The sequence below is a fragment of the Zalophus californianus genome, chromosome 2 (genome assembly GCF_009762305.2).
Source record: "Zalophus californianus isolate mZalCal1 chromosome 2, mZalCal1.pri.v2, whole genome shotgun sequence".
In the NCBI taxonomy this organism is placed as follows: domain Eukaryota; kingdom Metazoa; phylum Chordata; class Mammalia; order Carnivora; family Otariidae; genus Zalophus; species Zalophus californianus.
Genome location: NC_045596.1, coordinates 56,303,632 through 56,447,810, shown reverse-complemented (window position 1 = coordinate 56,447,810; position 144,179 = coordinate 56,303,632). Strand labels below are relative to the sequence as shown.

The 144,179-nt window shown below is 39.0% G+C and overlaps 3 protein-coding genes and 1 non-coding gene across 15 annotated transcripts; 1 reads left to right on the top strand and 3 right to left on the bottom strand.

Annotated features, from left to right (window-relative positions):
- Nucleotides 1–16,116: 16,116 nt before the first annotated feature.
- On the bottom strand, nucleotides 16,117–16,189 carry TRNAD-AUC. Its single transcript has one exon. It is a non-coding gene; the product is annotated as a tRNA-Asp (tRNA).
- Nucleotides 16,190–27,017: 10,828 nt separating this feature from the next.
- Nucleotides 27,018–42,141, top strand: GRSF1 (G-rich RNA sequence binding factor 1). Of its 2 annotated transcripts, none has more exons than XM_027598648.2 (10): nucleotides 27,018–27,494; nucleotides 29,948–30,104; nucleotides 31,627–31,782; nucleotides 32,176–32,319; nucleotides 32,976–33,111; nucleotides 35,380–35,564; nucleotides 37,452–37,573; nucleotides 38,681–38,816; nucleotides 39,375–39,450; nucleotides 40,784–42,141. In XM_027598648.2, exons 1-9 carry the CDS (start codon nucleotides 27,141–27,143, stop codon nucleotides 39,422–39,424), a joined length of 1,440 nt encoding a protein of 479 aa, XP_027454449.1. In that variant the 5' UTR covers nucleotides 27,018–27,140; the 3' UTR covers nucleotides 39,425–39,450; nucleotides 40,784–42,141. The 2 variants fall into 2 exon arrangements, with proteins under 2 accessions (XP_027454449.1, XP_027454450.1); XM_027598649.1 differs by lacking the exon at nucleotides 27,018–27,494 and adding an exon at nucleotides 27,649–27,777 and having other exon boundaries at nucleotides 40,784–41,230.
- An 8,315-nt stretch (nucleotides 42,142–50,456) lies between these two features.
- On the bottom strand, nucleotides 50,457–128,675 carry RUFY3 (RUN and FYVE domain containing 3). Of its 11 annotated transcripts, XM_027597563.1 has the most exons (21): nucleotides 114,428–114,497; nucleotides 112,793–112,835; nucleotides 111,264–111,317; nucleotides 97,069–97,122; nucleotides 79,823–79,996; nucleotides 78,953–79,070; nucleotides 77,998–78,099; nucleotides 76,410–76,533; nucleotides 74,728–74,789; nucleotides 73,445–73,510; nucleotides 71,925–71,994; nucleotides 69,222–69,314; nucleotides 67,831–67,914; nucleotides 65,647–65,814; nucleotides 64,652–64,749; nucleotides 60,204–60,323; nucleotides 58,824–58,923; nucleotides 57,056–57,120; nucleotides 54,490–54,517; nucleotides 53,672–53,749; nucleotides 50,457–51,884 (listed from the first exon to the last, which is right to left on the bottom strand). In XM_027597563.1, exons 4-21 carry the CDS (start codon nucleotides 97,085–97,087, stop codon nucleotides 51,741–51,743), a joined length of 1,713 nt encoding a protein of 570 aa, XP_027453364.1. In that variant the 5' UTR covers nucleotides 97,088–97,122; nucleotides 111,264–111,317; nucleotides 112,793–112,835; nucleotides 114,428–114,497; the 3' UTR covers nucleotides 50,457–51,740. The 11 variants fall into 11 exon arrangements, with proteins under 11 accessions (XP_027453364.1, XP_027453366.1, XP_027453363.1 ...); XM_027597565.1 differs by lacking the exon at nucleotides 97,069–97,122 and having other exon boundaries at nucleotides 114,428–114,496; XM_027597562.1 differs by lacking the exon at nucleotides 111,264–111,317 and having other exon boundaries at nucleotides 114,428–114,448.
- A 10,778-nt stretch (nucleotides 128,676–139,453) lies between these two features.
- UTP3 (UTP3 small subunit processome component) lies at nucleotides 139,454–141,075 on the bottom strand. The gene has a single exon (XM_027600395.2). The coding sequence runs from the start codon at nucleotides 140,916–140,918 to the stop codon at nucleotides 139,518–139,520; it is 1,401 nt and encodes a 466-aa protein (XP_027456196.1). The 5' UTR covers nucleotides 140,919–141,075; the 3' UTR covers nucleotides 139,454–139,517.
- Nucleotides 141,076–144,179: the final 3,104 nt, after the last annotated feature.

The window sequence follows — 144,179 nt, the reverse complement described above, 5'->3', positions numbered from 1 at the left end:
ATGAGATTATTTAAAAAATATTTAGGGGCGCCTGGGTGGCTCATATGGTTGGGCATCTGCCTTCGGCTCAGGTCATGATCTCCAGGTCCTGGGATCAAGCCCCACATTGGGCTCCCTGTTCAGCTGGGAGCCTGCTTCTCCCTCTGCCTCTCCCCCTGCTTGTGTGCTCTCTCTGCCTCTCTTGAACAATCCAGGAGAGACCCTGATTTTGTCCACTTGGGCTCAAATGTCATTTATTAATTGTGAAACCTTATAAGAATTGTCAGTTATATTAAAACAGCACCGGGGCGCCTGGGTGGCTCAGTTGGTTAAGCGACTGCCTTCGGCTCAGGTCATGATCCTGGAGGCCCCGGGATCGAGTCCCACATCGGGCTCCCTGCTCAGCAGGGAGTCTGCTTCTCCCTCTGACCCTCTTCCCTCTCATGCTCTCTATCTCCCATTCTCTCTCTCTCAAGTAAATAAATAAAATCTTAAAAAAAAAAATAAATAAAACAGCACCTGTGTGGAAACTCTTTACAACCTAAGTGATGCTGAAGTAGTAGTCAATGGTTGCCCGATTTTCTAGAAATCCTGCCCTAACTTCGCTTAGTTCTTGATTTAGAGCATCTAATGCTTGGGACGTGTCATTTAAGGTTCTGCTGAGCAAGCAGACAGTTTGTTTTATCTCATGATGTAAGATTTTTCCAAGTGCTGGGAGTCAATTTTTGGACTATACCCTTTACCCAGGCCACATCAGAGGCCACTGGCTACCTTGTGGGAAGAATGCTCTTGGTTTCCATGATTAATAATGTCTTTCAAAGCCTAAACGAATGTCATTTCGCACCACACAATGTTACTCGCACAAATCAATTTAAATCAATTTAAAATTTGATTTAAATAAATGAAAAGATAGCACTAATATATGAAGACATCGATGCTCTAATTAAGCTATAAATTTAATGCAATTCTCCACCCAACAAATATACCATTAGGATGGAGATTTCAAAAAAAAAAGATAAGATTTTCCAGAAAACCTGAAATGTGCAAGTTTAGCCAGGGGAATTCTAAAAAATAAGGACAGTGGGGTGGGGGAGCAGTTTGTCCGATGTTAAAACATTGTAAATATACAATGTTTTAAAGCTTGAAAAGTAAGCTAGAGCAATAGAAGAGGACAGAAAGAAAAGATATAGATAAAAAATATATAAAGTCAATGCAAGAAAAACAGATTATTCAGCAAATGATAATGGGACAACTGGAGAGCCATCAGAAAAATCTTGGATCTCTACCTTAATTTTTTATACCACATTAAATTTCAAGTGGCTCAAAGATTTAAATATAAAACTGAATCCGTAAAAATGCTAGAAAAAACATTAAAGATTTTTTTAAAGATTTTATTCATTCATTTACTCATTCGTTTCATTCATTCATTCATTTCATTCATTATTCAAAAATCTTACATTGTGAGATAAAACAAACTGATTGGCTCGGAGACTGGGGTCAGTATTTCAGAGATGCCATTTTGCTGGTGGGAATCATCATTGGTCTTTATCTGATGCCTTTGTGGCCTCATGCCTTCCAGCATCTCTCTGGAGCCACACCATGGACCTCTTCACTGACCCCTGGGTGTACTCTGACTGCCATACCCTCACGCCATCCCTTCTCAGCCGGAAGCAGCCGGAGTGGTCATCATCCTATTCCCTAATTGCAGTTAGGGTTATTATGTGTGTGTGGGGGGATGAGTAAGGGACTGGTAGGGAGAGACAGATAGGGGGCTATGTGATCAGGCTCACAGAAATCCCAAAATCTGGAGGTGTGGGGAAACCAGAGACAAGGAAACAAACTGGACCACCCAGCCCTAGGCGTGTGGGGTGGATGTCTTTTTATGATAATCACCTGTGACCAACAAATAACCAGACCCTAAAAAGGAAGTAAGCCATTGAAGGTGTTATCACTAGTCCTTGCTCAGTGGTGGTATCCATAGAGATGTCAAAAGGACTTAAGTTCCCTGGTTAGCTTTCTATAAAAGACCCACCCCAAAGGTCCTCAGTGGCAGCCCTGTTGGGACCCCTCTCACTCTGAAGAGCTTTTTCTGTATCCTTGCTTAATAAACTTGTCACTTTACTAAAAAAAAAAAAAAAAGTCTTAGGAGACAAACCATAAGAGACTCTTAATCATAGGAAACAAACAGGGTTGCTGGAGGGGAGAGGGCTGGAGCGATGGGGTAACTGGTTGATGGGCATTAAGGAGGGCACATGATGTAATGAGCACTGGGTGTTGTCTAAGACGATGAATCACTGACCTCTACCTCTGAAACGAATAATACATGATATGTTAATTAATTGACTTTAAATAAAAAAAATAAATTTAAAGAGTCTTAGGTTCCAGGGATTAGGATACGAACACCTTTTGGGGGGGTCATTATTTTGCCTGCCACACCAGGAAAACTGATCAGCCAAAGAGAATCAACTGAGAAACTTTTTTTTTTTTTACAGACCTTATTTATTTATTTGACAGAGAGAGACACAGCGAGAGAGGGAGCACAGCAGGGGGAGTGGGAGAGGGAGAAGCAGGCTTCCTGCTGAGCAGGGAGCCCGATGTGGGGCTCGATCCCAGGACCCTGGGATCATGACCTGAACCGAAGGCAGACGCTTAACGACTGAGCCACCCAGGCGCCCCAGCAATCAAAATGATAAAAAACATAGAAATATATATATATGTTCTTGATTATGCAAGAAAATGGTAAAATGTCATTAGGGAGAGCAAATATCAACATGGGCATCAGAAGAAGGAAAGAGAATTATTTTTCAAGGTGCCCGCTTTTACATCAAATTTAAGTCATTTTATAGCCATCTGCTGCTGAACAAATGAGTCTGATCTTGTCACTGCCTATTTAAAATCTTGTATTAGTTTTTTTGTTATTGGTGGTATTGCTGACTATTGGAATTGTTTCTGTGGGTTGCTTTTTGTTTTTGTTTTCAATTATCAAACTCCCTTTTCCTATTTTGGGAGAATCTGCTATTGTGTGTGGTTTTGATAGGACTCAGTGCCCTGTCTTTTACTATGGAAACTGAAGGGGAAAGAGATTGCATCCTCCTAACCAGGGCATTGACTCTGGAGGTGGTTACACTGAAACCCTGGGCCACCTAGATCTATTCAGGGAACCTGCAGAACCACCCTGCCTGCACTGGTGGGGCTGGGCTCCTGCCAGGCTAACTAAAAAACAGCTATTGTGCTGTGTGTTTTTGACCTGTGGGAGCTCCTGTTTTCCAAATCTTCTCTTCGGCCTCCTGCTGATTTTGTGAGTCCCTCAGCTTGTGTAATAATGTTCTTTTCTCCAATTTCTTGTAACAAAAAATTCCAACTCCAGATAACAGTTAAACCTCAACAAACACATCTCGTAACAAATCCTACAAGGCCCCACTTTTTTTTTTTTTTTTTTTTATGGTAGGCTTCTCTCTCATCCACCTCATCCCCAGGACATACTTGGATTTTCCATAATTTCCCAAACATGCTATGCCTTTTTACCCCTCCACAACTACTGAGAATGCTTTCTTCCCCAGAGAGGCAAGTACTTTCTGAGTTTTTAATACCCACTTAATTCAACTCTAATTTCTCTTAAGTATCCCTTCGTAGTACTTTTTCTCCTACTTCTATGGTCTATTACAATATGTATCATATCACATTTGAAGTATTTAAACTATTTTGTGTCAGGCTAGGAAGTCCTAGGGAGGATCCCCCCGATAGGGCCTGGTTCAGCACATAGCATTTTGGGGTTCCTTAATAAATATTCATTAGCTGTGTGGGAGGATGTGGTAACTGGGTGATGGGCATTAAGGAGGTCACGTGATGTGATGAGCACCGGGTGTTATATGCAACTGATGAATCAGTTGAACACTACATCAGAAACTAATGATGTAGGGCGCCTGGGTGGCTGAGTTGGTTGAGCGACTGCCTTCGGCTGGGGTCATGATCCTGGAGTCCCGGGATCGAGTCCCGCGCCCGGCTCCCTGCTCGGCGGGGAGTCTGCCTCTCCCTGTGACCCTCTTCCCTCTCGTGCTCTCTATCTCTCATTCTCTCTCTCTCAAATAAATAAAATCTTAAAAAAAAAAAACTAACGATGTACTATATGTTGGCTAATTGAATTTAAATTAAAAAAATAATAACAATGAAAAAATTTTGTAAAAAAATCAAATAAATGTTAGTTGGCTAAATGATTGAAATTAGTTAAATGCATTTTTGATGATTCAAGATCGTTATGACCACAACCACCCTTTTCTGGTCTATTTCACTGTAGCTCTTTGGTGTCACGAAAGGTTAGGATGATTTGTTCCTTTAAGAATATATTTAATAGGGCGCCTGGGTGGCTCAGTTGGCTGGGCGACTGCCTTCGGCTCGGGTCATGATCCTGGAGTCCCTGGATCGAGTCCCACATCAGGCTCCCTGCTCGGCGGGGAGTCTGCTTCTCTCTCTGACCCTCCCCACTCTCATGTGCTCTCTCTCTCATTCCCTCTCTCTCAAATAAATAAAAAAAAAAAACCTTAAAAAAAGAGAATATATTTAATATTTGGGGCACCTGGGTGGCTCAGTCGGTTGAACGGGCCAATTCTTGATTTCGGCTCCTGTGGTGGTGGTGGTCTCAGGGTTGTGGTCTCTGGGTCCTGGGATCTAGCCCTCTGTCAGGATCTGAGTCTGCTTTTCCCTCTCCCTCCCCCTCTGTTCCTCCCCACCACCACCCCCAGCACACATCCGCTCTCTGTCTCCCTCTCTCTCAAATAAATAAATAAATAAATAAAATCTTAAAATATACATATTTATTATTTGACAGCTTAAAAATGGCCTCCATGTACATTTCCTTTTTTTTAAATTTTTTAATTAAAATTTTCTTTTTTTTAGTAACCTCTATGCCCAGGGTGGAACTTGAATTTATGACCCCAAGATGGAGGTTCACAGGCTCTACTGACTGAGCCAGCCTGGAACCCCTATACATATATTTTTGTTACAACCATGTGCGGTAAGGCAGGGTACTAAGTTCCAGGGAGACTGAGTAACTTTCCTAAGATTACATGATTTATTAGTGGCAATAATGATAATAAAATTAATAAAAGAAAAACATAAAATTTACTTTACACTTACCATATCCAAACACATTTTTTTACTTGTTGTGTGTACTTTGATCCTTTTCACTATATGGTAACTACTATTACTATCTCTGTTGTATGGATGGGGAAACTGAGGTCACCAGTTACTAAGTAGTAAAGCTGATATTTCAACCAGATCTGCTGAAATGGAATCAGTTTCCCAAATCATTATGCTACACTGGTAATTTTTTTTTAAGATTGATTGATTGATTGATTGATTGATTTATATGAGATAAATAAGGGGGGACCAGAGGGGGACGGGGAGGGACAAGCGGGCTCCTCACTGAGCTCACAGCTAACATGGGACTCGATCCCATGACCCCAAGACCCCAAGACCACCACCTGAGCTGAAACCAAGAGTCCGACGCTTAGCGGGCTGCACCACCCAGAGACCTCTACACTGGTAATTTTAGTATAATCTCCTGGGTGCTCCTAATGGTGATACTTTATGGCTTCATATAACTTCTTTTTGTGCTATTTTCTTGTTAGTATGCAGTGCCATTTTGCTGCTGCTGATTCACTACTTCTTATCTGTGCTGGAAACCAGGTAAGTAAATTTGGTGTTAGGTCTAAAATTAGGAGGAAATGGATGACTATCTGTGGATTTTGTAACATCTTTTATGGGTAAACCTTTTTTTTGTTTGTTTGTTTACTTATTGATTCTCCATTATATTCTATTTAATAAAAGTCTCAGAAAAGTGCCCCTTCTCAGACAGCTTTATTTGAGTTCACTCATACTATTGACCTGAAAACAAGGTTCTGTAAGTAGTCAATGGGGTGTTGGAGTGGCAATTATCTGGAAGACATAATCTGTTTTTTAGCTCTTGAGCTCATCCACCTGAAAAAAAGGGACACTGGCCCACTCAGTGAACCTACCACAGAATGTTTCTGCTGTAAACTGCTTCAACGGTGGTAAATGGCTGAAATGATAAATGGATATACCTTGCCAAAGAAGCAGAGCTCACAGCTTCAGAAAAACTGCTGAGCTCTAGAACTCTTGTTAGTAAATGCCCTTTTGAAGGATTTATTCTTTTACCAATGAATATTTCTTTACTACCACTTCTTTTCATTATGTATTCTTTTATATGGATGTATCACAAAAAAAAGTCCAGAGCTTGAATTCGCCTACATTACTGGCAATAGAGAAAAGCCCACTTTTAGTACACATACTAATCAAAATAGCGTGATAATTAGCTATGCATGAGTATTCATGTAGCTTCTCTCAGAAGAATGTTTAAGAACCTGATTTCACTCGTTCAGTTCATTCCATGCACATTTACTGAGTACTTGCCCTATGCCCCGCACTCTATAGATATTAAATATCAGTAGTGAACAAAATCAATATGGTTCCTACCCTCATTGATATCACATCTCTTACTGTGCAGCTTCATTATATAATCAACTTATTTTTAACTTATAACCCAAGGTTATCATAAAATACTACCTGTAAAATGTCTATAGCAATGGGAAACTTCCCAAATACACTTTCTCAAAAACTATGGGGCCAAATAAAACCACTGGACTTCAGTGCCAAAATACATTTTAATATAGGCATATACTATGCTCTCCTGCTATCTTAAATTTTGTTTTTTATTTATTTTATTTTTTTTAAAGATTTTATTTATTTATTTGAGAGAGAGAGCACATGAGAGGGGCGAGGGTCAGAGGGAAAAGCAGACTGCCCACCGAGCAGGGAGCCCGATGCAGGACTCGTTCCAGGGACTCCAGGATCATGACCTGAGCCCAAGGCAGTCGCCCAACAAACTAAGCCACCCAGGTGCCCTGCTGTCTTAAATTTTATAAGGTATGATATTAGTTTCCTGTTGCTGCTGTAACAAACTTCATGACTTAAAAAAACACAGCTTTATTGTATTACAGTCTAGAGGTCAGAATGGGTTTCACTAAGGCTATAATCGAGGTATCAGCAGGACTGTTCCTTCTGGAGCCCCTGCAGAGAATCTAGAAGCTGCCTACATTCCTTGGCTTGTGTCTCCATGTCTTCATTTTCTGTCTGTCTTTTTTTTTTTTTTAAGATTTTATTCATTTATTTGACAGAGAGAGACACAGCAAGGAAGGGAACACAAGCAGGGGGTGTGGGAGAGGGAGAAGCAGGCCTCCCGCCGAGCAGGGAGCCCGATGCAGGGCTAGATCCCAGGACTCCGGGATCATGACCTGAGCCGAAGGCAGACGCTTAACGACTGAGCCACCCAGGCGCCCCATCCATTTCTTCATTTTCAGAGTACAACACCACTTTGTAAACTGTGCTGAGATTATGGAAATGATTTTAGTTTTTTTTTCTTTTCAGCATTTTCTGATGGATCATGTTTTCCTTTTATAATATGAAAAAAAAGAAAATTCATAACAGAGTCTGTTCGGAAAAGTTTATTTATTCATTTATTAAAAGATTTCATTTATTTGAGAGAGAGAATGAGATAGAGAGAGAGCATGAGAGGGGTTAGGGTTAGAGGGAGAAGCAGACTCCCTGCCGAGCAGGGAGCCCAATGTGGGACTCGATCCCGGGACTCCAGGATCATGACCTGAGCCTAAGGCAGTCGCCCAAACAACTGAGCCACCCAGGCACCCTGGAAAACAGTTTTAAAGTTCTGTGCAGCTGGAGCGTAAGTGCAGGGAACAAAGAGATCAGGTAGAAATTGGGGCGATTCCGACATCTGGTTGGAACCAGACCAAGTCCAATTTTGTGGCCTGGGTAATGATCTGAGCTTGGTCTAATGAGCAGTGGGGAACCATGGGGGATTTTTAAGCAGACGATTGCCAATCAGATTTATAATTTGAGAAGAAGCTGCAATGGGGCTCCTGGGTGGCTTAGTCAGTTAAGCATCGGCCTTTGGCTCGGGTCATGATTCCAGAATCCCAGGGTCGAGACCCGCATTCGGTTCCCTGCTCAGCAGGGAGTCTGCTTCTCCCTCTCCCTCTGACCCTCTCCCCAGCTCGTGCTCTCTCGCACTCACTCTCTCTCTCTCAAATAAATAAATAAAATTAAAAAAAATAAAAAGAAGCTGTAATGATAGATTTTATTAAAATAAGATAAACTTTACTACTATTTTGTAATTTCCCCACTTAAATTCACAAAGCATAATTTAGTTGTCTCTGTTGCTGACTTAGCCTGTTTCTTCATACCATCAGGGCAAATAATTAAAAACTTTTCAATTGAAGTACAGTTGACGCACAATGTTCCATTAGCTTCAGGTGTACAACCTTGTGATTTGACAAGCTCACCACAAGTGCAGCTACCCTCTGTCACCATGCATGACTATATTCCCTATGCTGTACTTTTTATTCCCATGACTTATTCATCCCATAACTGGAAGCCCGTATCTCCCACTCCTCTTTGACCCATTTTGCCCATCCTCCCACCCCTGTCCCCTTTGGCAACCATTAGTTATTTAATTGTTTGTTTATGTGCTTCGTTTTTTAGATTTCACATATAAATGAAATCATATAGTATTTGCCTATCTCTGTCTGACTTATTTCACTCAGCATGACACCCTCCAAGTCCATCCATTTGTCACAAATGGCAAAAAATCTCATTCTTTTTTATTGCTGAGTAATATTCCATCATATACATGTATATATATATACAAACACATATATATACACACATATATGTATATACACACATATATACACACATATATATACACACATGCACATATATACATATACACACACACACATATATACATATATATACACACACACACATATACATAGATACACACACATATATACATATATATACACACAATTATATGTATACATATATATATATACACACATATATACATATGTACACACACATATATACATATATACACACACATACACACATATATACACATATACACACAATTATATACACATATATGTATATATACACACATATATACACACATATACACATATATACACACATATATACATATATACACACATATACGTATATATACACACACATATACATATATACACACAATTATATACACACATATATACATATATTTACACACATATACACACATATATATACACACACATATATATACATATATACACACAATTATATACACACATACATATATATGTATATACACACACATATATACACACACATATATATACATATATACACACATACACACACATATATACATATATACACACATATATATACATATACACACACACATATATATACATATATACACACAATTATATACACACACATATATACACACACACATATATATACCTATATACACACATATACACACACATATACACACACATATATGTATATATAACACACATATATACATATACACACACATATACACACACATATATACACATATATACACACATATACACACACATATATATGTATATATATACACATATATATACACACATATACACATATATACATATATACACACACACATATATACACACGTATATGTGTATATATATATATACACACACACACATATACATATATATACACACATACCACATTTACTTTATGCATTCATATATTGATGGATACTTGGGTTGTTTCCATATCTTGGCTATTATATATAATGCTGCAACAAACATAGAGGTGCATGTATCTTTTCAAATTATTGTTTCTCTTTTCTCTGGATAAATATCCATTAGTGGAATTACTGGATCACGTAGTAGTTCTATTTTTAATTTTTTGAGGTATTGTCATACTGTTTTCCATAGTTGCTGCAGCAATTTACATTCCCACTACCAGTTGCACAAGGGTTCCTTTTTCTCCACATCCTTGCCAACAGTTGTCTTTTTTTATTCTAGCCATTTTGAAAAGTATAAAGTGATATCTCATTGTGGTTTTGATTTGCATTTCCCTGATGATGAATGACGTTGAGCATCTTTTCATGTGTATGTTTGCCATTTGTATGTCTTCTTTGGAAAAATGTCTATTCGAGTCCTCTACCCATTTTATTTTATTTTATTTAAAGATTTTATTTATTTATTTGAGAGAGAGAATGAGAGAGAAAGCACATGAGATGAGGGGAGTGTCAGAGGGAGAAGCAGACTCCCTGCCGAGCAGGGAGTCCGATGCAGGACTCGATCCAGGGACTCCAGGATCATGACCTGAGCCAACGGCAGTCGCTTAACCAACTGAGCCACCCAGGAGCCCTCCTCTACCCATTTAATGAGATTATTTGTTTTGGGGTGTTGACTTGTATAAGTTCTTTATATATTTTGGATACTAACCCTTTATTGGATAACTCATTTGCAAATATCTTCTCCCATTCAGTAGCCTTTTAGTTTGTTGATGGTTTCCTTCACTGTGCAAAAGCTTTTTATGTGGTATAGTTCCAATAGTTTATTTTTGTTTTTGTTTCCCTTATTTAGAAGATATATCTAGAAAAATGTTTCTATGACCGATGTCAAAGAAATTACTGCCTATGTTTTCTTCCAGGAGTTTTATGGTTTCAGGTCTCATATTTAAGTCTTTAATTCATTTTGAGTTTCTTTTTGTGTTTGGCGTAAGAAAGTGGTCCAGCTTCATTCTTTTGCATGTAGCTCAACAGTTTACCCAGCACCATTTATTGAAGAGGCTGTCCTTTCTTCATTGTATATTCTTGCCTCCTTTGTCATAGATTAATTGACCATATAAGCATGGGTTTATTTCTGGGCTCTCTATTCTCTTCCATTGATCGATGTGTCTGTTTTGGTCCCACTACTACACAGTTTTGATTACTACAGCTTTGCAGCTAATCATTCCATTTTTAATTCACTTTTCTATGCTATGAAGATGAAGTATTTACTTTGTACACTTATGGAAAAACAAAGCAAAACACAAATGACAAAGGGCATCTGATTGGTATTCAAACATGACTATTTCAAGTGAACCAAATTAGAAGGGTGACATTAGAAGCTATGGGTTCTCAGCTTATTTTGAAATAATGGGTAAACCGTTTCTCTAGCTCTGTTTTTTTTTTTAAGGTTTTTTATTTTATTTATTTGACAGAGAGAGACACAGCGAGAGAGGGAACACAAGCAGGGGGAGTGGGAGAGGGAGAAGCAAGCTTCCTGCATAGCAGGGAGCCGGATGCGGGGCTCCATCCCATGACCAGAGCGAAAGGCAGACGCTTAATGACTGAGACACCCAGGTGCCCTCTAGCTATGGTTTTACACTTTCCTCAGACCTCTACGTACATACCATCCTCTTTGTCTCATAATGCATCCAGCTTGGTAGGAGGATAAGAATTTAAAGTTCATTCCAAGGACACGGCAGCTATTTCAAATATTTAGTCACTAAGGGAAACTAGTGACTAAATATTAGATCCCTTTGTAATTATTACCCTAATTATCTAGAAAAATACTGTTTCATATAATTTACTTACTTCTACTGAAAGCAGTTTGCTCTCATGACCTAGGCCAGCAAACATGAATTATTACAGTTGCTTTGAACAAACTATATGGTTTATAATTGCTAACTTTAAAATTACCCAATATACTTTCTTGAATGTCAGTGGCAAAGTACAAGCAAAACAAAAACTGGGCTTATTTTTCTTTTCTGACAAAAGTAGTCCTTTTCTTATCAAATGGTACACTGAAAGGAGAAAAGCAGCTTAATTACTTTTCAATATATTAATAAAATTCTATTATCTTGCTGAAAAGTGTATCTTGTAATAAAACCTACTCAGTAGGTTTTATTTTTTAAAAAACTGACCAGTGACTGTCAAGTAATAATTAACTGAGTTCTACTTAGGATTAACCCTCCTAATAATTGGACTCAATTTTACTTTCCTAAAATAGCCTAGTCAGTCAATGAAAAATCAGGCCCACAGCAAGTGTTAAATATGAAACTATCTTTAAGTTCCCGTTTAGCTGCATGAAAGAAACACCACTTTAATTTTTTTTAATGAAATGGCATTATTATTAGTTAATCTCAAGATTGCTTTCACAAGGGGCACCTGGTGGCTCAGTTGGTTAAGCGGTCGACTCTCGATTTCGGCTCAGGTCATGATCTCAGGGTTGTGGGATGGAACCCCACATCAGGCCCTGCCCTCAGTGGGGAGTCTGCTTCTCTCCTTCTTCCTTTCCCTCTGCCCCTCCCCCTACTCGCTTGCACGCATGTGTGCATGCTCTCTGTCTCTCTCATATAAATAAATCTTTAAAAAAAAGACTGCTTTCACAAAATAACATATTGTATCGATGGATTACATCAACATCACTACAACTCAAACTCTACCTTTTATTCACATCTAGGCGAATGGAACCAAATTTCAAATAGGAAATTTCACATTTCAAGAAACATCAATTCATAGCAGTCAGATGACAAAAAAGGACCAGGCAACAAAGTCAGGCATTGAAATTGAGTAGAGATGCATCTTTTCTATTTCTTTGTCAGATGGTAGTGTTTTTTGTTTTTATTTCCAAAGACTGCTTATAGAACAGTAGTAAAGGAATAACAGCAGGCTTTTCCTTTTGGCACATGATTTTAGGAAAGTCAGTGCTGCCATCTGTGGCTTCTATAGTTTCTCTTTTGAAAGAAATGATATAAGCATAGGATTAATCCATGTTATAATACTTAAGATGTTGGTAGAGAAATTTGAGGAAGGCCCAAAGCTCCCTGGGCCTATATATATAAATATATATCCAAGGATATATTTATTACATATAAACATAAATATATAACATAAATAATATATAATACTATGTAATATATACAAATATATAAATATCTATAAATAAATCCTGGGATATACCTATTTAACTATTTCTATATATCTCTAGGGATACAAAAATGATAGTGTCCTGGTGATACAAAAATGATAAGGATAATCTCTGTCCTTGAAGATCTTAGAAATATGGGTCTTCTTCATATTTTTTTTTTAAGTAGGCTCCATGCCCAACTTGGGGCTTGAACTCACAACCCTGAGATCAAGAGTCGCAGGCTCTATTGACTGAGCCAGCCAGGCACCCCTATGGGTCTTATATAAACAAAAGGTGCTTATAAAAACAAAAAGCAAACAAAAAATCTAATCATTTGGCTTCAGTTTCAACATTTTATAGATACATTAATTATGGTATAGTCTAAGCTTTTTGAAACAAAGAGATCTAAAAATACAGTAGCCTAAAGAAAGGTGTCATTTTATCTCCTTTACCTAAGAAATAGGTGGTTCTGGGCTGGTAAAGAGGCTCTGCAATCTTCAATATGTGGCTTTTGTCTCTGGGTCCAAGCTGGCTGTTTTTGCCTCCACCATCACTTTTGCATCCAGACCAGCAGGTTAGAGGAAAAAACAAGTTGAAAGCATGCCAATTTCTTTGAGGAAAAGACCTGGTAGTGGCAGAAATAACTTCTCATATTCCATTGATCAGATTTAGAAAAATGATTGCAATTAGCTGTAATAGTCTAGCTGGATGGCCTGGCAAAAACTTCAGTGTTGTTACGAAAGGACCATCATCAGTCTCTGCTCTATGTAGGTATGGTCAAAAGAGTCAGAGTCATCTTGTTTTAGTAGCTCTAAGAAAGACATTCCTCAGGAGCTAAGCCTCCAGACTTTGAGAAAATATATTTCAGGAAAGGATTATAAACATCTTGAAGTTGAAACCTTGGGTGACCCCACCTCATACAATGTGTTATTTGATGATCAATGATATCCATCAGGACATTCTTGCTGATTCTTTAATTTGGGGAAGATATACACTCTTACAACTAATGAAATTATCTAGGAATTTGCTTTAAGATGATCTGGGAATGGGTGGGTGAAGGAATAAGCGTATGTAAAAAAATGAAGCAAGATTGATCGTGAGTTATTGTTGAACCTTTTGCATATGTTTTAACTTTTCTATATTACAAAGTTTGAAGAGTCAATAAATAATAATTGCTAGCATCTGTATAGGGAACTGCAGATTTTCAAACCTGTTTCATAGGTATTATTTTGTAAGAATTGATTAAGTTCCCTAATAAGTGTTAGCATTATTTTCCTCTATTTACTTTGTTTTTGTTTTTGTTTTTTAAGACTCCATTTATTTATTTGACAGGGAGAGACACAGCAAGAGAGGGAACACAAGCAGGGGGAGCAGGAGAGGGAGAAGCAGGCCTCCCGCCGAGCAGGGAGCCCGATGTGGGGCTCGATCCCAGGACCCTGGGACCATGACCCGAGCCAAAGGCAGACACTTAACTACTGAGCCACCCAGGTGCCCCTCTTCTATTTACTTTGAAGAACAGAAAACACGGAAGAGGTAAATGCTACAAAAGTATTTATGAAATTCAAAATGCATGTTAAAACAAAAAGTTTAAAAGTGCCTGACAACATATAACTTTATTTTCATTACCCTCCTACTTATATCCCCCCCTTTTTTAAAAAGATTTTATCTATTTATTTATTTGCCAGAGAGAGAGAGAGAGGGAGAGTACAAGCAGGGGGAGTGGCAGGCAGAGGGAGAAGCAGGCTCCTGGCTAAGCAAGCAGCCCGATGCGGGACTCGATCCCAGGATCCTGAGATCATGACCTGAGCTGAAGGCAGACGCTTAACCATCTGAGCCACCCAGGCGCCCTACTTATATCCCTTTTAAGAATAAAATTGTATCATGCAATACGAGAACATGTGCTAGAAAGAGAATAACATAATCTCTTGTGTTAGAATGTCATGGAGTAAAAAGAGAAAGAGCTTTGGAGTAGGAAATCTGGCTAAGACCTTGCTCTACTCTACTTGGAACTTGGACCATATCACTTAATTTCACTACATCTCAGTTTTCCAATTTAACAAATGGGATTAGTATTTAATTTGTAGGTTGTTATGAGGATAAATTCACAATAAATGTAACTATTATTATAAATAAAGAGATAGAAGTGCTTTTTTTTTCCTTTATGGCTGAGGTTGCCAAAGTAGTGCTTTTAAAAAAAAAAAATACTCTCTTGGGGTGCCAGGGTGGCTCAGTCGGTTAGGCATCTGACACTTGGTTTCTGCTCAGGTCATGATCTCAGGATTGTGAGATGAGCCCTGAGTTGAGCTCCTTGCTCAGTGGGGAGTCTGCTTGGTGAAGATTGCCTCCCTCTGCCCCTCCCCCCACAACACACATGTGCCATCTTTCTCTGTCTCAAATAAATAATCTTTTATAAAAATAAAGAAAAATACTCTCTAATTTTCCTTCTAGTTTTGACAGAATTCTTTAAGTGTTTAAGTCTTTCAATTCTTTAAGAATTGAAAAAGATGCCTATATGAACATTAAGAAGAAAAAAATTCCATCTGTAATGTATTACCTATTGGCCAGTAAAATAAGGGTTAGGGAGAGCCTGTAGAAGACAGATGGATCTTGGAGAATGACAGTGGATTATTGTAAATTCAATTAGACAGCAATTCCAATCATGGCTGCTATTCTAGATGTGGTTTTGTTGCTAGAGCAAATCAAAACTGAGCCCCTTATACAGAACCGTTCCCAGAAAGGGACCTGAATAAACAGGCAAAGCAGGTGGTTACTGTTCTTGGTGTGGTGATTGATCCTGACGACCAAGGAGAAATTGGGTTACTACGGCACAGTGGGGATAAGGAAGAGTATGTTTGGATTGTGGAAGATCTCTCAAAGCGCTCTTACCACTCCCATATTTTTTTCTGGATTTAAGCCAAGAGAGAAACTACAGCAACCCAGTTCAGGCGGGACTAATGGCCCACACCCTTCAGAGATGAAGGTGAGGTCACCCTACCAGGCAAGGAACCAGATAAGGAGTTTGCCAAGGGCAAAGGAACTATGGAATTGACAGTAGTTATAAATACCAGCTACAACCATGTGACCAGGAGTAAAAATGAGAACTGTAATAGTCATAACTATTAAACTGAAAAAATTACCCTAGCCACAGTGATTATATAAACTTCTGAATGCCTTATGGCATTTACCTACTATTTGAGTTTATTGTGAAATTTCCATTTCTAAAAGGAAAAGAATTTCTTTAAAGGTTGGGTTTTTTGGTTTTGTTTGTTTGTTTAAATAATCTCTACACCCAATGTGGGGCTTGAACTCACGACCCTGAGATTGATGGTCCCATGCTCTTCCAACTGAGCCAGCCAGGTGCCCCCTGGAAAAGAATTTCTTAAAAATCTACTTTTTTTCATTACCTATAAGCACATTACATAATATTAAATAAATCAATTAAGTGCTGTTCAATAAAGGTTTTAATATTTTACATTTCCGAAATTAGTACACCAAAGCACAGCTGAGGCAGTGATGACTTCCTGTTAGTTGCTACAGGCAGATAGTCCTAAGCAGTAGTCATCACTTTATATTCTAGTTATTTGTTCACTGATAATAGTTCCCAGGCTACACTACAAACTCCATAATAGGGATATTTTTTCTCCATTTTATATTCAGTACACAGCTAATGTTCAGGCCCTAGAAATAATCTGTCTGGGAGAAAAATGTTTTCAGTATGTGTGGTCAAATAAATGAACTGATATTATATGTATATAAATGAATAAGTCTAAAGTGACTCATAATTGATGACTGAAGGTAAACATCCTTGTAATCATTGAAAAGGGGTAATGAAAATAATTTTGGAATCAGAAAGATGGGAGTTTGAATGCTGTCTTTGCAATTTGTTAATTATTATTAATTATTGGGCACCTCACTTAGTCTCTCTGTCTCAATTTCCTCTTTCGCAAAATAAGTACAGCATTGTTATGAGGATTGGAGATAATTTATGCACCTGACACAGTGCTTAGCTCAGACTAGGTGCTCAATAAAAGATAGTTCTATTTATTTATTTAAAATTTATCTATCTATTTAATTTCAGAGAGAGAGAGAGTGCATGCATGCAAGTGTGAGCAGGGGGAGGGGTAGAGGCAGAAGGAGAATCCCTGCTTGATCCCAGGACCCTGGGATCATGACCTGAGCCTAAGGCAGATGCCTAATCGATGGAGCCATCCAGGTGCCCCAAAGATAATTCTATAATTATTTACTACATGTGTCCAGGAGTAATAAAACAGCTCTTTGTATACATTATTAACATTCTGAATTCGTATTTTGAATTTACTAGAATTATTTAGAAAACAAAAAACAGTTTATGACATTCTGCCTCATAGCTGGAATTGTTTTAAAAACTTAGAATATTCTTATAAACCTTGGGAAATTCCCTCACACTTGGGGTTTTGAGAAATTTTCATCCATCTCAACACCTACCAATACTACAGAATTATTAGAAGAATCAAATATGCAAATGAGCTTTATAAACTATAAAGTGTTAAACAAATGCTAATTATTGTTTTTATATCTTTGACCTGAGTCCTTCAACCATAATTGTGAGAACACTTTTCTGTCATTGCACTACTATAACAATGCATTTTTATCTCCTTGTCCATTTCCTAAAGAAAAATCAGAGCTGAAACTTGCCACTGGATTCACAAAGATATCATGAGGCCCAATGACCTAGTGTTTGTTACAAATTCATAAAACTCTCATCCTTAGAGACATATGCTGCAACTGCCAAAAGAAGTTTTAAAGGCAAGGTGCTGTGTATCATTTTGTACTCATCAACATATTCTGCTTGTTGAATATGTTGTTTGAGTAAACTTAGAAACTTTAAAAAAGTCATTTTGTACTCATCAACATGATCTCAGGGTCCTGGGATCGAACCCCACATCGGGCTCCCTGCTCCTTGGGAAGCCTGCTTCTCCCACTCCCCCCTGCTTGTGTTCCCTCTCTTGCTGTTTCTCTCTGTCAAATAAATAAATAAAATCTTTAAAAAAAAAGTCAATAGCACATTTCATGAGGTACCTAATGTGCCATTGACTCTCCCCATAACCTTTACCTTAGAGACTTTAGAACAAGAGCTTTGTATAAACAAACCAAGATGGCCCTAGGCAGAATAGGGACATTGCTTTCATGTGTTTACGTGAGGCGGGCGGGGGGGGGGGGGGGTCGTCGGTGTGTGTGTCATGTTGTTTTGTGTGTTTTTGTTTTTTTTATGTGGTTTCGCAGCTAGCAGTTCCTAAATTTAGCTGCATATCAGAATTGCTCAAGAATTCATCCCAGTTCTGTTGAGACAAAATAATACAAGGAGGAGCCCTAGAAACAATATTTTGAACAAATCCCCGGTCCTTCGTATGCAATCAACTAAACATCTCTGTATGTGGACCACTGGCAAACTGGCTTATCTTGCCTTGGTGTTGCTTTTTTCTTCACTTTTAGTGCTCTTTCCCTTGCCAGTGGTTCTTTACTTTCAGGGTCCCCAATGTCAGGATAAAATCCATCTGATATGTCATTAACACCCCAGTGCGACTTAGTTTAATGTGCCATTTCTTTAGAAATGCTAATGGTGTGATTTGAGACTCTATGATAGTTCGGGGTGGGGGTGGTTAAGGGTGGAGAAGTTTTGCTTCCTGGCCCCCCAAAATAACATTACTTAGGGAATAGCTTCCTTTAAAGTTAACCTTCCCATAAATAAAATCTTAAAAAAAAAAAAAGCAGACTTCCCATAAAGTCAGTCCTACATATAAATCACTATACAGGGATGAATTTTAGGAAGAGAGTGAAAATGAAGTCAATAGAAAATCTGAATAACATCTAGAATTTTGACCTGCAAGTCCCCACAAAGCTTGCTGTTTTCTGTTTTCCTTTTCTTTTCTTCTCTTTTCCTTTTTAAAAATTAGAGCAAATGTTTGTGACCTTTCTTAGGAAATGGTGGATTGTTCTCACTGGAATTATTTAACATGGAATGGATCTCCACTTGACAGAGATGCTGTAAAGGGTATTCAAACATTGGATGAGAATCTCTCAATAACCTTAACATTTTTTCCTCTCCTAAAGACTTTATGTTCTCTGATATAGCAAAAATTATTTTATTGGTTTGATATTTCCCCAGTTTGTAACATTTTGATACATGTCTGTTAGCTCCTTTAGTTTGACCTTTACCTGGCAGCCCGTGTCCAGGGGTCCCATAAGGCTGATAGAAGACACTTTCAGGAAAGTAGGATTTCTGTCATTAGTCCAAATAGCTCTTGAAATTGTTCTTATGGTCTAGACACTCCTTTTTAATCCTGTGAATTATTGCATTAGCTCCATAACTACCTCTTGTTCTCCAAACTATGGTCCGAGTCCAATTTCTAAATGTAAATGTGCTTATATCACTCTCCTACTTCAATGGGCACCCCATTATCTTCCATATAAAGTTCAAGTTCCTTACAATATATGTATAAAGCTTTTCAATGACCTGATTTCTATTAGTCTTTCCAAAATTCCCATTATGTTAGTATTGCTACCACAAACCATTTGGAATTCCTTGAATTCTCTAAGTCCTCTTATGCCTCTGGGGTTGTGTAAACTGTTCCCTCTGCCTAGGACAGCATTCCCTTCTCCATTTTGCTAATCTTTATTATTCCCTCAAGATTCAACTCTGGTGTCAACTCTCTTGAAGTAGTCTTTGATTCAAAAAGAGTGAGAGAGGTCCCTCTTCTGAAGACCAATGGTATCCAGATATACCTCATTATAGTAGTAATTGCAATGTGTTGCTATTAATTTTCTTATCCATTTTCCTTACTAAAATGTAAGAGCCTTAAAAGTAGGGATTATTTTCATTATATATTTCTCAGTGTCTAGTACAAAGAATGCATTAGTAAATATTTCCAAAAATAATGACTCTCAGAATAGAGGACTCCAAATTCCATGATCTTATCAAAGCATAAGGTCAGATTCATGGTCAACATTCAAGATAACTGTTACCAACATAAATTGTTATGAGTGGGGAAAAAAAATCCCCCAAAACTGTAGGGGAATATCTCAAAGGGTCAGACCACATTGGGGGAGGGGACACTATTGAAACACAGTCAGTCCATCATACAAATTCTGAATGGAGAAGAAACCTAAGAGCTCACAGAGATGTCCATGAAGTTGCAAGGAGCACAGAATGGGAGTGGGGTTGGGGGGGGATGTGGAAATGCAACTTTGTGTTTTTCTAGGGATAATTCTTGTGATAGCTTAAACTCCCTACTATGCCATGTTCTTATCTGAAGGAAAAAACCTAGAAACTAGGCCTCATAGATTACAGTTAACCTTTTTTCTCTTGAAATCTTGAGGGATAATTTGTGATTACGGTAGTAGGTGGAATAATTACTTTTGTATAAATGAAGTATAACAAGTAATCATAATGGAATTATATACTATATATATTTCCCATGCCACCCTACAAATGATAATGGTATTATATTTACTTAAGTGACTTTAACATGGCACCATATGTATACTTCTGGTAGCCTCTGGTAAATGTTTGTAGTAAATGGAGTCTACAGACAGTCAAATTAAAAAATACATATGAAGACCATTAGAAAATATAGGCTCGGGGTGCCTGGGTGGCTCAGTTGTTAAGCATCTGCCTTTGGCTTAGGTCATGATCCCAGGGTCCTGGGATCGAGTCCCGCATCAGGCTCCCTGCTCAGTGGGAAGCCTGCTTCTTCCTCTCCCACTCTCCCTGCTTGTGTTCCCTCTCTCGCTGTCTCTCTCTCTCTGTCAAATAAATAAATAAAATCTTTAAAAAGAAAAAAAATAGGCTCCTTTATTTACTGGAAAAATGTCCTATCTGACATCCAATTTACCATTGGCTTTTCTTTAATTTTTGTTACTTTTTGGCCAAACAGAAGTCTTATTTATAAAACCAGCACTATATCCCTTAATCCATACACATATGTGTATACATATGTATGTGGATATAGATAAAAATAGTCTACCGATTTTAATCTGATAAACATTTACTGAATACTGATTATGAGCAAAAAACTGTGTAGGTAAGTTATTCACCTATATGTATTTTATACACACACAGATATATATCATATAGATAGATAGGTAGATAGAGATTTTATTATGATACAAAGCCTTGTTGTAAATGTAGTGGGGAAAAGAGACTAAATATGGTATATACTTCCAAGATCTTTTTACAATGATGATTCTCATTCCCATGATGTCCTTCAGACCAGTAGGGTATATACATTTTCCCCAGACCCTAAGATGTACTTGAACAGCCCACTTAGAGTTTAATCTTTGGCTTTGTGTTTTCTAATTCCATACAGTTTGTTCCAAGGGAAATTTATTTTCCCAGGGAGGAAGGTGACTTAAACCCTTAGATACAAGTGGTGCAGCCACTGTGCAAAACAGTATGGAGGTTCCTCAAAAAATTAAAAATAGAATACCATATGATCCAGTAATTCCACTACTAGGTATTTACCCAAAGAAAATGAATACACTAATTTGAAAAGATATATGCACCAAGAGCCCTATGTTTATTGCAGCATTATATACAATAGCTGAGATATGGAAATAGCCCAAGTAACTATCAATAGATGAATAGATAGATGTGGTGAATACATACAATGGAATATTACTCAGCCATAAAAAGAATGAAATCTTGCCATCTGTAACAACGTGGCTGGATCTAGAGGGTATAATGTTAAGTGAAATAAGTCAGTCAGAGAAAAACAAATACCATATGCTTTCACTCATATGTGGAATTTAAGAAACAAAACAAATGAACAAACTAACACTGTATGTTAATTATATTGGAATTAAAAAATAAATAAATTTTAAATCCTTAGATACATTTTTAACAAATAAAATTAAAGTGGTTTATGTCAATTACATTTCAATTAAAAACAAATAAATACTGGGGTAGAATCAGAGGGAAGAAACAATTAAAATACAATAATCATTTCCTTTAAACAGTACCTAAGGGGCGCCTGGGTGGCTCAGTCTGTTAAGCATCTGCCTTAGGTTCAGGTAACGATCCAGGGGTCCTGGGATGGAGCCCAGCATGGGGTTCTCTACTCAGTGGGGAGCCTGCTTCTCTCTCCCTCTGCTGTTCCCCCTGCTTGTGCTCTCTCTGTCAAATAAATAAAGTCTCTAAAAAGCAACAACAAAAAACAGTACCTAAGAAAATGAAAACACACCACTTATCAGGTCCTTCCTAAGTGCTGCATACCTCACAACTCTCTGTGGTGGTGAATATTATCTTTATAATTTAGGAGAGCAAAGCTCGAAGATTGAATAATGACCAGTTACACAGCTTGACAATGACCTAGCCTGAATATTTTTAAGAATGTGATTCTAAAGTTTTGTTTTTCCTAATTAAGCTGTGTTGTTAAAGAGGGAAACATTATTCTTCCAAATATTGTAGCTGATTTATCTTTTCCTTTCATGCCTTTTCCCCCAGTGTCCTTTGTTTCTTGTGACAAGGATCTCATTTGTCTCTTGCATTTCCTTTTCCTTTAGCTCTCAATTTAGGAATACACTGGCTTCAGAACACCCCTTCTTAGCAGGTCAAAAACTTGTCAAAATCCCAAGTACAGCGGAACTAGCAAATTTAGAAGTGAGGAAACTGCACCGACCATCTCTGAAAGGATACACAAGAACAGTACCTTTGAGGGCGCCTGGGTGGCTCAGTTGGTTAAGCGACTGCCTTCGGCTCAGGTCATGATCCCGGAGTCTTGGGATCGAGTCCCGCATCGGGCTCCCTGCTTAGCAGGGAGTCTGCTTCTCCCTCTGACCCAAACCCCTCTCATGCTCGCTCTCTCTCTCTCTCTCTTTCATTCTCTCAAATAAAAAAAAAAAAAAAGAACAGTAGCTTTGAGGAGAACTGGACTAGGAGACTAGTGGAGAGAGGCAAACCTTACTCTGTGTGTGCGTGTGTGCATGTGTGTATGTATAATCTTGCATGGCTTGACTTTTTTTTTAACACTATGTTCATGTATTACCTATTTTATTTTGTTTTTAAAGATTTTATTTATTTATTTATTTGAGAAAGAGAGAGCGCCAGCGGGGAGGAGTAGAGGGGCAGGGAGAGGGAGAAAGCATCTGAAGCGGACTCCACACTGACTGGGGAGCCTGAGTGGGGCTCAGTCTCACGACCACAGGATCATGACCTGGGCCGAAATCAAGAGGGGGACACTTAACTGACTGAGCCACTCAGGCACCCTCATGTATTAGCTATTTTAAGGAGATGATTATTTAGAATGATGCCTATTAAAAAAGGCTTCTTGGTTATTTTGCATCTTGCGTGTCAGTTGATGTCCAGAGACTTGGGCTCTGGTTGCACCCTAGCTTCTGCCCTCCTACGAAAAGGGAGTTGATGTGATTACTTTTCATTAGCTGACTAGTAAAAACCACCTGATTTTTGTAAATATGGCCCGAGGATGCTCTAGCCCATCATTACATTTTCTAAATATCTTCAGTGTGAGCTTTACACGGTAGTACCATCTCAGCATTCAGAGAATTCAGTCTTGTGCCCACCTCCTCTACTTGGATAAATTCCTTGTAATAACTGTGTTTGATAATGTGTTCTGAGAATTCCCTTGGGAACAGAGTTCCTATTTCCAGTCTTGTTCATATTTGCCATGGGAAAAATGGGCCATTATTAATATTTTTATTTATATTACTTTTTCTTGACAGTACATTTCATTTAAATAACTAATCAGCTAATCTCTTTCCTAGAGACCTATCTTAACTTCAAAAAGCTAATTTTAACAAGTGAAGAACCTGCAGTATCTAGAAGTTTATTGGCCTGTCATGTGTCGATCATAAATAGGTACATTTTATTCCTTCACAGAATGATTTTCCAAATACAATCTATGGGAGAGACATAAAAATTGGTTAGCATGGACTTGTTAGTAGTGAATATAGGTCAGTTGACAAAGCTAACCTAAGAAACACATCACTGCAGCAAAAAACAAATCTTTGAGTTTGTGGCTTCCGTGGATTAATTTTCCTTGTCAGATAAAAGAATAAAGCAGTCGTAGTGGTGATAAAATGCACCTCTTTGTCTTTCCTTGGAGGTAACTTTCTTGAAGTTCTCTTGCATCTACTCAATGTAATAAATTTCTTCCTTTAATCTTGGATGATGAATAGCACCTTAAACACAGGTTACACAAATGGGCACCATTTCTTTATGGTACTTCACTTCCATTCCTTTTCCTTTTGCCACCCTAGGTTTATTGACATCCATGGTTCATGATTTTTTTGTTCCTTTCAAATGCAAAGAAGGCTGTGGGGTGGGACCTTTAAGATTAACTCAACTTCATTGCATATCAGAAGAAAAGTATGTTCACCTCCAAGAATTGAGGGGCACTGACAATAAAATGTGTTCCTTCATTTATTTCTTAGTAAGAACAATCATCCCCTTCCAGGTCTTCTCCCCGCTAACAATAATGTGCTCTTTAGAGCGAAGAGGACTTCTTTTGAAAATTCTTTCCTAGCAATGGGAGGTGATTGTTTTTCTCAGTCTTTCTCCTTACTCTCCCAAATCTGGAGTGTTTCCATCCACCAATTCAGACTAGCTTTACTTCATAACATTGTCGTCAGGGAAGTAGGTTAACACTTTTGTTAGTGCTACTCTGTATATTGTACTGGAGTAAGTGCTAAATGACCGTACCAGAAGGACAATTGCTTTATGATTAATTAGAGAAACTGCAGCGCTCTCTCCCATATAAAGGTAATCTCTGCACCTGAGCTTTGATGCCTAACCTCTTTCACCCTTCTAGGAACCCACATATCAACCATGCCTATTTTCTCCTGATTACTCAATTAAATCCTCAGCAATTGAATCCTTTCCCAACATCATTTCAACATGCTCTAATCTAACCCAATTTAATTCAAACAAGAAAAACAAAACCCACTTTTGACCTATACTTCGTTTACTGCCTTATCCCTTTCTCACCTACAAAATCAAACTTATTTTGCACTTCAATCTCCATTTCCTCACCCCTGCTTTATTCTGGCCTCACTGCCCCCAAACAACTGTAGACAAGATGACTGAAGGCTTCCCATATCACTAAATCCAAGGCACTTTTTCTTGTTCTCATCCCAGTTGACAAGTAAGTAATGATCTTAGTAAGGACTTGACACTATTAGATGCTCCCTGCTTACTTCCAGAGAAACACTCTGCTGGCTTTTCTTAATTTGCTCTTAATTCTCTTACTGCTCCTTCTCTCTCTTGCAAGTTCATTTTCCTCTACAGGGCAGTCACTGTGGTAGTACCTCATTTGTTTCTAGGCCTTCTCACTCTAACTTGGTCCTAGCAATCTCATCCAAACCAGAAGCTTCATTTATACTGACAACTCTCAAACGAGTATTTCTAGGACAGTGTTCTCTGGCTTAACAGAAATGGGGTCGATTTGCTTCCAATATCTCTACATTGATTTCTAAACCTGCCCAGGGATGAAAAGCTGTCCCCACCCACCTCTTCCAACTCCAAATAATAACACAATTACAGAAAACACTATCCTCCTCTCTAATCTAGCATCAAATCCTGTTGATTTTACTTCGTAAAAACTCAATCTTCCCTCTTCACCTCCACTGTCCCCACCCTCGTCAAGTCTCTTCATGTAAATTTTTTGTCCAAGAGCATTTTAATTCCATAATAAAAGTTTAATTAGCACTAAAGAGGGCTATATTTATTTGGGTTAAAATAATAATTAATACAATGTTTAAAACTGGTGTTCTGTAAGTCATTAGTTTCAATTTAAAAACCTTGTTATTCTCTTTCTGTAATCTAGACATATATAAATCTAAACATCACTTTGATTTTTGGTCTGTAAGCCTATTATTATACCCCTGACTGCACAGGGCATAGCATCATGCCTGGAACACAAAAAACACTTAATAAATGTTTGTTAGATAATTGAGTAATTGTTCAAAATTAGTTTCTTTTTCCCTTATATTCTCCCAACTTCCTCTAAGTAAAAATTGAGACTTTCTATTTTAATACTATTTTAATACTATTTAATATTATTTAATACTTTGGTGTTACTCCTTTTCCTAAAAGTAGGCCAGAGTAAACAACTCAAATTCTAAACACAATTTTCTTGAATACTTCAAAAGAGCTAATCCAAGAGTCATCGTGTTTCTTCTTTTTTTAAGACCTGATCACTTTAAGATGATACTGAAAGGGTGTCTGACATGATCTTTGGGGACCGCTTTAAAATATTCCAGCAAAGGGAGCACCTGGGTGGCTCAGTTGGTTAAGTGGCTGCCTTCGGCTCTGGTCATGATCCTGGAGTCCCCGGATCGAATCCCACATCGGGCTCCCTGCTCAGCAGGGAGTCTGCTTCTCCCTCTGGCCCTCTTCCCCCTCGTGCTCTCTCTCATTCTCTCTCTCTCAAATAAATAAATAAAATCCTTAAAAAAAATAAATAAATGAAAAAAAATAAAATAAAATATTCCAGCAAAGGAAAAAATGTTTACGGCGTGGTGGTGGTGATACAAGAAGAGTGAAAAAAGAAAAAATAATTTCTGAAATTCTGGAAGTTCATTATACTTTGAGATTCTCCTGAATAAAAAGTTTTAAATTTTTCAGATTTTTCTATTTTTTAACTCTCAGTACTCCCTTTTGCCTATTAATCTGAGACGGGTCCTGGTCTCAGTAGGAGGAAAACCGTACAACCAACCAGTCCTTTTGCAAACCTCTGCCTGTCCACTTGTGAACACACTAACTTATCAGAGATTTTATTTTTGCTGTATACATTATTAGCATGTAAGTATCTCTATATTTCATTTTAAAACAAAGGAAGTTGGCCTTCCACACAGATCTCGAGTTTCGGGGGTACTAAACCTCCTCCGATAGTATCCCACTCTCTTTATAACCAGAGTACCACAGTTCCTTCCAGAAACGGCCCTTTTGCCCCTCACGTCACGCGTTTCGCGGGGACAGTGCGGGGCGTCGCTAAACCGGCATTCCATGTCTCTGCCCTCCCCAGAGCAACTGGCTTCACTTCGCCCTCCTCGGGCCTCGGTTTCCAACCCGGGAAAGAACGGCGGGTTGGTAGTACCCGGGCCCCCGCGGCCCCTCCCGGCCTGCCGGCAGCCCCGCCCCGAGGGCGGAGACCGGGCGGAGCAGCACGCTCTCCTCCGCCTCCTCCCGACTCGCTGCTGCCCCGGGTGCTGGCGGCGCATGTGCCTGGCGCCCCCTCCCCGGCCCTGGATTCCACTCCCCCTCCGCTCGCGCTGCAGCCGCAGCCGCCTCCAGGCCCCGCGCCGCCTCCGGAGTCCATGGCCGGGACGCGCTGGGTGCTCGGGGCGCTGCTCCGGGGCTGCGGCTGCAACTGCAGCAGCTGCCGGCGCACCGGCGCCGCCTGCCTGCCTTTCTACTCGGCCGCCGGCTCCTTCCCCTCGGGCGTCTCGGGCCGTCGCCGCCTGCTGCTGCTGCTCGGGGCCGCCGCGGCCGCCGCCTCTAACACGCGGGGCCTCCAGTCCGGGCCTGCGTCCGCCGGGAGGCTGGCGGGGCCTCCCCCCGCGGCCGCCTCCGCCGCCGCCGCGGCCGCGGTTTCTTACCCGGCCCTGCGTGCCCCTCTGCTACCGCAGTCGCTGGCGGCGGCCGCGGGCCCGGCGCGGAGCTACAGCCAGGTATGTGGGCGCCGCGAGGGGCCGCGCGCAGGACCCTTCCCCGGTCGCGCGCCCGCGCGCCCGCGCCCCTCCGCGTGCGCCTCGCGTGCACGCCCGGGGATCCGCGGCACTCGCCGCACCCCCACCCCCGCCCTCCCAGTCCTCCTATTGGGCCCCAGAACAAGGGACGCTCTCCCAGGCCTCGGGTTTTCTCCTTGTTTTGTTCTCTCGAGTCTCTGGTCGGTTGGGCAGTGTAAGTGTGGCTAGGGGTGAATGTTGAGGCCTTGTTCCCCGCCGGCCCATGGTAGGTTTTGTGAGGCTGTTGACGCCCCAACCCCGCATCCCTGTCGCTCTCCGCCCGCTGGTTGTGAAGTTGGGAGGCCAGACCCGCGGAGGGTTGGGAGTTTCCGTGCAGCCAGAGCTCTAGGCCTAGGCGGCCCTGGCGCGCCTCGCAGCCTGCTGATGGGAAGGTTCACGCACAGAAGAGTTACGTGGGCTGGGTCGGTGGGGAAGGAAGCTCGTCGCCAGCGCTCCCCTCTCTCCCGTGCCCCTGGGGGAAGGCCGGCTGCCCCATTTACTGAAGGTCACCTCTGCACTGCCACCTCCTTTAGCAGAAGGACCTTTAGGACCATGGCTCGCCGCCGACGGGGAGGACAGCGTGGAGACTGTGATATCGGGGTGGGGGGGTGGCTAGAAGAGGGGACGCCTAGAGGTAAGGCCACGACTTGGGGACCCAGGAGTGAATCTTCTTTTTTAATGTCATTGTGTCCTTTAAGAACTCAGATTGCAAATATTTTGTGCCTTGTAGGAAGCTTTCTTTTCTGCTTGTTCCGTGGTATCTGGGAAATATCAGCTCACGTTTTGACTACCCAGCTCCTGATATCTTGGATCGTATTTACCTTAATTCAATCTGTGCTTCTCCTTGAACTTAGGGAAACTGGGAGGCTAATCAGCATGGCTTCTGTCTGCCAGTGGCTGAGCTAATTGATTTGAATCCTGGCCCAATACTTTGTGCTGCCCTTTTCGGTAAAAGCTTGTGGTGCGTGTGGAATTCTGGGAAAATGGGGAATGTTACCTTTATTTAAGAAACACAAACCATCTCTAATAAGCCTTTGCGAGCTAGCTACTCTCTTGATTTTTTTTCCTGTGAAATTGACTGTAATGATATCTGTTGAGCCTCTACTAGTGTTACACACTGCTTACATTTATCATTGACTTCTTAAAATTTTATGTACGTCTTCGTGAAAATGATGGGAACGTACAAAGGAGTGAAGTATCTCCTTAGCACGATAGATTGCAAGTCACTTGACTTAAAGCCTGAGTTGTCTTTCCACATTGGTAATTGTAGTGCTTGTTGCATTTTTATGAAGTATGTAAAAGACATCTGCTAGAGGTTTACATTTATCATTGACTCCTTTTAGGTAGACTTAAGTCTTAACATAAGCGGTGGGATGGTTCAAAAGAATCTCTTTCTTTAGCCCAGTAGAGTGCAAGTCTTAAAACTTCAGTTGTCATTCCTGGTTATGGTTGTAGTGCTTATTGGAATCTTGTTAAATTCCAGTTTTTGCTTAGTCTTGTAAAATAGAGTTCTTTAGGTATGTTTCAGGCTCTGTCACCTTTTACAATCTTTACCTTACTCAGTTGGTCTGACTTACAGTTGACAGGTTACTCTTTCCAAGCACCCTGCTCTCTTGTTATTTTACCCACTCCGAAGTGTCGCTTATTAACTCTCTTTTGCCTGCTGGGTGAAGGGAACACTTTGAGCTTGACATTCAAGTCCCTCTGTTGTACGGTACCAAGTTCGTTTTGCCAGCTCATCTTCTTTGGCTCCTAATTGTACCCTGCAGTTTAGCCAAATGGGATTATTGCTGTTTTGCAAATGGGCTTTTGTTCATACTGCTGCTTCCCCTCACCTCTCAAACTGGAATGCCCAATCCTTTATGTATTGCTGTCAAAATTCTATGCTTCCTTTGAGGCTCCTCTTATATTATGTCTTGATTCTTCTGTTAGTGTTCTGTTTTGAATTCCTGTAATAACCTTGTATCTTAATTGTAGCACATAAAGCTTCCTGTTTTGTAGTGCTTGTCTTAGTCTAAGATGGTAAGCTCTGTGAGATGAGAACCTAATAAGGCACACGATGAGTAGGAGGCATTCATATTTGTCCAATTGAAGGGACCCTCTTGTCCTACCTTAACTAAAACACTATTTTTAGGTGTAATTTGGGACTGATGAATTTAAAAACAAGCCCTGAATAAAATTTATGTCCTGCCTAATCATTGGGATATGCCTGTTTGTTGCTTTCAAATGTACAATTTAAGCCAAAAAAGGATGAGTTAGATTTGTGAAGTTTATTTCTTGCCTCTGAAATAGTAACTGTCTCCTAAGAATAACATCCAGAGCATTGGTTTGCAGAAATAAATATTTTCTAAGTAAGGTTGTCAAGTATTTTTACATTTCTTCATTTCTCTTGGAAGGAGTCCAAAACTACCTACCTGGAAGACCTTCCACCTCTCCCTGAGTATGAATTGGCTTCATCCAAGCTAGGAGAAGAAGTGGATGATGTTTATCTCATTCGAGCTCAAGGACTGCCATGGTCATGCACTATAGAAGATGTGGTTAACTTTTTCTCAGGTATATTTTATGTATGTTTGGAAATATGTAATTTTGTTTGAGTACAAGGTAGTCTCTCACAACATGGTAGAAACCAGTTTTCTCTGAAATTTTAGTATGTACTTACCAAAAAACAAAACCAGTTAAGCATAGCTCTTTATGTAATATATACATTTAGAATACAAGATTGCTAAGTGTCAAGTGATACAATTTCCTTAATAACATTTTTGGAATGTTTACATATCTGTGAATAGTTTTTAAGTTCTGTATCTGACTGTGATTTTTAATTTTCCTTTTAAAAGGCTTTTAGAAAGGGGACGCTTGCGTGACTCAGTCGGTTAAGCGTTCAACTTGATTTCAGCTCAGGTCATGATTTCAGCTCATGATCTCAATCCTGGGATTGAGCCCCGAGTCTGACTCCATGCTCAGTGGGGAGTCTGCCTGATGATCTCTCCCTCTGCTTTCCCCAGCTTGCGCTTTCTCTCTCTCAAATAAATAAATAAAATCTTAAAAAAAAAAAAGGCTTTATTTATTTATTTATTAAATTTTTTTAAAAAAAGATTTTTATTTATTTATTTGACAAAGACACAGCGAGAGCAGGAACACAAGCAGGGGGAGTGGGAGAGGGAGAAGCAGGCTTCCTGCCAAGCAGAGAGCCTGATGTGGGGCTCAATTCTAGGACCCTGGGATCATGACCTGAGCTGAAGGGCAGCTGAGCCACCCAGGCGCCCTATTTATTTTTTTAAAAAAAGATTTTATTCATTTATTTGAGAGAGAGCAGAGCGAGCCAGCAGTAGCCAGGGGAGGGGCAGAGGGACAAGCAGACTCCCTGCTGAGCACAGAGCTCTGCCCCTGGGCTCAATCCCAGGACCCTGAGATCAAGACCTGAGCCAAAGTCAGATGCTTAACCGACTTAGCCACCTAGGTGCCCCTCCAAAAAAGGCTTTTGAGAGGATGCCATCTTAAATGTTATAAAATGATGTAATAATATATTGAGTACCTTGATGTGCATAGCATTATGTGGGTCAGGTATTTTATGAAGCCATTTACCTCTTCAACTCTGCTGCCATTGTACGTATGCAGTATGGGGATCTTGGTAATGAAGAGGGGGCAAAGTTCAATTATGGTAACAATTATTCTTACAGGGTTTATTTTAAAGTTCCTATAGTTATGATTATGATAAAATAAGACACATATGTATAAACTTAAGCATATTTTAAACTTTGGATTTAAAACTGATTGTAGAAGCATTGGGAAGGACAATATATTTTATGTTGAGCTTGTTTGCTCTTTTAATGATCAGGAGATCATAAGCTTATGTACTAAGGTTTGCTCTCTTTTTCAAGAAAGTGGGAAATTTTATAGACTACCATCTCATTAGCATTTGGATGTCTTCAGTGATGGGGGTTTCTATAAAGAATATGATAGGCATTTTAGTCCATGCTTTCTTTTGTTGTTGGAATTGGAAGATTGCGTTCTAGCAACTTTTATAATTGAGCTAAAAGTTTGATTTCTGGTTTTGATTTTACTCCCATACTTTCAGACTGCAGAATCCGAAATGGTGAGAATGGAATACACTTCCTCTTAAACAGAGATGGGAAACGAAGGGGTGATGCCTTAATTGAAATGGAATCAGAGCAGGATGTGCAAAAAGCCTTAGAAAAGCATCGCATGTACATGGGACAACGATATGTGGAAGGTACGTGAAGTCATGTCCTGGTTTTTGTGATCAGTACCTTAGCCTGTGCTTCCCAGGGCGATTTCATTTGGTCCTTAGCAGTAATGAAGGGGATAGATATTATGAATACACCCTTTTATAGGGTATGAAGATGAAACAGAGATAATCTCAGTTTCTTATCTATAAAATGAAGATGTTGACCAGGTTTACCTCACAGATTGTTTAAATAAGTCACAGGTGGCACACAGTAAATATTCAGTAAATGTCATTTGTTATTTTCTCCAGAGAAGTACATAAAGATTAAAAATACTGATTTTTACCTTCTTGGATAACCCACTAAGTTTTTTTTTTTTTTTTAATGTCTTCTTCCTTTGCTATGTGAATTCTCATGCTTTCCGTGCTCTTTCTTTGCAGTGTATGAGATAAACAACGAAGATGTGGATGCCTTAATGAAGAGCCTGCAGGTCAAGTCTTCACCCGTGGTAAATGATGGAGTGGTTCGCTTGAGAGGACTTCCGTATAGTTGCAATGAGAAAGACATCGTAGACTTCTTTGCAGGTGCTTTTCAGTTATATCATGTTTGGGGCCTCATTTTTTTCCCTTATTGTTTCCTTTTGTATCTTAAATGAACCTCTTCCTAGGTAACTGCTTTCAGTTGTATTAGGTTCTTTAGGGGAGAACTCTTCACTTGTGTTAGGAATGTTTATAGATTATGTAAGTGTTTTGACCTATTATGCTAACCTTTGGAGGATGTCACATTTCAGAATTATTTCATGCAGGTTTATTTTACTGTTGAGGAAGATAACCTTTTGCAAGAGTGGCCATATTTGTTTAAGACAGTAACAATTTATATCATTTAAAAGCATTATTGTCTAATTATTAGCTGTAAAAAATTTAACATTAGTAGTGATGTTAGTCTAAATTCCTGTTTCCCTTACTACATAATTAATGCCAAAAAAAAAAGATTGTGTGTTTTAGATGGACTGCATGAATCCTAAATATTCTGGAAATACAGATGTGTAGGTGTTACTAGCTTTGCCGCATAATGATTTCCCTCCCCTTTAGGCATGTATCCAGCTTAGAGACTAGCAAAACAGGCCTAACGTTTTACTAGTAAAATAAAAAAAATTACTAGTATGTGAATGAATATTAATCCTAATACATAAAAAAGGCTCCTGTTAGCAGCACTAATTTGTAATAATTTTGTGTCCTAGGACTGAATATAGTAGACATTACTTTTGTCATGGACTACAGAGGGAGAAGAAAAACAGGAGAAGCCTATGTGCAGTTTGAAGAACCAGAAATGGCCAACCAAGCTCTGTTGAAACATAGGGAAGAAATTGGTAACCGGTGAGTGAAGCAGATTCTAATAATGCTCAAGTATCATACGTTGGGTCATTTTGAGGAATGCACTGTAGTAGAACTGTAAAAATTATCTACAGAAAAGTAGAATAGTATGATGACCTGTCCAATGCCCATCACTTAGAATTAACAAATTATTAACATTTGTTATATTTGCTTTCTCTGTTTTTTCAGTATGCATCTTTAAAAAACATTTTTTTATTAAAAAAATGTTTTTTTAAGGTTTTTATTTATTTGACAGACAGAGCACAAGTAGGCAGAGCAGCAGGCAGAGGGAGAGGGAGAAGAAGGCTCTCTGCTGAGCAGGGAGCCCTACTCGGAGCTCGATCCCAGGACCCTAGGATCATGATCTGAGCTGAAGGCAGCCGCTCAACGACTGAGCCACCCAGGTGCCCCTAAAAAACATTTTCTCATGTGATCCTAATATCATCACGTCTAACAAAATTAGCAGTAATTTATTGTCTAATGCCAGTCCATAGTCACACTTTCCCAATTATACCAAAATTGTCTTTTCAGAGTTTTTTTGTTTTGTTTTGTTTTTTGAGAGATAGCGAGAGAGAGAGAGAGAACTGAGCTGGGAGGAGAGGGAGAAGTAGGCTCCCTGCGAGCAAGGAGCCCAATGAGGAGCTCAGTCCCAGGATCCTGGGATCATGACGTGGGCCGAAGGCAAGGGCTCAACTCACTGAGCCACCCAGGCACCACTCAGAGTTGTTATTTTTTTTTTTTTCTTCTTCTGGTACCAGAATCTAGATATGGTCCACACATGGCATTTGATAGTTATATCTACAATTCTCTTAAACTAGAGCAAGTCTCCTTCTTTATGTTTTTATTCCCTTCCCCTTTTCAAATGCAATTAACTTTTGAGGAAGTTGAGTCAATCACCCTGTACAATGTCTCATGTTTTATGTTGATCTTACTGCTTCTTCATGGTGTCACTTTGTTCCTTTGTATCTATTATTTCCTGAAAACTGGAAGTTAAAGCCAAAGTCTTGAATTGAATCAGGTTAACATTTTGATACAGATACACTATAGGTATTGTTTTATACTGCATATCACATCACATTGGATGCATGTAGTGTTGGATGGGTTCATTTGTGTCAAATTTGGAGGCGTACTCAAAAGTGTCAGACTTTAGATTGCTGTTTTGCTACTTTCTGGCTGTATTACTTGGCTCCTTTGAAGTTTAAAAAAAATGAAAAGCTATTTTAAAGCTATGTATTTCAGGATCTATGTATAGAATTGATTTAGAGGTCTTTATTAAATTTTTTAAAAATAAAAATGGTTTTGCAAAGCACCCTCTTCTCCTTTTTTTTTAGTACTCTTCACAGTTTCTTATAATATGTCTTAGAACAAACAAATCAGTGCTATGTTTTTATGCGGGAACATTATGGCAGTGTATAAATCTGTTCAATAAATTAAGTGGTGCCTATCTTTATAGATCTGTAAATACAAATGATTTTTGCAGTTCAAGCTTAATAACCTAATTGGAAAAGCAGTATTGAGAAAAAAAAACTGGTTTCAGAAGCTTGGATTTAATAAATAATTCCACTGCCAAGCACGTAGCAAATTAGAATTGACATTTAGTTCATGAATTCTCATTGGCATCTTGTTGAAGTTCTGGAGGTTTTTAGCTCCTCATATACTCTGACTTAATATCTTACACAGATATCATTAATTTTCACAGAATTGACTTGTAAGGCTTTAAGAGATTGTTAACCAACTGTAAAAAACAAAACCCTTCTTACCAGATATTTTCATACACACAATTAATCTTGGCATAGTTGTTCTCACGAAGTAAGTAAATACTGTTCAAATGTATATGAAGAAAGCTGTTATCTTGGGCAGGGGTGTGGGGGAGATTAAATCAGTGACATGTACTGTTGAGAATACTTTTCATGGACTAATATCTGTATCTAGTCTTACCTTGTCCCTCATCTGTTATCTTTGGACACTTGTGTTTCATAAGCTGTTGGACATATATATGCATGTTTTATTTTATTTTATTTTTTAAAGATTTTATTTATTTATTTGACAGAGAGAGAGATAGTGAGAGCAGGAACACAAGCAGTGGGAGTGGGAGAGGGAGAAGCAGACTTCCCGCCGAGGAGGGAGCCCGATGCGGGGCTCGATCCCAGGCCCCTGGGATCATGACCCAAGCCAAAGGCAGACGCTTAATGACTGAGCCACCCAGGCGCCCCTGCATGTTTTATTTTAAATGACTTCAGTGTAAAGTGACTTTGCATTGTTTTACAATAGGTATATAGAGATATTTCCAAGCAGAAGGAATGAAGTCCGAACACATGTTGGTTCTCATAAGGGAAAGAAAATGGCATCTTCTCCTACTGCTAAGTATATAACTGAGCCAGAAATGGTCTTTGAAGAACATGAAGTAAATGAGGATATTCGACCCATGACAGCTTTTGAAAGTGAGAAGGAAATAGGTAAGAACCTGCATCTTATTGAGACTTACTGGATCTATTTTGTATGTTTTGATATTTAAAATATTTTTTATGACCATGTTGTATGGGATTATTAGATTATAGGACCAGGGAATTCAGTTGGAAGATTTATCTGTCTTTGAGTATAGTATGTACTTTGAATATGTGCAGAAGGGCTTAATTATTTCGTAAAGTTTTTTTATATAATCATTCTTGTGGTTTCTATATAAAAAGCTGGGTGGCACAGATATAATAAAAGAACATAAAATGTCATCATTTAAACTAAAGTGAGAAAAGAATGTAGAGGGCTGGAATGTTGACTAAAGAAGTTTTGTTTGCCTCTGTATTTAATTATTCCTCTGATTCCTAACCCAAAGTGACATGTGGAATCTTTGAAGTGTGATAAATCCTTTTTAAACTCATGCCATGGTGGGGTGCCTGGGTGGCTCAGTGGGTTGAGCGGCAGACTCTTGATTTCTGCTCAGGTTGTGACCTGGGGTCCTGGGATTGAGCCCTGGGTTGGGCTCTGAGCTCAGCAGGGAGTCTCCTTCAGGATTCTCTCCCTCTGCCCCTCCCCACCGCTCTCTCACTCTCTCTCTCAAATAAATAAATCTTTAAACTCATGCCATGGGATTATCCCATTACCATATTTCTTTTTTTTTTTTGAGTGCCTGTAACCCAGAGAGTCGCTATTGCCTTTTATTTCCACTCATAATCATGTTTCCTTCTCACTATTCTTTTTTATTTTTTTTAAGATTTTATTTATTTGACAGAGACAGCAAGAGAGGGAACACAAGCAGGGGGAGTGGGAGAGGGAGAAGCAGGCTTCCCACCAAGCATGGAGCCCGATGCAGGGCCTGATCCCAGGACCCCAGGATCATGACCTGAGCCGAAGGAAGACTCTCAACTGCCTGAGCCACCCAGGCGCCCCATCCTTCTCTCTATTCTTATATAAATATTTTTTTTGTAATCTGGTAACGGTTTGAGGCACAAAATCTTTATGCTAAATCCTCATGGATGTTCAGGTGATACTTGTTAGGTGGCAGAAATGTCAGAACATTTTTGCTTCTTGGGTACGTGCACCCCGATGTTTATAGCAGCAATGTCTACAATAGCCAAACTGTGGAAAGAGCCAAGATGTCCACTGACAGATGAATGGATAAAGAAGATGTGGTGTATATATACAGTGGAATATTATGCAGTCATCAAAAGGAGTGAGATCTTGCCATTTGCAGCGACGTGGATGGAACTGGAGAGTGTTAATGCTGAGCGAAATATGTCAATGAGAGAAAGACATGTATCATATGACCTCACTGATAAGAGGAATTCTTAATCTCAGGAAACAAACTGAGGGTTGCTGGAGTGGTGGGGGGTGGGAGGGATGGGGTGGCTGGGTGATAGACACTGGGGAGGGTATGTGCTATGGTGAGCGCTGTGAATTGTGTAAGACTGTTGAATCGCAGATCTGTACCCCTAATACATTATATGTTAAAAAAAAAAAAAAGATAGCAGGAAGGGAAGAATGAAGGGGGGTGGGAAATCGGAGGGGGAGATGAACCATGAGAGACGATGGACTCTGAAAAACAAACAGGGTTCTAGAGGGGAGCGGGGTGGGAGGATGGGTTAGCCTGGTGATGGGTATTAAAGAGGGCACGTTCTGCATGGAGCACTGGGTGTTATACGCAAATAATGAATCATGGAACACTACATCAAAGACTAATGATGTAATGTATGGTGATTAATATAACATAATAAAAAAAAATTAAAGCCCTTCCTTACTGGTTCAGGAAGAATTGAAGGTTTTGACAGAAAGGTCATACCTAATTATAATCTGTTAATAACTCTTGAAGCTCTTATGTTACTGACAGTGCTTTCTGTCCCACTTCTCAGAACTGCCTAAGGAGATGTCAGAAAAGCTTCCAGAGGCTGTTGATTTTGGAACTACATCTTCACTACATTTTGTCCACATGAGAGGATTGCCTTTCCAAGCTAATGCCCAAGACATTATAAACGTGTGTGGCAGTAAGATATCCAATCTCAATAGGTTTGAACAAAAATTCTAAAACTGAACTGAACTTGGGAAAGATAGAGAAGAAAATATCCCATTTCTGTACTGTTTTTAACAGTAAGGTGGCATCTCCTTGGTTGTGGAAGCTTGTTTTCTTCAGCTGAGAAGTGTGGGCTTTGTTACATTTTAAGGTCAAATGTATTATGATAAGAGGATTTTGTAGATAAAAAATAATAATGATGTAGCTTTAGTATTCAAAATAAGAAAGTTTGGTTTTTCTGTAAATTGGTTCAACCTACTCATTTTTGAGTTTAGGAAGCTGAGACTCGGGAGTTTGTCACAGGGTGGTTATATACTAAACAAGAATCCCAGCGCTCCTTAATGCGTAGACGCTTGTAGCCTTCATCGGGATTCCCTAATTTTTGAGAAAGGAATTTTAAAAATATTTTTATTTTATAACATAATGTATGAAAAGAAAGGGAAACAATAGCCATATTGACTTCATGAATTTGAGGACATATATTTAAGGTAGGTCCAAACCTAGAATCTTCAGTTAGTAGTGGGTCCTCACAGTTGTCTTCATTACTTCAGAAAGCCTGATAAGGATCCTGTCTTTAACCAGACAAAGGTCACACAGTCTCATTGGAGCATTACATTCTGTTGCTTTGGTTTGAAATGATAACCACTCAGTGTGGTAGCTCTGTTCATGTAGTGCTGGTAAAAACTGATGAGCAGGCACATACCTGATGTAAAAGTGACTAAGAAATGAAGGATGGACACTCTTTAGAAACAGGAAGGGATGTGTGTGGGAGGAGTAATAGAAGTGGTCCTTGTCGGCATAAGAAAGTTTGAGCACTCTTGCTGTATTGTGTGTTGTACAGTTTTTTTCTGTGAATAGATAGTTGAAATGTAACCTTGAGTTCTAACAGGATCAGAAAAGCCAGATGACATGGTAGATGTGTAACTACTTTGTTGCTTAAAGAGACTTTCTAAAAACAAATTTCTTGGGTGTATAAATCAGAGTCTGAAAGAAAAATGCAGAGCCTTAGACTTCTAGAAATTGTGCCTACTACCATTATATTCCTTTTAGCTTCTTTTGTTTGTTGTTTAGTTCTTTGCTCCGCTGAAGCCTGTTAGAATCACCATGGAATACAGTTCTAATGGGAAGGCCACTGGAGAAGCTGACGTGCACTTCGATACCCATGAGGATGCTGTTGCAGCTATGCTCAAGGATCGGTCCCATGTTCGTAAGTGCTGCCCATGGTTTTCATTGTCAATTTTGACGTCTGCCTTTGCCTTTCCCTGTTTTGGAGTTTGCCTAGAGCTTTTCCTTGGGAAAACTGCTGTGTTAATACTACTAAATCAAATGTAAAAAGGACAAAACGCTGTATTGTAATGAAAAACATTTGTTTGCTAATTGTCTTGCATATTTCTATGTAGAGGTAGGATTTTTTTTGCTTGTTTTTAATTTTGTTTTTGTTTTTAATTAGGAAATGTAATGGACAAAGGGTTTGAGTTGCTGTCTGAACTATGAGAAAATGACTATTATTTCTCCCTTTTCAGCTTTTTTTTCTTCTAAAGATTTTATTTATTTATTTGAGAGAGAGAAAGAGAGAGAGCACATGAGAGGAGGGAGGGTCAGAGGGAGAAGCAGACTCCCTGCTGAGCAGGGAGCCTGATGCGGGGCTCCATCCTGGAACTGCAGGATCATGACCCGAGCTGGAGGCAGTCGCTTAACCAACGGAGCCACCCAGGCGCCCTCCCTTTTCAGCTTCTTAAAATGAATCTTTTTTTGTCATTCTCAGACCATAGATATATTGAATTGTTCCTGAATTCATGTCCAAAGGGAAAATAAGACTTCCAGGGACTCCAGATAATAAGGTAAATTTAAGAGGTACAATTGTGAGAATTATTTTCAATTGATAAATTAAGCAATAACTCACTAATTTGTAATATGGTGGAGACGATTCTTTTTTTTTAAGATTTAATTATTTATTAGAGGAGGTGTGTGTGTGTGTGTGTGTGTGCAGGGCAAGGAGCAGGAGAGGGAGAAGCAGACTCAGTGCTGAGCACAGGGCCCGATGCAGAGCTCGATCCCAGGACCCTGAGATCATGACTTGAGCCCACATCAAGAGTCGGACGCTCAGCCAACTGAGCCACCCAGGCGCCCCTTAATAATGATCAGACTAATCATGATAACTGAAACATCAAAATAAGGAATGAAAATCTCCTGGGAAATAGGATTCATTATGATTGTATAGTGGTTTTGGGTATTTTTCCCATATAGAATCTATTAGCATCATGCCCAATATTCATCCTGCTAGTGTGCCTAAAAATAATTTTTTACCTTTAATAGCTATAAATTATACTGAAAATGTGTTTATAGTGTTTTTCTTCCTATAAAATTTAAACACATTTCCTCAGTTCTAAGATATTAAAATGTTTAAAATGATATATTTGAAATTAGGGTGTATCATTATTATCAACACTTAATGTACCACTGTTTCTTTCTTAAAAACGTGTTATGAAAATAGTTTTCTGTCCTAGGAAGTACATGATTTCATAGAGTTAACTTAATGTGTGACGAATCTACTAAATGTGTTGGGGCCCCTCCTTTGACTAAGTGTTATGTGGTATCTTTTATTTCCCCATAAAATCTTTTAATGTATTATAATCATTTTTCTGTTTGTAGTGGTGCATTTGAGATAGTTAACTGTAATTTCTTGGAAATACAGGAGGCATTTCTTTACTGTAGTTGTCATAGGCTGTTTTTGGATATAAAGTCCCACAATCTTATGATGTTAAATATTAGCTAAAATCTGTGTGAAATATATTCTGTGCTTAACTCTGAAAATCTGTCTTTGTAGCAGGCTGTAAACACTAATGCCTAACTAATTTTCTTTACTGTAACTTAATGGATTTGTCACTAAATGGATTTACACTAAATCAGAAAAAAAAGTATTGGGGCACTTGGGTGGCTCATTCAGGTAAGTGTCTGACTCTTGATCTCAGCTCTGGTCTCGATCTCACAGTTGTGAGTTCAAGCCCCTCGTTGGGCTCCACGCTGGGCGTGAAGCCTACTTAAAAAAAAAAAAATTAAATTTGTAATTTTAAATGGTCTGGGAAAGGGTATGGTAACACTTTCTCTTTATTTATTTTGTGTAAATGTGCAACATTTTGAGTAAATGTGCAACATTTTTCGTTTTATTTTCAGGATGAAGCAAGAAGCATTTCATTTGCACATCTTTCTTGGACATGGAATATAAAGTTCCAGTTTTGTAGCAGCAACTGCTAGAGGAAGGATTTGGGGGTTTTGGGTTAATTGCTTATAAGACAAATTACGTAGTGGACTGTTTAGAAAGGAAAAGGAAAGATTCAGTTTGAAATTCTGAAATAAACCACAAATTTAAATTTTCGTTTAATCTGTTCAAGATCTGATTTAAAAATCTGGTTTTTATTACATATGATTAAACAGTTTGTTTTCATAGGAGATGTGTTACCCAATGAAAAGACTACATCTTTTTATTCAGCACTGTCCTTGAAAATCTTTCTCCCGTTTTACAAATGGTCTGTTGGAGGTTTTGTCCTTTTGCTTATAAATTAAGGCTTTGATGTAAAACTTCTCTGGAATGAGATACTGATTTATTTTAACCAAATACTCACCAAAGCAAGGAAAGGCTTCAGACCTTTGAATTACTAAGGTTTGGCAGAGTAGTTTTAATTTTAGGTGTATTAGATTACTTAGGTAGGAGTAGAAATTAAAAAAAAAAATACCACAGGTTAGTGAGTGTAAGTGACAACAATTTGGCAGTTTTACGTCTTTAGAAATGTTTTGCCTTTCTAAGCCTTGTGCTAAAGGCATTTGACTTTGGTGCCTGTATCCTTAAGGAGGGAAGTCTTGTCTCAACTTGGAAGTTCTCTGAACACTCACCCCCCCAACTTTTTTTGACTGTGGGTAGACCTTAAGGGTGTTTGTTAGTCTCAAAACTGTGAAGTGACATGTCAGAACAGTCCTGAGTGGTAAAGACATTAATGGCTTCACTTGAATTTAAAACCAGCTCCTGAGAGGGAAAAAAACCTGCCTCCTCATTTGCTTTTTTCAGTGGGATAGCACATCCCATATTTTAGGACAAGTAGGGGTGCCTTGCTTAAATAAAAATAGCATTTAATGTATAACTGTGTGAAGGTTTATGGATAAAGCTGTACTTCTGTCACATTGTGACAGTACCTTCTGCTTTAATATTAAACAGCTTGTTATTTAAATATTGGATCAAAATGGCTGGCTTCAAAATGTAGTCCTTAATAAACTAACTTTATGTGCACCTGTGTAGGAGAATCAAAGTCCTGTATACTTTCTTTGCCTTGTTCCTGTTCTCAGGGTGACGACTGCCGTATAGTTACCAGGAGATAAAAATCTAGTTCTTAAAATTGAATTAGCCCCAATTTCTGAGAGGTGATAATCTGGAAGAGAGATGACGTCTTCTCTCACTGAATACGTAACCATCTTTGATAGCCAGCTAAGATACGAGGTCACTGTACTGTAAGTAGCCAATAAATGAAGGCTTGTTTCAGGCTGCAGATTACCTAAGAGTATTTATTTTGGAGTGTGTGTATCAACCAAATATATTTTTGTTACGTCAAATCCTGGTATAGTATAAGAAGAAACTGTAATTTTCGTTTGTATTTTCATCATCCCATACGGACATGAGTTCATTAACCATCTTAACATCGTCAGTATTACTACTTACGTAGAAATGTGCTTTCATGTCTGGCTGAGTGTACCAAGCTATCAGAAGTGGTGTCTGTGGATGTGTGATCTGTTAGAATATGATCTTTTCTCTGTTGAGCAGTAAGGTATTTAATTTGCTGTGGAAAAAATCTATAGGGACTGTTGGGATTGGGGTTGGTGAGAAATTAATTCATTTGCAATTACTTTATTTTAAAGCTAATGAATTTCATTTGTACGTCTCTAGGAAAAGAATGAGAGCAAAAGCATTAAGATGTTATGTGGTGGGAAAGCATGAAGGTGGCGAGGGGTGTCTTGCTACGCTGGTGGCTGAGTGCTCAGTACAAGGGCTGGCCGTTCTTGGGAAGTCATCTTAGGACTTCAAGTATTTTACTCCTTTAGTAGGTGATAGCTCATAATTCAGGCTAGTAAGTGAGTGATTGCTGAGAAGGCAGATGTAGTACTGGAAGGATCTCCAGAAAAGCACGTAATAGATTACAAGTGATCTTTTCTTTTCATCCAGTCAAAAGACATACTTCTGTCTCCCAAAATTTGACAAAACTGGGTTGCATATTATCATTAGCTATTGAAAGAAGTTATGATGGTGTATTTTGCTCTTGTGTTTGGGTCCTTTGTGTCTTTATAGTCTCTTTGGTGTTAAAGCTATAAAAAACTAGCGGGTTTAGACCCAGGCAGGTTACCCATCTTGCTGTGGCTAGCCACTTGAATTGCAGCGGGGCAACTCTGATAAGTAGCTTGTAGATACCAAGGAGGAGATTGTGATCTGACTGAGACACTCACTGATGTTAGAGAACGAAGCAGAACCAGAGTGGGTGAATGAGGCTTCTGCCACGTGGGAAGGGAGACTGAATCCACTGTGGCATGTGAAGGCTCTAAATCCTCACTGCTTCTGTGGCGTGGGGAGGAGGGAGCAGGAGAAGGCCACTTAGAGCCACGTGCCATTTTGAGGCAAAGGCCCTGCTTATTATTAGCATGCCCTATTGGCATCCTCTGCCACGAACAGTCCTTCAACAGATTCTCATTTGGAGTTTTTTCTCTGGGTTATATCCTATTCATCTTACAATTTAAAACACTCCATTGTTTTAAGAGTTTCCCCTAAATTATGTGAAAGCGTTCACATTCAACTGGCAGGACCTGTGTTATGGAGTAGAATGGTGTATTTCATCAGTAAAGTAGAAACAGGCCTCAGTGCCAGAGGCTTTGAAAAAAAGTGCTGTCATGTAGTAGGAATACATTTTCCCTCAATTCAGATTAGGAAAGAATCTCTGAGGTTTGTAGGAAGGGAATAAAGCTGCTATAAACATTCATGTGTAGGTTTTTGTGTGTACATAAGATTTCAACTCATTGGGGTAAATACCAAGGAGTACGATTGCTGGATCATATGGTAAGACTATGTTTAGTTTTGTAAGAAACTGCCAAACTTCCAAGGTAACTGTGTCATTTTGCATTCCCACTAGCAATGAATGAGAGTTCCTGCAGCAGTTCATTCTTGTCAGCATTGAGTGTTGTCAGTGTTTTGAATTTGAGCTATTGTAATAGGTGTTTACTCGTTATCTTGTTTTATTTTGCAATTCCATAATGACCTAAGATGGTGAGCATCTTTTTTATATATTTATTTGCATCTGCATATTGTCTCTGGTGAGATGTATGTTTAGATCTTCTGCCCAGCTTTTTAGTTAGGTGGTTTTCTTACTGAATTTTAGGACAGGGATATAGGAAGGTTTAGTTTGGTTCTTAAACCTTGATGATATGAAAATAAATGGTGGGGTAATTTGTAAATTGTTCATATTTTATTTTTTGAATGAAATAAAATTCGAGGGATATGAAGGGAAGCATATACAGTGAAGTCTCCCTCCCATCCTATACTTCAGCCACTTGGTTCCCCTACTCAGGCAGCCCTGTCATCAGTTTCCAGTGTAAACTTGCAGTGATATTTACTGTATAGATAAATGTTTAATAGACATTTTCATTTTTAAAAAATACAAGTTATAGCATACTATACATGCTGTTCTGTGCCATTTTTTCCATTTAATACATCCCAAAGATCATTTTATATCCATATATAAAATCGTCTCATTTTTTTTAAAGTGTGCAGTATGGATGTACGTAATTTAACCTGTCCCTTACTGGTGAACAGGTGAATTGTTTCCAGTCTTTTGCTATTGTATGCTGAAATGAATTATGTATAAATTTATGTCATTTTGTACATACATAAACTTCTCTAGGATAAATGGTCAGAGTTTGTGCACTTGTAATTTATATCTAAAATTAAACTTATATCAATAATTTGTTTTTTCTTAGTTTATACCAGCAACGCAAGTGCCCATTTTCCCATAGCCTCACTAACACAGCATAATTAGCAATCTATTTGCCAATCTGGTTTAGGGAAACCCGCGGTGGTATTCTCTTACGAGGTAGCATTTCATGTTTAAGATTTTCCGTGAATTGTCTTCATATCCCGTCCCCACCCCCATGATCTCCCTCTACTTATTGTCCTCACATTAATCCTAAGTCCCAGGCATGGCATCACTTTATCTGAATATACTAAAGTATACATCTCTTCTTTAAAAAGGACTTAAAAAAAAAAACACCATTTCTAAAAATACTAATTTCTTATCACAAATATCTATCTGAAAAGTAATTGTTTAAAAAGTTTGTTTGATTTGAATCAGGATCTAAACAACAATCCACACATTGCATTTGGTTATTATGACTCCCCTGCAACATTTTTCAATAAAAAATTTCAAGTATACAGAATAGTTAAATTATAAACGTGTATACCTACACCTAGATTCTACAAGTAATATTTTGTCATATTCTCTGCATCATGTTATATCTGTCCTTCCATCAATCTTTTTTTCTTTATAAATATCAAAGTTGTAGACATACTTGACTCTTGAGCTTTTTGAAATACATACTGTTAGAGTTTTTTTTCTTGAGGTAAAATTTACAGTGAACAAATGTTAAGTGTACCTACCACGCGATGAGTTTTAATGTACAACTGTGTAACACAAACCTCTAGCGAGCTATGGAACATTTCCATCACATCAGAAAATTTCTTTACCCAGTCAAGTCCTGCACCTCTCCCGTCCCTTCTGCCTGTTAGGATTTTGTTTTTACCATAGATTGGTTGACCTATTCTAGAACTTCGTATAAATGGGATCATACAGTATGTATTCTTGTGTAAATTTTCACTCCGCATGTTTTGAGATTTCATCTATATGTTTCAGTTCTTTGTTCCTTTTTCATTGCCGAGTAGTATTCCATTGTAGGAAAATACCACAGTTTAACCTTTTCACTTAGATGAACAACTGATGGACAATGGGCTGTTTCTAGTTTTTGGCTTTTATGAATAAAGTTGCTATGAACGTTCTTGTGCAAGCCTTTTTGTGGATCTACGTTTTAATTTCTTTTGGGAAGTACTTAGTTGAATATCCTGAGTTGTAAGATTGATATATTTTTAATTTTACTAGCAATTGACATATTTTTTTCTAAAGTCATCTTTTTTTGTAAAACCAGCAATATGAGAGTTCCAATAGGTCCACATCCTCACCGTTTGGTTCCAGCTTGTAATTTTAGCCACTCTGTGTGTAGTGGTATCTCATTGTGATTTTAATTAGCTGTTCATCACAGTTGATGATAATGAACATTTTTTCATAAACTTATTGGCCATACAAATATCTTCTTTAGTGAAGATGAAGTGCCTATTATTTCTTTTAATCTGTGTGTTTCCCCTTCCATTTCTTTTGCCCTTATTTGAAGAAATAAGATTAACCTGTAGAGGTTTCCACAAACTGAATTTTGCCATTTGCCTTTTGGGGATATTTATTGACCACTTTTCTATTGTGTTTGTTTTTTTTTCTTAATAGGAACCCTTTATTCTTGCAGTGAGCTAACTAAATACCTTTCCCCTCAGCGCTTTGTCATTTTGTTTGCTTATCGTGGCAGAAATTATTTTTATGTGGTGTAATTCTTATTTATTATTTTGGAGAGCATGCGAGTAGGGGGAGGGGCAGCGGGAGAGGGAGAGAGAATCCCAAGCCGACTCCATGCTGACCGTGGAGTGCGACATGGGTCTTGATCTCATGACTCTGAGATGACCTGAGCCAAAATCAAGAGGCAGATGCTCAACCAGCTGAGCCATCCACGCACCCCTGTGTGGTGCAACTCTTAAATCTCCCCTTTTATGGCTGCTAGGCTTTGTGTTAGAATTAGGTCATTATAGTGAAATGATTTTGAAAGTACCGGGTGAAAAGACATGGAAACCAAGGTAGACGAGAATATGAATGGATTCAGTGAAACAAGGATCACCATGGTATATTTAAGAAAAAGTCTTTAAAATGATCCTGACTGAATTTGAAGTCCATAGGTGAAATTTCACAAGTATATTCAAAGACGTGTGGTCCCAAAACATACCTGGTTCTAACTGAACTAAAGAGGCTCTCAACCTTTCTTTCTGTCACTTGGCAATATCATTCATTTCTTGGTCTCTTCAAGAAAGCAAACGGGAGAATACAAGTTTTAATATTGGGCTAATTTTTATTTTATTTTTATTTTTTTTAAAGACTTTATTTGACAGAGAGAGACAGCGAGAGAGGGAACACAAGCAGGGGGAGTGGGAGAGGGAGAAGCAGGTTCCCCACTGAGCAGGGAGCCCGATGTGGGACTCGATCCCAGGACCCTGGGATCCTGACCTGACCCGAAGGCAGCCGCTTAACGACTGAGCCACCCAGGCGCCCAATATTGGGCTAATTTTTAACCTGCTTTAACTTACAAGAATAAATTATTATTATTTAAATTTTTTTAAAAGATTTTATTTATTCATGGGGGAGAGAGAGAGAGAGACAGAGAGAGAGAGAGAGAGAGAGAGAAAAGCAGACTCCCCGCCGAGCAGGGAGCCCGATGTGGGACTCGATCCCAGGACCCCGGGATCATGACCTGAGCCGAAGACAGATGCTTAACCATCTGAGCCACCCAGGCGCCCAAGAATAAATTATTTTTGATAGACCTTATAATTGAATATGAATGATGCTATTGTGTCAGAAAGCAGCACCCCCAAATGGTAAGGCGGTGTTGCTGCCTGGGGACTTTGTTGGCTTTTCTATCCTATTTTGCCTGTTGGAGGCCTGAGTGCTCTCTACCAAGCTTAATTATTAACTCTTAGGAATCTGACATCCTCAGCAATGCTTACAACTGGTCACTGGCTCTATTTTTTAACTAATTTTCTATTTCAGTATGCTGTCTTTGAATAAAATTTGCCTTTTATTCTAGGTGTAGAAATTGTACATGTCAGATATTTGATTTCTGATTTGGTAGACATACTTACAAAGTTCTCTTATCCAAAAGTAATATGTTAACAAAATTAATTGTCCTCAGGGATGTTGAGAATAAAAGATCTTGATAATTGACAAATCCCCAAGCCAACAAATGTCTTGTCTAAGAAACCTTAAGATTTGACTTGAGGGACCTTTAAGGGGACATATTAGGCCAAATTATTTCAAAGGTGTTTTACTATAAATCAAAACATGGTCACTTCTGAAATACAATTGTTTAAAAAGGGCCTACATTACATTTAGTCGTCATGTCTCTTTAATCTCTGACTTTTTTGTTTCTGACGACCTTGACAATTTTAAGGAGTACTGACTGGTCAGGTATGTTGTAGAATGTCCCTCAATTGGAGTTTTCTGAGGTTTTTCTCATGGTTACAGTGGGGTTATAGGATTTGGGGAGGAAGAACACAAGGGTGTCATTTTCACTACATCTTATGAAAGATTCATGTTATCAGCATGACTATCACATCAATTTTGATCACCTGGCCAAGATGGTGTTTGCTAGGTGACTATATATAAATTTCCTTTTTTCTTTTTCTATACTGTACTTTTTTTTTAAATTGTACTTTCTGTATTGTGCAAGTTACTAAGCACAGCCCACATTCAAGAGGTGGGAAGTTAAATAGCTACAAAATCATTTGGAATTTTTCTGTGTAGATGTGCCACTTCTCCCTCATTTATAATCTTTTATATCAGTATGGGCTCAGATATTTTGTACTTTGGCTCATAATCCTATGCTACATTATTTTGTTGCTCAGTTTCAGCTTTGGCCACTGGGAGCTTTTTATTGGCTTCTGTATCCCTTCAATGTCTCCCATCCCTTGGCTTTTATGCTGCTACCTCCTTACTTTCTGGCATTACAGATGTCCCAGACCTAGCATCAGCTGTTTCTTCAGAGAGCCCTGGTCCCTTTTAGTGGATAATGGTGTTAGAAACCAAGCTTTATGAGGTGCCTGGCTGGCTCAGTCATTAAGCCTCTGCCTTCGGCTCAGGTCATGATCCCAGGGTCCTGGGATCAAGCCCCGCATCGGGCTCCCTGCTCAGTGGGGAGCCTGCTTCTCCCTCTCCATCTGCCTGCCACTTCCCCTGCTGTGCTGTCAAATAAAATCTTAAAAAACAAAAACAAACCCAAGCTTTAGTTTCTAATGAGAGATTCGATATTGGGTTGTGCCCACTGCTACTGAGTGTTGGCTTCTAGACCCTCTCAGCAGAGCTGTGTACGAACCCATATTCATCATCCCCCTTCCCTCAACGCCTGGCAGCGACCATTCTACTGTGTCTGAATTCGATGGCGCTAGGGACCTCACGCAAGTGGAGTCCTATCTGTCCTTCTGTGACTGGCTTGTTTTCACTTCTAATGTCCCCAAGGTTCATCTGTGTAGTAGTATGTTTCAGAATTTCCGTTCTAAGGCAGAGTAATATTCCATTGTGTGTATCTACTGCATTGTTTCTTCTTTCACTGGTGGACGCTTGGGGTGCTTCCCCTTTTGGCGATTGTAAACGCTGCCATGAACATAGGTGTATAAGTATGTTTGAGTCCCTGCTTCCACCCCTGAAGGGGAATTGCTGGTACTACCTGGCGATCGCAGTTGCTTCAGGACCCGTCCTACTGTCCTGCGGCGGCCGCGCTACTAGCAGCCACACACAGGAGTTCCAGTTTCTCGACGATTCTGATCAAAGTCCAACCCATGCTATTTTGGTGGTTGTTGCCTGTGCTCTTGGTGTCTTACCCAATAAACTAGTGCCAAATCGAATGTCACACTCTTTCCCGGTTTCTTTTTTTCCCGAGTTCTAGTTCTAGCTCGTTTCGATCTTTGAACCATTTTGAGTTAATATCTGTATGTGTTGTAGTAGAGGTCCCGCTTCTTTTCCCTAGCATGTGGGCATCCAGTTTTCCCAACGCGTTTGTTGAAAAGACTGTCCTTCAAGCCCCTTCTGGTCTTGGCACCCTTCTAAAACATCATTAGACCATATATGTGAAGGTTTATTTCTAAGCTCTCCTATTCCATTGGTCTATGTTTTTATGCCAGTACCATACTATTTTTTTTTTTACCATACTGTTTTGATCACTAGCTTTGTACTAAGTTTTGATGTCAGAAGTGAGACCTCCAACTTTGTTCTTTTCCAGGATTGTTTTGGTTATTTGGGTGTCCCCTGAGATTCCATATAAATTTAGAATGGATGCTTCTATTTCTGCAAAAAAATACTGGGATTTTTGATAGGATTACATGGAATCTGTAAATGGTTTTGGGTAATACTGGCATCTTAACAATATTAAGTCTTCCAATTAATAAACATGGGGTGTCCTCCCATTTGTTGTGATCTTTAATTTCTTTAGGCTTTAGTGTACAAATCTTCTGCCTCTGGGTTGTTTATTCCTAAGAATGGTATTCTTGTTGATGCTACCCTGTGAATAGTGGAAAGCACAATTTTTAAGGAGGACAGATCTAACATGAATTCAAGGCATTCATGACTTGGTTCTCTTGCTTTTGCGGACAGCTTCACTAATAGATCTCTGGAGTTTTGTTGGGGAAAAAAAAAAAACTCTATGTGTGACTATGTGTGAGTCACAATAAAATCTCAAGTGGCTAATTACATATTCTTCCTCACATTCCAGGTAGAGCTGCCTCTTTTCAATTTGATTCAAAACTAATTATAAAATAGCTTTTGCTAATTTAGGGTAATTCTCCACATTACCTGTGTAGCACCTAGAACAGTGCTGAAAACCTGTAGGTGGCCAAAAATAAGATGAATAATCACACACACACACAATATTACTTAAAGGGAAAAAAACACTCAAAAACCTAGGCTAGAATTATTAGATTTATTTTTCCCTAGTACTCTTAAAGCTCAGCTGCACCATGTAACAGGTCAGACTTCCGGAATAACAACTCTTTCCCAGGCTATAACCCTTTTGAGGAGAATTTATCAAGTATCATGGTTCCAGGATGTTTCCACCCCAGAATTCTAAACCAGTTACAGAATCATATCTTCTTAGGTCTTAATTGGAATCAACAATCTAGACACATGTAACATAATCAAAATAGCACATACCACTGTTTTTCTTCCCTTGTGGAATGCACTTCCCCCTCTTTATTTTCCCCAAAGGGTTTCTTATGAAGAGATGTTTAATTATCACACTTTCCAACAAACCTACCAGTTCTAATCCTTGGCTCAGAAGAAGGTAGCCTTTACTCAAAAAAAATTTAATATTCTGAGCTAATTGATCTCAGCCTTGGACAAATTAAAATTGTTTTACTTTACACCTGACTAAGCTTTGCTTTCAATACCTATCTGCAAAGTCAAACCCTATCTTTAAAACACAATTTTCATTATGACTTGGGAGAGCAGGGAAGGCCTAGGAAGGGAGTTGGCTTTTATTTTGCAGGAGGACATTCTGAAAAGGGCAGATACTTATTTTTGAAGTCATTAAGTGGAGAAATGGCAAATGTTCCTCTTATACTGAAAACTTGTAAGGCCAGGACCTTTCTGGTCCTGAAACTATAATAAATTACATTGTTTTAAGTACATTCAAAATTTATATTACTCTTTAATTTCTTTTCCCTGAGTTTGGGTTCACAGTTTGGTAGAGATACTTGAAAGAGGTAGGTAGTGGGGGAGAAGAGGAAACTGTTTATGTCTAGCAGCACCTGGGGATGATATAAAACATCATTTTGATCTCCGTTAACATTTATCTTTCCCCTTTGAATCTGCAAACGTAATAGAGGGAGATGATCATTTTCCTTTTTTTTTCCTCTTATCTGTATGGACCCTCTCTCCTATTTTATCCACGCCAGTATTAATCACTATTCATAAAAATGAATAGCCCCTCCAAAGACATGTTATAAAATAAAGCCCTCAAGGTGGGGTTGTTTAGATTTAGAAGAGAGGCTCAAGTGAGTAACTTTTATTCATACAGTCATTAGGGAAAGTGAGCAAACCTTCCAGCACCCCCAGCCACTGCCTTTTCTCCCTGGACCTGGCTTATTTAAATCAGTCCTGTCAACAATGGAGTTGATTCTAAGTTCTGGGCTCTAGGAGATCCTGACATCTAACACGGGTGGGGACACCGGTCCAGGTCTTGGCTTCCAGTCTTACGATGGGCTGGTGGAATACTGTTTCATCAGACGCTCGTGGCAGGGATTGCAAACTCGCTCAGGCTTGATACTTGAAGGAAGAGGCAGTTCGTTTGTTGAGCAGGCATTACAGAAAGTTCCTTTGCAGTTCTTACACACATTCTACAAGGAGAAGAGGGAGGTTAGGCGGGGAATAGAAGGGCAGAGCATACGGATGCATGGGATATAAAAGGTCAAATACAGTAAATGCTCAATGCCTCATCAGGTATTGACTGAATGTTTGCTAGGCGCCAGATAGAATCTGATCAAACACCATCTCTGTCTACAAAGAAGCTTACTGTCTAATTCTTAGATCTAAATGAAGAGAAGCAGTGCCAGAGAATTCCAAAGAACATAATATACAAATAATTTATCTTTAGAATACTTTTAGTCATTACATTCACTTTTAGGCGGGCTAATTCTAAAATCAGTTTGTAAGTACCTAAGAATAGTCCAAATAAGGCAGGCAGTGAGTGACCTAGCAATGGACTGGGTAGCCAGCCTAGGATTTCAAGTTTTGCTGAGCATGAACCGGAAGTATAATTCCTAATACACTGATGTACTTACTGCTCTCCTAGAATGCTCTATAAGCTCATCCTTTGGGATATCGGTGCAGCAGGAGCACAGCTCCCTGCATCCTCTTTACAGGGAAATTACGCTCTTCATGAAGCATTTTGAGTCTTTAGTGGTCATGCAATGGGGCGGCACGTGGGTTATTATGCAGTGTCACTGGTAAGGCTGTGATAGGGTGGTGCGCACGTAGCTCCAAGGGACCCTATATAAAGGCTGTGAAGAGTCACTTCCCCCATTAATAATGCCACTTTCTCCCAAACAATTCACCTTCCTGACGGTGCAGTAGAGGTAGGGGGTCACTTTTGTTTGAAAGCCTGAGAGGAATTTTCCTCCGACATACTGCAGTTACTCTGCATGGCTAAGAAAAGCCAGAATTAGATTAGCAGTTTCTTTATTTGGGGACCTATTTCTAGAATTCCAATTCTAATTCTATAAAGGCAGTTCATCTTTCTCGGATTCTGCTAATGTAAGACTAGATCACGTGATTTTGCTTGTTAAAATTCAGCAAGATCACAAATGGCGGCATGCAGGTTGCAATCCAGAATTTGGGCACATTTCCTTATCTCTTCCAAACACCTGTTTCTTAGTCATTTGTCCATTTCTTGAGCATCTACAATGAAATGGGCACCATATTACATTCTGGGGGATACTACTGTGAGTGGGTCAAAGACCTGGCTATCAGAACACTCACTGTATCTGAACACTTCCTTCACTGCCTACTCTAACAAACTGGGGAAGTGCTCTGCCAGAGACTCCTCATGATCCGAGGGGAAAACAAGTGGTTTTGGTGGAGAGGGCTCATTTCCCTTGCAGAGGCTGATTCTCCAAATAATTCAGAGTTCCCCCCACCCCATGCCCAACTATCTGATTTGTTCTAAGCAGGATGAAGTATTAGAGGAGTATAGATTTTGGGGCCAAAGTCAGGTTGCAACCTGTGGGCTTTGCCACTTATGACTTGAGTCAACTTTGAGAAGTACTTAAAATCTCTGAGCCCAAGGTTCTTCGTCTATAAAATGACGGCACAAAGGAGATAAGCTTTACAACAGGGACTTGGTCTACGCTTGTTCATTTCTCTTTCTCCAGCACATGAAACAGCACATTCCACACAATAGGCACTCAATAAACATTTAGTTATAAATTTAATCTTTAAAAGTTATTTATATTTATTTTAATGGGGATTTACTGACATGACTTACTATGACTGAAAAAAAATACCTATTTTTTTAAACAGGTATTTTATAAATGCTTTTCTTTTTTGCTCTTCTCCCCACTCTGTACACAGTAAAGTCCCTATTATTGAAAGGGACATCCCTATGAAGAACCTGTTTGGGTCTCACCACTGTTGCCTTGGTTCGGCTGCCATCTTCCTGGCACAGCTGACACGTCTGTGGCTTTTCAGAGAGCACTGGCTGATCCTAAACCACATATTAAGTCAGTTAGTTTCTCTTAGCCCCAGAAATATCAATACTTTCAGAATATTCATTTTCTTAGTTGCGAAATTAACAGAACCACACTACAGACTATCTGGAAACTAAAGAAACAAATGACATATGTTTCTAACACCTTAATACAGCTCTGGGAATCCCATCAATATCCTTGGAGCTCTTTTTATTTTTATAAAAAAGTAACGTGACTTTATTTATAAAAAGTCTAGGATACGAGTATGAAGTAGAAAGTTAAAAAAAGGCCCGTCCCTCTTGTCCTACTGTATCAAGAATGGAAAGCAGTAGGCTCAGTCAGCCACGTTTATCATCTTTCTCGTGCAGTTGTCATATCCTATTATACTTGCAAAGTATCTTGCAACCATTTATATTTGTTTATTTCCAAGTGATCAAGACGCATTTTTTCTGTTTTATGGAAGGGAAAACTAAGAGAAAAAGAGGAACAGTGAGGTCTCTTAGGTCCCACGGTATGGCAAAGAGAATTTCAAGTAAGAAGTGAGACCGGCTGTTTACTTAGTAAATTGCTCAGAGCTCCGCTACTTCTGGTGACAGTTTCAGGCAAATGCGTGTTTGTTAAGGATGCTGTTAAAAGGATGGGCCCCAGGGGCCTGTGTGCATTCACCGACGTTCCAGGCTGCCCGTGTACAGCTAGGGGATAGTCCAGCCAACTACGTAATTCATACCAGACATCCGAGAACGGGAGAGTCCATTACCTGCTCATCCACAGGGTGAGACTGCAGCCTACAGCGGAGAATTAGAAAGAGGAACAAACAGCAACTTATTATATTTCTATGTGAATCATTCAAAAGCACAGAAAAAGCAACAACATGGTTCCTTTATGTTGTTGGGACTGACAGAGTTGTCAATCTTGACCTCCAAGGAGAGGAAATTTTGGTTGGTAAATCTATTAGCAGAATCTGATCCTTGACCTACATTATGGTTCCTGTTTAAAAACAGACTTGGAGTTATATTCTATGCTTTGTTTTTACTACCAATAAAATAGTTTAGCATTTGTATCCCAGCCTGTAAAACTCCAATGGCCAGTGCTATCCATTTTAATATCTTTTGTTGTATTAGTCTACCCATTATATGTCATGTATTAGTCCCCTCTTCCAAATGTCCTTAAAATGTGAACTTTTTCAGCAAATTAATCAGGGTAAGGGGAATGAATGAGACTGTCACGGGAGTACCCATTCAGGCTGAACTATTTCTTCCCAAGACCCACCTGAGCTCACCCTGATTTTCCCAATTTGGAAGAGAATTTAAGAGGAGCAGTTCTGGGGATAATACACCACAGATCCACAGTGGCTCTGAGTCTCTTCCACAGAGTGGCAGTGTGACCACCAGTGTGAACACGTTTCCAAGCTGTTCCTTGGACCATAATCCCAAGAAACCTGGCTATGTTTTAGGATTGTTGTTCCGGCCAGGACAGGCTTTGGAAGCAGCTATTACATCGAGCAAAGGAATCAACAAAGAAAACAATGTAAGCAGAGGCCACTTAGAGGTGAGACACCTCGCCTCTCTGTGCTCCTCAGTTTTCTCATCTGGAGAATTACTTTTTTTTTTTTTTAGATTTTATTTATTTGAGAGAGAGAATGAGATAGAGAGCATGAGGAGGGGGGAGGGTCAGAGGGAGAAGCAGACTCCCCGCTGAGCAGGGAGCCTGATGCGGGACTCGATCCCAGGACTCCAGGATCATGACCTGAGCCGAAGGCAGTTGCTTAACCAACTGAGCCACCCAGGCGCCCTGGAGAATTACAGTTTTAAGGAGATAATGAATGTGAAACACACTATTTAAGCTGCAGAGCACAATATAGGTATAAGGTAGTGTTGTCTTCTATTCCCATGGCCGAAATCAGAGGCTGGCATGTAAGGTACTCCTGTCTGTAAATGGCTTGGTTTTAGTCTGGAATGGGGCTGATTCTGAAAGGCTCTTTTAGGCCCTCGTTAATTTTACAGCCTTTCTAATTCATTTCTGCGGCCCATGCTGATCTGTAGGGTAGTTTAAGGTTAGTCCTGGATCAGGCCGAGCTCTCTTAGGGAGTAAAGGCTTTGGAATCATTCTGGCCTTGGAGGTCAAGTACCTGCATAACGAATCTTTTGTTGGGACTGGGTGATTTTTCTTTTCCAGCAGCGACTTTGCTCAGGTAACACTCTACCTCATTCTTGAGGCATCAAAGCCTGGACAGGGACAGTTGCCAAAAATGTATGCTGTATAGTGCTCTCCAAGCCCCTCCATGCTATCTTTCTTGTTACTAACCTTTGCTGCTGCTGTTGTAACAGACTGATTCTGGGAGCCATTTTAGGTTCATAGCAAAACGGAACAGAAAGTACTGACGTTTCCCATACACTTTGCCTGCCCTCCCCCCTTCCCCCAGTATCAACATTCCACACCGGGTGGGGGGGGGCGGGCAAACGATGTGACAATCGATGAACCTACATTACACATCATAACTACTCAAAGACTGCAGTTTGCATTAGGGTTCACTCTTGGTGTTATACATTCTAGGGGTTTGGACAAATGGAGGACATATATCTACCATTACAGTACCATGTAAGTATTTTCACTGTCCTAAAAAATGCTCTGTGCTCACCCATGAATGCCCCCAAACCCCTGGCAAGCACTGTGTCCATGATTTTGGCTCTTCCAGAATGTTATACAGTTGGACCTCCTTCACTTTTTAATGCAGTGGCACCATGTAATATTTTGTTATATTTCTACCTGCTAAAATAATTATTAAAAGTCAATTTCCTTGAAACAATCCTAAGGTTTTCATAGTGAGATCAGATGAAGCGTTAAGAAAAAGGCATCAAATTAAGCTGTTTGAGACCCTTAAGAGAAAGGACACAAAGAAAATTAGAGGATTTATTTGAAACATAGCTGCCTTTCACGTAGCATGTAGGTGGAAACAAGTCATGCTCAGGTACATTTAAGAACCTAAGAATTGCTATGATTTGTACTTCGTTCCTCTGTGATCCCAACCCAGTAAAGATGAGAAATAATCTTTGAAGTGATAATTTGAGTTTGGGGTTAACCAGGGAAGAAGTCAGAGGACAGCTTGATCACCCTTCTTTCTTCTGAAATGGACTAAGTGGGTTTGGTTTAATATGTGTTCCCTGGTTGATTTAGTCACTCCCCCTTCAAAGTGCTTTTCTGGAGTATTAATGTTATAAGTCAGTGTCTGGTCTGTGCCATTGCCAATTATATCAAAAGCTCCCTCTTTCCCACCATCCCCCAAAACAGCTTTAATGTCTTCGTTAGTACTTTATTACAAACACCTGTGGCTTCCGTCCAGGGGCTTTTTTGGTTTAACGTTTTCCTCTTGAATTTTGTGCTTCCCATCCTGCCAAGAGAAAACAGCCCAATTTCTTAGTTATTCAGAAGGCTCCACAGTGACGATGCTGCAGACATTTCTTCGGTACTGTCTTAGCTTAGGTATAAAACTAAGCAGCTTTTTTGTTAGGGAAGGAATTTAACTTTCAAGATATTTTCCCTCATTCTTGGCTCTAAGTAGTTTTTTAACAAATTATTCTGATAGAGTTTGCAACAAATGATTTTCAGAGTAGATATTTTCCTTCTTAACTCTTTCAATTCAAATAAAATTCAGAATATATCCTATTTATTTACAGAGTGAGCTTACTTCTTAGGGTATCTTAGTTACTTCCGTGTATCTACCCCTGTCTCCACCTCCCACTCCCAGCTGAGCTCTGGAAAACTGGGAAAACCAGGCACCACCGTATGGAGCAGACCGTAATCCTCTGGCACTCAGCCGAGCAGCTGCCACGATGTCACGACAACTTACGCAGCCTATACAACCTGAAGCGTGTTGTTCTACTCTGAAGGACCAATGTCAAGTTCCAAACTGCATTTCTACCAAAGCTTGTAAGCCCTGCCTGGGCAGTTTTTAGTGACAAATTCTTTCTGTGGCACACACACACTGCTGTCCATCAGCCTCCAAAAATAAAATGCACGTGCTTACACCACTCGTGTCAAGGAAAGGAGGTTAACGCAGTAGTTACACTCCTGGAGTCTCTACTGCAGGGCAGTTTAAGACTGAGGAACGTAAGGCCTCACTGGAAAAGCAGGATAAGATCGGACAAGAATATAAGTAAATCTCTGTAAGCCCTGCTAAGTAGATTTCACATTTGTTAAATTAAACTAATAAAGATGGCATGCTACAAAAACTGTGGTATTTTGCACACTTTAAATGGGTGGTAATGAGTACTATATAATAAATTTCTATTTACCGTTATTTGCTACTCTCCAGCAAATTGGCATCTCTCTAGAAATGTTAAAGAAGCTTATACATTTGTCCTGCTTTGTTATATATAATATAAACAAAGAAGCTACTTTTTTCCTGTGTTTGTCTTTGAGTAAGTATTCTGTACTTTTCTGATTTTATTGTCTGAAGAGATTGGCTCCTGTTTCCTGGGTCCCAGAGATGGTCTTACTCAACTCTAGCTTCCTCACCATTATAGGAGCTGGGGGTCTCTCTCCTAAGACTGTTCTGTAGAAACTTCTACTGCTGTTCTTTAAACATTCTGTATCACTTTCTTTCCCCCAAGCAACTCGAGTTCCCTCTTGTTCTAATTTTCCCAAGAGAAGTACCTTGAGTATACTAAAACTGAAATCCTCATGATTCTGAAAAAGCCATACAGAAGCAAATCCACATTTAAGACAATTCTATTAAAGGGAAATTCAGAGTTGGGAAGGATTACTATAACATATTATTAAAGATACTAGCCAGCAGAAGTCCAAGGAACACAAGTGTTTGTTAAGACACCCAAATAATCTTACTTAAAGTGAAAGGGGTAAGAGGGTCCCTGGAAATCATGGTTAATGAGGCCTCTTTTCCATGTGAAATCAAGTTAGAGTATCTAGAGGCAGACTGAGAATCAAGGCCTTGTGTTCACTCTGGGTCTTGTCTGCAGTCTGCACACTCAAGGCCACAGCATCAAGCTTGTGTTCCCAGAGAGAAAACTGTCTGGCCCATCAAGGTAGCCTCTAAAAATTAAGTGAATGACCAAGGGAGTAATCCAATATTACCGTTTTGGGTTCTGGCTTCTGAGAAACCTTTCCTGGGATGCTCCTGTTGTTTTGTAACCTTCTTTCTCTTTCCAGTTGTAGTTCTAATTCAAGCTGGTGCCTGGGATGGGCGGGAGAGGAAGAGGGTCAGAATTTGGATTTCTGCACTCATATTCTCTAAGGAAGGCCAAACCCTTCTCTTAAAGCTCAGCAATTAAATTTTAATACTTGATGAATAAAAAGTTACCAGATACATACGGACAATCAGGTTTTAAGGTGTTAGAACACAATACAGTAAAACCAGTAACACTAAAATACAGACAATGTTTAATCTTTCTTGGATAATTCAGAATGTACTTTAAGGGGTGGCTCAGTCGGTTTTAAGTGTCTGCCTTCGGCTCAGGTCATGATCTCAGGGTCCTGGGATCCAGCCCCACATGGGGCTCCCAGCTCAGCAGGGAGTCTGCTTCTCCCTCTGCTCCTCCCCCTGCTCATGCTCTCTAATAAATACATAAATAAAATCTTTAAAAAAAGGATGTGCTTTAAGATCTCCCAGTGCCTAAGGGTCACCACTCTGAATGTCAGTATTTAATATTAACTCTTAAAGAGTTGTAGTCAACTGAATGACATTTAGTAGGATTTACTATAATTAAAAGACAGTATTTACAAAATTTCAGCAAGAAACAGTAAGAAATCACCAACACTGTCGTCCCATTTCATCTTAATTAGCTGGTCTCTCTTTAATGTTCAATGCCCAGTTCCACTGCCAGCCACTAGTATGCTTAGTAGCCATGTGCTTTTATATCCAACAACAAAGTTCTCTTTGTTTGAAGTCAGTGGCTCCAGCAAAGAACTGAGTCTCATTTGACAGACAATATGGAAGAGTGTTTAAGGACTCGGAGTCAGAGAGAGACAGACTTTTAGAGTGCTGCCGCTTACTAGCTGAACTGTGTCAATCTTGGACAAACTGAACCCATCTAAGCTTTAATGAATTTCATCTGACAATGGGGGTAAGACAGTTACCTACTAAAAGGGTTGATGGGAAGATGTCAGGACCAAATGCCTATGTAGTACTTTGTAAAGTTCGCAGCACACAGTAAAAATTTAGGGAATACCATTATTATCAGTGTGATGTTGGCTATTAACTCTCATTCCTTTCTATTTATCTGGGACCGTGGGTTCTAATTTCCTCCTTTGATGGCAAAGCATGTTGACAAGCTTTGGAAATATTGATATATGCAAAGCTTCCTGAATGCTAATTCCAGAGAAAGGACATTGCAAGGACAGAATGGAGAGGGCTGGCCCAGGGGTCCTCCTTCTCTTGCTGCTAGCCTTAGAACTACCCCCCCCCCCCGGCCACCCCCCCCCACCCCGGGGCAGCTCCTGGCACCCTTTCTTCACCGCTGCCTGGTGAGCTCCTCTACTTCCAGCTGCAGACTGTTGATCTTGTCTCCAAAGTCCTGCTTGAAGAGACGGTTGTCCAACTCGGCAGACTGGCGGCCTCGCTCAGCCTGGCGCAATCTGGATGTGAGCCATATGAACTTGTGATAAAAAACAAAAGCCATGGTGGGGAGGAAGACCAAGTTTACAACACAAAATAAAGCAACCCAAGGAAGAAGGCGTGGAGAGACAGAGGAGAGGGGAAAAAAAAAAAAAAAAGCTTTGCAGGACACAGGGGAAGAAATGAGACTGGGGCGGGGTGGGGGGGAAGATGGAGAAGAAACAAACTCTAAAGAAAAGCAAGATGGAGGTGAACCAGGCAGAGGAAAAGTTGATTTTCCATTTTTTTTTTATTCTAGTACTACAGTTTACAGCCATTAGATGATAAACAATAAAACATCACTTTTTAGAAAATCCATATCCAAAGCCAACACAGTCCATTAAAGTTAAACCCACTTTTTTGTGTTTATTTCCTAGTAGGTTTGGTACCTTATATTTCTGCTTTACACACATAACTGGAACTCGCAAATGGGCAACTACTTTCTTATATGTGAAATTAGAACATTTTCCTGGTCCTTTCCCTACACCACAACTTATATTAAATCACTGACATTGTACATTAACCCTTACCTAGGCTTTGAGTTCTTCTCTAAGGAAAAGACTTTGTCAGAGTTTGGCCATCTCTTTCCTTTTCCATTCCTACCAGGTGGTGTGTGACCAAGTGGACAAACAACTCAGCACTGGGCCTATGTAAGATTCCTGATCATATTCTCTGAAAAATTCTAATGAATGTTTTCTTCTATATATCCCATAACTTTGCACCTATAAAGAACCATGTTCTAAGGGGTGAAACATCTGGGGCTCTATAGAATAGAATTGGAAAGCATGCTATCTGTAGTCTTTAAAACGTTTTATTTTAGTGGTTGAGCACTCTTTCCAAATGCTCATAGAAAAGGCAACTCATCACCACAAAAGGTTGATGAAGATAAGAATAGGTGCAAAATTATAAGAACTAAAATAAGTTCAAGAGCACAGGTTATTCCATGAGGTTGGTAATATGCTCTTTGACTTGACTTTGGTTCAAGTCTGTAAGGACCTATAGAAGCACGCGTGAAATCTCTTACTCTCTTAATTCTGGTTTTTCCAAGAAGAAGGTAAAGAGTTTCAAAAGCTGGAAGCAAAGGGGGGTTATCTTTGTTCCCACCTAAGCAGCTGAAATGCTGCAAATCATAACAAAATGAGAAAAAATATTTTTTTTTGCCAAGACTTTTTGAAGGAATGAAGGCTTATGTAAAGCCTGTTCCCCCAAATCAAAAGTCATTAAAAAAAAAATCCAAGTATTTATAGGATTATTTACAATGTAAAGCCTAGAAAGGGGAGTAGAACTGTGGTCACTTAGAAAAAGAAGCCCTGCTAATTACTATGTATGGATATCTACTGGGAATTTTTATTTTTAGACTAAATAATAAAGAGTTTATCATATATCTATTTCCTACGCTGAAATGGTTTTCTAATAATTATATTGTTAGTTTCCCAGAGACGTTAGCAAATCCCCATCTGAACAGAAATTAATAGAAACTTTTAAGTAAATGTCTCTAGCAAGAAGTGACAGGTGGGAAACCATCACTCATGTCTATACCTTGCTGTCTTTACTCCAAAAGGAACAGCAGGATAGATCTGAAAATTGTGTAGTGTCGTGTTTTTTGTTTTTGTTTTTATGGGAGACGAGTTTTTTCATTAAAATTATTCTCTCTGAGCTACCTAAATAGGAAGTGGAATTGCAGGAAAATGGCAGAGGTAGAAGATGACAAATATTAGGAGGGTTTTCCAAGCTTCCACGTTATGTTATCATAAGTTACCTAATCACTAACTTTATCTCTATGTACTTTAAAGAAACGTAAGGATGTGGGTTCCCTCCCCCGCCCAAAGTCACTAAGGCAAAAAAGTTGCAAGCAATCTTAGTTACTGAGAACAGAACTGTAGTGAAATACTAAGTACTTATCCGTGCCTTGGGGAGTAAACCTACACAAGGAAAGTGGAAAGGGACCATGGCCTAGGAGACAAAGCGACTGTAGAAGAGTCCAAGTCCATACGGCTATCACCTCTGGTTCATTACACTGCAATGGCAGACAGGCTCGCTGGTACGGACAGCGCACCGAGAATCTGATACTGTCTGGGACTGGGCTGTAAAGGCATCAATAATATATGCACAGAGTGTCCATTCCCTAGGCTGTTTTTTTTTTTTTTTTTAATGGTGTGTTTATTTATTGGTCAACAAAGTAATTTCTCAAAGTTTATTTGGCAATTATTTAAGAACTTATACTAAACGCTCTAACTCTGGGGAGAAAGTAAGGAAGAAAAAACCCACGGCCTAGATATGAAATTGTTTTTCTTTTTTAAAGTCCAACAAATTCAGAGTCAATTTTTGGTGACGTTTTATGTAGAATCAGAGCTTAAATGTAATAACTTTCAGATTTCTTTCTTTACAATTAAGTTGTACATCAGACTTGCGAGGTGACCAAATGCAAAATGCCTAATGATGTTTTGGGATCAGTTTATTTGCTGCGCTATTTAAGGTCTTTGCCTGTTTCACCAAATCCTTTTCACTAAATTAGTAAAATAAAAATAAAAATGGAGTGAAAGGGGAATGAGAAAATGAATAAATGGGAAAGACAAAAATAGCAAGAGAATAAGTCAGCTTAATACTTGAAGAAGTCATTATTTTAGTTCTATCTACTTCAAATGCCAAGTCAAAACACTATTGAAAAATAATTCTATGCAACATTTCAAAAACCCAATTTAGGAACACCACAATTAATTTGTTAAATCATAAACATATAACTGCTTATGAGCAAGCACTTAAGGAACTTTCCAGATGGACTGATAACTTTTTATTTAAAATCAGCCAAATCAGAAGTTTCAAACGTATTTACTAATTTGCAATTAACTTGTGAGTTACTATTAATATGCAGTGCCATTCAGGACGCTCCCTGGTCAAGAATTATCTGAATAAAACAAGTCATCCATTAATCTGCTCACTCATGCATCTGCTAAGTTGAATGCCTTGTATGTTCATGGCACTAAGACAGATCCAATGAAGGAACTTAAAAAATTCATTAAGTAATCTGGAGGAACTCACACTCTCATCAGAAGATACATATATAAAGGGTTATAACGTGGGACAGAAGGTGACAAGTAAGCAGTATGGACAGGTATGGATGTAAGGCTATGGGAATTCCAAGAAGGACAATGGGTAGATTATTTTTATCTGAGAAGCAGCATTAGCGGAAGCTTTAGGAGAGGTGGGGGCATGTGAGCCTGAATGTAAAAAACGGATCTGAAGAACAAGGCAGCGGATGAGGAATGGCCTTCCTAGCTGGCGGAGCTATTAGGCAAGGGATGGATGGAAAAAGTGCAAGCGTGCGCAGGGGCCTGCAGTCGTGCAGTCTGGCTCAAGTGAAAGAAGGGTGATCAGTGGGTGTTCCAGGTGGAAACGCAGAACGACTGGCCACGCGGAATGTTCCTTCAATCTTGAAATCTTGGCCATTTCTCTTGGCAGCTAAGTCACCACAAAGAAAATGGCGGTTTCAGCCAAACAGAAACAAAAGTAGCACAGGGAGAGGATGTGTTTTGGGCAGACTGAGATGTAGGGACCAGACAGAAACAGCTGGTGGGAGGATGAAAACCCAAGACTGGGTTTTTAGAGGGGCACAGAGCTGGAGACAGACCTAAGATTGTGGGCAGGGGTGACAGTGGACACTACAGAGAAAGAAGAGAGAAAAGGGAGATAGGAGGGAGGAGAGAAATGAGTTCCAGTGTTAGAAGGGCCTTCAGCATCCTGGTATCACTAGCACCAGTGCATTCCAAGAATTTGGTAATGAAGAGTAAAACAACACCTGCAAACACATGTAAAAGTGCTTTCAGGGCGCCTGGATGGCTCAATCAGTTAAGCGGCTGCCTTCGGCTCAGGTCATGATCTCAGGGTCCTGGGATCGAGTCCCACATGGGACTCTCTGCTCAGCGGGGAGCCTGCTTCTCCCTCTGCCCCTCCCCCCTTGTGCGTGCATGCTCGAACTTTCTCTCTCTTGCAAAAATAAATAAAATCTTTAAAAATTAAAAAAAAGTGCTTTCATCCTTGTAGGTCTCCCTCCTCCAACATGACACTGAAATGGGATTATGTAAGAGGGTTACCATTCTGCTGTTCAAAACAGTCAGGAGAGGCTGAGGTTTCTTAAAAATGTTTTCAGTGACATCTTAGAGAAACACAAAATTTAACTGGCTTTCTACCAGTATGTCTGGTGTTAAGTTGGGAGAATTTCATACACTTTGTTTGCCAAATGCATAGCACATTCTCTTCCCTTCCAGCACTGAAAGCCCAAGATGTTTCACTCAAGAAATAGCACTTTTACCTTTGTTCGAGTTGTTTGATGGTAGCAGCCATCTGATTAGTCTTCTCTTCCAAACGACTGTTTAGTTCACTTTTCTGTTTTACTCCTAAGTCTGAACTCTGTTATGGAAAAGAAGTATGAGTGATGGACACAGAATATAAAATCCTGAAATAAATCACACATGCTTTTTGAATCTAATGGTAAGTATGAAACAGAGAAACAGAAATGCTCATGTATTTGTTTATCAGTTAACTCCCAAATGGAGAAAAACAAAAAGCAACGTTTAAAATTAGTACTGCTATATGCAGTTTTGTCACAGAAATGAACATCAGAAGGTTCATCAGTAATCATATTTCAGTATAAGAACTAATGGCATATTGCTCAGCAAAATCAGTCAGTCAGAGAAGGAAAAACACCACATGATTTCACTCATGTGTAATTTAAGAAACAAAACAGATGAACATAGGGGAAGGGAAGGAAAAATAAAACAAGACAAAATCAGAAAGGGAGACAAACCATAAGAGACTCTTAACTCTAGGAAACAAACTGAGGGTTGCTGGGGGTGGGGGTAACTGGGTGATGGGCATTAAGGAGGGCATGTGATGGAATGAGCACTGCGTGTTCTATGCAACTGATGAATCACTAAAGTCTACCCCTGAAACTAATAATACACCATATATTAAAAATTGAATTTAAATAAAGAATGACAAAAAAAAAAAGAGCTAATGGAATATATAAGTCAGTTGACAGGTTAGGCTGGAGTGTAGAAATTATCTTATAGGATAAAAAAGACCTGTTTTCCCACTACCATTTGAAAAGTAGCCATGGCTTTCCAGAACAGCAACACAGGATCCTATAACAGGCTAATTCCTAAAGTGGTTTATTGGCAACCAGCCTCAAAATGAGATGTGACTCTTCCCTCCTGTATGTCAAGTGTGATTCTAGAGAACAAGAGGGGCGGGGGGGACCCTGGGAGTTGAGAGAGCCCGTGAGCGTATCCCTCTTATTCGCCCTACCTGCAGCTTAAAGGCAAGTTCGTGCTTGAGAGCCCTGAGGTCATCCAGCTGCTGTCGCAGCGACACCAGGGCGTCCTGCTTCTCGCAGACATCCTTCTCCAGCATCTTCATAGCCAATTCCATCTCCTGTCTCATGCTGATCTGGATCTCCAGTTCTTTTTCAACATCCTGCCCCCAAAGGTAAATAGATTGCTTACTCTCTCTTTCCTCAACAAAGTAAAAACTATGAAATTCCACAGGAAAAGGTGTAAATTCCAACACTCTCAGGTCTGAATATTTGGGCAAAATAGCTACAAGCTACCATTCAATGCAGAGATGTTAACAACTAGAATAATAATTAGGATAATTATAAAAACATTTACTCAAAAATTTACAAATCCAAAAAACTTGGTGGGCCAGAGATAATGCTATTTAATGTCTAAAATAGACACATACTTGCGGCACTTCATTACAGTGAGACAACTGGTGTTATGTCCTATTACAGAAATGTATATAAAGTGCTACTGTAGCCAGCATAAAATGAAGCACTTGCAATTCTCTTCATTTTGGATGTTGACATCATAGTCAAGAGCCCAAGGAACCCAAAAGATACTTTGGGTCCCCAGGGTAAACATCTCATAAGTGGGAATGATCGATATGACTAACTGAATTTTTATATTCACTTAGCATGAAACCCCTTTTTGGTTCAATCATTATTACTGCAACATGATTTGGAGGATCAAAGATACAATGACCTGCGGTTCTTCTGCATCCATGCTGTTCCCTGGGGCATATCTAGGACCTATTTGCTTGGTTTCTTTCCTTTTTGAACAAACATGTATCTTTTTGTGACAAAAGGATGTGGAAAATTTCGTGTCAGATTTTAAAGTCACATAATTGAGGTGCTCCTCTGTGCACGGTTAGCTTGATTAAGTCAGATTGCTTCTGAAAATGCTGACATACGTTATTTTAGGATCTTTCATATAGAAAGTATTTTGAGATCTAATCCATAAACACGTAGTAGGAAAATGATAATTATTTCAAGGATGTTAAAATTATATTGCTGTCTTCTCAGAACATCTGAAATTCTATACACTGTTAGGTGGTGATAATTTTTAGTACAAACCAGATCACCTTTATTTTCAGGCTCCTTCCTATTTTCAGAGACACTATTGGTGAGGGGAGATCCTTTTGTTTGTCATATCATCAAAATTGCAGGAGGAGTTAATTTACCAATACCAGGGATGTATCAATATACTAACACTTGGATAAAATCTATTACAGGAGTATTATTCATTATTATACATTTATACACACACACATACATCCTCCTCCAAGGAGACATATCAGAATCTTTGCAGGAGTGAGGACTCAAGTAGGAGTGGGGAATCACAAAGTTTAGAAGAGTAGGTTCCCCATATACCTAATGTTCTTATAACACAAACTATAAAAGCAAAAAAAAAAAAAAAAAAAGACTGGCAAAATCCTGTTGGCTGTTGAGAATACTCAGAAAATGGACTGGGAAAGCATTATAGGGAATATGGGTTAAAAAGAGTGAGAAACATACACCTGAAACTAATATAATACTGTGTGAACTACACTAAAAATAAATTAATTAAAAAACAAGTCACAGAAGCAACTGAAGTATTGCAAGAGTTACAAAAGACCTCTGTACGAACAACATTCTCTTCAGCAAATAGTGTGATATGGAAAAATCCACCCTAAGACTTAGCTAAGAGGGCTTCCTCAATGTCATTTTAGTTGAATCCGATAATTAAAAATTTTCTACAGTTTTCCAATATGCAAAATCTACTGTATTCATCAATAAGCAACTAGCCTTTCCTACGGAAGAAGGTAATATCCTTGATAAAGAGTGTTGAGCACTACATCTGAAACTAATGACGGTACTCTATGTTGGCTAACTGAATTAAAAGAAAAAAAAAAGAAGAAAAAAGTGTTTTATGCAAGTAATGTCCAGTGAAGGTAAAAATCAACCATATGAAAATTTGCCTTTATGTCTAATTATATTCATAATGTACTCAAAATTAAAAAAAAAAAAAAAAGTGAGAAACAGTTTTTTAGGATCTACAAAAATTTTTTTGTCCCAGTACTAATGTTCCTGAGCCTGGTCTGTAAGATCAAACATCTAAGTGGGCTTTTATGTTTAATGGGTTCCTGAACTACTAGAACATAAGTTAAGTTTACCAGTCGCAATTGTGTCTCCTCCTTTAAATGCTTTCTGGCTTCACTCAGTGCTTGCCCTTCTGCAGTTCTCTCCTGCTTAGGACCCTTGAAAAGATAAATAAAATAGTATATATATATAAGGATTTAGAAAAATCTATATAGAGTTAGCTGACACTAGGGAAAATGATTATATTTCATATTTAATTAAACAGGTATAACAATGAATAAAGACAACAAAGAAATGGAAGCAGCTTAGAAAATAAAAAATTCTCAGCAGAACTGGGTTTTCTTGCCATTTAAAGTCCTAAGATAGGTTACCAAATCAAGTGCAAGAAGTCTTAAAAGTCAGCCTCTAAAAACAAAGTGACATTTACTGTAAAATGTGAATTGGGCCAAAGGTTCAAATGGTAATATATTCCTTCTCCAGAGATCTCACATTTGGAGTCTCCAACCATCCAGAGAGATCATAGCTCAAAATAAGTAGGTCATCAGAAAATTCTTCTGAGCAGTCACAGTGTTTTCACAACGTCCACACATTAAAGTCAAACCCATTACTCGGAGAGAACTACTCTAGTCCCCACTCAGAGCCTAGCTGCTTACTCTTTCAGAACAATTTTAATAACCATGGATATTTGGATTCCTAGGTCACAGAAGAGAAGCATGCAGATAAAAGGGAGTAGGGAGACACTAATACCAACAGCAGTGAGAAGCAAGAGATGCCAGTGAGATCAAGAAAGCAGAGAAAAAGCACCCAGAGCAATCTGGAAACATTTAAGTATAGGTGCTAGAAGCTCTATCAATTCCAACAGCCCCCCAAAGTAGCGTCATTTTAAGTTAGCATGGAATTGCCGATGTTAATAATTAGGATCTTTCGTCATCATAAATGGCTAAACGTGTTAATTTATGTCCTTTACGTAAGACTGCTTAGGATTGTGCAGTACATAAAAAGTTTGCAAAAAATCCGTGTAGACATATATCAGAAGTTTGATACTTAAGGGATTAAGTTATTTAGAAAACTCATTTACATGGTAACTCCCAGTGGTACCAAATAAACACTCCTTACAAAGCAGTAACACGATCTGAAAACAATGGTATATTTAATATAATAAATATAACACTTAAATATTGTACAAATCATGAGTACATAACAAGACATTAAATTAGACTGGTTCTTGAAGTTTCTCAACAGACAGAGGTGGCGGTGAAGCCAAGGAGCATCTGTGGGAGGAACCTCACACCCACAGAATCTCCATCATTACCCGATTCTGCATGGAGTCTCAGTAAAAAGAGTGTGCTTGATATGTGCAAGTGCTTGCTGCTTCCAAAGAGTCCTCTAGAGTAGAGGTCCCCCTCCCACTGCTCACATGTTAACACACTCTCTAGGAATATTTTATAAATCCAGTAAGGTTAACCTTCCGATTGGATTCCAATATGTAGGAGCTTTCCTCTTTAACTCGTTCCATTTCTTCTTGTAGGGTAATAATCCTATTGTTTGCAACTGCAAGCTGTTGAAAAAAATTTTTAAATTTTTTTAGTCTTTTTTTTAGCACAGGATAATTCATGATCTGCTAGGATATAATTTTCAGGCTTGAATATTCTTAGAAGGAAAGAAGGTTATCTATAACCACATAAAAATGTTCTTATTGTATGAGAAATTAGGAAAAGTATTTTTGAACTAGATTAGATAAAAATAAAAAATATCTCCTATTGTTGCTTTTTGTGTAAACTCTTTTTCAGTTCCAAAATGTTAACTTAAGATTGTTTACCTCAAGGGTGTTCTCATGGGTAACTTATATTTAGTTATAATATCTATTTCTAAAATGTTTAATGAAGAGGTCATGTCATGCCTTGGGACTCATAAACCCTACATAAGACCTTTGATAGATGATTTTTAAGAGTAAAGAAATGAAACTTCAAAGTGCTCACTCTAAAAGATGCCATAAGTATTGAAGAAATTTGTCATTTCAGCGCCTGAAAAGGTAAGGTAATGTTATTAGCAGTATACTGCTCAGGGGAGACGTTTATATCCGCATTCCACAGGAGGGAAAAGTAAAGTGGAAACACTTTTTCCTCTTCCGCACCTGCTAACCTTGATTTCCCACAGAGAACATGGAACAGCCTGAGTAAGCGTAGGAAAGGCCCTCAGCAGGCTCCTCTCGGCCAGGCTAGTCTCCCTTTACACGATCTCCTCCTGAGCAGTGGGCACAGGTTCTGCTTGGTTCCTGTTCTAGTGCCTAAGTACAGAGGAGCCAGGGCTCAGGCATGCTTTCTAGAGGCAGGTCTGGAAGTCCATATATCCCTCTCTGCTCCATGGGCCTAACAATGCATAAAAAAGTTAACTTTGGACAAGTGGGCCTCTAGATCCAGAGACATCCTCAAACAGGTTCTCCCAAGACCTTAACATCAGAGAAAGTATCAGGAAACTATGGTTGTACAGCCCCGTGGGCCTTCTAATTCAGCTTTACAATAATAAAGTGGACATTTATGTGTCTTCATCTGTTTAATTCTTCTCATTTTATCATACTGGTTCAGAATTCAGGAGAGGAAAAGAGGGGCTTTGGTTTTTGTTTTTTACTGGCCCTCTTAAATCCAAAATATATGGAAATGGGAAAAGACAGATCTGGTTTGTCTTATCTGTTCTTTATAAAGCCTACACACAGGGCTTACCTGTCTCTAAAAATTTAAAGTTTCAAGAAAATAAAGGTTACTGGCAAAATAAATACATGAATGAATAAATTAATATTGGTAATAAAATATATCTGGATCAGGAGGACAAGTCTTGTGACTGAGGGAATAAAATTAATGACCATATTTACTGGCTGCTTATGATGTGTCAAGGCACTGGCCGAGGTCCTTACGTATTATCATTCAATTCCCGCAAAAAGTTACTATTATCATTCCCATTTTAGAGAGGAGACAACCAAGAAATAGAGGCTTAAGTTATTGGCCAGGATTAGAAAGTTAGCAAGTGCCAGAGCTGGGACATGAACGCAGATAGCTACCCTCAACAGGGTAGCAGCCGACTCACACTACAACACTTCTAATCAGTGTATTTCAAAAGCTTTGTAGAGTAAAATTCTAAGGATCATTTCCATTAAGCTTTTTTTTTTAAAGATTTTATTTATTTATTTGACAGAGAGAGAGAGAGCGCACAAGCAGGGGGAGCTGCAGAGGCAGAGGTAGAAGCAGGCTTCCCGCTGAGCAGGGAGCCTGATGTGGGACTCGATCCCAGGACCCTGGGGTCATGACCTGAGCCGAAGGCAGACGCTTTACCAACTGAGCCACCCAGGGGCCCTTCTATTAAGTTTTAATATAATTTAAGAATCTACATCCAAAAGTGAAGCCCACAGAGCTAGTAGTAAGGAAGGTGTTTTAACGTTATAACAATGAAAATGTTCTGAAGAAAACTGTTTAAAGGCATTTTCCTGACTAGTGCTTGAACTTGGTTTTATTTAAACCAAATGTATGCCATGGTATAGAAGAGGATAGTTATAATAAGAAATAGGTTAAGATATAGATAAGATAAACAAAGTCTTTGCCACCTGGAAAATTTTACTTGAGATTTTTCATAGAAACATCTAATGCTATTGAAGAAAAAAATATGTAGCTTAGCCACTGACAAATTAAAAAATTTCTTTACTAAACGGAAGCAAAACATGAGGTCAATTTTTATTCTTATTTTGGGGACTTTCCTAAGGGTTTTCACGTATATATTCTGTGATCTTCAGAGTAACTATAAGGCTGAAAGGAGAAGTATAAACACCCTCAACTGCCAGGCAGGGAACTGGGCCTCTTGGAGGTCAAGTGACTTACTTGCTCAGAAGCACATGACTTGTAAGCAGCATGACATGCAATCAGGGATTGCTGGCCTTCCGACAATGCTCTTTAAATTATCTACCCTATACCCCCAAGGAGAAAATAAGGCCCATGAGGGTGGGAGCTTGCCAATCTAGCACACGTAAGTCAATGCACACAGAAATCTTTGTCTAGCTCTAGCACATAAGCAGTACCCAAATAAATGTCTGTTGAATGAACAAGTGATGAGTACCAAGCTATTTGCTTCCACTAGTGCACATTAAACTGTATGTCAATCAAAGAATATCCAAAACACATACCTCCTCTGTCAGTTTAGTGTTGGATTTTTCTAATGCATCCACTTTTGCCTGAAGATTGTTTACTGTAGCACTATAAAGAGAAGAAAAAAGATAATGGTTTCTCTTGAAAAACAGAACAACATCCTGTACTACCCACGTAAACATCCATCACAGGTATCACCCATCGTCTAATGTCCACAATTCATGGTGGACTTGCAGCCTCTAAGACAGTTCACAAGCGGCTGTAGATCTTCCCTGTTGTACCGTTGGCACTGAACTCTGTACTTAATAAGCACTTGTTGGATGAAATAAAAGAACTGATCCACTGCACTGTCAACTTTAAAGTTTACTTATATGTAATAATCAGCTACCCGAATTAAGTGCTTGCCATACACCAAGCACTTTTCTAAATTATTTTATTTGCATTATTTCATTTACTCCTTTCAACAACCCTCTGCAGTAGGTATCCCTAAATATAAAGAATCTGAGGCATGAAAAGAGTCAGTAACAGTCATGTTTCTATTTCACTATCAAATGTAAGTGTACTTCTGCTTGACTAACATCTCCATAATTCACTGTAGTCATTATTAGTTCTTGGTCCCCAGAGAAAATATACTTCAATTGTTCTTGAATTTTCTAGCTGAAAGCAAGACTATTCAAAATTTATTTATTTATTTATTTAAAGATTTTATTTATTTATTTGACAGAGAGAGAGACAGCGAGAGAGGGAACACAAGCAGGGGGAGTGGGAGAGTGAGAAGCAGGTTTCCTGCTGAGCAGGGAGCCCAATGCAGGGCTTGATCCCAGGACCCTGGGATCACAACCTGAGCCGAAGGCTTAACGACTGAGCCACCCAGGTGCCCCAAGACTATTCAAAATTTATACTGATACTCGTATAATCATATTATAGGTCTTACTTAAATTATCTTTATAAGAGAATTATAAAAAATAATAGTTAATCGATATATTAATTTTTCAGAATTATTTGACAGTCTTTAGCATAACAAGAACATCAATGTACTTGAGAATACCAATAGACTGTTTCATGTTCTGGACAGTTCTGAAAAATAGTGAGTATTTGGTAAATTAATGATAGTGATGGTGAAGAGAGGGTAAGTTAATACTATCAATTCAATGTATAAATGAAAAATGCAAGGGACCAACATGATACAACGAATCTAAAGGTACTAAGGCAATGAGTGGTTTGCCCACAATTGGTCTTGAAATATGTGGTTGGGTCTGCTGATCCAAGAGGGCTGCCACTGTCAACTGCATATGTCACATGTTTAAGAATTCTTAACTGAATATACTTAATCACTACAGTTATAATTACATACTAATCTTATACTGCCTTTCACTAAAGGTCACCAAAATAGTTAAATGACATTTAATTTAGTGCCTAGCTCAGTGCCTGGCAAGCAGGAATTCCATGTATTTTTGTTGAGCATTGCTTGAATTTATCCTCATGGCTCATCAGTTTATTCTTCCTTTCCTTCACAACAAAATCCCCAGGAAAGTAAAAATATTTATTCATTCTTTACTTTAGATGTCTGTTGAGTTCTTCTACATAGTTCTTCTGATCCAGAATTGCAGTAATCTGGCCATCTCTGGGGCGGGGGGGGGGGAGGGGGATAGAAATAAAATAAGTAACATTAGAATTACCAAGATCCTCCCTTCCCCAATCTTTTCATATAACATAGAAAGGAAAACCGTAGCACAGATACACTGAATCAAAAGACAGACCTGATGTATAATGCCTCCAAGAAGAAAGACTCAGATGCTTAAAAATGAAACAAAAAATTCCCCACATTAAAAAGCCTTTATTATAGCTTACATGCCTTCATAACTTAGGTTATAGGTACAACATTACATTCTATCAAAGGCATTTAAAAAATAAAAATTTTCTTCTCACAATTGATAGCCTTTTTAGCTTTGCTGGTACTACTTATAACAACAATTTTCCATTTGTCATAGGAATTGAATTAAACTGATTTTGGTATAATAACAATTTTTCCCAAAGGCCATAATTTTGCCTTTCAATGTTAATTTTATTTCAAAGTGATTGGTATAAAAAGCTTTCATAAAGATCAAGTGTTTATTGTTACGTGAGAAAATAAAGAGTGGAAACAGGAGGTTCACTTCTGGAACCGACTAATTTGTAACAGGCAAGTTAAAAAGCCAGACTTTTCAATTAAAGTCAAATCAAGGCCACATACCTCTAGCACTACACTTAAAGAACAAACGATATAGTCTTGGCTCAATGTCCAACGTTAAGAACTTCAGATTAATTGTGCTTTCAACTGCTAAATTTATAAAGGGTATTAGGTAGTACTCTTCTGGTGTTTAATTTCTAAGGACCATATGGACATTTTAAAAACTTTTTTGAAATGATTTTAGATTTACAAGACTTGAAACAGTAGTGCAGAGTTCCCATATACTCCTCACTCTGTTACTCCTAATGTCAACATTTCACATAAGTCCATAAGGCATGTTTCATATTTCACATTCTAACAAAACCGAGAGGGCAATCTTCCTGATCAAGAAGACCATGTTTTCAAACACTACTTCAAGAGATGGAGCACTGAATTCTTTTATAAACCCCTTTACTTTGTTAGCCACTGAACCACACAGTAGGAAAATCACTTAACTACAACCTCTTTTCGGGTTTAGGAGGCACAAGAGTCAGCTCTTTTTGACAAAACTCTATTAAAACTATATCATCAGAAATTCTTTCAGCAAGTCTGTTAAAGCACTACTGTTGTAAACTTTAAATGCTATCAAAGAACATTAAGGAAAAAAGAAATTTGATTTTCTCTGTACATACCCTTCACTACCTTTACTGCTGTTCCCATCCTTGAGATACATTGAAAAATCTATAACTCCAACCTACAGAGAGAATTTTCAGAATTTAATATAAAATTAGATACTTTTTCTAAGGCATAATATAATGTCTCTTTCTGGGCATTCTAAACAGTAATAAAGTCATAGCCTTATTTGAAATTTTTGATGAAAATGTAATGTAATCATGAACTTGAAAGGGGTGAAAGTAAGTAAAGAATCGAGATTAAGGCAAGAAGGACCAGAAGACCAGGTCATGCAAGTCAACACAAGACTCTAAGAAAGTCAATAGAATGCTTACTATAAATTTAAGGCTTAAAGTTTCTTTCTCTTTTGTTTCTCTCAAGTATTCTGCTACTGAACCCTATTCACTTTTTTTTAAAGATTTTATTTATTTATTTGGGGGAGAGAGAGAATGAGAGATAGAGAGCACGAGAGGGAAGAGGGTCAGAGGGAGAAGCAGACTCCCTGCCGAGCAGGGAGCCCGATGCGGGACTTGATCCCGGGACTCCAGGATCATGACCTGAGCTGAAGGCAGTTGCTTAACCAACTGAGCCACCCAGGCGCCCAGAACCCTATTCACTTTTAGGAATAATGTTTTAAAAATTCTAATTACAAAAAGAATGCACATTTCCTTAAAAAAAGTTTCAGAAAATACAGATAAGTAAAAGGAAGTAATACAAAATACCCATAGTCCCAACTACCACTGTAACATTTTGGTATTTATTCTTCCAAACTCTCATTGATGCACTATGTCTAAATTTTTTAGGACTGCTTTTATTATTCAGCTTATTTCTTTTTTAAAATCCAGGTCAAAATATCCTACTTCTTTTTCCATTTTCTCAGAGTAAAAAGTAACAGAAATTTGCTGTAAAATTTCATAGAGAACGGGTGAGAAAGAATCAGTGTGAAAGTGAAAGCTTTATTTATTGAGCAATCAATTATGTTCCAGGCTCTGCACAAGGTACATCACATGTACTAACTCTTTTATTCCACACTATAAATCTATTAAATAGATATACCCTTTTTTTGTCCCTGTATTACAGCTAAGAAATGTGAAGCATTAAGAAACTAACTACAAAATTTATTCAGCTAAAAAATAAAGAAGCAGAATTTGAACCTAAACAGTTTGGCTTCTGTATTCATAACTACCATGCCCGTGTATATATTTTAGCTTGTGTGTGTGTGTATTTTAGTCTGTACTAAATATTTTATTTTTATTTTATTATTTTTTAAAGATTTTATTATTTGACAGAGAGAGAGAGACAGCGAGAGAGGGAACACAAGCAGGGGGAGTGGGAGAGGGAGAAGCAGGCTTCCTGTTGAGCAGGGAGCCCGATGTGGGGCTCGACCAGGACCCTGGGATCATGACCTGAGCCGAAGGTAGATGCTTAACCGACTGAGCCACCCAGGCACCCCAGTCTGTACAAAATATTTTAAACAGGGATTACAGTCAAGGTAAGAATTTGAAAAACATTCATAATACATAAATGAGTCAAGTTAGAAGGAAAAACAAAGTAATTGTTTATACTCACATCAAAAATTTAAAAATCCCATTTATGACTCACAGAATTTCCCTTAATTTGGTTGGTATAATCTGATCCATCCAAATTCTGAGATAACAGAACTCAGAGTGACCCACTTGGTAACTGAGCATCTTTTGCATACCTGAGAGTCCAAGTCTTCTCCTTTCATACAGAAATTGGCATCAATGACATTCAGACCCACCAAGAGACCAGCGATTATGGCTCCTTCTTCTTCCATCATGAGGGCATTGGGTTCATAGAATTCGCTGTAAGAGAATTCACGGAATACCAATAATAAAACCTCAAGAATCCAATGATGTAATCTTGAGACAAACAGAAAATGCTGGCCTCATAGTTGAATATGGGTACTATGATAATAGCAAAAAAGTTAAAAAAAAGATGGCTTGGATAGTTTATTTTAGATAATAAGTACATGAATAGACTCTAGATAATAGTCCAGCTGAAGAAAAGTGACCAGAATGGTATTTTCACTGAAGTGATTACTTATGCTTTTCCCACATATTTGTATCTGAGATGCAAGGGATAATTTTTCAATCTTAAAGCGTCTTTAAAAAATTGGTTTGTTTTTCAAAATTTGCCTCAGATCTGCTTTATTTCTGGGTGGGTGTGTAGTGGTACCATACTTATTCTAATTTGTATTTACATGACAGCTAGTGAATTTACTTACATATTTACATATATATGTACATATATATAAAAGATGTATTTATTTATTTGAGAGAGAGAGAAAATGTGTGCTTATGAGTGAGGAGAGGGGCAGAGGGAGGAAATCCTCAAGCAGACTCCCAGCTGAGCACGGAGCCTGAGGTGGGACTCCAGCCCACAGCCCTGAGATCATGCCCTGAGCTGAAACCAACAGTCAGACAACTTAACCAACTGAGGCACCCAGGCACCCCTATATATATTTATAAAGGAAGCTCTACATCCAATGTGGGACTGAATTCAGGACTGGGAGATCAAGAGTCGCACGCTCTACTGACTGAGCCAGCCAGGAGCCCCTCTTTTTTATGTTTATTAACCATTTTGATTTTCTCTTATGAAATGCCTGTTCAAATCCTTTACTCATTTTTACATTTACTTGTCTTTTTCTTACTGGATTGAAGGAGTTCTTCACATACCCTTAATATGCATCATTTGTTGAATATATGTATTACAAATATCTCCTTTCACTCTACATGTTGCCTTTTAATCTTGTGTCTTGATGAATGAAGTTCTTCATTTTAATGTAGACCAATGTATCCATTTTTCCCTTTAGGGGTAGAGTTTTTTATGTCTTGTTTAAGAAATTTTTGTCTACCTTATATTTTTTTCTAAAAGTTTTACTGTTTTCTCTTTCCCGTTTGTATCTATAATCCACCTGGAAAGTTTTTTGTGTATGTTGTTTTTAAATTTCACATTACACATCAACTTCCTGTCTTACTGGGTTTGGGTACATGCTAAGGTGTCAAAAGCCTTTCCTGTTTTTGGGGGGTATTACGTTTTGGCCTGCCCTGTATATATGCCACAGTGACAGACTAAACATATGTAACAAATAAACATCTATTCTTGAGTAGGTGTGTGTGAGGTGTGGGAGAAGGTATTAAGTTGAACTACATGAAACTGCCATGAATCAACTGCTTTTGATCTGCGAAAATGGCAAATTTCTGATTCAACCTCATACAATGTAGAACATAGCAAGAAAAGAAAAAAGTTTAACAAGATGTTCATACCTGAGAAGTTCCTTCTTATTGATCAAAGCTTTCATATATTCTGAGAGTTTCTTTTGCATTAATGCCAAACGAAGCCAGGCTCTTCCTCTGCCTACTGGTGTCCTACAGAAACACAGGAACCAAATAACTCAAAGTAGCAGAGCTGGGGGCCACTGTGGGACAGATTCACTTACTCTTGCTAATAGTCCCCAGTATAACATGCACACTGAGGTGCTCCTTACAACCTCCTTCACCTCATTCCTCTGTGAGGAATTCTGTGTGGGCTGTTGGGATGAAGGGGCTCGTGGGTCTGGGGGGGTGGGTTTGGAACAAGTGCTCTTGTGAAGAATTAATTACTGAATGAGACTACGATTTGAAGACAAAACCTCTGGGAGGCCCAACTGAAAATGTTCCGTCACATTAGCATTGGTAAATCCTCAGACTTAGTGTGGATCATGTACGTACCCAAATACTAGTAATGTGGACACAGTCCATTTAGGTCTATATCTGATTAAAGTTAAACGAGTCTAATTTGGGAAGATGGTTACTACTCTTTTTCCAGTTCTGAGGCAGGGTCCTGGTGTCTGTTGCTGAGGTTCACTTGACAACTGTTTTAATCTTGGCTCTCAAACTGCATTGAACACATTCTTTTTCTTAGTCATGTCTAGCACGGTCCCTCCTTAGATCTAATTTCTTGAGACTTGAACTGATTCCCACAAGTGCTTTAAAAAATAAGAAAATGTTTGGTTTTTTTAATATGAATACAACCTCTTTAAAATTAATAACAATTATCCCTCATAGGCACGCTTCTCTTAATATTCTATATTAGCAGTTCTCTCACAATAGTGCCAATTCATAAATATAGTATTCTTTTTGGATTGTTATGAAATAAATTATTATGGTCATCGTTATCTTTAGTCTTCAAGGAGATAATTAATAAGAATGTTTTCCTAAAAGAATTCAACCTTAAACTTACTTAAGTCCTGGAAGATCTTTAACACTTGCTGTTATCTCTGCAGCTTCTGGAACAAGCTTTTCTACCAATTCTAGAGGTCCCCAGAAGGATTTATTTTGTCCAAGAAAAGTTTTCTTAGCTAAGGTGATAAAAACAAAGCAGTATTTCAATATTCTTTACAACATAAAGATGACCTCAAAACATAAACACATACACACACTTCTCTCTCATCTGTTCAATCCTTTTTCTCAGGGAACTAGACCTAAATTATCAGACAGTTCTAAAACTATTCACGCTTTCAGAACAGGTAACATTTTGTGACAACCAAAAATCTCCCACTTCCCAAGATTCAGTCCTTCCTCTTTCAGGAAGAACTTATAACTAGCTCTATGATATAATAAAACACTTTAAGAATACAGTACTTAAAGCTGCATGGTATTAGTGAGGAAAACAGTCCAAAGGAAAAGAATACGTAATCCAGAAACAGGCTATTAGATACTGGGGAGGGAGGAGAGGAAGCAAGGAGAACAAGACCAGGTCCTGCCCTCAAAAGCTTATGGTTAAGTGGAAGAGCACAAAAGCAAGAGTCCACTGTGTGACCTTGGGCAAGCTACCTCCCATTCTAGGCCTGTTTCCACCTGTCAAACAGAAGGGCCGTATTAGACAGTAATGTCCGTTCCAGCTCTAGCATTTAGTAATCAGTGTTTTGTAAGTCCTGTATGCCCTTTAATTCAACCACATCCCCGTGTCCATATAGGGGGCATTCCAATAGGTTAGTATTACTAATTCAAGCCTCTTATTCTTTGGCTCCATAAAGACTGCTTTTCTTCTTGAGCATGTATTGACAGAATATAGCTGCATGCACATCTGCATCCTGGGGCCATGGCCTACCCTTCAAGCCGTGTTTCAGGCAGTGCTCCATCACCACGAAGAACTGCTGGAGGGGTGCGTAGTCGGAGTCCAGAGTTCTCCCCAGGTTCAGAGCAGATTCAATCAAGCCCTTGATACTCAGCTTGGCCATGTTCATCAGGTTCATGCGTTCGTTAGCCATGAGATAATTAGGATCTACAGCCAAAGAGGGAGAGGACGGACCATGGTTACCAGAAACAGCACATTTAAAAATTCAGCATGTCACTGTGTTGACATTAGCATTGAAGGTGCAAAAGCAATGCTTGGTAGGGCTGGTGGTATGTTGCTAAGAATGAAGACAGTGGCACCAAACTATACTGTTAGGTTTTATATTCTCTGCCAACTACTCGCTGTTAAAAAAAAAAAGAAGAAAGCCAATTTCCCTTAGGAATATTCTTGGTGCAACAGTGAAGCTGCTTATTTTATAAAATTTCAAGCCTTGAGTACAGTCTTAATGTTCTCACCACCACCCCTGCCACCACCCTAACTTGGGGCTCCTCATAGCCCACTACTGCACAGCATTCACACTGGTCTCCGTGATTCCTCTCTGGCACTGCCCCCTCATTCTCCACAGTTTGTGAAGCGCTCTGAAAATTACAGCCAAGGTAGGAAAAAAAAAAGTACTTAAACTTTGTTCCAAATATACTATTCACATTATTAGTATTACTACTTATGCTAATTAGCATTATTTAAACTAAGCATTAAGTAAACTAAAAATAATTAACAGTATTAGCTCCCCAATTTTTAAGACTCAGCATGCAGTGTGATAAACTTCTTAAGGGACTAAGTACCACATTTTATCTGACAGAACTCAGAACATTCCAGGCACTCACGACTTTCACTTGCTGGTGCCTACCCTGTGCCAGGTACTGTGTAGGCTGCTTCTGGCAGTTATGATTTCAATCCCTCCTTATCGGCAGTAAGAGACAACAAAGGCAAAGTCTAAACCCTGGTTCACTGACTCCAAAACCTATGCTCTTTACCACTATAATCCACTTACAAATGAACCAATGGCTCCAAAGAATATTTATCCTTCCCTCCTGTTGGCCATTCTTTTACTATCTTATTTAATTCTTGTGACTCTATCATTAAGTACTGTCCCTTCTTTTACGGTGGTAAAGCAGGCCAACAGAGTTTTCAGATCCAAGGCCAAACAGTTCATAAATGGCAGAATTTGGACCTAGATCTGACATGAAAGCTAATGCATCCTCTCAAACATCAAATATATCATATTCTTTAAAAACTGGAAAAGGCGGGATGCCTGGTGGCTCAATCGGTTAAATGGCTATCTTCGGCTCAGGTCATGATCCCAGGACCCCGGGATTGAGTCTCGCATTGGGCTCCTTGCTCAGTGGGGAGCCTGCTTCTCCCTCCGCCTGCCCCTCCCCCTGCTTGTGCTTTCTCTGTCTCTGACAAATAAATCTTAAAACAAACAAACAAACTGGAAAAGGCCTAGACATCTATGAACTATTTTACTTCTTAGGATAGCAAAAAATACTAATAAAATCCATACTCCCATAATATAAAAAAGCTACAACATAAAACATTGTTTTATTCAAACTGGCCTTAATTTTCTTCATGTAATGTTTTCATTTTCACAGTTTCACAGTTAAATAAGTAGAATCAAATGCCAAATTCTGAGCTAATTTTCATTAAGTTTACGGACTTGTAGATTTATAATTCCAACTATATAAATCTTGGTTCGTTGTGTTCTCTGAGATAATACTTTTAGAGCAATACTTTATATTATAAAGTCAGAATTGGTATATATTGTCATTAATTCTTTCTTGCACAACAAATGTTTTAAGGCTATGCCTCAAATGTGACTCTTTGCTCAGGGCAGGTCAACTCGTCAAGACCAGAACAAGCTCACAAGATGACACTGAAATACACAAAAATCTACCTCCTAAGAAACAGCCATGAAAAACAACTTTATTAGATAGTAATTTCCAACTTTGTTACTGACATTTATGTGCACTCCAGTGTTTCTAAGACTTATTTATTTTAGAGAGAGAGAGAAAGTGCAAGTGAGCAGGGGGAAGGGCAGAGGGAGAGAGAAAGTCTTAAGCAGACTGTGCTGAGCATAGAGCTTGAGGCAGGGCTCGATCTCACGACCCTGAGATCATGGTCTGAACAGAAATCAAGAGTTGGACGCTTAACCGATTAAGCCACCCAGGCACCCCGCACTCCAGTGTTTCTAACCTTCCATAATCACTGGAAGAAAGGAATGGCATAGAGGTGTGTGAGTATGCATGAATGTCTGTGGAGAGCAACTAGATTCTCTATATAACGCCTCCCAACAGATGGCAAGAAAATGTTATTAGAGAGCTGGATTTGAGACTTTTGCCAGAAGTGGTGACAGATTTATACTTCTACATTGTCTCATCTCATTCTTCTTATAATCATTAGCAAATTGTTCAAGACATCTGTTTGGGGTCTGGTGAATAAACTACACAGAAAGATGAGCTAATGCCTAGGGAAATTAAAGTCCTAATATCTTGTACATTATTAGTATGGTGCTATAACCTGTTTGAACTAATCTAAATCAAACACAACCCACTCATTCTTTAGAAAATATTGCTCTCAGCTTCAGTACTATTGACATTTTGGGCCAGATAATTCTTTTTTGTGGGGTGCTGTTCTGTGAATTAAGTTTAGCAGCAACCAGACCTTTACCCACTAGGTGTCAGTAGCACTCTCCAGTTATGACAACCAAAAATGTCTCCAGATACTGCCAAATGCCTGTCCCCTGGGAGACAAAATCGGGCTCCCTCCCTGTTAAGAATTACTACTCTAAACAAATAAAAGAAGGTCAAACAAAAATTATGCCTAATTTGACAATTAGGCATAAAAGCTCAAAAGAATTTACTGGTCATTAATTATTTAATGCAGAAGCTAAAATGATTTTTACTTAAAGCTTATAATTTTTGTGTTGAATAGTATACAAGTATATGGGCATTACGAATAATTTTAATTACTTTTTTCTAGTTAGTACTAAAGCAAACTACAGAAAATAGTACTTAAAATTTTTTACATTTTGTAATGTTGGCTAGTAGTAATGATCACTAAATCACTAACTTGTCATAGGAATAACAAATACTCTATTCAATCGGTTTGTTACTTGTCTTAAATCACACTCAAGTATAAAATGACTTTGCAGAACAAATATATGCTGATAAAAAGGGTTTCAGTGACACAACGAGAGCATGGAAGGAGTTCTGAGGGGCAGGTGAAGTTCTGTTTTTTTTATATGGCTGTTAGTTATGTGAAACTGTTGAGTGTGTGAAAATTCATTGCACTGAACACTTACAATGTGATCTTTGCTGTATATTTTATACTTTTAATTATAAAAAGTTTTTTTTAAGATTTTATTTATTTATTTGATAGAGAGAGCACAAGCAGGGCAAATGGGGAGGAAGAAGCAGACTCCCCACCGAGCAGGGAGCCCGATGTGGGGCTTGATTCCAGGACCCTGGGATCATGCCCTGAGCCAAAGGTAGACGCTTAATGGACTGAGCCACCCAGGCACCCCTACAGACAGTTTCTTTTTTTAAGTTTTGTTACATTGTATAGGCCAGAAAATGATTTTTAAAAATGCATGACTTTCACAGTGTCATTAGTCATATTTTTTCTATGAGAAAAATATCTAAAATGTTTAACAATGCTAACATTTAACACTATTATTCCAAAACTGAACTTTTGTTCATTCATTCATTCATTCTTTTTTTAAAAATAAATAGTGAACATCTACTGGGTATTAGATACTATGTTTAATGCTGGGACTCCAGAGATAAAAGACCTAGTTCCTGACATCAAAGTGCTTACTATTTATCAAACTTGGGTTACACAGATGTCTGAAGAACAAAACAGGACAGCTTACAGAGAAAACGTGAAATTTCACAATAAATATTATCATCTTTGACAAAGATCAATTTTATTCCAGGACATATAAAATGTTTTTATATTAGGTTAACTAGACCTTTTCTATGGAATCAAATGTAAATTTTATATATTTTTAAAGCTAAGATACTAGATGTGATATTAATGTAAAATTTCAGGCAGGCTGTATGTAAGTCCGATACAATCTCCTCTGCCACTGGATATGGAAAAGTTTGAGAAGTAGTGCAAATGCACTGCAATAAGAACACTAACAAAAGTATACACAAGACATTACAGGAACATGTACAGAAGAGAGCTATCTGACCCACCCCCTTTCCCTTCATAGTTAAAGGGCAGGTATGTGGATATACGTTCTCAGAGGATAAGGCTGTTTTTTGTTTTGTTTTGTTTTGTTTTAGCTTATAAAATATGTTTATTCACTCTGCAGCATTTTAAGGCAATTAAGAAATATCCATTAACATGACTATTACTTAACATTGTACTGAGGGTTGTGGAGGAACACAAATAAAGAAGGTAAGGAAATTAGAAGCATATAACCTGTGAAAGAGTGGATCAAATATTACTGCTCTCACACGATCTGATTTTATACCCAGAAAATCAAACGAACAAAATTTGTACAAAAATACAATAATTCACAGAGGTAACAGAATACAAAATTAGTAACGGATATCATTAGGGGGGCACCTGGGAAGCTCAGTCGATTAAGTGGCCGACTCTTGATTTTGGCTCAGGTCACAATCTCAGGGTGCTGGGATGGAGCCCCGAGAGGGGCACTGCACTCAGCTGGGAGTCTGCCTGAGGATTCCCCCTCTCCCTCTGCCCCATCTCCCGCTCACGCACTTTCTAAAGTAAATAAAATACATCTTTAAGAAAATAAAAGAAATCATTAGGTGCCATATATTTCAGTAACACAGGATGAGACTTTTGAGTTCGGTCTCTAAGGACAAAAAGACATTAGACAAGGAGGGGTAGGCGTAGAGCTGGGATGGGAGCAGGATGAAAGGAATAGCTCGGGCAAAGGCACCGAAGCATGAAAGAACTTGGCCCACTAAGAAAAATAAAATGGAAAACATGCCAGAAGCTTATGGTGCATATGAGTAAATGCTGTGAGAAGAGATGAGGGAAACAGGTCAAGGAGAGACTGCTAAGGATCTTGGTTAAGGAGTATGGATTTTACCTTAAAGTCAGGAAAGATTTTAATGAGAGGCGTAGGTCACAGATTGGAATTTTAGAGAAGCCGTTCCCACAGCCGTGTGGAAGGTGGATTGGAAGGGTGCACGAACTTGAAGCTGCGGAGCAAGGAAGGGTCTAATGCAAGAGCTGGGCAGAGAAACAGGAAGGGGTGGAACCAGAGCGGTCGGTGCTGTGTGGAGAAGCGGGGATTAGCTTTGGGGGACGTGCTAGGGGCAGAATGCACGGATTTCAGAACGTGATGCCCACTTCGAGGTGAGAGAAGGAGGAAGTATGGAGAGTAACTTCTACGTTTCTAGTTTTGGTGAGCAGACAGGTGATGACACAAAGCACCTTGGTGGGGAAGGCAACAGGAGCAGTGGACTGAAGAAACTACAAAAATGACTCTAGTTATGAACTGATTTTCAAACCAAAGTGCTTTCAAGAACAGGTAGATCTTCATTAGAGCTCTTCAAGACTGCTAATTTCCATATGAGGAAATCTTAATGAACTTTACAGAGCAATGAGGCTCATTTAGTTAACCGTGATGACAAAAGTGAACCCAAAGGGATGCCTGGGTGGCTCAGTCGTTAAACGTCTGCCTTCGGCTCAGGTCACAATCCCCGGCTCCTGGAATTGGGTCCCGCATCCGGCTCCCTGCTCAGCGGGAAGCCTGCTTCTCCCTCTCCCAATCCCCCTGCTTGTGTTCCCTCTCTCGCTGTGTCTCCGTCAAATAAATAAATAAAAATCTTTATAAAAAAAGTGAACCCAAAGTCATATAGCTAAGAGTGACACTGAGTCACACCATTCTGCAAACCCATCATCTGACCAAGACCCCATTTTCTCTCTCTAGTGCAATGACTAAAATTCATACAGAGAAATCTTGGAAATGTTTTATGAATAATTGAAGAAAAGTTAAGTTATACTTAACATATGTTAATATTGCTATACTGTGCCCAATTTTTCTTAAGGTGGGAGTAATTTGTATGCACAAGCAGTTACTCTTTAGAACTTTCTGGTTATCTGACAGATGAAAAATTTATCCTATACGAGAAACAAAAGTTGTCATATAGAGTTTTTCTAAAGATACCTAAGAACATTAATATGAGATTAAAAATGACAAATTAACAGAAAGAATGTCTGAAGACCAATAATTCCTAAATAAATCTATTTTGAATTTTTTCTGTAATATTTCTTAGAGTATAAAACTGGGTGTAAAATGAGCTGTCCTTGATAGTGAAAGAAATTACTGATAGCACTGAAAAGATCTTGTAATAAAACACCATTTCACTAGACTAATGACACTTATTTGTGCAAGAGAATCATGAACTTTCTACTCAATTCGCATTTGAAAATAATCAATAGATGGGGAGCCTGCCTCAGTCGGTAGAACATGTGACTACTTGATCTCAGGGTTGTAAGCTCGAGCCCCATGCTGGATGTAGAGATTACTTAAAAATGAAATCTTTACAAAAAAAATAAAAAAAATCAATAGAGTCTTAGGACCCTTAGATTATCTATATATCCATGTCCATATCTATCTATTCTCCTTAATGCCATTCCAAGTATCATATAAACTTCTACTCAAGAGTACTAAAGAAGAAATTCACTTAAGTAACATTTTCTCTGGGTTGAAATCTTAATGAAGTCACGAAAATTTAACAACAAATTTATTTATCCTCACTGCTACCTTTCCTCGGTGATAGCATAATCAAAGATGTACTTTGCTAAAATCAAGCTTTATCATCAGAAAGATTATATCCACCCACTAATCTTTATCTATTTGATATTAGTCACCCATCTGCACCAATTAACTTATATGACACTAGGCAAGGAGTCTTATTTCTCTGGGGCCTCAATTTCCTCATCTGTCAAATGAGAAGTTTAAGCCTGTTCAGTAATTCTTTTAGCTGATGGAAACAACACACACTCATATCAATCACAATGACTCTCTGCAGCACCAATTCTCAAGGGGTGGGGGCGTGTATATTATTATCCCTGGAATGGAGAGAAACAACACGGTTTAGAAAACCCCACAAATGACTCTGATTCCAAATGAACTAGATCCTTGCCACTGAACATGTGTTCCTGGCCTCAGCATGGGTGTCAGCTGGAGGCTTTTGGAAATGAGAAACCTTAGGCTCCAATGGTACCACTGAATCAGGGTTCTGTGCCTTAACCAGACCCCAGGGTAATCTGTATGTGCACTAAAAGTGTGAGAAACAGTGACCTAGATGACTCTTGTAGCTCCAGCATATCAGAATTCCATGATTTCACAATCTTCCTCAAGGGCAGCTTGAGGAAGATTTCACAGCTTCCTCAAGGGCAACCAATACATACATCCATCAGTGGAAAGCCCCAGGAGGAAGGAGTAATAAAGATTAAGAACAGAAATAAATAGCACATTAAAGTATTGAGAAAAATCAATGAAACCCAAAGTTGGTTCTTTGAAAAGATCAACAACATTGCCAAACATTTTAGCTTGAGTGACCAATAGAAAAAGAAGACTCAAATAGCTAAGATCAGGAATGAAGAGAAGGCATTATTGACCTTACAGAAACAAAAAGGATTATAAGGCAATACTATTATTTAATTGGCAATTATATGCCCAAATATGAGACAACCTAGATAAAATGAACAATTTCTAATAAAGATACAAATTACCAAAACTAACTTGAGAAACAGAAACCTATTAACAAGTAAAGATACTGAATTTGTAATTAAAAAAACATCCCACAAAGAAGTCAGATCAGACGGCTTCACTATTGGAAGTCTACATAAGAAAAAAGAATTAAAACAATCCTTCCCAAACAATTCCAAAAAATAGAAGAGGGAACATATCCCAACTTACTCTATGAGACCAATATTACCTTGAGACCAAAATCAGACAAAGATATAAAAAACTATAGATCAATAAATACCCAGATGCAAACCAAATCTAACAACATGTAAGAAGGATTATTTGAACATGACTAAATGGTTTTTTAGATGACACCACAAGCACAAGCAACAGAAAAAAAATAAACTGGATTAAAAAAATAAAAAACAATAAAAAAATTAAACTGGATTTTATCAAAATAAAAAACATTTGTACTTCAAAGGACATCATTAAGAAAATGAAAAGACAGCCCATGGAATGGGAGAAAAAAATCTACAGATCATATCCAGTATCTGGAATATACAAAGAATTCTTACAATTCAATAAAAGAAAAATAACCCAGTAAAAAAGAATGGGCAAAGGATTTGAATAGACATATCTTCAGAGAAGATATACAAATGGCTAATAAGTACATGAAAAAATGCTCATTAGGAAGTGCAAATGAGATACCACTCCACATTCATAAATATGGATATAATTTAAAAAAAATTTTAAAAAGGAAAATAACAAGTGTTGACAAGAATGTGGAGAACCCTGAGCACTGTTGGCAGGAATGTAAAATGGTGCAACAGCTTTGGAAAACAGCCTGGCAGTTCCTCAAAAGGTTAAACCATAGTCACCAATATGACCTAGCCAATTCCACTCTTAGGTATATACCCAAAAGAAGTGAAAACACATGTCCATATAAAATTCGTACATGAATGTTCATAACAACTTCACTCATAATAGCCTAAAAGTGGAAATGGCCCAAATGTCCATCAATTGACGAGTGGATAAATAAAATGTGGTGTATGATGAAATATTGTTCAACAATAAAAAGGAATGAAGTACTGATACACGCCATATTATGCATGAACCTTGAAAACATTATGCCGAATGAAAGAAGCCAGGCACAAAAGGCTTCGTATTTAATGACTTTGTTTAAACGAAATGTCCAGAACAGGCAAATCTATAAAAACAGAAAGTAGATTAGTAGTTGCCAGAACCTGGGGAGAAGAGGGAATAGGGAGTCAATGTTAGTGGGTATAGGGTTTCTTTAGAGTGATGAAAATATTCTGGGATTAGGTAGTGGTGATGCATGCACAATTGTGTAAACATACTAACAACCACTGAAGTGTACAGTATAAAGTGGTGACTCTTATGTGAATTATATCTCAATAAAGCTGTTCTTTAAAAAAACTAGAGACTCACAGGAGGGGAGGAGGGCAGGGGATGGGTTAAATTAGTGATGGATTATTAAGGAGTGCACTTGTTGTTATGAGCACTGGGTGTTGTATTAAGTGATGCATCACTAAATTCTTCATCTGAAACTAATATTACACTCTATATTAACTAACTGGAATTTAAATAAAAAGTTGGAAATAAAATGAGGATAATAGCAGTATAAAAAATTAATAAAAATTAAAAAATGTCCACAATAGCCAAACTGTGGAAGGACCTGAGATGCCCTTCAACAGATGAATGGATAAAGATGTGGTTCATATATACAACGGAAGTTTACTCAGCCATCAGAAAGGCTGAATACCCACCATTTACATCAACATGGATGGAACTGGAGGGGATTATGCTAAGTGAAATAAGTCAATCAGAGAAAGACAATTATCGAATGGTTTCACTCATATGTGGAACATAAGGAATAGAGTGAAGGACCACAGGGGAAGGGAGGGAAAACTGAATGGGAAGAAATCAGAAAGGGAGACAAACCATGAAAGACTCTGGACTCCAGGAAACAAACTGAGGTTTACAGAAGGGAGAGGTTTGGGGAAAGGGGTAACAGGGTGATGGGTATTAAGGAGGGCACGTGTGGTGATGAGCACTGGGTGTTATACGCAACTAACGAATCAGTGAACACTACATCAAAAACTAATGATGTATTATATGTTGACTAATTGAACATAATAAAAAAATTAAAATTAAAAAATTAAAAAAAAAACTAGAGGCTTAAGAGACCTAATAATGTGTATCTTGTGTGGATCCTGATTCAAATAAACCAACTGAAAAGAGACATATTTGAGACAAGCAGCCTTTGAAGATGGGCTGAATAAATATTAGGTACTATTAAGAAATTATTAATTTTGTTAGGTGTGATACTGAGGTTTTTGCAAATGGAAAGGCATAGTGTTTGGAATTTCCTTTAAAATAAATATTCTTTAAGATATGATGGGGTTACATCCTAATAAACCCACCGTAAGTTGAAAATATCATGTTAACAATGCATTTAATACACCTAACCTACCAAACATTATGTCTGGCCTAGCCTACCTTAAACGTGCTCAGAACATTCACATTAGCTTACAGTTGGGCAAAATCATCTAACAAAAACCTATTTTATAATGAAGTGCTGAATATGCCATGTAATTTATTAAATACTGTACTGAAAGTGAAAAACAGAATGGTTGTACAGCACAGAATGGTTTTCAGTGTATCAACTGTTTACCCTTGTGATTGCATGGACTGACTGGGAGCTACATTTCTCTGCTGCTGCCCAGCATCATGGGAGACTACTGTACAGCTTGGGAAAAGATGAAAATATTTGAAGAATGGCTTCTACTGAATGTATATCACTTTCACACCACCATAAAGTTGAAAAATCATAAGCTGGGGATTGTAAGTATTCCAGAAACAAAAATGTGGAAGTAGATGAAATAAGATCAACAAATATTGACAATGATTGAAGTTGGCTGATGGAAACTTTAGGGTTCATTATTCTCAATTCTGTAATTAAAATAAAAAGAGGTTCTATTTTTTTCTTGCTTCAGATCACAGTTTAACTACCCCCTTATTGTCCTCCCATCTCTGCACATAACCAAAAAACCCCTTCTGATTGGCATTAACATTGGAAAGAATGAGCTTATTTGGCGATTTAATGTTTCCAAATCATTGGAAAGAATGAGCTTATTTGGCAATTTAATGTTTCCAAACCGTTCTTTTATATATTATCATTCATTCTTAGGCATTGTGAAATAATAATATATATATTATCACATTATGTAAATATATATTGGTTTCTACCCCTGATTTCTAACAAAGAGCTCCTAAAACCCTTGTAATTTCCTAAGTGATATGAGCCATGGAAGAATATCTTGTTATAATATTTGATTTTTGTCCTTGGCTCCTGAAATAGCTCCAGAGTTAAAGGTAAAAGGAGCATCTTCTGGAAAGCCCTTAAGGATGCGGGCTGGTTAACCAGGAGAAACAGTCATGTGATTAGAGGGTTGGAACATTCAGCTATACCCCACCCCCCAACTCCAGGGAGGAGAGAGGGGCTGAAGATTTGAGTTCAATCATCAACAACCAATGATTTAATCAATCATTCCTATGAAATGAAACTTCCATAAAAATCCTAACCAAAAGGGTTCAGAGGGCCTCTGGGTCGGTGAATGCACTGAGGTGCTAGGAGCATGAAGCACCCAGAGAGGGTATGGAAGCTCTGTGCTCCTTCCTACTTACTTAGCCCTATGCATCTCTTCCACCCGGCTGTTCCTGAATTGTGTTCTTTTATAATACTCTGTAATCTAGCACGTAAACTCTCTTCTGAGGTGAGTCATTCTGGCAAATTATCAAACATTATGAGGGTGGTCACAAAAACCTCTGATTTATATCTGGTTGGTCAGAAGCAGAGGTGACAGCCTAGCCTTGCGACTGACATCTGAAATGAGGGGGAGCCTTGTAGGAGTGAGCTCTTAATCTGCACAGAGCCTGCGTTAACTCCAGGTAGAGAGTGTCAGAATTGGTTGGTGTGGGAAAACCTCCCACCGCATAATTGATATCTGAAGTGTTGTGAGCAGTAGAGGAAAAGAGAGTTTTTCTTTTAGGCATCCCTTTCTCTATTCATTAAGATGTCCATTTATAATATTTTCCGAGTTCCCTATGAAAATACACTGGTTTCTTCCTCATTGGGTTCCCATATCATAATATAATCAATTTTTGTTTTGGAAAGTTCCCAAACTCAACACCACAGAATACCTAGAATTCTGGGAACATTCAGAAGTTAGGACAATAGTCAGTCGACTTTGTTTTGATGCAACATAAGAAATTTAGGAGATAAATACCAATCCATGAGTTCCTTGCTTTGCTCAACTTATTCCACAGGAAGAATTTAAATGTTGGGGGGCACCACTGTGACTAGAGCACCACTAGACTAGAGCTCTGATCTAGAAGAGTGAGATTTGTTTCTCACATTCCCTGACTGATACTGAGGAAATTTCTCATTTCTTTGTATCTTAGCTGTAAAATGTTAGGAAAAATCCTCCCTGGACCCCTTGTGCTACTACACATCTTTACTGGGTTGTATCAGGACTGCAAGCCCCTGACCACTCTTTTACCTGGGTCATTCGTCAGGACTGTTTATGCAGCTGATAGTCATGAGAGGTGAGACTTTCTTACTGCTTTCTATAAAAGAAATGGATTCTCCAAACTCATTGTTCCTTAGCTGCAACACAAACCCACCGCATGGGGAGCATCTTGCTGAGCCATATGGTGTCTCCCATAAGGGACTCTTATGCAAGACACAAGTATGCTAATGCTCAGGTTGCTTGCGGTATCATGAGTAATAAAGTCCTTCATCTCTGACTAGAAGTTTTGTGTTTTTTGCCAGTATCCAAGAAACAGTATCAGCCTAATTTTTTAGCTTTTAAGTAGGGTAAACCCCAGACCTGACCAAAAAATAGGAGTAATCTTGAACCTTAGTTTAACGCTTGGAATACTGTACACTTGTGTTCCAAATGACAAACCACCATATACTATAGGACTTGAGGCAGACCCTCAGTGTGAAATCACAGAAAACATGGAAGAACGTATTCCAAAAGGTGGGAATGGGTGTATGAAGTGAGGTGAAGGGAATAGGAATGGGATGGGGAGGTCTTCCTGGGGAGAAGTGGAAAGCACAGGAAGGGTCTCTAAACTAGACTTGGAACAGGCAATGGGAACCACCGCAGGATTTGAGTAGAGTAGTAATCAGAAATTGAAGATGATGAGTCTGAGAGGATAATGCAAAGTGAATTTAGGGGAAGAGGACCAAAACTGCCTGCCAGAACCGTACCTGTTAAGGAAACAGAAGAGTCATGAATAATCCAAGATTTTTGCTCTGTGAGACTGGAAATGAAAATGAAAAAACTGAGTAACTGTTTTGGGGGTAAGGGGTAAAATCAGCTTGGTTTTGAATACAGTAAAGGACATTTATGTGGAAGTATTCTCAACATATTTTTCATCACATGGTTGTAAATACAAATTAAAGTTTGAGGCAGGATAATCGCTAGCATAGGGATAATAGTGACAATTATCAGATGCTTTCACCAGAGGAGATGGTTTAAAGAGAAATAGAAGGATGCAGGGTTGGTGGCCCAGTCTTTAGAGGATGCCAGCAATTGTATGCTGGAAACAGAATCTAAAATAGAGTCATTTCAGGAAAAGCTGTTTTTCTTTTATCTGAGTAGCTAGAGCATTTTTCAAACTAAAGGTCACACCCCTCAGTGAAGTATAAAATTGATTTACTATGTCCCTTATAGTAAGGTCATGTATTGTTTTATGAAACATATGTTCTGGATACATACAAATAAATGATGTATGTACTGAGTTTTGATGAAAACATATTTTTACAGTGGGTCTTAAGTCAAATAAGTTTGAACTTTGGTGTAGTGGTTAAGGGCACAAGCTCTGGGGGAAGCCTGCGGGAGTTTGAACTCGACTCGAACTCTTCCTGTTGGACTCTGGGAAAGTTTCTTACCTCTTTGCTTCTTCCTTGCACTTTTTGAGATAATTGGTAGATTCACATGCAGTTGTAAGAGATAATAGAAATTTCATGTACCCTTAATCTAGTTCCCCCAAAGGTAACATCATGCAAAACTAGAGTACATTATCACAGCCGGGATACTGACACTGAATTACAGTCAAGACCCACAATGTTGCCATCAACACGAGGATCCCTCATCTTGCCCTTTTAAAGCCAAACCCACTTCCCTCTAGCCCCTTACCCTCTCTTAACCCTTGGCAACTACTATTTTCCATTTTTATATATAAGTTCTATCATCACTTCAAGAATATTATATAAATGTAATCACACAGTATGTAACTTTTTAAATTGGCTGCCCCCCCCCCCCCCAGCAAAATTACTTGGTGATTCATCCAGGTTGTTGGGTATATCAACATTTTATTCCTTTTTATTGCTGAGCAGTATTTCACTGGGAACTTTTAACTCTGCAGGCCTCACTCTCCTCATTTATGAAATGATAATAGGGTTTTGAAGATTAAACAAATTTGTATATGTTAAGTATTTAGAAATGCTTAGGACACACTAAGAACAAAACATTGTTAGCTATTAAAATTATTATGGTTCTCCATAAATAAGTGTTAACAATTTTATTTAAAATAAACCTTTACTGAATGACTATGTGACACAGTGCTAGATTATGCTAAGAATATCTCTTAGATATGCTCCTTCCATTTTTCAAGATGGTAGACGTTAAGTCTTAACCCAGAAGAAAATATGTCAAGGAATCAGTAAGCAATCTTGACCAAGTAATATTTCACACAGGTATATTATTTCCCTAATTCAAGTAACGTCCCGACCATTTCAACACTCAGAGAGATGGATGGTAATCTGGGTAACTGCAAATTCAGAGTCTGTTTAAGAGGCTAGTAATGAGTACAGAAAGGAATTAATATTTATTGAGAAACTAAAGATAGTTAACATTGTGCTTTTATTATTTAATTTTCATAATTTTCTAATGAGTTTCCAAACTTTTAGATACAAAGTAATAGTATATAATGAGATGAGATGCCAGATAATTGATCAGTGTGGAAAGCACCATACCTCTCCACCCTAAGAAGACACTTCATATTCTATTAAATAGGAGTTATAGACACACTGAATGTAAAACCAACCATCACTATAAGAAATCAGTTCACCAGAAAAAACTTCAATCTTGACAAAATTTAAACAAAACAAAACCCAAAAGCTAACAGTTCTAATCTGCAACCTCCTAGAGTTTGTTATTTTAAAAAAGCAAATTTTCAGGAGGCTGGAAACCAGAGTTAACACTTCATCTACTAAAAAAAAGACAAGTGTTAGGGCACATCCATAATAACAGATGAGAAACAGAGTTGAAACAGCTCACAGTGAAGGTCTCCTGAAAAGAGCTGAGCCTCCATACATCGTCAGCTTTCTCAGGGTCTGAAACTGGGATCCATCCCAGACCCTGAGCTGCTAAGTGTGTTATGTATGGGCAATACTCCTTAACTCATGTTTATTCTTGTTACAAGTATGCATTTATAAAATCTTTTAAGTTATGTAATAGTACAGTAAAACTAGCATTTCACATAACTGAAATGAGGTAAGAGAAATAGAAAATGATAATAAAAAAGGGATGAAATGACTCAAAAGTTAATAAGTAAAGCCATTTCCCTCCCCCCCCATTCTGATCTTTTTTTAAAACTACATTCCAGAAAGACTTTTCTGTAAATACATTCTTGACCAACATTACCATATACTATGTGACTGGTAATCTACTAGGATCATCAAAATATTGAGACAGTTTACATCTTCTATTTTTTTTATGTGTTACACTGGTACAATTCATCTTATTTCCCTTTCTGATTTCACCTACGATAATCATTCACAAAAATTCCCACAAAAACTAAATGAAAAAGAGGAGGCTGCCTCTCACAATAGGCTTGATTCTTGAAGTAGTACTATGTATTAAAGAAATGGAATTTTGACAGGTTGAGTCCTAGGGAAGAAGCCTTCAAGAAGGGCATAGATTTGTTGGCTTTTATGCGGCACTTTTCTTTAGTACCTAGTCTATTAAAGGAATCAAAACCTTACACTTGTGTGGTGCCTGGTAAATAATAACAATAGCAGCTAACATAATAGTAAATGCTACTCACTGAATGAATCAATACCCTCCTCTTTGTTTTCCTGTCTATGAACAATCAATCAACTATGTAATATTGATTTTTTTCATTGAATTATACATAACCAGTTACAATAAAAGCAGAATCAAAGATGGAATAAAAACAGTTTGAGTATAGGAAATGAGATGAAACTTAGAATAATTTACTCATTCAAAGTGCTGAAGAAGAAGTTACTGGGCATCAGTACTCGTCTGGTGTGACCAAAGGGACTGGGCACAGTACCATCCCAGGTCTCACATGGACATTGAGAAGTTTAAGACATATAAGGATTTTACACTTGAACTAGGACGATAAACACACAAGAAGTAGAGAACAAGTAAAAAGCCTTAAGCTCCAAGTCCTGCAGGGCTTGGGTGAATGGAGAAATGAATATGGGCCACAGCTGTCAAGCGGCACTTCCTTCAAGGTGCTCCCATCTGGAGGGTGGTAGTGGGGGTGGGGAGGGCGAAGGGGGAGAGTGGAGGGCAGTAAATGCTCCAGGTGGAATGCTGCAGGAGCAAGGCAGGAGAGGAGACTGATGCACTCAGGCGCAGGCAATGAAAAGGCCAATCTGCACGCAGGGCAGGGGATGTGTGTGTGAAGCTGGGGGACCTTTAATGCCCAGGCAAAGTGGGAGAATGTAAAATGATACAGTAATTGAGCCAAACTTCAATTTTTCTATTTTTATTATAAAATGTGTAAATTACCTTGATCTCCCTAAAGTTAGGTGCCAATTACAGAAGAAACTATTCTTGGTTTGGGGAACCTTTATATATTGGAACTTATGTGCTACTTTTGAAAGTAATTCCACCAGGAAGTAATGCTATTACAGGACCAAGCTGAAAGTGCTGAATGTTACGGAAATCCACAAATCTGAACAACATTCCAGGCTGGATACTTCAGATTCCTGGGATCTGTTTGTTTTTGACTACTGTGGAATTAACAGGAATATACGTTTTCACAAATGATAAAAAGATTTACATCTTCCCAACAAATAAATGAAAAAAAAATAGCCATAGAAAAACTTGATATATATTGAAACCAAGTCCCCTTAAAACATGTTATCTGACAAACATCCTGAAGGAACAGCATAAACATATATTTATGACACTGTACTTGGAACCACAAGGAGAAAGATTTTAAATGCAAGATTCTGAAAACCCTAATCCTGTACGAATGAGGTACCTGTATGGAAAATATGGCAAATATTTTTTACTACTCCAGTTATTGCCATGGGAAATAAAACCTAGAGCTGACAGTCTGGCTTATGGAAAACAATCAAAAGGTGGTTAGAAATTAAAAAAAAGAAAAGAAAAGAAGAGAAAGAAAAAAAAAAAGACAGGAAGAAAGAAAAGAAAAAAAAGCTGAAAGATGTTGGTGTGGCACGCACCTTCTGTATCATCGCGCATTTGCTCCACCAAATCTGTCAAATCCTCCCAAGAGTCTTTGCAAACGGCAAAAAGAAAGGAAAAGAAAGATAAAATGTCATGCAAGCCAAGAAAGAAAAGTGCTATTAAAAACAAGGTTTCAAAAGGGATAACTGAAAGGGAGATTTCCTAGAATGCTTTCAACTTAACCCAGAGATTAACAGTGAAAAGGGCTGGGAGCCTACCCAAGGAGGGGTAGGACACTAAGCGAGGTATCAACTACGACTATTAAATGTTTCAAAGCTAAAATAATTTCAAAGTTTCTAATAAAAGGAAACAAAGATGCATGTCCCATAAAAAAGTAACAAGAGATCTTTTTCCATTGAAAATCAAGACTAGGCTGTTCGTATTTTTAAGTGTGTACAACACTGACTTCATTCAACATTTGTTTTGACCACTTCAGTGAAGCCGGACGATATGTGAAATGCATTTTAGACTCAGGCCAAATATCATGATACAAACTAGTGACTCTTCTTAAAATAACCAAAGAAAAATCTAAATACCTTTCCCAAAGCCCTCCACCCCCACGGTTCTTCCCCAAACCAAAAAAAAAAAAAAAAGACGCTGCTTTGAAGACAAAATAAATCACTTATAATACAATACAGATATTTATTCAGTTAAAAGTACTCCCTCCTTTTACTATCTATTCAGTGTTCTTATACACAGAATATTCCATGTGAGGCAAAAGGACAGGAAAGAACATGGAGATTACAAATATAATAGATACTTTGTGTCTTAAAGCTGTAAGATGACTATTTGGAAATAAATTTTGAGAACTTATGGACATTTTTTAAAAAGTATACTAGCTTCATCCTTCAGTAATTCTGAAGCTATTATATTGTACACAACTGCAATATTCACATGCAAACTCACAAAATCATGTGAATTTCATATATATAAATATGCAGCAAATAAAGAGAAACTGTCAGAGGATGAAGCATAACAAAAATGAGAAAATGGGCAAAGAATACTTTGTCTACCATAAGCCTTCCTTCTTGAAAAATTTACCACAGAAACCACCATAGGGTCTGAGGCAATAACACAGAATCATGATCTTGGAAAAGAATTTATCATTTGTCCTGCTTTCTCACTAGTTTATTAAGTTATCACTGTAATTTAATTGGTTAATTCTTAGTTCTGATGTGATATAGTGATTTTCTAAGTGGGCTATAAGGGTACATTCTAGTGTTAAATAAATACATAGTTATAAAAATGTGATACAAATAATATTTAAATTTAAATTCAGAAAACAGGGAAGCAGATGAGTATCTAATAACGTGACATGTGATTAAAGTTGTAGACTGTTGGTTAGACCAGACCTGGGGACAGGGAATATAAAAAGAATGAAAGTATTGATAACTTTACACTTGTATTGTCTCCCAATTAAAAAGTCTAGAAATTAATAATTAGAAAACAACAGGAGTAGGGCACAGAAATCTAGGATTAAATCCCTAACTTGTGTCAACATCCCAAGCAAGTCACGGTGGTTCAGAGAACAGATGCAGGAGCCGGATCCCTGGGGCTGACAACCCAGTTCCACTCCTAATGGCCCTATGACCTTGTCCCTTACTTCATCTCTTTTTCCTGTTTCCTCATTCTATAAAAAAGGGAAAAGAACAGTGCCTATCTTACAGCACTGTTATGAGGATAAAAGGGTAAGCACAGGCCCCAATCCTTCATGTTATTATTTTCTGGCCAAATATATTTTGAAACTCAGATTATTCTTTTAATTTTAAAAAGGTAAAATGGTAAATATGGAGGCCAAAAAACATGCAGAACTAGCAGGACCTAGGGCAGTATCTTACAATCAAGCACATTAACATTCCTGTGGGAAATAAATGATTATTCAAGTTAAATAAGAGAAATAAAAACTATAAATAGCCTCAAATAAATTCAGGTCATGTTTTAGCACCAAATGAGTACAGGCAAATTTGTGAAAAATGCTCTTGGTTTTCAGAGCTTTTCTGGATTCTGCAATTGTGGTTATGTATGTGTAAAGCACTAAAGATAGTGTTTCATATAGAAAAAGCACAGTATCAGTGTTAGTTACTATTATTTTAAAATAAATTAATGCCAAAATACATTATATATTTATTTCCATATATCATTTTCAAATAGAATCTGACAATATGCTACAAATTTTTATTATGTAGGAATGTACTCTTAACCACCACATGAGTTTACTCTAAAGACTTGCTATGTTCACCTTGTGAAAGTCAGTGAGGTGGATATTTCTATTTTATCCTACATTTTCTTTACCTAGAAACTGTATTTGTCACCTAGTAAAATAAAAGTCTACCTAATCATTAAAGCAAAATATAAAGGTCCTCTGAGACTTGTGCACAGAAGAGTTCTGGAAAGTGAATTTCTAGGTAGGAAGGGGTGGTGAGTACAAGGGGTCTCTCTGACTTTCCCCCTGCCATGTCCCATCTCCAGCAGTTTCTCAGGTTGTTTCAATCAGATACATTTTCTGTTATGCTTTTAAAAAGTTATGAGTATCAGAGTGATGGAATCAATTTAAAAGGGCCCTCCTCCCTGAAAGATAAAAAAGGTGTGTTTTCTTCTTCTAAAGTTGTTTTCCACTTACCGTGGCATGCTCAGTATTTTATTGCAATAAAGAATGGATACTGTGATGTTCTTTTATAATCTTCTCAAAGAAGGATTTATAAAATATTTTAAAAATTATGCCCCCTGGAATATGTTCAAATTATTAAAACAACAACAATGAAAGTATCTAATACATGAATCGAAGATGATAGTACCATGGACAATTCTTGTCTTTTCCCCAGAACATTTCACTTTTTTAGGGATAATACTTTGCTGCTTTTGAGCATGTTTTACCTGATCTAAAAATATATATTAACTTTGTGTCATATAATACATATTCACAAATTTCAGAGAGCAATAATCTAAAGGCTAGTTGATACAGAAGATAGGCCTGCATTAAAATTTGTCTATTGATAGTGCATAATTCAGAGCTGTACCGATCAGAACTATGCCAAATGTGTACTGTAAAGTTATATAGTAAAGGGAGCTTCCAAAGATACTCTAGCTAAACACAGAGCCTCAGTTCCCACTCAAAACACTGACTGACAAGGAAAGGAGCTGCATAGCTTGGAAATGGATTGTCACTGTGGGTGGTGCCCTGAGTCTGCTAATGAAATATCAGGACCACCACTCCACTTTAAACGCTTGGATTAAATGGTTAAAAATGCTGCACTAACAGACTCATGAGATGCACATGAGCAAAGACATTTTTTAAAGTCAAGAGGTAAGAGACAAGGCTGGAACTGTACAAGGGCCCCAAATTAGGAAGCATAGCTTATTTGAGGTTCAGTGAACTGTTTTCTTGGCTAACATTCTGTTTCAGGTCTAAGACTAAGTCAGCAGACTATTAGGTAGTACTGTAAAATATTCGCCCAGTGGCGATGGCAGTGTAGTCAGGTAGAAGGTGCCCTGGCTTTGACATTGATAAAGATTTGGGGTGGGGCCACTGTTGTCACAAGGCCTTGGGCCCTGCGTACTTCCATCTTTTTTCTCTGGATGAGGGAATTAGCTGAAGCTCCTTCTCTCTTAAGAAATGCTTAAATGAGCTCAAAGTCCCTCTCCATGTTTACGTGTCCAGGGCTGTGAGATCTCTCTTCTTCTTGATATATTCTTTTTTCAGGAGTGTCATTACTATAGACAACCAAGTTACAGTCAAATTTAGAGACAAATGTAACCAAGTTACACTGTCTCCTTGAGGCTAGGTGGCTCTGATTTAAAAAGTGTTATTACAGTTTCTTGCGGGGAAGTCTTCTTTTTTTTTTTAAAGATTTTATTTATTTATTTGAGAGAGAGAATGAGAGACAGAGAGCACGAGAGGGAAGAGGGTCAGAGGGAGAAGCAGACTCCCTGCTGAGGCAAGGAGCCCGATGCAGGACTCGATCCCGGGGACTCCAGGATCATGGCCTGAGCTGAAGGCAGTCGCTTAACCAACTGAGCCACCCAGGCGCCCTCGGGGAAGTCTTCTTGAAGGTCCAACTACTGATCATAAATAACTCTTTAAAGGACTGTTGTGAAAATAAAAGCTAACCAATTTAAAGTACTTAACCCACCTTCGGTATTCAATGTCGACTTTACCTTTACAAGAAACCAACATGTGCCCTGTATTTTCAACAAGCTGGATTCTTCTAAGTATATTTGGCTAACAAGCTGGATTCTTCTAAGTATATTTGCCATAATTAAAAAAGAAAATAGAGTGGGATTTAAAAAAAAAAAACTAAACTACATATTAAACACAGCAGAAAAAACAAGTCAACACAAGTAGACCAAATGACAAGTTTAACAGCTGAGGTGCTGTTCACTAACTAATAATACAATTAGCTTGGTAATATAAATATTAGTATAGGAACTATCAAACTAATTTTTTAAAAATGCTAAGAGGTTCTGTTCTAATAAACCAGTAATTTAGGCCAAGATCTTTTCCCCACAGCAGAGTAAAAACAAAAATATCACAAATGGTCCTGAAAAAAGTAACATTAAATGACTGTGATCCTGTGATTTGTAATATGACATCTCTACTTGGTCTTCCTCCCCAGTCCCTGACACAGGGCTCCTGAAACCTAGTAAATTCCTAAGTGATAACAGCACTAGGAGCATCTTCTGTTCTAATGAGGTGACTCTGGGTGGGCTCCTGGATGGGGGCTGGTCCCCAGAAAGACCAAGCCATGATTATAAGCTTGAATTTTCAGTCCCACTTCCCACTTCTTTAGAGAGGGGAAAGGGGCTGGAAATGGAGGCTACTGATCATGCCTATGTGGGGAAGTCTCACAAAATCCCAGTAGTATGGGGTTTGAAAGTGTTCCAGTTGGTGAACACATCTACATACCAGGAGGGTGATAGACCCCAAATCCACCAGGAAGAAGCTCCTGCATTTGGGACCCTCCCAGACCTCTCCCTACGTATCTCTTCATCTGGCTGTTCATCTGTATCCTTTTCTCATATCCTTTAATAAACGGCAAACATACGTGTTTCCCTGAGTTCTGTGAACTGTTCTAGCAAGTAACTGAACCTAAGGGGAAAGAAAGAGGTCATGGGAACCTCTGATTTGTCGCCAAGTTGGACAAAAGTTGTGGGTAACCTGGGGATCTACTACTTGTGATTAGTATCTGGAGTGGGGGGCAGTCTTGTGGGACTGAGCCCTTAACCTGTGGGATCTGACACTAACTCCAGGTAGACAGAGTTAGAACTGTTAAATTGTAGGGCACCCAGCTGGTGTCACAGAATTGTTTGGTGTTAGAACCTCCCACCCCAATACACACACACACACACACACACACACACACGGTGACCAGAAGGGTTAGAAGTAAAGCGTTCCGTGTGAAAGGAGAAAGACACAAGAGAAACACACACACACACACACACACACACACACGGTGACCAGAAGGGTTAGAAGTAAAGCGTTCCGTGTGAAAGGAGAAAGACACAAGAGAAACACACACACACACACACACACACACACACACGGTGACCAGAAGGGTTAGAAGTAAAGCGTTCCGTGTGAAAGGAGAAAGACACAAGAGAAACACACACACACACACACACACACACACACACACACGGTGACCAGAAGGGTTAGAAGTAAAGCGTTCCGTGTGAAAGGAGAAAGACACAAGAGAAACACACACACACACACACACACACACACACACACACACACACACACGGTGACCAGAAGGGTTAGAAGTAAAGCGTTCCGTGTGAAAGGAGAAAGACACAAGAGAAACACACACACACACACACACACACACACACGGTGACCAGAAGGGTTAGAAGTAAAGCGTTCCGTGTGAAAGGAGAAAGACACAAGAGAAATATAGGCTTTCTTAGTATAGCTGCAACACTTGAGCCATTTAATACTTAGCATGTATGCTGAGCAAAGGATTTTACTAAGGCAGTTTGTACAGAAGTCACAAACAGAAAATATCCCTAGACACTGCCCTTGAGGAGAACGAAGTAACTGTGACATGAGGTAAAAAGGGACTGGTATTAGAGAGATAAGATAAAATAGATTCCTAAGTCAGGTGAGCAGCTATGTGACGCTGGACGGCTAGGGAGGACATGGGCTGATGGGGACTGAGGGGATGAGGCACAGGGGCCTCCCCGCATCAGCAGACCCTCCGCCGCCTTGCCTGAATGGCAAGAAATAATCACGAGGTGTATGATACCCCCCAACTGGGAAGCCTGCTGCCCACAGGACTAGACATTATGGAATTCTCAGATGAAATGTAGTACACAGCCTGAGTTTTATAGCTCTGAGGAGAAAGAGAAAAATCCCAGCAGCCTTTCACCCCAGAAAACAAACTCCAGCAATCACAGAAAATCATGAAATTTCTTATTGTACTTTTAACAGTAAAATTAATTCTCTTCTGCTTAGGATATTGTCATTAGCTTAAAGAAAAAAACAGATAAAATACAATCATGCAGGTTATAGCTGCTGTATCAACTGTCTTAAAAACAAACAAAAAAACCCCCACACAACTCTTTCCTTTGGAAAGTTCAGATTTTAGTATTGTGAGAAACCACAACCAACTGCAGTACGGAAAGACAAAAACGAGTTGCAAAGAAGTAGCCAATGTGAAAGTTTACGATACCATGCTGTTAAAAAAAATTTTTTAATGTTTATGGCAGCTTGGAAATGTCTAAAAAACGAAAGTATCTTACTATTTGACTCAGAAACTCCACGTCTAAAAAGGAAAACTGGTGAAGTGTTCAAATTAAAAAATAATGATGTACCCAAACTGTCAGTGGTGGCCAAATTTAGAAACAACTTAAAAGTTGTAACAAAGAAGTCAAAGATATTATGGCATATCCAAAAAACAGAAGACATTAAATGAGGTGGTAACAGATTTCTATTTACCAATGTGGAAAGATACTGCAGAGGAAAAAAGGCAGGTCACACAACACAGGAATGGTATGATTTTACATGTAAAAATCTGTGTGAACTTGTAAGCGAACTCTGTATATATTAATAAAAAAGAGACTCTGGTTACTAAATCTTACCTGTGTTTATCAATAGGTGCTAGAACTTCAGGTGAATTCTATTTTGTGTTTTATACTCTTCTGTATTCTGTAACTCTTACAGTGTGAATATATCATTTATATAACTAGAAAAATAGTTCTTTTCATAAAATACATTATGTACATAACAATAATATATATTTTCTTAAAAAAACCCTCCATTATTTTCAGCACACTGACATATACATTTTATTTGGGAATATTTAGTTATAATGAAAAATAATCACTTAGGGGCCATTTGTCAATAAATGTATTTCTCCCTCTACACATGTGCTTCTAAGCTCATCAAATCTTTTTTTTTTAAAGATTTTATTTATTTATTTATTTGAGAGAGAGAGACACAGCGAGAGAGGGAACACAAGCAGGGGGAGTGGGAGAGGGAGAAGCAGGCTTCCCGCTGAGCAGGGAGCCCGATGTGGGGCTTGATCCCAGGACCCTGGGATTATGACCTGAGCCAAAGGCAGACACTTAACGACTGAGCCACCCAGGCGCCTCTCATCAAATCTTTCTGTTTGTTCTCCAGCAAAGTTCAAATATGAAAAATTGTAAGGAAGTTTTTCATATTTACTCCTCTGTACTCAAAAGCACCTCAGGGGCGCCTGGGTGGCTCAGTCAGTTAAGCGGCTGCCTTGGACTCAGGTCAGGGTCTCAGGGTCCTGGGATCAAGCCCCACATTAGGCTCCCTGCTCAGGGGTAGTCTGCTTCTCCCTCTCCCTCTGCCCCTCCCCTACCTTCCTGTTCTCTATCCTGCTCTCTGTTGGAAAAAAAAAAAAAAAAGTGCTTCATAGCAGTCATAGTAGATTGGCAGGGGGCTGGAAGAGCCATAATGGAAAACTGTGCCTCATTATACTTTCTACTTCCCCCCAAAAAGGGGGCACTGCCAAAAAACCAAAATATAGCACAATGAAGAGCAGGGAATACTGTGGGTACTTTCAAATCACATCACTTCCCCTTTCCGGCCAGGTCTCATGGGTACCCAAGACTGGGAATCCAACAGCTTGAATTCCAATCTGAGCTCCATCACTGAGTAGTTATCTAACCTGCTACAGATTTTTATGTCTGGAAAATGGTAAATATGTCCGTGATCAGGTTATGAGAAATGACTTTCTGGCACTGGAAGCTGTTAACCCAAAGAAGAGTTAATGTAAACTCTGTTAAGAAAGGGTGCCTGGGTAGCTTAGTTGGTTAAGCGACTGCCTTCGGCTCAGGTCATGATCCTGGAGTCCCGGGATCGAGTCCCACATCGGGCTCCCTACTCAGCAGGGAGTCTGCTTCTCCCTCTGACCCTCCCCCCTCTCATGTGCTCTCTTTCTCTCATTCTCTCTTTCAAATAAATAAAATCTTAAAAAAAAAAAAAAAAGAAAGGCACAAACTAAAGGTTAAAGAAAAAGCTCTAAGAAAGGTCCAGAAAGGCTCACCAATAGGGAGGAAAGATGGTAAGTCACTGTGATTAAGGACAATGCCCTGAAGCGGACACCAGGGCAGGGGCATTAAGGAGGTGGGAAGAACTGGCCAGGGAAGAAGAAAGGGCATTTTATGGAGAGCACATTACAGTCAGTTCAGATGCATCAAGTAGCTCTGCTAATATTTCTCTCCCAGACAGGAGTTTATAAAACTTGGGCAAAACTTACCTTGAAAGGGTGACTAGCCAAGCTATTTCCACAGCAGAGCAACAAGAAGGGATGAACTTTGTCCAAAGAACTTTGCCCAGTAGGCTTGTGAGACGGTATTGAAAGCTACCACCTCCACACTTTGAAAAGTTCACAAAGACTGCCTTGTGCACACGTAATCACAACTTGGAGAACCTGACAATGGAGATCAGAGGCTATCCGGGCTGGTGGCAGCAAATGTTCCCATATCTAACCAAGGGCAGATTACAAAAGGAGGTATGCCATATCAAAAGTATAGAACAGTAACAGGATTCTGTGAACACCAGAATCCTAACAATTCAGGTTTTATTTTCTGAACACTTCTGGAAGGAATAAATCAAATGCTGTACCGAATGTACCCGAGTCTAGACCCCGTGGGTCACCCTTGTGCACGGCATGCAGCTTTCAGACAGCTCTGAAAACAAAGCATGCCAGTAAATAAACACAGGCCTATGACGTGGAAAAACTCAAAACGTCTATTAGACATATAAAAAAATTATACTGATGATAGAATCCAAAGCAGTAGCTCTGCTTTTAGGCAATTGCTCCTTTTCATGGATATGTGAAACTGTTATGGAAAGTACTTAATAAATATGAGTCAGATGGATGACTGCTCACCTATAGTTGTCAAAAAGCTTTCCACTTTTAAAAAAAATAGCATTTTTTCTGATTATAGTAATATATCCTCTTGTAGAATATTTGGAAGACATAAAAAAGCATAAAGATATCATAATAATCACCTGTCATTCCACTATCCAGAGGGAATACTTTTTACTTTTTGGTATATTTTGTTTTACTTGTGATGAATGTGTACCCCTTCCTTTAACACAAATTGTGACCACAGTGTATGTAGTTTGGAGACAGCTTTTTAAAAATTATATTCTAAACAATACCCTATGCCATTAAATATTCTTCCACAATACCATTTTTAGTGCCTGTTGTATAGATGTTCTAGAATTTATTGAGCCATTTTCCTGTTCGGCTACTTGAGCTGCTTTTTAAGGTTTTGCTACTATAAATCATAAAACTGTGCTTTGAATCAGTATCTCTGATTATTTCTCAAAGACGGATGTTTGGTATAATCACTAAACTTAATTTTTTGAGGTTCTTGATTCACAGTGATAAAGTGATTTCCAACAAGACTGCACCAATGTATACACCTACCAGCAGACCCCACGCCTAAGTCTTCCTGTACTCTCATCAGCACTGAATATTATTCATGGATATATTAGAAAACAACAATAACAAATTATTATGTTATACTAAACTTCAATTTTCTAAGTAAGATATAGTGAGTCTGGAATAGGAAATAAGTGACTAAAAAATTAAATTAAAAAAACTCAAAAAACATAAATTGTGTGTAATGGAGGGACGGTATTTCAATAATCTTTCCATTCACCACTGATTATTTGCTGGGGTTAGGAGGTATTACTGAGTTCACCCAAAGTGTGTTGGAAAGCTACCATAAATAGTACACAGTACCATGAGGCCTTCTGAAGGATGCAAAAGAAAAGTTTTGCCCCAAAGAACTTTCTACATAATTTCATAAATGAGGAATCACACAGATTAAAATTAATCACTGGAGAATGATTCCAAGCGCATTCAATCAAGTGGCACAGGGAGTACCCAACGATTCAGGAAATGAAGAGTGTTGCGCATACTAGAGAAGGCCTTGTGGATGAAGGAAGTCAAGGGGCCTTCCATTTCCGGATTTGATGTCAGCATGCAGAATCTCAAGAGGGAGTCGTGTAATAGCAAGAATAATCAGGGTCCTGGTGAAGTGAGAATCAACCAGCTGGCTGAAATCGTTAAGTACTGAACGGGAGTTTGAAAAAAAAACATCAGATAAGTAAAATTACCCAAAGAAGGGCATGGAAATACTAGGCCTTTCAAGACTAAGGATTCAGTGTAGTGACTATTCCAAACAATCCATAATCATGAATACTTCTCTTACCACCATTATCTTTTCACATCATTTTGTACATCTACTTGAGAAACATTTTAAATTTAGCACATAAAGGTGCTTGCTGCCTGCCAGCCAGGTCAGTTTCAGCAGTGTGCCCTTTTTGCTGTTTGGTGGTATCTGTGCAATCATGTAAATATTTTCATGTACTTTATAAAAATGAGTGGAAAGAAGAAAATGAAAACAAGTGGATAAAAGCTAAGATTTCCAATTTAATTGACGGCAATCACCAAGCACACCCCAAATGACATGCTTTGGCCTCATTCTGACATTCACTGGACTTAAGCTGGCCAATGCTGTGATCAACTGTATACAAAACTGCTGGAAAGATGTAACCAGAGAAGATGCCTTTTGTTACATGCAGGTCTGCTGTTGAACTTACATTCAGAGTTTTGGTATTGGAGTGTCCCAAGCAGGCTGAATGGTGGCTGCCTGTGTTTGAATCCTGGCTCTACCACTTACTACATTCCCAAATGTCAATTAGTAAAAGGGGGGTAATAATACCTAGGCTCCAAAGGTGGTTGTAATGATTAAATGAGATACTACATACCTATTACTTAGAGGAAACAGTTCCTGGCACCACAATCACTGCTCAATAAATGATAACATCCCTCCACGACAACCTCATCACCCCCTTTTCAGGAGTACTCTACATGTAATAGAGTAGGCTGTCTGAAACAGGGCTCTTGTACAAGAATGAAAAGTTTCCTTTCATAAAGACTTCTTTGGCAATTTTATGAAGAATGAATCAGTACAGGAAGAAAAATGGGTTTGGAGAAAAGGTGAAAGTAGGTGTAGGAATCTAGAGGTGACATAATTAGTTCCTGGTAGTTTTAGAAATGAAAATGAAAGACAAAATTAAGACTTCGTTGTGGAACACAGCACAGATATCCTTCTTTTATGCCCTAACACACGTAGCACTGTTTGTTTAATCATAACAGAAAACTGTAATAGCCAGATGTCTTGTGTGTATATAGGTGTTGCGTTAAATGCAACAATAAAAGTTCATTTATATAGTTCAGTCAAGTGATACTTTCGATATGATTAACATGTTCCCTTATGAAAATAATTGTAGCCTTGATTTTTCATCAACTTCAATTAATTTCACATAAGCATCAAGCATTGCATGCTTATAATTTTCTTAGTAAATACATGCTTATCATCAAAAAGATAAGGGAATGGTCACATATAAATAAGTGAAAATAGGAAATCTGTTCACAAATTTGCATGTTACTGATGTTCAATATTAAGAGTAATAGCTGTCTTAAACTTTTTACCATTAAGAATGGCTTTTATAAATGGATGAACCTATAATTTTGTTCATGGTCAGGATTTAATAGCTTATTACTGTTTTCCCTACTTCCGATAAAGAATTTTGTTACAAGAAGTGCTCAACAGCTCTAATTTAAAAATGAAACCAGCTACAAAATAAATTTGATACTTTATAAAATAAAAGAGTAATAATTGCTTGGTTTTTCTATTAATTTGGGGAAATGACTATTATTAAGTCTTATGTAGGAGGGCTATTAAAATTCACATAATATCTAGTATATGTTCATTTTATTAAAGTATAGGAGTAAACGCACACATATAATACAACTTATTCACTGTTAAGACACTTAAGATTTTATGGTTAAAAAATTAACATTGTGCAAAATCAGAAGAGAAAAAAATCTATTTCATCACTATCTCTAACATTCTGTTACTAGTAGAGCATGTGGCTTTATTAATATTTCTGGTGAAAATTACATGGAAAGGAAATTTGGAAAGTGGCTAAAAATATATACGGATAATCTTTCAGTTCTGGCATTTGGGTCTCTGAAAGTATTGTCTCCTCACCACCCACACCCCACCAATACCCGTTGCCTCCACTTTATGCCCAGATAACTCCTGTATACATTTTAGGTCTTACCTCAAACATTACTTCAGTTGGGAATCTTCCCTGGAATAGGATTTTTTACTCTGTACCACTGTACTGCAATGACTATTACTTTATTTGAAGTACCCCACTCCACACCCCCCACTTGCCAATAAGTCCGGAAAATACAGAGGACTGGACTTGTTCACTGTACCTTAGGACCTACTGTAGTGTGGGGCATAAATTATAAGTAGGACACTTAAATGTATGTTGAATGAAGGGCCAAGAGTTTGTATGATAAAAACTGAGTTTCTTAAGTATTGTATTTTTCCTTTGGGGGGTTCTAATGGACACTAAGGATTTTTCTTCCAGAAAAAAAATATACAGAAATAAAATTTTATGTATGATTTTTAGGATCAAGGATCCCAGGTTTAGAAGCCCTGCACTAGGCTTTTTTTTTTTTAAAAAAAGATTTTATTTATTTATTTGAGGCGGGGGGAGAGACTTAGAGGGAGAAGCAGACTCCCCACTGAGCAGGAGCCTGATGTGGGACTGATCCTGGGACTCCCGGGATCATGACCTGAGCCGAAGGCAGACGCTTAAACCAACCGAGCCACCCAGGTGCCCAGCCCTGCACTAGACTATAGTGAATTCATGCTATGAAGTTTCTTGGTAAATAGCACCATTTGGCTTCCCCTGCCAAAACGCCCATTGGGACATGCACTTTTTACATGGAAACATACGAAGTTCCCCAAGCATGATAGGGTTATACTAGGGTGCAGTGATATTAATGAGTAAAAGTACGTTAGTAAGTGTCAATGCGGTTATCTCAGCACCAGACACTTCCCATAGTCACTGAATAACACTTTCCATTACATCTATATTTTCCTTGCTTATTTTTATCTTATCAGTAGAGTATTCCCTGTTATATGTTAACGGTAAAGTATGTCCTATTGAATGGAAAAACCTGATCACAAATCTGCACCCATAATTTGTACCCAGACTGTCCTCTGGGAAATGTGAAGGGCTATCAATTTCTTAGTCCCCAGAACCGGACTTTGCATGGAGGGATGTCCAGTAAATATTTCTACCAACAGACTGACCAAAACACATCCTTGCATATAAAGCAGCATCATTACTACACTTGCGGATGTTTCAGATAAGCTCTCTCTTTATACATTACAGTAAAATGCCAGCTCTTGTAATGAACTAGTACTAAAGCAAACTGCAAGTACCAGGGACACTGCAGAGTTATGCAGTAATGGCACGTATGAAGTCCACCATCACATACATTTCTCTACAGTAACCTGGAAATCACTGTGTCTGCCCAATAGATCTCTTCTTCCACAGTCTGTCTCTTATTATCTGTATTTGAAAAGGAAGTTTCCCAAGTCAAAAAAGTAATTTCAAAACCTATAGCTGTCTTTGTAACCAGATGGTATATTTTATTGTATTAAATTGATCATCTGTGTGCATTGTCTTTCAATGTCGGATTCCCATTCTTTAAAAGGTTACTAGGAAAATAAGTATTGCTTGATAACTGACTTATATTTTTAACCAATTATTTTTTTGGTTATGGAGGTCCAAGAAAGGACAATGCTAAAACGTGAATTTAAGCTTACTTACTATTACTTTAGTCTGTCTGGTAAACAACTAGTTTAGACTGCTCCAAAAAGTTAGCTATAAAAAAACAGAAATATACATTAAATTGGTAATGTATTTAAGAATGTGGTGCGGCTCAAACTGTGGCTCTACGAATAACTATTACACACATAACTAACGATTATAGGGTGTTTTTCATTAATTATCTCACTTAATCCTCCTAATCTACAATGAGATAGTTACCACTCCTAACTACCTGCTATTCTCCAGCTCAGCCAGCTCACCAGGTACTGCTGGAAATGTCCCCCCTTCACCCCACGTCTGCCTGATGATCGCCTAGTTATATACAGTGTCCAGCCCAGTTTCACTCATTGAACGAAGCCCTTTTCGGAACCCTCTCCTCTCCTGTGGAATCAATCCTAGGCTCCTGTCTTTAGGGGAAATCTACTTACAATCATAGATTTGTAGATTTCCTCCTGGTTTTAAAAAAAGTGTACTGGGGGAAAAGAAGTGTACTGAGGGACGCCTGGGTGGCTCAGTTGGTTAAGCATCTGCCTTTGGCTCAGGTCATGATCCAAGGGTTCTGGGATCAAGCCCTGCATTGGGCTCCCCGCTCAGTGGGGAGCCTGTTTCTCCCTCTGCCTGCCGCTTGTGTTCTCTCTCTCTCTGACAAATAATAAATAAAATCTTAAAAAAAAAAAAAGTGTACTGAGAGATCACCTCTTTAACTACCAATAAGCACTGAAATAATGAAATGAGTGCTTCTATTCCCATGTATTTAAGGGTTAAGCTAGGCAGAAACTGAAGGTCTAGGCCTATACTTTAGGCTGCAGAGTGAGAGGCAGGAGCTCTGTTTTCAGAAAACAAAAGTTGGAAACTGCAAAGCTTCTATTGCTGAGGGCACACACAATCTACATTATCGTCTTACGAGGGTATATGATGCTTTTTGCCCATTTTTTCTTGTGGGAGTCAGGATGCCTCATTGCAGGAGTTGTGTGGTCAGATATCTTTCCCTCTATGAGTCAGCTGGGAAGTACAGTATGAATATTCCTGTGTGTCCAGGCACCAGGTGCTCCATTTTGTCAGCAAGGTGAGATTCACATTATCACTGGCCTGGTAATAGCTAAATTATACCTAATAATTATCACTGGTATTAATATTAAAGCAGACATTTCCTGAGTCCAAATGACTGAATTAGCTAGTAGAGCAAGGAAATAAAAGCCCTGTAAAGCACCGCCTTGTTTCCTAGATCACTAAACCTACAGATGCCTTCCTGGGTCTGGACTTTCTTTTATTATTTCCATTTCTAATCATTTGAAATTGTTGTTTCTCTTGCCCAATTTAAGGCAAAAATTCTAAAATTCAATGATAGCATTTCCCTATTTTCCTCCACACCCTCTATAGTTGGTTCTAAGGTGTTGGGAACTCCCTATTTGTCTATTTTCCTTAATCAAAGGATTAACCTAACCTAGAGCTTAGGTTGCAGGCCACGTACATTTTCCATCACAGATTGCCCCTTGAAGGATTCATACAGCACCACTACAAATGCTTACATGAACTGAACAGCTCACTTTGCTCACTCATAGGAATCTTGTTCTAGAAACAAATACACAGTCAAAGTACTAAAATTGTTAGAAATTATTTTTGAGACACTGATATACTGGGTTTTATAATTAAAGGAGTATTTCATATTGCATTACTTTCAATATGGATGAGAATACTTTCGAAAACAAAGTATGCAAATTGAGGCATTTGCTAAAAGACTTCTTGGTAGCCTTCTAAAAATGTGTTTTTCTTCCCTCAAGATTCTTAAACCTTGAGGCTGTTTTAAACAATACTGGCATTCTATGGAATGCCAGCTGATGTCTTCCAATCCTTGTGCATGTTCTGATTCTGAGACTTAGAGCCAAAGGAAGCTGCCCAACTGACAAACCAATTGTTAAAGGATGCAAAAGGTCAAATATCAAATATTGATATTGATTGATATTGATACTGATCAAATATTACCCTTAAAGACACATCAAAATGAATACTTTGTGTTCTGTGATATTAGTCCGCTCTAAAACTTTCTCAAGGCTAAGCCCAACTGGGAAAATAAATCCTTTTCAGAATAAAGGGTGAGATCTGAGTCATGATAAGATTGCAATATAAGGTCAAGGGCAAGGAATCACTTTTCCCAAACCCAATCTGCTATGTGCAACTCACCTTATGGTCTCTATTCTGCAGATATGCCTAAATACCAGGCAGATGTTGATAAAGAATCTCTCATTTGTGAGCATTTCTGTCATTATTTTAAAGCTAGAGAATAAACACGCTAAGAGGCGACTCCATAAAAAACAAAAATATTTGCATCTAGGACTCAAATTAATTCTCTTCCTTACAGCATTGAGTTAGGAGAATTAAGGGGTATAAGCTGAAAACCTCTGATAATTTAGAGAAGGTTCTGGGAGAAAGTCACAAGTTAAGTAAGCGACCACAAAAGTCTCAAAGGTATTGACTGGAAATTTCAAATGGGTCATCACAGTTACCACAAATAACTTATAAAAAGCAATGGCCAATAGATTCCATGGGAAGGGATTACCTTATTAGTCATGTTTAACCTTTTAAGGCATTATCCTTTCTTAAGCGTCTGTATTCATTCAACAAGCACTGAATGTAAACCTGCTTTCTCATCTGTAGTCCATATTATTAAAGAAAGATAATATTTGACCAGATATTTTCTAGATATCGTAGCCTGTTTAACATTATACTCTGATGCCCCTTGGTAAAACACCGAATGTTTCAACTATGTCATGTACAATCCTAGAGTCATGCTGTCTTAACTTACTCTATTAAGAATTACTGCAATTTCCATAATATTTTAGTATATAATCAATACTAATAGCTTCTTCATTATTGATTAGGGCCAAATGTGATAAGTGACCTCAAATGTTCTTTTTAGAAGGCAGAAAGACAAAGAGCTCTAAACAGGCACCAGCATCTTTTGAAAGGATACCTCAGGGGGCAGGGAAAAAATATTTTTTTCCCCGAAAGTACAGAAGGGGAACTGGGTAGTAGGTAAGGATGAAAGGTTTTCATGGTTGCTAACAGGTTAGAGTATGGGTTCTTCCTACCTCTCCCTGACCCTCCCAGCCTACTGTAACAATGAGGATGCTGGTGAGATACTAGCGGACAGGGTCTGACCATACCTTCATGGGTAGGCTCTGGGTCAGGTGTAAGTGAGATGTCATCCAGCTCTCGCAGGCAGAGCCATTCTCCGTCCATAGACACTCGGAATTTGCAAAGGTAGATGGTCTCCATGGCAGCCTGTGTGATCTTGTCAGTGGTGGGGGTTGGCATATCGGTTGGAGGCGTCAGAGCAGACATGATGACTCAGCTGGGACCACAACACACACTCACACACACACACTCACACACACACTCACCCCAACAAAAATAAATAAAACCTCCTCACCAAAAAAACCCAAATCCAAAGCTCTGGAACAAAGCTCTCAAGAAAAGGGGTGGGGGAGATGAAAACAAATCACAAGGAAAAATGCCTATGGTTTAAGAAGCAATTGCTCAAGATGAACAATTCTATACTACCTTTTCTCATAGACAGTTCCTACCACATAGCAAAATAAAATGATGCCTGGTCTTCTCCTAGCTTCTCTCCTTTTATCTTCTCCTCCCTACCCCCTCCTTTTTCAGCTGAGCTATCGGCTTTAAATCCTGCACAGCCGATGCCACCTTAGCTGGCTTTAAAAAACTGGCCTCTGCATGAATAAGTGAAAAATCCTCTTTTGTGCAGAAAAAAAAAAATACAAAAAAAACAAAACAAAACCCAACCCTGAAAAATAAACCAATATTTTCAATTTAGCTTAAAAAAAAAATCCTGAACTGCAGAAATCACTTCCAGGATCTGCTCAGATGAGCCGGGATGCTGAGTTCTAATAGGATTGGTTGTGCGCAGTAAGCAGGGTGTTGACCAAAATGGCTGACTAATGAACTGAACTGAAAATCCAGGCTCATGTGACCAGCTGCTCTGAACGTGGGGCGAGCAATTCCCAGGATGCTTTATAGATGCTGCTGATGCAGGGAGAGCAATTAGGCTGCTGCTCTCATCCTGTACAACCCACTTCCAGACTCTGCTAGTCAAACTGTGATCAGACATAACACAATGCACATATCCTCATCAATTCCCTCACTCTGGGATTAAAGGGCTGGATAACAGGAAGACAATTAACGCTGGGTAATACTCCAGAGGAGAGATGATAAAAGAGCCAGATGAATTTAACAAGTACATAATTCACCTCTAATCTTTACTCTCATATACCTAGCTATTAAAATTCTTCACTCTCTAGAGGTGGTGTTCTAAGAAAAAGCAAAAACAGATTTTCAAGTTAAATATCATACTGTTAGGCATTTATAATTTCCTTCCCCAAGGTACAAAAACCTGACTTTCTAGACTGGACAGAAGTGCAAGAAAAAAACTTGACGGTAAAAAAGCAAAATCCCTTCCAATTAATGGCAAACCCTCCTTTTGATGTTGCTGTATTTACCAAGTTTCTGCATAAAGTATGTATTATGTTTCTAATCAGAAGATAAAACTATGTTTATTTTTAAAAGTCTCTCATTCTAGGGATTTCCTAATTAGAAGGATACCTTGATTTCTGAGAACTAAAAAAAAAATTCTCCTTGAGTATTGTATTTTATTTACAATACATACGCATGCTATGTAACATTTAAATATAATATTAAGGGGCGCCTGGGTGGCTCAGTTGTCAGGCGTCGGCCTTCAGCTCAGGTCATGGTCCCTGGGATCGAGTCCCGCATCAGGCTCCCTGCTAGGTGGGAACCCTGCTTCTCCCTCTCCCACTCCCCCTGCTTGTGTTCCCTCTTTCGCTGTGCCTCTCTCTGTCAAATAAAATAAATAAATAAATAAATAAATAAATAAATAAAATAGAATAGAATATTAAAATTTCATAAATGATTCATCCTAATTTGAGACTGAGCTCAAAGAAAAAAATGCTAAGAACCAGACTCTAGATAAACAGGCATTTCTCAAACTGGTAGAGGGAAAGCAAGCTGGTACAATGTCAAAATGCATATACATATGATTATTTACAATTAGGAAGAAAATTAGCAAGTTATTAAAGAAAACAAAATATCCCAGGTTTATTCATTTCTATTTAAATCTCTTGCACCATTCTCCTACATCTGGACCCAGAGCTATTCATTCATTCATTTATTCATTCAGTAAATATTCACTAAGAGTATTTCACAGGCCAGGCAGCAATCCAGGCACTGGACATGCAGCAGTAAGACAAGATCACCTCTTCAAGGAGGCAGAATTTATGTATCCAAATACTGAACACAAGCCTTCATTTAACGCATTCACATTAATTACAGGTTGATTCCTTTCTAGCCATATACATTTCCATCTTATACATTAAAACCTTAAGCTATGCAATACTTCAAAACCTTATAAGCAGTCATTAAAGCCTTTAAATGAAACTTACACTGAATAGTTCCTGGAATCACAATGCCAAAGAGCCCCGCCTATTTGTACATACGGCACCAAGACTGTAGGTCACTGATACATTCTTAAAATATAGAATGGTGAAAACAAAAAGGAAATCTGAATGCTTTGAGATTTCCTGGGTCCACCAATACCTGAATTGAGCCTGTCACAAACCATGACAATCTTTTTACCAACCAGCCAAGAAGCATTTACTAACCCTGAACAGATAGGGATTGATTACAACACACCAGCGTAACAAGAACACCTAGGTCAAGAAGCAGAGAAACCTGGTTAATAATACTCCTTCCAAAGGTTCTTCTCTCCAAGCAGAAGACACCCGGAGGGAAGCCCAAAGGGAGGGAAAAACCCTGCTGCAGGAGCTAGCCTTGAGTTTCCCTTATCTATCCGTTTGAGGAGGTATTAGCAGTCATTTCAGAAATAAGAATCGTGAGTGAGCAGGAAAACCTGTATTTCCACTCTAAGGCAAACCTTTTTTTTCTTTTTTAAAGATTTTATTTATTTATTTGACAGAGACACAGCGAGAGAGGGAACACAAGCAGGAGGAGTGGGGGAGGGAGAAGCAGGCTCCCGGTGGAGCAGGGAGCCCGATGCGGGGCTCGAACCTACGACCCTGGGATCATGACCTGAGTCCAAGGCAGACGCTCAACAAGACTGAGCCACCCAGGCGCCCCTGCTTGCAGGTAAACACCCTTGAATCTTAAGCTTAAACAGTTCCATTGTTCACAAGCAATGAATTTACTATGAAAACAGGCACTATTTGTAAACTAATAAAAATAATTCTAAACATTGTTTAGCGCTGTTTTTACATTTGGGTCTTTACTAGGTAAATATTAGAATGTAAAGGTAACATTAAGTCATAAGTGAGACAAACCTTGGAACTTTTTTCTCATTCGATCCTACCTGTGAATAAAGGCACATATTTATAAGGTACTTGTGAGGAGGACTGAGGTATAGTCTGTGGCCCTAAAACAGAACTAACAGGCTTAGGTGAAATTCAAATCCAAGGTCATGATCTGAATAATACTATGTTCTAGCTGCTTACACAGCTCAAATTTTCCACACTAAAATTGATCCAAAGTAAATGAGATTCACATGTCAAAGTCAGAAGTCACATTCCTTTTAAAGAATATTTACTCAGCTACTATTATAAGAAAATGACTGGTTTGTCATGCTCAATGTCCGTGTTATACAATGTGGAAAAATTATGACTTAAGGTACCTATCATTTATTAACTCTCTTATCTTCCTTTAGGTGCTTTATAAATACTGTATCAAATCCTCACAAGAATCTTGCAAAAGCAGGTATCGGTATCTCTGCTTTACATACAAAAAAAAAAACAAAAACAAAGTCGAGCCAAGTCATTGGCCCAAGATCACACAACTAGCAAGCAGTGTATCTGGGATTTCAAGATCTGCCTTTGGGGGGGGCAGGGGTAGAGAGAGGGGGGAACGAGAGAATCCCACGCAGGCTGTACGTTCCGGACTGAGCCCATCATGTCGGTCTCAATCTCACAACCCTAAGATCATGAGCCGAAATTAAGAGTCAGACGCTTACCCAACTGTGCCCCCCCCGGTGCTCCCCAAGATCTGTCTTAATGTCCCCAAACCAAAGTCCACATTTTCTTTCATACCTTGAAATGTCAGCACGCCAACCCAAGGATTAAATTTTAATTAGGGAAAATAAAAACAAAACAAAAAGCAAAACCAAAATACCACAGGCAACATCCCTATAAAGTTTCCCAAATATGAATTTCAATTTAAGATTCTAGGAGGAGGAAATTTTTATTAACTTTCACACTTTACAAACCACTTATTCTTATACATTCTAGTTAGGTTTATAATAAGTATTTTCTGAGAAACTGAGAACCGAGCACAGATCTTTCCTGCTGTGTGCTGCAACCAGATTCTTCCTGATCACCGTGAAGGATATACTACTTACTATACCTCCACTCTGAGGAAAAGAGCTGGAAATAACCATCTTAATTAAGTTTCCTCCTCATCCATTAACTTAGTTGGGCATATTAAGAACACTTGATACATTCAGTAGTGTGAAAAGATAAATGAAGGTGGGAATTAATTTCTAAAATGACTTATTCCAGAACTTCTTCAAATAGCTAACTTCAATATATAATTTTTTGTTTAAAGATTCTATTTATTTATTTGACAGAGAGAGACACAGCAAGAAAGGGAACACAAGCAGGGGGAGTGGGAGAGGGAGAAGCAGGCTTCCTGCTGAGTGGGGACCCCGATGCAGGGCTCGATCCCAGGACCCTGGGACCGTGACCTAAGCCAAAGGCAGATGCTTAATGACTGAGCCACCCAGACGCCCCTGAATGTATAATTTTAATTCTTAAAAAATATAACCAATATCCATGAAACCATCGCCCAACTGATGAAATGAACCAACAACTTAAAATTTTGTGCTCCTTCTTTCTTCTGAATTCCTGCCTCCACTTTTGAGGCAATTACTTCTGAATTTTGTGTAAATCATTACCTTACTTTAAAAATATTATTATGAAATATGGATACCTAAACAATATATTTAGCTTCATCTTCTTTTCACTTTATAGAAAGGGTTTCATGCTGTATGAAAGCCTTTCACTTAACATCGCATTTTTAAAGATTCATCCACATTGTAGTGTGCAGCTATAGTTTATCCTTTTGGCTGCTGTATTATGAGGTAATATTCCATTGTATGTGTAAAGAATTTTCTGATCCATTTTCCTGCTGGTGAACACATATGAGTTATTTCTAATTTTTTTTTTTGTTTCAAATGATGTTATTTGGATATAGATAGATTTTCAGAAACAGATTTCTTGTAGGTATGCCAATTCTTTTTGTTTTAAGATTTTATTTATTTATTTGAGAGAGAGAGAGAGGGAGAGAGCGCGCACAAATGGGGGGAGGGGCAGAGGGAGAAGCAGTCCCCCCGCCCCATCGCAATGAGCAGGGAGCCCGACATGGGGCTCTATCCATCCTAGGACCCTTGAGATCATGACCTGAGCAGAAGGCAGCCACTTGACCAACTGAGTCACCCAGGCTCCCCAGGTATGCCAATTCTTAACAGGTTGGAAGGTAAGTAACCATTTCACTTATTTCTTTTACAGGTAGTTGCCTCCTACTATTGCCTGGTTTCTATTCTGCACATAATGGTGTTTTTTAAAAATGTATCAAGTTGTACAACTAAGTCAGTTTTAAAGCTCACAAGTTCTACTTCCCAAGGATTCCTGGATCACAGTTTTACAATTTAAGAAAAATATCACCCCTATAGCCCCAACATTTTACTAGTTGCTATTAGCACAGAAGGGTTTCTTTGATAAATCATCATCATGATGACATTGGTGAAAGGGCCAGATGTTCCTGCTAAATTATAAGGTTTTTTTTTTCTGAGAGAGAGAAGAGAGAGAGTGCGCGGAGTGGGGGGGAGGTAAGGGGGGGGGTAGAGGGAGAAAGAATATTAATCAGACTCCACGCCCAGCATGAGCCTGACGACACAGGGCTCCATCTCATGACACTGAGATCATGACCAGAGCCGAGATCAACAGTCCAAGGCTTAACCAACTGAGCCACACAGGCGCCCCTAAATTATAAGATTATTCAGTTGAACAATCATGATTTTTTCACATGCTCCAGTCCTCCCTCCCACTCACTTCCTTCCCTCTCTCAGACAAAAATCTATTATGTCCACCTCTAATGCTGAGATTTCTACAGTTTTAGGTTTATAACATTTGAAAGACTCAGTACTACTTTGCAGATATTAACTGAGGATGGTAATTAGTACTATAAAATGATTATACCTGAGAAGCTGAGTTATCATTATTTTGTTTAGAAATAAACACCACCAGGAGTATTATAATGCATAATCTTTTCACTTGTTAAAAATAACCAGCATAAGACTAGAATTAACTCCCACCTTAATAACAAAAATCGATTTCATGGCTAAGTACCATAGGCAATGATTTACAGATGTAAAACTACCAGCAACTTATTAGGTGATCTTGGGAAATTTATCCTGCTCTTGTCCTAATTTACTCAGCTGTAAAACTAAATAACTAGCTTCACAAAAGTCATGGGCTCGTTGAGAATGTTGCCTGTTTTGCACACCTTTATACATCCGCTTAAAACAGTACCTACCAAATATCAGAGTCTTAACAGACACTTGGTATAGATATGTAACTCCAAAGCACTCTATATTCTTGCAATTGTATATTTTCACCCTCCTATTTCACCTTAACCATGAAAACCTCCAACTTTGACAAAATCAAGCTGTATTTATGCCCCAACAAACAAGTCATTCTAACAGTCTTTATTCATTTGTACATAACATTCATTAATTTAATATGCACAGGGCACCTACTATGTGTTAGTCACTAGAGACATGAAAAACAAGATAATAAACAAGAAACAGGCAATTACAGGTGTTTAAGAAATTCCTAAGTCCTTGTCACACAGATGGCTATTCAGTGTTGTTTACAACCATAACTATTTTCTCTATCAAATAGAGAATTTTTCTCTATCAAATCAGTGACTTGTGAACTTCACATTCATTTATTCATTTAGCAAGCAGAGCTTTGCTGAGTAGAATGAGAAACTAGAGGGTTGCTGCTGTCTGAGAAGGAGCCTTCAATTTAGGATGGGATTCCAGTGGTGGAGGTGATGAAGGAAGCTGTGAGCACGTGGACTCTAGAGCCAGAATGCCCAAAGTGAACACTAGATCCACCACTTAGAAGCTCAGTAACCTTGGCAAATTACTTGTTTCTGTGCCTGCTTCTTCAGTGACAAATGGGGATATAATATTAATTACTTCAGAGTTAAAAGAAGTAATGTAAATAAAATGCTCAGCATAGCACTTTGCACAAAGTAAGCAGTCCGTAAATACCAGCCATTATCATCACTGTTAGTGCTTGAGAATTGAGGGGGGTAAAAAACCCCATGCTATCACCACATGAAATTTAAGTCAGGAAGGATGAAAGCTCAAGGGACTGAGGTAGAGGAAAGTGAAAAGGAAATGTGAGCAAAGGGTATGCTGGGGCATCTCTCAGGCCTTGAGGAGGGAAGAAGAGATGGGTCAGAGTTTTACCAACCATTCGTATCAGATGACCAGATTTCTTAAGTTCATCAAGAAGGCAGAGGAAACAGATGTGTATGTCTCTCGAGTCCCTAAAGACATTTAAAGTTAGAGGAACCACACTCTAAAAGACAGCATGCTCAAACAACTTCTGCTTTCTGCATGCCTCTTGCTGTTGGTGAGAATCTCTCTTCTCTGTTTCACAGTGTTTCAAACTTTCCCAGCTCTGCCCCACCTTCCATGCCTCCCCTTCTGACACTTGTTGCTGTCCAGTCTATTTGGTATGGGGCAACTGTAGAACCAGCCAGTCACAAAGATGGGCCCTGAAAACAGGGTTACCACCTTGGCCAGCAGCCCTCGCCTGATGTTTTAGGAAGACCATGAACCTTTCATAATTATTCAGACGTAGCTATGGGGGGGGGGGGGGCACCATATTGATACCCTCTCAAGTACGACTGCTTTTAAAACTCTAAAAGCATTTCCTTTCTCATAATTTCAAGCTGTGCTTATGATACGCTCCTGACTTCTCAAAATAAATGTTAAAGCTCATAGTTGAGCCACTTTATACTATAGGAAGAAGTTTCCATTTTAATAAGGTTTAGGTGGAAATATAACAGTTGTGATATCCTGCAAAATTCATTAAAATGGGATTCCTTAGGGCGCCTGCCTGGCTCAGTGGGGAACATGCGAATTCTCGATCTTGGGGTTGTGAGTTCAAGCCCCACATTGGGTGTAGGGCTTACTTAAAAAAATAAATAAAATAAATGGATTCTTTTATTTATGATGGCTACATGTTACCTTTTGTACAATGATAAAGCAGCAGTTATGTCTTTTAGGCAACTCTCTTATTTAAGGAATTTCCAAAAATATTAGATAACAAGGAGATACCATCCAGTTAATTCTGCTACACTCTCACCATCATCCTCCCAGACTTTTTACTATCTATAACCTACACTAGAAAAATATGTTCTCTCAGCTTCTTTGTAAGATTCTACTTCTTTAACATAGATTTCTGTTAAAAGCCAAACAAAAAGGAAAAAGAGACAAGATAGAATAAGTCAGGTGAATATGTTTTGAGGACAATATTAAGTCTTTTAGTCCATTATTAGCAATAATGGACTAAAATTAGCAAATTTTACTGCCTTCTACCTAAACTGATTTGAGGGAGCAGACAGTGATTAAGAACATGAACTGTAGTATCACACTATGCAGGAATATGAATTCATTCTCTGTACTTCACTTAAAAAACTGCATTATATACAAAAATTGAATCATTATGTGGTACATACAAAACTGATATAATGTTATGTGTCAATTATACCTCACAAAAAATAAACAAACAAAACATCTTTGGAGAGAAGGCCAGAAATCTGTGCTAATAAGACATCCAGGTGATTCCAATTGGTGCTAAAATTTGAAATAAGAACTATCCTAAAACTACAGGATCTGTGTCTCTGGAATGTAAACTTCTAAATCCAAGGTTGCCCTATCAGAATTTTTGTATTTTATAACAATTTAGGTAAGTTAATTAGAGATACTGAATCAAATATTCTGATGAAAAACATGTTGTAGTCATCTACTTATATAAATTCTATATGGACTAATCCTCCTTCCCATTTTTTTTCTTTTCAGTTTTCATTGTTAAGAGAGTAGTTTTGTGTATTGGCACTTCAACTGGAAATTTGAAGAAATAAAAACAACAACCAGAAAGTACTGATACATGTGAGCTTTTTAGCTCTGTGTGGCACATAAAAAATATTCCATAAATGGCAGCCACCAAGTACTACTATTATCTTACTACTCACATTCTTTATTTATAATTGTTTGGGTTATAGAACTATAGTAAAACTTCTTTTATCTAACGGAGAGCCTTTTAGGATCCTCTAGTATCCAGAATGAAGCTAAGATCAGAAACAAGAAAAAAGAAAACTGTCTAAAGAATCAACCTATGATTATCAAGAGGGGAGCGGTCAAAACAAAGTCTCAAAGATAAGCTTTAATATTCCAAAACTGTTGCTTTGTCCATCAGAGCGTGCTCTGACTTTTTGATAATGCCGGGCCAGAGGAGCCGAGAGGAGGCAGGAGAGAAGGGGAGAAACGGGCTGGGAAGACACGCTGTAACAGCTGAGGCAACAGTGGCGATAAAAGCTAGACTGGGAAGGGGAAGCAGCAGCCAGGTTACTGCAGCCACAGCACACTGGAAATGGGGGCCTGACCCAGCTCGGGCCACTGCAGCTGTGTGCAAGATATTAGATATTAGATATTAGATGCTCTGGAGTTCTAAACTCCAGTTCTGGTAGTCACCAACCTACAATTAAATACTGTCTGAAGATGCATTTCTGAAGGCTTTTTCTTTCTTTTTTTTTTTTAGGGGTGATTATATCTGCCCTTTGACAAAATAGCATTTAATGGATCAGATAGCGATTCTTAATCCACGTTAAAGCATAATGCTTTCTGGGGGCGCCTGGGTGGCTCAGTCGTTAAGCATCTGCCTTCAGCTCGGGTCATGATCCCAGGGTCCTGATCGGCGGGAAGCCTGCTTCTCCCTCTCCCACTCCCCCTGCTGTGTTCCCTCTCTTACGTTCTCTCTGTCAAATAAATAAAATAAAAAAAAAAAAGCATAATGCTTTCTGGAAGACTATTAATTGATGAAAAAAGAAGACACAAAAATAGAAATGTCCATGGAGGATAAATTAAGATCAATGAATAAATATATACATACACACAATAATATATATACATGCGCATGTACATCTGTATTTTTATATTGTATGTGTATAAACTAGACATACAACTATTTTTCTTCCCTTATTTATTCCTGCATTTATACATAAATGAGAAAGTTCCTTCCCCAAATCATGGATTCTTAAAGTGCATCTGTGAGAAAGTGCATCTGTGAATGTTTCCAGAAGCCTCATTCTCTGCACTTTCCTGGGCCCAACCAAGGTATTCACTGTTAGGTATACTCAAATTCAAAGTGGGTGGTCAGAGTAATGCTCTCAGGCCTTCCCACCTTTTTTCTTCTTTCTATTCTTCTCTTAGCCCCTTCCACCATCTCAAAACAGCACATACAAATACTGAAAGAAAGCTGCTGCTTTGTTGAGTGGAACCTTCTTTTTTTTTTGGAACACTGCTGTAATTAGAAAAGACAAGGGCAGAGATGTAGGTTATTTGCATGTCACTGTCATAAACATCAATGTTTGCTATAGCTCTGGGAGTTGGAAGAAGAAATGAGTAACCGTCAATGGAAGCTGATAACTATGTACACAGCAGGGGTGCCTCTTCCCTCCAACCAAGAAGCCACCTCTGACTTATCCTGTCCACCCACGAGAAGACTTCAAAAGTTAGGGTGAAAAAGGAAGGCATTAAAAGTATTGCACCATGGCATGAAAGTGGCTCCTTCATATATAATTTATGAGAAATTGGTGTGGAAGGTCCTATACAAGGGGGAAAAGGCCTCATGAAATATGGATATATATATGTCTGTGAATGCATGCAAAAGTTATGGAAGAAAGCTCACCAAGCTCAAAAGTGATATCCTCTGAAAAGAAATGGGTTGGGGGTTCCCCCCCCAACAGGAAAGTGCACTTTGTACTCAATGTACTCTTTCATGGTAAAGATTTAAACAATGAGAAGATTTATATGTTACTTGTAATTTTTATAAATCAAGTATTTTTTAAAAACATGGAGATTTAAAAGCTAGAAGCATAAAAATTTAGCAGATTAGCACTCCAAGACTCAGAAAGTGACATGATCCAACAAGGCACATCAGAAGCCTTCTTTCATATTGCTTTGAGCATGCTGAATATTTTATGGATATTATATCTAGCAGGATTTTACACTGAAACAGTATACCTCACGAACCTGAAAAGTTTAGGCTACTTCCCCTGCACACATTTTTGCTATTCTTTATCAGTGTCATTCGGAACAAAGCTTATGAACTCAAATGTAAAGGTTAATTTTTAAAATCTCTGTATACAGTTGAGATTTCTAAAATAAAGATGACAATACCTCAAAATTATTATATATTATGCACTTTTGGCAAATACATTAGCAAGAGTTAAAAACTGGGTGTTGAGGAGGCAAATATTCACTGGGTGTTGTTGACGCTGAATCCAAGTACTGTCCTGGTAACTGAAATGAGAAATCTTTTTAAAACTGTTTTGTCTAAGGTTGCTCAAGTCAACGGCCAGGAGACTCAGAGTTCTGATTGATATCCAAGTACATCACAGAAAGTAATATTGCACTGATCACAAAGAAATATTGTAGTTAATATACAGAGTATTCCTTTTTCCTAGTATGCGTGTGTTCTGAAGTACATATAAATTAACAAGGTAAAAACAAAAACTCAAAACAAGAACGACTTCAATACATCTACTACTGTTGTAAGGTAGACTAAGAGATCACAGGTACGAAACTTCAGCTTTAAGTCTTCCATTCCTGATCTTGACCATGCTTAGGCCCTAATTTTCTAACAATACTTAAAAAAAAAACAAAGCCAACCCTTAATAGGAAGAAGAATCAAATAAATTAACCTAAATCCAGATAATCCCCACAAATGACACTGGCCAACAATTCAAATTTCTTCTGTCAAACTTTGTACCACAACTGTTAAGAGGTACAAAGAACTGATAGAAGTGTTTTCACTCTATAGTGATGTAGTTGATAGGCAGATTACACAGAAATAAAATTTTAAGGAGAAAAAAGAGGCTGTGCTTAAAGAACAAACTAGAAAGCAGAATCCTTAGAAAACAGAAAGAAATGTGAATATTCTTATCTCTACCTCTTCTGCTTATTAAAGGACTAATTTCTATCTTGATTAGACACTCCCATCTGGAGATTAGCTCAGACCACCCTAACACACAAACTATGGTTTCACTAAGACTGTTAGGCAGTGGTCAGTGTTGGCCCTCTTTCTAGGTAATACAGAAAAGGTGACACTGGACTACTACCTCCAGCTGAATCCAATGGCCCCTAAGCTAGGAGAACCATGCCACCAGTTTCCAAAGTCTGGGGTTTGCTTAAAGAGGACAGTCTTGGTAGGCAAGGAATCTGGATCAACTTCATTCCTTCTCTAAGGCTGTTACTTGGAACAGATCACTCAATAATACTGATACGTAGCTTTATCTGAAAACGTAGTATCATATCTCACAGAGATGTGAGGATTAACTCTGATATTCACAGCACGTGCACACAGAAAATATTCGACTAATGTTAATCTTCTCATAGGGGATGGATCAGGGGGGTAGAAAAGGCAAAGTGAGGATTTCTTGGTTGTGTAGAGCAGTTAAAAGGTTTGTTGCAGTGATCAAAGAAATCTCTAGCTCTATCTCTAGGAGAGATTCCCTCATCCCCTTAAGCAAGTTTCTCCCCCTTTTCTTTTTTTTCTCCCCCTTTTCAGAACTCATACAGGAAAGTATTTGACATTTATAGCACGCCTTGTATCTTTTTTTTAAAGATTTTATTTATTTGACAGAGACACAGCGAGAGAGGGGACACAAGCAGGGAGAGTGGGAGAGGGAGAAGCAGGCTTCCCGCGGAGCAGGGAGCCCGATGTGGGGCTCGATCCCAGGACCCTGGGATCATGACCTGAGCCGAAGGCAGACGCTTAATGACTGAGCCACCCAGGCGCCCCGCACGCCTTCTATCTTCCGCCACATTTTCATACTGTAAGACCTGTCTTGTTAAACCAGATTTAACACTCTCCAAGTCTTTCTATACACATTGCCTTACTCTAGGGTCCCGCTCAGGGCAAGTAGCAATAAACATCTGTTGACTGATAAAGCACAAAGTGGGGTCCGCTGCAATGAGAGGCCTCCCCCATCCGTGCTATTAAAAGGTGGAGGCCTCTCCCTGCCAAACGCTACAATCTCGGGAGGGGCCCTTCCAAAGCCACACATTCCCTTTTCGTCGTCTCGGGCACTATTCCTGATTTCTCTTCTCAATCGGGGGACACATTTGTGATATCTACGGGTGTGGCGAGAACGCTGGTAAAAATTTTAGTGGTACAACTGAGGCAGCCAGGCGGCAGCGGCGCCGCAGCCACACCTACTCCGCGGCCGCGGCGCCGGGAGCCCGCAGAAGGCGGGCCCTCCGCGCTGCCGGGTCTCTGGGCGCCGCCCCCTCCTCGGCCTCTCTCTGGAAGGCTCCCAGCTTGGGACCCGGGGCTGGGACCGGGGAGCACGTGGGAGGCTGGCGAGAACAAGCGCCCGGCCCAGGAGGGGAGGGGAGGCCCAGCGGGAGCCCGCGGCCTGGGGAGACTCGGAGGTAAACAGTCCGGCGCCCGGACCGCGGCAGTTCCCCCTCCCAACCCCCTTCCCGGCCGAGTCCCCCCTTCCCGCCGCCACTCACGGTGCTTGCCGCCGCCGCCGCTCGGGTAGCTCAGCAGTAGGAAGGGCAGCGGGGAGCCCGGCGACGGCGGGGTCCTCCAGGAGCGCTGTTGCTGCTGCGGCGGCGGGCGCGCTGTGAAGCCGGCGCCTCCATCGCCCGGGTAGAGCAGGAAGAAGGGGGCGGTCACCGGCGAGCCGGGCTCCGACTGCCCGGCGGGGGAGGCCAGCGGCGGCCCCGCCTCGCCCTCTCGGTCCGCGCCCCCGGCTGGAGCGCGGCGCGGCTCCTCCAGCAGCTGCTCCCCGCCCCTCGCCGGCTCCTCGCTGCAACTTTCCGCGCTGGCGGTGGGCGGCGGCGAGGTCTCAGCCATTCTCGCTCCTTCCTTCGCCGCCGTCTTCGACTGGCTCCCGGGGCCGGGCAGGGGAGAGGAGGGTCACGGCGGCGAATCGCCGCCTCGTCCCCGTCCGCGACGCCGCCGCCACCTTTCTCCTTGGCCGCGGGCCGGCGACGAGGCTCCGCCGCGGTCCGAGCCAGCTGGAGCGACGGCTCCGCCCGACGGCGCGGTCTCCTTACCGGCCGCCTCCTCCCGCCCCGGCCCCCGCCCAGCGGCGCGGCTCCCCTAGGGGGCGGCGTCCTCCTCTTCCCACTTCCCACCTTCCGCTTCCCTCCTCGGGTGTTGACCTCCCTCCCGACCCTGGGGGAGGAGACGGCGCCCAATGCCGCGTCCTTACCCGCCCCCGGCCCAGCCCTCTTAAGCCGTCAGGTGTGTTTGGCCGCCGGGGCTTGAAAGGTGGGAGACCTGGCGAAATAGCGGCGTTTTTCTGTGTTGCTGCCTAACTGCCGTAGCACGGAGGTACAAAGATCTGGGTGGGAGAAGAGGCGAAAGCTAATTTTAAAAAGGAACCTCCCTCCCCCCGGGTATTGAACTGTACCATTTGCCTTTCACACACTAGAACTTTAACGGTTGATTCACGGTTTTGATTCCCGAGCTTTTTATGTGAGAAACTAGAGGTGGGTGTCTTCCTTCTACCACCTCTTTTGTTCCCCGTCTTGTGCGCCGTATAGAAATCTTGTCTTTGCTTTGACTTCAGCTCCCTGGTTCTCTGGGTGCGCGTGAGTGCATTTTAAGCTACACGGATTAGAATTTGTACAAGCGTCTATTATAGGTCGACAGTTTTCACTTTCATTGTACTTGTGTCTCGCTAGTAATTGGCCGCTGTTGCTTTATTTTGAATGTTTGAATCAATGATTACTGACCCAGTAATTCCCATAAGTAAACAGTTCTTTCTCTGATAAAGACATTTTCCAGTTATGATTCTGTGGAACCTGCCCCCGTATTTCCTAGCAGATTAGCTTCGTGTTCAGGTTGCAAAATGCTGGCATAGAATCCATGTTGACTTACAATTAAAAATCACTGTTGTGGAACGTTTTTGTCTACTTTTCTCTTTTTCTGGTCTGCCTTTCCCTCTGTAAAGGAAGTTATACTTCTCTAGGAAATTAAGCCTTTTTATTGTTATTATTCTCTGAAAATCACCCTTGAAATTACAAGGAATTAACATGAAACTTCTAATACTTTCACCAAAACTTTTAAACAAAAAGTATTTTAGGAGAAGTGTTTGGGAGAGGCTAACTTCAAGGAGCCTGACAGTTTCTTAGTAGCTTTGCGGCTTCTGGCATTACCGTGACCTGTTGATCCCAGCGCGGCTGCCTACTTAGTAAGTCCTGAGGGAGTACTGAGCCAGGATTCCTCTTTTGTAACAATTACATATTACTTATGCATAGAGATGTTGTGGGGATTAAATAAGAAATAGTCGTAAAGGCTTCAAGACAAGATCTGGTATAGGGTAAAGTATTAGTATATTTTATCACTGTGTCAAAACAGCATATAACTTTCAGTAATAAACTCAACTGAGGAAAAAAAAAACTTTGTCATCATGTATTTAGCATTTGGGGAGGTCGTTTGGCCTTTTTATTTCAGTCTTGGGGAGGGTGAGAGTCTTGATAAAAAAAAAACATGGTTGCCTTTTAGGAATTACAAACTAAAATACCTTGAGGAGAAAAACTAAAAGATTCCAGGTGTATTATATGGTTTTAATGTCCATCCTTAACTGGATCTTTCACCTTGTTTTTGCATTCAGAAAATTTTAGGTATCTTTATAGCTCCTTCACAGACATGTTTTGCAATGTTTCAGCAAAGAATTTGACAAGAATATACACTTACTCCATTGAAGGTAAGAAGAAAAGAGCGGAGTCCTCACAGATCACAATCAGCCAAGGAAGTCACCGAGTTAAAGTACAAAATGTTATCTAGTCTAAATTGCCAGCTTTCTCCTTTCTAGTTAGCCAAGATCCCTATAGGTATTAGAAACATTGACATGCTGTGGAATCTTGCAGTGTAATTGTTTTGTGTGTGTGCCTCTCTGCATTTAAAAGCAGTTCTATTTATGTTTTATGTCATTAAGTGGCAGTGTAATGAAACCAGCTGAAATATGAGTTCTTTAAAATTTATAGGTAAGGCTATTTATGAGCCTTTCCTTTAAAGGTGGATGGTACTCCACGTTCCTAGCTGCTTATGCTTTTAGCTTTTGGATCAAGGATATGATCACAGCTCTGCATAAGCTTCAGTGCAATAAGGGTTGATTCAGCTGCTACATACATTTAAGGAAGCCAAGAGTATATAAAAACAAGCCTGAACATGTTGCTTCTTGAAAATTCACAGAATATTTTACTATTCTGTTTTAAAGTGACAAAATCCAAGCCACTATAAGAATCAAGCTTTATTAATTTTCTTGTGAAATAAGCAAGAGATGCCTTTCAACTTAGCTTCATTTTGTTTTTAGTTATCCATCTTTGGTTTTTTGAAATCGTTTGGTGATCTTAAGGATGGACCCTTAGAACATGCGACAAAATTTTTTAGAGATCAATGTCATGGATGTACTTTTAGCATAAGCTTTTTAGAGCTGTGGTGAGAGAAAAACTACTACTTGGGAGTGGTTGGAACTTTTTTTTTTTCTTTTTCAGTGTAGTGTATAGGCTTATTATGATTCTAACATAATGGTTTTCCATGCTCATGGCTGGCTTAGAAGAGAGGGCAACTCATGATCTTGGGGTCATGAGTTCAAGCCCCATGTTGAATGTAGAGATTACTTAAATAAATAAAACTTAAATAAATAAGGGTGCCTCGGTGGCTCAGTTGGTGAGGTGTCTGCCTTCGGCTCAGGTCATGATTCCAGGGTCCTGGAATCAAGCCCCACATCGGGCTCCCTGCTTGGCGGGAAGTCTGCTTCTCCCTCTTACTCTCCCTCTGTGCTCTCTCAAATAAATAAAATCTTTTAAAATAAAATAAAATAATGGTTTTCTTGAGCTGTTTTTCATTGTGTGGTACTTGGGAAAAGACTTATTTGAAAACTAAACACTCAATTTAAGATTTTATGTTTAACTTCTGATTTTAATAAATGCAGAAATTTGTTTATACCGATTAGTTAATATAATATTAATTAGTTAATATACTGATTTTAATAAATGCAGAAATTTATTTATACCTCAGTGTGAAAGCTCTCTGTAGAGTCCACTGTCCTTTACTTTTGAATCACAAGGTTTTGATGACTGTTATTGACTTATTTTTGCAAAACATTAATTACAAAAATACTTAGTCAGTATATATGTCCTCTCCATGTTTATTTTCTCTGTAACACTCTTAGAAATATAAGCATTACTCTTTTTTTTTTTTAAAGATTTATTTATTTATCCCAGAAAGAGAGAGTGCAGCAGGCAGGGGCAGAGGGAAAGGGAGAGAAAGAATCCTTGGGCAGACTCCCCACTGAGTGTAGAGCCCAACAAGGGTCTCCATCCCAGGACCTGGATGGAGACCATGACGTCATAGCCATAATCGAGAGCTGGGCACTTAACTGAGCCACTTAGGCGCCCCTATAAGCACTACTCTTAATACAATATTCTTAATGAGATTACACTGCACTCTTAAGACATATATTTATCTTCAGCAATGTATTTAACCTAGGTCAAACAATGGCAGTTTTCTTTGGGTGGAAGAAATGATGTATTTTTCCTTTTTTCCACTTTCCTGTATTTGCAAATAGTCTATGATGAAGGCATTACCTTTATAATAGAAAATAAAACATGTTGAGGGATGATTTTGATTAATAGTTTGATAATTATATCTTTTTAATGAAATTCTACTAACAGCAAAGAGCAAAGTGGTGTTCCTTAATGTTTACTGTGGAGAAGTAAGAGTTCAGCAGGCTTATGCTAGAGAAGCTTATGGTATTTTGTGTCAGCTTGGAATTTTAATATCTCAATAGTGTTGCTGAAACTATTTGGCTGTTCAGTTTTCTGACCTTCTATGACTTTATTCACTGTTTATTCCACTTCTCATGCATTCATCAAATTCTCTTCTAAATTTTTGTCAAATCTGTTGCTTAATTTGTTTTCTCTGCTTTAATTAAAATCTTTTCTTGCTTGTATTATTGCAAATGACTCCTAGCTGGTTTTCCTGCCTCTATTTTTAATCTATTCCAATTCCATTGCTCTACAGCAGTTAGAATGAGTAATTAACTTATCTGAAGGTTGATCTAATTATGTCGCATAGATTCTTAAAAACCTTGCTTGTCTCCTCCATATCTGGGATACAGTCTAAAGTCTTTCATGATCTAACCCCTCCCTACCTTTCTAATATTATCTTCCAACCTTGTTTCCCCCTTGTTGCCTTTGGATAAACATTTTATTTGAGAGAGAGAGAGAGAGCACAAGCAGGGAGAAGGGCAGAGGCAGAGGGACAAGCAGACTTCCTACTGAGCAGGGAGCCGGATGTGGGGCTTGCACTCAGGACCCTGGAATCATGACCTGAGCTGAAGACAGACGCTTAACCAACTGAGCCACCCAGGCGTCCCTGGATAAACTTTAAAATATTTGGCATTCCCCATATTGCCACACTCACTCTTCCTCCCAAGATTCTACTCAAATAGAGCTTCTCTGCCTGCCTTATGTAAGAGGTACATGCCACTTTTGAGGTCCCATAGCATCCTAACTAAGCGGTTAATCGCTCCAACTGCAAGGTGTCTCTTTCACCGATGTGTGTACTCCCAAAGTTCACATCTTTGAGTTTCTCCTTTTTACAATACACAAGATTTACTCCTCTGGTAGTTCTCAGAAATCCTTTTCCTCTTTCTAAAATCTTGTCAAAATTCTGTGCCATTGGGTCCCTGAATAGAAGTGATTGAGAAAAGTTGGACTGAAGTGAAGTTTAATGAATAAACTTATTTGGCCTTAATTTCCCTTTATGTGTAGGTTTGAATGTGGTGTAATTAGAAATGTAAGTACAGCTGACCCTTGACGATATGGGTTTGAACCGAGCAGGTACTCTTCTATGTGGATTTTTTCCAATAAATAACAGTCCAGTTTGGTAAATGTATTTTCTCTTCTATATGATTTTCTTAACATTTTCTTTTCTCTAGTTACTTTATTGTAAGAATACATTATATAATGCACATAATATGAAAATGTGTGTTAATCTGTTTATATTATCAGTAAAGCTTCTGGTTAAGAGTAGACTATTAAGTTTTTGGGGAGTCAAAAATGATACAGGATTTTCACCTGCATGGGGGGAGGGGTGTTGGCATCCTTAATTCCCATATTGTTCAAGTGTCAACTGTATGTCTAAAAGAGCTCATTTAATAAGTATAAAAGAATTATGAGTGCTAATCAAGTTCTGTTTAGTCATCTACTTACTTTGAATAATCCCCTCTCACCCATCGTAAGATGATCTCCAGTACATGTATTAGCATAGGCCATATAAAGCAATGCTTAAGGGTAAATAAAAGGAACAGTCCTCTAGTGTAAGGTTTCCTGAGGCCTAAGGACGCCTGGCTTCAGAGTTTAGAAGCCCACTTGTGGTATATAAATGTGATTAAGCCTAGGTTATTGTTTTGGGGGAAGGTCCATTGCTTTCAACAGATTCTCAAGGGACTACCACTGAGGTTTTGTAGTCCCATGTGAATGCCACACCATATTTCATTCTTGTAATTAATTTCATTCATGTCTGTTATTGGCTAAGAGAAACCTAAAACCAGTGTGCCCAGAGCAGTGTTTCCCAAAGTGTATTCTATAGATTATCCGGATCAGCATCATCTGAGGTGCCTGTTAAAAACACAGGTCCCTACATTAACACCAGGCCAGCTAAATCTGAATGTGATGGTAGGCACAGAAATCTGCTTTTTAAACTTACTACCTCATCCTTAGGCACTCTGGTCTGTAAAGCACTGAGAGAACCAAGGAGAAAATTAACTCTTTAAAGTAGAGTAAATTATTTTTTTAAATGGATTAATAGTAAAAAAAAAAAGATTAATATTAACTAACACTAAACACCTTCTGGGTGCTATTCTAAATGTATATGGTTTAACTACTTAAATGACTATAACATCATACATGATTCAGTGTGAGGAAATTGAGACAGAGATTAAGTAGGTCAAAGACACACTGTAAATGGTGACACTGGGATTTAAACTCAGTCTGGCTCTAGAGGTCAAACTCGTAATTGCTACCCTACATTGTTTCTCTTAAGGCAGACCATTTTATTCATTTCCTCCAGGGCTTTTTTTGTTTTATTTATAGTTTTAAAAATGTGGATTCTTAATATTTACTATCATTTAAAGCTTCACTTTGAAGCAAACGTTAAAAAAATCATTTTTTCTTCTTCAAAAATGTATAGCTGAAGGAATCCAGAAAATATCTGGATTGCATAGCTGAAGTAACTAAATTAAAAACTTTGATACTGAGAAAATATAGTTTAAGCAAAATTTAAAATGTACATGTTAACACTTGTTGATTTGGGGGGGTGTTAAATTTTTTATCCTGTTTCTGTGCTTAAACGTTAATAAATGGAATAATGCAAATGTGTTAGAAAGAATCACTATCTAAAAGAATTTTTAAACTCTGACTTATTACCTGAAGTAATATTCCATTTGAATGATTTGGAACTCTAGTTGAATCCTACCTGATTTTTTGGGATCATTTACTATTCAGACAGTGGTACATGTTTCTCATTGTGATCTGAGATGTAAATTTTACTGACCTTCACTTTTCTTGAATTATTTTGGTAATGTTAACATATTACTATAACATATTAACTTAAAATATGTTTTTAAGTTATGTTTATGTCTTTTACTTCAGACAAGCAAGGGATAAGCAATTCTAGCCATTCTTCAGGGAGAGAATTTCTTTTGTGTATCTTTAAGACTATAAAAAGTAATTTCCCAGGTGCCAAAAGCTTTGACCATAAAGGTAGTTTTAAAGGTCTGATAAGCAAATACATTTATTTCTACACAAAAATTAAAGGGATACATTTATTTTATTTAATTCCTTCATAAGAATATAGGTAAGGGCGCCTGGGTGGCTCAGTTGGTTAAGCGACTGCCTTCGGCTCAGGTCATGATCCTGGAGTCCCGGGATTGAGTCCCACATCGGGCTCCCTGCTCAGCAGGGAGTCTGCTTCTCCCTCTGACCCTCTTCCCTCTCGTGCTCTCTCTCATTCTCTCTCTCTCAAATAAATAAAATCTTTAGAAAAAAAGAATATAGGTAAGAAACTGTGGCTTAGAGAAACTGACTACTCAAAGCTCGTCAGCTGGTTAGTGGTAGAGTAAATCACTAGACCACTAGTTTGGTATTTTCTTGTACTTTAATTTTTAATATTTTTATTTTCAATAGTTACCCACAGCTTAACATGCTGACATAAAACTAACAGGTTGTTGCTTTGTATTGATGCCAGAAACCAGTAATCTATTTTATTGGAACTGTTACCCATGACACTCCTGAGTTCACAAAGTGAGTCACTATGACTAAGAGATCACACTGAGTACTTATTCCCATGCTAGGATGGTACCCAGCACATCTCAGTGCCCTTTAAATGTATGTATATGTATATACAAAATTTGGGTGACGTAAATATTTACATCTGGCAATCTGTTCCTTCATTCACTATCAGTTCACATCAGGCAAGGCCAGTGTTTACGTTTTTAATTAGGATAGCACCATCTATACCCTAGCTATTCCAGAATTAATTGTTTACAATGTGTTGGTGAGGGCTCTGAAGGAACATTTGGAGGAATATTTAACAGGCATAATTTTTTCCACTTTCCTAAATGGAAAGCTTTTCTTCCTTTAAAACCTTTTTCCCTCATCAAGACTTTATACATCTGGCAGGGATTTGACATAGAACATCCAATATTTTTAACCTCTAACTTCATTTCCTTGCTTTTTGTCTTGTGCCAGGTTTTCTGTATTCCTTCATGTGTGCACCCAATGTTCCCCTCTTCTTTCAAACTTAGGATATTAATTTCTCAACCATTTTTACATATGACTACACTTTATACTCTGTTTCTGTATTAGCTATAATTCGTTGGGCACCTGTGTACTGAGATGTGTTGTCACAACCCTGTACTAAGGGCCAACACTTACTAGGTGGATTACTGTGTAACAGGCATTGTTCGAAGTGGTTTACTTTAATTATTAATTTAATATTAATCTTTGTAAAAACTCCATGAAGCAGGTACTGCTACTAATACTCCCAGTTTAGATGAAAAAACTAAGGAACAGAGAGATGTACCCAGAGTCATAGCCTAAGTGATGGAAATGGGTTACGAACCTGGGTAGTCTAGTCTGCCCTCAAACTGGGAAAACTGTGTTTCCTTTATGCTACTACACTCAACAATACTTCTCACACCAGATGTGAGTCCCCCCCCCCCCCCCCCCCCCCCCCGGCACAAACCAATTGTGACACGGGTTGGGTATTATACAATTTAACTCAATTCTGACATTCTCTACCTGGATAGTTCCGGTTGTTACCTGTGCTTCTGACTGACCAGCTGTAAATCTGAGGTTCTCACGACCCCCTCCCTGGGTTCGATTAATTTGCTAGAGTGGCTCACAGAACTCATGCAAACACTTACTTAACATTTACCAGCTTATTAAAGGATATGAGTATACAGATGAACAGTCAGATGAAGGGATGAATAGGGTGAGGTGTGGGAGGGTGCCAAGCACAGAAGATGCTGTCCCCATGGAGTTGGAGTGCATCACCCTGGCAGTGTGGATGCATTCACCAATCTGGAAGATCCCTGAACCTCATACGATTGGGATTTTATGAAGGCTTTCTCACACAAGCATAATCAATCATCAATTCCATTTCCAGCCTCTCTCCCCTCTCTGTTGAATGGGGGGTGAGGCTGAAAATTCCAAGCTTTTAATATGGCTTGATCTTTCTGGACACTAGCCCCCATCCCAGAGCCAAGCAGGAGCCCACCCTGTCACCTCATTAGAAGAAAAAAGTGCTCCTAGTGCTCTTATCACTTAGTAATTAACAACGGTTTAGGAGTTCTGTGCCAAGAATTGGGGGCAGAGCCAAAACACATATTTTCTATTATCCCAGAGCTCTTATTAACCACTGTTACATCACCTCTCCAAGGTAGATATAGTTGTACCATACAGAAGAAAAAAATGAGTTGGAAATCAAGTAATTAACTCAAAAGCACCCTAGTAAGTTAACTGCAAAACCTATACTTTTCCTACTGTATCAGAAAAGGGAAGCCAGAAAGGCTGGATTGAAATCCTGACTCTACTACTTAAAAGTTACATGACCTTGAAAGTTCTTTCTTTTTTTTTTTTAAAGATTTATTTATTTATTTGAGAGAGCGAGAACGAGAGAGAGAGTATATGAGAGGTGGAAGGGTCAGAGGGAGAAGCAGGCTCCTTGCTGAGCAGGGAGCCCGATGTGGGACTCAATCCCGGGACTCCGGGATCATGACCTGAGCCGAACGCAGTCGTTTAACCAACTGAGCCACAGTTTCCTCATGTTTAAAATATGGCTAACAGGGCACCTGGGTGGCTCAGTTGTTAAGGGTCTGCCTTCAGCTCAGGTCGTGACCTGGGGTCTTGGGATAAGCCCCCCATCGGGCTCTGCTCGGCGGGAAGACTGCTTCTCCCTCTCCCACTCCCCCTGCTTGTGTTCCCTCTCGCTGTGTCTCTGTCAAATAAATAAAATCTTTAAAAAATAAAATAAAATGAAATATGGCTAATAGAATTTACTGCACCAAAGTTGTGAGGAGTAAGGATGTTAAGTATAAATAAAGTCCTTTCAAAAGTACCACAGCACTTACTGTTACTTTTTATTTCCAACCTACCTCTTTATAAGAAAACAAAAAAATAATTTGACATGTGTGCTACTGAGGAAGCAGCTGTAAGCCAGAGGATAAGATAAAGCTCAAGTTAAGCTGGTTTAGGTCCAGATCCCAAGCCTATGTCCTTTATAAGGTTAACCTCCTGGAATTTCAGCATCCTCATAAGTGATATACAGAGAACAGTACCACACCTCACAAAGTTATTATAAAGATTAAATGAGGTGATGCACAACTGGTACATGGCCGTTGTTTAATAAATATTAACCACTGATCATCTCTGTATCTCTAGCAGCTACAGATGTTTAATGAACAATAGCTAATGAACAGTGACAGCGTTACATCTTTTGTGCTTTCCTTCACTAGTCTGGTCATTTTCTTCCCTGGCATCATCCCAGATATTTTCAAGTTCACCATCTCAGCATCTCTCTCTTACTTTAAAGACCAGAATAACTAAAGAAACATGTAACTTTTTTTTACTACTTGAACTTGTCACTTACCTCATAGTAATCCTACCAAATTTTCAGCAAATGGAGTGTGCAAACACCAACTGCTGCAAGTCACCGGTAGAGTACTGAAAATGGAATTTTTACAGTATTTACCACATTAAGGACTATTAGACAATGTTCACAACTAATGTAATTAAAGCGTATCTTTTCTACTTTTAACCAAAGTTCCTCTTCATTACTAAGCTTTTACCACACAGCATGTATAAAATCTTTAACATTAAACCTATTAATTACAAGTATCCTGCTCAAGAACTACACTTAGGTAAATGAAAATAATATGTCAGAACTATTTTATAGGCTATCTTACAAATAAGATGATTCCAAAGGTGCATTCTCTTCATAAAAAAATTATAAAAATGTTCTAAGTTTGACAGTTGCTCCACAACCAGCTGTGAAACTTTCCTAGGCTACTTACTTGACAGAATATTGGAGAACTTTTTTCAACACCATCTCTTTTACCAAGCACTTTTGTATTCCTCCCAAAATTCCCAGTATGACTTTAATAATATAAAGAACAACAAAAAAATGAGCAATAACCCAAATTTCCCTGTTGACAAGAATTTTTAAAATTTAAGGCTTGGTATTATATAGCAATACAACCACTTCAAAAGTTAAAAATAAAAATTTATTGATCTAAAATTATTGCCAAAAATCTTAAGTGAAAACTTTATTTAAGCTTAATGCTCTTTTTAACTCCTGCACGAATGCCAGAGAGTTCACCAGTGTAACGCTGCTCTTCTCTACGAACTTCACGAACTTGGCCTCTTCTGCGAATTTTAGCTTTTCTGAACTTCTCCCGGTGTTTTACTCTAGGATTGCGATCAATCTTCTTTCTTCTAGGTGTAAGTCCTCTGTTTTTAGCAATCTGATAGGTAATGGCTCTCTTTGCATTCTGATCTTCAAGAGCCTGTTCTTCAATACTATTTTCTTTCTTTCTCTTCAACTTTTGCTTGTCTTCTGTTTCTTTATAGTATTTCAGTGCAGCTTCTTCATCAAGATCAGAATCATCAGAAATACCTGCAACAGTAGAGGCAGCAGCAGCAGTCTCTGAACCAGATTTTGGCTTGGCCTTGGTGGATTTTGCTTCTGAATTCAGTTCTTTCTTTCCAGCATCATCTTTAAGTGTGAGTAAATGACGAATTTCAGAAGACAGCTTCTGATCTACAACTGACAGCTTGTTGATCAAATTTCGGTAGGTAACAAGCCTTTCTATGACAGGATGTCCATGTGCCGGGACTCTCCTGGCTTTCAGGATCAAATAAAAGCTGATGTTGGAGCAGTAGTTCAAATAGAGGTTGTACTTGGTCCTCAGGTATTGGCTTCCTTTTCCGGGTGGAACGATCCCTTGTTCCACCAACTGTAGCAATGGCTCCAGCTCATCCTTCACCTCAGTCAGCTTAACTTTCAGGTCTTCTATCAGTTCCAAGAGTTCTGGTGATTCTTTCCGCAGCATCTTCAGCTTCTCTTTCACTGAAACTTTCGCCAGATCCTTCACGACCCGGGTCTCAGCCTCATCTACTTGAGGTACTGGTTTTGCAAAGGCCTCTACCCAGGTCACCCCAAAATCATCCTCTTCCAGGGCTTGGGCGAGGCGCCGCTGAATGAGCTGCGCTTCCTCTTCCTCCTCTCTTTCCTCCTCCTCTACTTCTTGTTGACTTTGTCGGCTTCGGGACTTGGAACCGTAGTCTGTGTCATAGTAAAGTTTTTTCCTCTGACCCCACGACAAACTGGGATCCACAGATACCTCGGCCTCACTCTGCACGGAGCTCCCACCATCGTCATCGTCATCCTCTTCATCGTCCTCATCTGCAGTATCTAGGGCTAGAACCTCTTCCTCCTCATCGCCATGCTCCTCGTCCTCACTCTCCACTTCGCTCCAGCCTTTAGCCAAGGCAGCCCGGGATCGGGCCTCATGGAAATCATCTACCTTATCTTGGTAGTAGCTGGAGTCCCCTGGCGAGGGTGGCATTTCTAAATCGTCTTCATTTTCGTCCGCTGGGCCGGGACCTGCCTTGGCTCGCACAGCTGCCCACTTGGCCGCTCCGCGCCGCCGGGATCTCCCCACCATAACTCACGGTCTCAAATTCTACACCGATGTCAGCCTTTCGGCAACCTCCGACCTCCGCGAACCAGGCACGCGCTCCAGCAACACGCCTCTTTAAACAGCCACGCACTCTCCTCCCGTGGCAGCTTGCGGGCGAATTGCTCCCGGCAGGAGTTTCCACCTCCTTCCGGCCCCCAGGATCCTCTCTGTTTGGCGTGTGCACCAGGACTTCCGCTCCGTCCCGCAGGCTTTGTCACGTTAAGAGCACCTCCCTCTTCGCACACCGATCGATTCCGGTGAATTAAAATCCTTCCGCGAAGGAACACTAGATATAGGAGTTTCGTTCCGTGGAGCCCTTTGAGACCTCCGTTCTTACTCTCGCGAGTCTGGGCGTGGCTGGGAGACGGGATCGTGAGGGAATCGCTAGGCGAGGTCGCCAGGGCCGGTAGAGGAGGCTCTATCCCTACGTCTACGACAGGTCGGGGGGCTGTCCCGTGAGCTGTACCGCGACTGTACCGGGTGTTTCCGACCGGGAGCCGAGGTAGATCTGTAGGAGCTCTCCAGTCACTGCAGTTGTTATATATCCTCTCCGCCCATCCGTCTGGACTCCGCAACGTCCAAATTCTACGTTTCTGAGCACCATAACCTGAGGCCGGGACGGCGCCGCTGGTCTCGAGAATCCTGGCCGGGCCTCGGGGCGGCTGTTAGCTCATCTCCGGCTCTGTGCTCTCAGGGCTCGGTGACTCGGCGGTGATTTGTGACCCTGAGGGGGTTTCGGGGGGGTGTCGGTGCGCAGGCAGAGCCCCACTCCCAAGAGTTGATTATCCCAGGAGCTCAAGTTGGCTGCAGAAGGCACCGCGACTTTTTAGTGGACAGTTCACTCTTCAAGATGTTTGGACATGACACTCACGGAGGACCCTCTTTTTTTTTTTTGAATTAATTCTTCAACATTTATTAAGCATGAGACAGTGTGTTAGACTCTGGGAAACCAGTGGTGGTCGGTCAAAAGCACATGCTGTTCCGGAGTTAGGAACTTGAGGCCTAGCGAGGGACACGCGTAAATCCAGTCGTCACACAAAGCGTGCCAAATTCTAATTGGGATAAGTACTGTGAACATTTGTCCCATGTAACCCAGCCTTCGGCTGCCGAAAACACTCGACGTGCCTTTTACATTGCTGCCTTTGTACACGCCAATACCCTTACTTAAGGGTTTAGTACTCCGGCCCAAACTTGGGAAATGTTTGCTGTAAAGAGCTTAAGCATTGCTTCTTTGATCTCTACTTCCTTAGTTGTCTTTTCCTCAGTTCTTCTATATCACCTAGTAGATCTCTGCAAACACTGGTATTGCAAGCACCCAGTACAGTGTCTGACAGAGTAAGTGTTCAATCAATATTCGCTTAATGAGTAAGTATTGAAATTACAGTATTTGATTACCTGTCTATCTCAGATGCTTCGTAAAACTGAATGAATGATGCATAAGGCTGCAAACATTCCTAAGGGTGATAATCTGGGCTGGAATGGATTTTAGGAATCATTAATTCTAACTACTTTCATTTTATACATGTGGAAACAGAGACTTGGGGAGATTACGTTAGCGTACCTGGCACAGAAGCCAGGGACAGGGCTCCCTCCCACACCAGGCTTTCACATTGAGCTGTTATCAGTCTTTTGCCCCTTCAGTGTAAATTAGTTTCAGACGTTTTCCAGAGGGTAGGTTTTGCTGGGCAGGTGACAGAAATCAAGAACATAAATTAAAATATTTGAGGAAGAGGGTGGTAATAGGGAAGAATTAATCAAACTTGTCTTTAGAAGTATTATTAGGGCTAGAAGTATGACAGGACTGCCCTATAATCTTGGTTTAAGGTTTAAGTTTTCAGACATTACATATGATTCAGAGTATTAATGACACCTTCAAATGTAGGGGGTTAGGGTCTGAACTTTCAATATGATGCTGAAGTTAAGGGTGACATACAATTTCTTTGCAGAACAAATAGTGTCATTTAGAAAAATACAAATTCTTAGAAAAGTAATATTTTAAATTAAATATTTCTAAAATGCTAAAAGTTATCTTAAGCATTTTAAAACCTTCATAAGAGTTTAGAAAATACAATTTAATGAATTAAAAAGGTGTGGGTAAAAGTCCTATGTTCTGATGGTAAGCACAGAATTCATTTTTGAACGTAAATTTTAATAGATTTTATTATTAAACAAATATTAACTGCTTACTAACTGTAGCAGCATACTACATTCTATAGTAGATCCAAAGGTGAATTAGTCAGAGTCTCTTCCCCCAAAGAGTTTTATAATCAGATATAAAAGAAGACATGCATATAGATTACTGAAATAGAAAGCAGTGTGTGACGTAAACCCCGTGCTGTGAGAGATCAGAGGAGTGAGGGATTGCCTCTAGATTGTTATTCTGAAATATTGCTTCAAGAATGTTGCATCTAAGTGGGACTGTAATTATATCCTTGCTTTAAATGTATTACATTTTCATTATACATAAAAATTGTTTTATTTAGGCCCACAAATCCCAATTTTTCTGCTTAGTTTTATTGCAAATTATTTGAGAATTTATAGCCATATTTCAGGACCAGACTGTGTATATTTTTATATAGAAGTTAGAAAAATATTTTTGGTTTTTTAATGGGAATGATCACATTGCTCTAATATTATTTATACTAAAGATTACATTTTGTAAGTATTTAGAAAAGAGTTGCAATATCCACTGTGTGTTGAGAGAGTGCTGTAGTCCAACATTCTCAGAACTTTTTTCTTTAAATTTTTTATTGTTATGTTAATCACCATACATTACATCATTAGTTTTTGCATTCTCAGAACTTTTTGATAAAGAACCGTTCAGAAGCCAGTTTTTCAATTCCAGAAGGTCCCATAGCCTGATATTCCATAACTTAATCTTAGAATTATTAGGTGAGGAAATTTTTTTCTCAAAAATTTGTATTTCTGAAAAGACAGCTTAATACTTTTGTTATGAGCCTATGCCAATTAAAGTGAAAAACAGGGTGCCTGGGTAGCTTAGTCGGTTAAGCATCTGACTCAGTTTCGGCTCAGGTCATGATCTCAGGGTCATGAGATGGAGCCTCACGTGGGGCTTGAGCTCAGTGGGGCGTCAGCTTGTCCCTCTCCCTCCTTCTCCCCCAGCTCACACACATACCTCCTCTCTCTCTTTCTCTAAAATAAACAAATAAATAAAAAATAAAGTGAAAAACAGTCCCCAGAGAAAATGCACAAATATTGAATAACATTTGGCATTTAACCATTATA

What these genes read in the sequence shown, in the direction of transcription:
- GRSF1 (XM_027598648.2), top strand. Translation starts at nt 27,141, where the DNA reads ATGGCCGGGACGCGCTGGGTGCTCGGGGCGCTGCTCCGGGGCTGCGGC. An exon ending in GGGACAACGATATGTGGAAG is followed by an intron (nt 31,783 to 32,175) that starts GTACGTGAAGTC and finishes CTTTCTTTGCAG; the next exon opens with TGTATGAGATAAACAACGAA. An exon ending in AGGGAAGAAATTGGTAACCG is followed by an intron (nt 33,112 to 35,379) that starts GTGAGTGAAGCA and finishes GTTTTACAATAG; the next exon opens with GTATATAGAGATATTTCCAA.
- RUFY3 (XM_027597558.2), bottom strand. Translation starts at nt 128,527, where the DNA reads ATGGCTGAGACCTCGCCGCCGCCCACCGCCAGCGCGGAAAGTTGCAGC. An exon ending in GAGAAGACTTGGACTCTCAG is followed by an intron (nt 74,790 to 76,409) that starts GTATGCAAAAGA and finishes TTCTCTCTGTAG; the next exon opens with GTTGGAGTTATAGATTTTTC. An exon ending in ACACTAAACTGACAGAGGAG is followed by an intron (nt 69,315 to 71,924) that starts GTATGTGTTTTG and finishes TTTTTTCAACAG; the next exon opens with CTTGCAGTTGCAAACAATAG.
- UTP3 (XM_027600395.2), bottom strand. Translation starts at nt 140,918, where the DNA reads ATGGTGGGGAGATCCCGGCGGCGCGGAGCGGCCAAGTGGGCAGCTGTG.